We start from the raw sequence: 144,179 nt of genomic DNA on the forward strand, positions 1-144,179 counted from the left end.
GTCATTTAAAGTTCAACACTTAAAAATGAAGACTTTCTAAATCTGGAAAACACAGTATACATTATTAAAGATTAACAATTGTTGCTTTACTTATTGAATAATAATATTGATAAAACCACTACTATAATAATATGAATAATAATAAAAATAATAATTATCAATAAAATATATGCAAATCAATATAAATAATATGAAATACATTGGCTAATATGAGATTCTACAACAGTATGTACAAAGGTAATGTGGCTTTGCTAAGTGTCTTCCTAAGAAGAAGTTTCATTATTTATTTAAACTCCTTCCTCATTATTAACAGATAAAAGTCTGTTTATTGAGTCAAGATGGTTTATGGTGTTTGTTAGCATCCCCAAATATCATTAGCAGAGACAGTGAATTAGCTGAAATATATAAGAAAACATTTTATAAAATTCAGGTTTGCTAAGTAAAAGCAATGACATTGGCTATTGAGAGAAATTAGGGTATAATTTTTACCAGAGTTTTTATAATTAAACTGTTATGGGACCAGAAGCTTATATTTCAAATAAATATCCCTGCCTAGAGAGTCTTCCGTTGTTCCAGTTTATTGTTTTGCTCTTGCATACAGAAACATATTTGTTACAATACTTTTATAGTTTTAACTGCTAAAGAACAGTAAAGTAAAAAAGAAAAGATAGATAGATAGATTGATTCTAAGGGAATGTCTCAGCAGTTACACAAAGCCCTGGTTCACACTGGGTGTGACTTCAAAGTGGTGCGATTTGGTCCAATTTAAAGCGTGACTTCATGTACAATTTGGTACAACTTCAGTGTGACTTATGTGTGATTTGGTACAATTTCATTGCAATTTCTGAAGATTTTAATGTACTGAGACTTGGCCATGTTCAATCAAAAAAGGGCAGTGTGTGACATAATTCATTTTTCTTTTAGCACAATTTCCTTATTCCTGTTTACTTCCTTCTTTACCATCCTGTGCTAATCAGTCATGTTTGCAATACGTTGCAGCAGCAGTCATTATGGCTGTTGTCACCAATTTATGTAATGTGAACCTGACTGGTGTGTGCGTCCATCCACCCATCAACGCATGTTAGCTGTATGAAAACCTGAATCTGCTCAAAAACACACAGCAATTCTAAAGTAAAGAATGGTAAGAACATGTTGCTCTCCCTATGTAGTTTGACATCTCATTCTAAGTAGTCATTGTTGCTCATTATGTGATTGATTTATTAATCCATTGTGACATTATGTAAGGGCCAAATATCTGTCTTTAGAGTTTTGATGAATTGTTGGGTTTGTTCTCTAACCAGCTACAGCGAATGAACACAAACTATCAAATGAGTGTTCCTACCGTAAAAAGACTAATAATCACACTGAGGTAAGTTACTACACCTGCTTATTTTTGTTATTGTGTAAAAATTACTAAAGCGCTGATGTGAATGATTGCATCAAATTGTGAAACAAAAATTATATTAAGATGAACAAATGATAGTGACTGCTATTATTGTGTTATGTGCTGATATCACAAAAAAGTAAATATATAAAAAGTTAATAAAGCGCTACCTTCAACCTTAATATAGCACAGTGATCCAATAAATAATGTGATCCAATAAAGGATGTGATCCTATAAAGAATAAATAAACTAATCATATATATGTGTCCAGTAAATCACACTAGATATAAATTAATTACTGTTCTTCCAGAATGCTTGTAGATTTCTGGAGATGCTGGGAAAAAAGTCAAATACAGCTCATTTGTAAGATAAAACACAAAAGGACAACGATACCCAAATGATCAGGTGTGTAGTCTCTGATGTTGTTCACATGTGGTGGATTGCTTTCATACCTTCATTGCTTTCAATCCTTCATAGATCGATATCGCTCCAATAAAAGAAGAAGAACATACCTCATTGCGCAAATAAATAAACTAAAAATGACATGTGGGTAATAAAACACAATTGCACTCACACATGCCCCGCAATAAGATCGCATTTAAGAAGGTCAGTTGCATATATTCAGACAGTCTCCTCACTTAGCTTTTTTCTTGCTCACATAGCACTGAGGTTACTGGCTCCTCCTCCTATGGAAGGAAGAACAGTAGGCATTTTGGATGAACAGTAATTAATTTATATCTAGTGTTGCTTACTGGACACATATATATATGATTAGTTTATTTATTCTTTATAGGATCACATCCTTTATTGGATCACATTATTTATTGGATCACTGTGCTATATTAAGGTTGATGGTAGCGCTTTATTAACTTTTTATATACTTATTTTTGTTATGTGTCCATTTGGACACCCACATCGTTAACCCCTTCATACATTGCTTGCAAACAGTGATAAAGCAATAATATAAGGCATACAGAACTTGCATTACTGTACTTAAAAAAAGGCAAATAGCATCAAGTGAAACAGCACATTTTCATTGTACACACTTTTTTATCTTTTTTTAAGCAAAATCACATTATTTTAATGAAGAACAATAAACAATTACCACCCACTCACCCAACAAATTAAATTCAAAATACTAACAATAACTTACAAAGCCATTCACAACTTGGCCCCCAGCTACATTACTACACTTGTCACATAACACCAACCAAATCATTCTCTTCCTTCCTACCAAGCCTAACCTGCCTCCACCTAAAAACTGTACTTTTATTTTCTCTATCAGCTCATCCCCCACAGCTATTACCTTTTTGTGTCCCTTTTAGATTGTAAGCTCTAACAAGCAGGGACCTCGGATTCCTCCTGTATTGAATTGTATTGGAACTGTATTTTCTGCCCTCATGCTGCAAAGCACTCCACAAACTGTTGGCACTATGTTAATCCTATATGATAATAATATTCCAACAATTCTAACCTCAAAAAAAAAATTGGAAGACTCAATGGAAAAGTCCACCAAAAACAGATTTACAGTTGTTCATACGTTTTAGGCCCCGTGAAACAAGAGTTTGAAGTGGAGAACGGCCCAAAGAAATCAGATAAAAGACCTGGGTAACTGGCCTGTGGTGCATAATACTGACCATATGGAACACCTGCAGGCTGAGTAGTTGAAGCTGGTGGTTGAGTTCTGGGGGGGCTGGGGGGATTGGGGAAAAGATAGGGTACAGCATTCGTGGCCTGTCTTGGGGAGTAGGCATGTTGCCATACTCATCACAGTATGGCCATGGTCAGGGTGGTATGAAAGGATTAGTTGGAAGGGAATATTGGAAATATGCTTGGTATTGTGGGGCGGGCATTTGCATACCTTGCGATGAGGTATGTGGCTCTTCATCCACAAAGGACTGCGCAGTTTAAATGAGAGCCATGCACAGTGCTTATTTCATTTTAAGGTGAACTTTACTGCAAGTTCCAAGCAGAACGGTTGCAAAAGCAATATCTTCATCCATGTGTTCCTCCATTTTGTGTGACATATTTGTAACAGCTTTCAGTAGTTTATTTGCATGGGTTTTCCGCCCCTACCATGCCACCTTGCAGATCTTCTGATAGCCACGTGGCCATGGCTAGGCCCAGGTTCCATGTGTCCTTCTAGGATTGGGGTCATGGACACGTTGCTTCCCCTACTTTTCTCCAATGGATCCACATAAAAATCATGCTCCTCCTCATACTCAACCTCCACCTCCTCCTCCTATTCTGTCTCATATTGGCTGTCCTCCCAGCTAGCTTGTGTTCTGAAATAGAAAGAAAAGTAGCATTATAGCTTGTTCATAAAAAGAAACTTCAAATATGAATGATGATAGCTTAGTCTCTCATTTCCAAAATTGTCTTTAAAACATCAACCTCCCAGGCATGGGCATACGGGACAGTTCTTGTACCCTCGGCTCCACTCTCGGTCTCTGAGTTTATGGGGGTATCAGTTGAAACCATATTTCAAGCTCCTCCCTGTTCTCTGCAAATCTCTTACTTCAACGCATAAAGGCAATATTAACTTTATTTATTTTTTATTTTTATGTATTTGGCCACCAGTCATTTATTTGCAAGTCTGTATTGTGAATTCATGATTGGAAGATCAACTGCAAGTTATATTATCCATGACACCTGCAGAGTCCTATGGAATCTGCTGAAGGATTTGGTCATGAAAAAACCTAGAAAGGAAGGTTGGCCAAAAATAGCAAAAGTTTTTTAGCCACGTTTAGCGATCGAAATGCCTCTAAACTCAGCATCTGAACTCGTTTTTTTTGCTTTCCAAAAAAGGCCTCTAAACTCAACTGCATAGAAACCACTAGAAACGACTATAAACAAGCCTGTGTACATGCACTGATAAGATAACATAGAGGAAAGTTCAGGAGCAGTTGAAAAAAATGCCCAACTACTCCTAAACTTCCGTTTAGCAGCAGCAGTGTACATGAGGCCTTACAACATTCATATAACACAAGAGGGGTTCACAAAAGGGGATTAGTTGCTGATAACTTTATCTAGCTTTTGGACTGAAGACTACAGTCATGTCCGCAGAAAGGCTGGTCCGAGGCAGGAGACAGCATGATAAGGAATATATAGATGAACATGGCCAAGCAGGTATATTACACAAAAGTTAAATGTGAGGTACACTGTGACCCAGCACATACTGTATATACAGTACTATATGTACCATTGGAGGTGTCATATATAGCTGGCCTTTCACGCACAAGGCTGATAATTTCTTCCTTGAAAAGAACCACTCTTCTCATTCTCTTAGGTGCCGTGTTTTCCTATCTACACACCACTGACTGCAGGACATGTGGCTGTGAAATCGTTGTGGGTAGGTGCTGTCTTTGTCACAGGGAGGAGCAGTGATGGCCAGGCTGAGCAGGGATCATGTTTGCAGTCAATTTGTGCACAAAAGTGTTACTAGGAATGGGTTAAAACCAAACTGCAAAATGGCTCAAAGTAGCACTGATGTAGACACAGGCGCAATTTCAGTGCAATTTACATTATAGTATGGAGAGTTAAATCACACTGAAGTCGTCAAAAAGTAATGCAGGAACATTTTTTCAAATTGCACCAGTTCAAAATGCACCTATGAAGTGCCATAGAAATGCGACTTCAGGTGCAATTTGTATATCGCATGTCACATCTGAAGTGGCACCTGTGTGAACCAGGGCAAAGTCATAAATAATACCCATAATGTTTGTAATATGTATGAAATGTCAGTTTCTATTTGTTGCCTACAAATTTCCAGCAAACTATGCAATGAAAAACAGGGATTCTTAGTTCACACATATTGCAAAACATGCTTAACCACTTAACAACCGGCCCATAGCCAAATGACGGCTACAGGGCGGTTGTTTAACTCTGGGAGGACATCCAGGGACGTCCTCCCAGAATTCTGCTCTCGCGCGCCCCCTAGGGCGCGCACTCGAGAGCATCCGTGATCGCCGGGTCCACAGGACCCGGCTCATCACAGATCCCGGTAAATGGCCGCTGATCGCGGCCGTTTACCATGTGATCGCTCCGTCAAATGACGGAGCGATCACATGTAAACAAACCGGCGTCATCTGATGACGCCGGTTCCTCTCCTCCCCCTCTCCTCCCCTCCTGTGTACCGATTGGTACACAGTGACCGAAGAGGCGGATGGATGGATGGCTGCAGCGTTGTGGGCTGCATCTGTAGTGCCCACAGCGCTGCACAGAGACATCCAGCCATCCATCCATCCATGCTCAGCCATCCCTACTACTCTGCATGTCCTGCAATGCTGTGCAATACTCTGCAATTCCCTCTGCAATACCCCGCAATACTCTGCCATACCCTGGAATACCCCGCAATACTCTGCCATACCCTGCAATACCCCGCAATACTCTGCCATACCCTGCAATACCCCGCAATACTCTGCCATACCCTGCAATACCCCGCAATACTCTGCCATACACTGCAATACCCCGCAATACTCTGCCATACCCCGCAATACTCTGCCATACCCTGCAATACCTCGCAATACTCTGCCATACCCTGCAATACCCCAAAATACTCTGCCATACCCCGCAATACTCTGCCATACCCTGGAATACCCCGCAATACTCTGCCATACCCTGGAATACCCCGCAATACTCTGCCATACCCCGCAATACTCTGCCATACCCTGGAATACCCCACAATACTCTGCCATACCCTGGAATACCCCACAATACTCTGCCATACCCTGCAATACCCCGCAATACTCTGCCATACCCTGCAATACCCCGAAATACTCTGCCATACCCTGCAATACCCTGAAATACCCCGCAATACTCTGCCATACCCCGCAATACTCTGCCATACCCCGCAATACTCTGCCATACCCCGCAATACTCTGCCATACCCCGCAATACTTTGCCATACCCTGCGATACTCTGCCATACCCTGGAATACCCCGCAATACTCTGCCATACCCCGCAATACTCTGCCATACCCTGGAATACCCCACAATACTCTGCCATACCCTGGAATACCCCACAATACTCTGCCATACCCTGCAATACCCCGCAATACTCTGCCATACCCTGCAATACCCCGAAATACTCTGCCATACCCTGCAATACCCTGAAATACCCCGCAATACTCTGCCATACCCTGCAATACCCTGAAATACCCCGCAATACTCTGCCATACCCCGCAATACTCTGCCATACCCCGCAATACTCTGCCATACCCCGCAATACTCTGTCATACCCCGCAATACTTTGCCATACCCTGCGATACTCTGCCATACCCCGCAATACTCTGCCATACCCTGCAATACCCCACAATACTCTGCCATACCCTGGAATACCCCGCAATACTCTGCCATACCCTGCAATACCCCGCAATACTCTGCCATACCCTGGAATACCCTGCAATACTCTGCCATACCCTGCAATACCCTGAAATACCCTGAAATATCCCGCAATACCCAGCCATACTCTGCAATACTCAGTGATACCCAGTCATACTCTGCCATACCCAGCCATGCTCTGCAATACCCCACAAAAATCTGCAATACTCTGCCATAACCCGCAATACTCTGCCATACCCAGCCATACTCTGCCATACCCAGCCATACTCTGCAATACCCAGCCATACTCTGCAATACTCGGTGATACCCAGCCATACTCTGCAATACCCAGCCATACTCTGCAATACTCAGTGATACCCAGCCATACTCTGCAATACTCGGTGATACCCAGCCATACTCTGCCATACCCAGTCATACTCGGCGATACTCTGCAATACCCAGCCATGCTCAGCCGTACCCAGCCTCTGTATGTGACCAGGCTGTGGAAGTCTCACACATGTGGTATCGCCGTACTCAGGAATAGTAGGAGAATCTATTTTGGGGGGTCATTTTTGGTATATACATGCTATGTGTTAGAAATATTGTATAAATGGACAACTTTGTGTTAAAAAAAAAAAAAGCGTTTTAACCACTTCCCGCCTTCCGTCATACGACGTCCTTGACTTTGTGCGGGGATATCTGAATGATGGGTGCAGCTACAGGCATCATTCAGATATCATCTTTTTCAGCCGGCGATTCCCTACACCATAAGAATGATCGTAGCGGCTGTTACACTGCTTGATCGTTCTTACGGGAGGCGAGAGGGGACGCCCCCCCTCCCGCCGCCCTCCGGTGCTTCTACCGACTCACCGCTATGATCGAAGCCAGGATCTTTTTTTTTTTTTTTTTTTTTTTATTTCAGGAACAGCCTAGAGGTGAGATGTGGGGTCTTATTGACCCCATATCTCACTGTAAAGAGGACCTGTCATGCCATATTCCTATTACAAGGGATGTTTACATTCCTTGTAATAGGAATAAAAGTGATCAAAAATTTTTTTTTTTTTGGAAAAAAGTGTCAAACTAAAATAAATAAAGTAAAATAAACAATAAAAAAAAATAAAAATTTTTTAAAGCGCCCCTGTCCGTGTGCTGGCATGCAGAAGCGAACGCATACGTAAGTCCCGCCCACATATGAAAACGGTGTTCAAACCACACATGTGAGGTATCGCTGCGATCGGTAGAGCGAGAGCAATAATTTTGGCCCTAGACCTCCTCTGTAACTCAAAATTTGTAACCAGTAAAAAATTTTAAAGCGTCGCCTATGGGGATTTTTAAGTGGTGAAGTTTGGCGCCATTCCACAAGCGTGTGCAATTTTGAAAGGTGACATGTTAGGTATCTATTAACTCGGCGTAACTTCATCTTTCATATTATGCAAAAACATTGGGCTAACCTTACTGTTTTGTTTTTTTTTAAAGCAAAAAACAGTTTTTTTTCCAAAAAAAACGCGTTCCAAAAATTGCTGCGCAAATATCGTGCGAGATAAAAAGTTGCAATGACCGCTATTGTATTCTCTAGGGTCTTTGCTAAAAAAACATATATAATGTTTTGGGGTTCTATGTAATTTTCTAGCAAATAAATGATGATTTTTACATGTAGGAGAGAAATGTCAGAATTGGCCTGGGTGCTCCAGAATGCCTGAAGGTGCTCCCTTGCATGTTGGGCCTCTGTATGTGGCCACGCTGTGTAAAAGTCTCACACATGTGGTATCGCCATACTCGGGAGTAATAGCAGAATGTGTTTTGGGGTGTAATTTGTGGTATGCATATGCTGTGTGTGAGAAATAACCTGCTAATATGACAATTTTGTGAAAAAAAAAAAAAGAAAAAAAAAAAACTTGATTTTGCAAAGAATTGTGGGAAAAAATGACAACTTCAAAAAACTCATCATGCATCTTTCTAAATACCTTGAAATGTCTTCTTTCCAAAAAGGGGTAATTTGGGGGGTATTTGTACTTTTCTGGCATGTTAGGGTCTCAAGAAATGAGATAGGCCGTCAGTACTTCAGGTGTGATCAATTTTCAGATATTGGTACCATAGCTTGTGGACGCTATAACTTTCACAAAGACCAAATAATATACACTAATTTGGGTTATTTTTACCAAAGATATGTAGCGGTATAAATTTTGGCCAAAATATATGAAGAAAAATTACTAATTTTCAAAATTTTATAACAGAAATGAAGAAAAATTTATTTTTTTACAGATTTTTCGGTCTTTTTTCTTTTATAGCGCAAAAAATAAAGAACCCAGCGGTGATTAAATACCACCAAAAGAAAGCTCTATTTGTGTGAAAAAAAGGACAAAAAATTCATATAGATACAGTGTTGCATGACTGAGTAATTGTCATTCAAAATGTGAGAGCACAAAAAGCTGAAAATTGGTCTGGTTATTAAGGGGGTTTAAGTGCCCAGTGGTCAAGTGGTTAAGCTGGTCAACTGAGTCAAAGTAACTCCTTTTACAGACCGTCCTCACTGCAAATGCTACGGTGAACACCATGCCAACCTGGGGCATTAAGACACAAGGTGAGGGAGAGCTACTAGGTTCAGCTCTGGTCCCTGATCTGTGTTACAACAGAGAAAAGATATATCTGTGCTCAAATCCCAATAGCTTGTACATGTATTTAAACTATCAGGTGCTAAAGGGGTGTGACCACATGTTGACACTACAAATTCTGGATGGACCCTCTGCACACTGCTATACATCCTTTCCAGCAAACTATGCAATGAAAAACAGGGATTTTTAGTTCACACATATTGCAATATATGTTTAAGTAATCCCTCTTATGACCAGCCCTACACTGCTCTGCCACTGCAAATGCTAAGGTGGACACTATGCAAACATGGGGCATTAAGACACAAGGTGGGGGAGATCTACTTGGTTTAGCGCTGGTCACTGACCTGCGTTAGAACAGAGAAAAGATGTACTTGTGCTGAAATTCCAAGTGTTAACATGTTGTCGAACCCCTTTAGCACCTGATAGTTTAAATATATTAACAAGCTGTTGGGATTTGAGCACAGGTATATCTTTTCTCTGTTGTAACAAAGGTCAGTGACCAGACCCAAACCTAGTAGCTCTCCCCCACATTGTGTCTTACAGCCCCATGTTGGCATGGTGTCCACCATAGCATTTGCAGTAGCAGAGCAGTACAGGGCTGGCCATAAGAGGGATTACTTTGATGCAGTTGGCCAGCTTAAATTGTATTGCAATATGTGTGAACTGAAAATCCCTGTTTTTCATTGCATAGTTTGCTAGAAAGGGTGTATAGCAGTGTGCAGAGGGTCCATCCAGAATTTGTAGTGTCAACATGTGGTCACATTCCTTTTGCACCTGATAGTTTAAATACCTGTACAAGCTATTGGGATTTGAGCACAGGTATATCTCTTCTCTGTTGTAACTGTTGAAAGAACAGCAGCAAAGTTGCTTATATAAACTGACAATATATACTTTATGCAGTATACCTTTCTATCCAGCAGGTGGCACTGTAGTGTTATAATATTTGTATCTGGTATTGTAATCAGAGGAAGTGTTATTTCTCTCAGTGGATGTAGTTGTATCCTTCTTGTTCCTGTTTCATGTTTCTCATGCTGTAAGACATGTTCTGTAATCCTCCATAAAGCAAAGCTATTGCTGTATACAAGAAGCTTCCTGTGTATAATTACATTACTCTGACAACAGGTTATGGGCCCAGCACACCCAGCGTACCCAGCAGGCACCCAGCGCACTGGAAAGAGAACTCTGCAACTGAGTACAATGAGTACTGCATACAAGCTACTGAAAGATGGCAAGTGGTTCAGATTTGAAGTTTGCAATAGCAAAGCTGAACAATGCCAATTACCAGCTGTGGAAGTTTAAGCTACAAATGCTTCTCAGTAAGGATGACTTGTGGCAAGTGCTGAATACAGACAGACCCACAAATGGAGAGAGGAAGGAATGGGACAGAAAAGATAGACAGGCAAAAGCGACTATAAGCTTACTAGTGGAAGATGACCAGCTTATCCACATAAGAATAGAGAAAATGCCAAAGGTATGTGGAATCCATTACAAAAACTGAGTGAGCGTTCAAACCTAAACAATGAGCTGTTTCTACTAAGAAAATTGTATAAGATGAGACTAGAAGAAGGTCAGCAAATGTGTGACCACGCGAATGCTATGCTAGAAATCATAAAGCAGCTATGCACCATCGGAGAAGACATTAAAGATAACCATGCTGTTGCCCTGCTCCTCTGCAGCCTTCCAAAGACATATACCACTCTTATTAACGCTTTGGAAACCAGACCCGAACAGGAGCTAACACTAGAATATGTCAAAGGGAAATTAATTGATGACTATGATAGAAGGAAAGAAAATATGCACCATGATGACAAAGCTCTTAAGATGTACAAAGGCACAAAGCACAACAAAGAAAGCAGAGCCTGTTTTTGCTGTAAAAGGACCGGTCACTTAAAAAAGGACTGTTCTGTCTGGAAAGCCGAGCAGTGAAAGATAGAGCTATCCACAAAATAAAGAGTCAAAGCAATCACAAAGCAAACTGAAGACACTTCATGGAGTGGCATCTTTGATGTGACACAGAGCGGCAAGCCACTCGGCTGGTGCATAGACTCAGGTGCGTCAAGCCACACGACTAGTGATGAGATCTTCTTTATAAACAATGATTACATTGCAAAAAACAAAGTTTTCCTAGCAAACGGGAAAATCATCACTTCAGAATATAAAGGCCAGGGCTTCCTGAACTGCATCACACCACAAAGCAAGCAAAGTATCCTTATAAAGAAAGAGCTCTGTTCCAGAAGCAGTCTTCTATCAGTGAAAAGTCTTGCCAACAACGGTCTCAGTTAAATTCTAGGGTGATGAATGCACAATTCACAATAATAAGCAATTCCTTGCAAAAGAAAAACTAGATGATCACCTATACAGGCTCATCACCACAGACCACCAAGACAACAAAGTCTCTAATGACCTACACAACAAATGTATTCACTTATGGCACAGGCAGCTGGGGCACAGAAGTCCAGAAGCTATACAGGACATTATAAAGAGAGCCTTACCAGAAGATTTGACAATAGCACCTTGCAAAGTGCTCATGAAATGCAAGTGCTGTATTGAAGCAAAAGCCATACATACTCCCCTTCCACAGGCATCTCAAAGAAAAACTACCCACCCCCTGCAGCTCATACACAGCGTTGTATGTGGTCCAATAAAAACTCCCACAACAGGCAGGGATAGATATCTACTGACTTTCATTGATGATTATTCCAGGTACACAACTACTTATCTGATAAAAAAGCACGCTCTTATAGAAATGGCCAGGTGCATGTTGTCGGACGCCAACCTACCTCATAAGTACTGGGGAGAAGCAGTCCTGACTGCAACCTACCTACAGAACAGACTACCCTCAAGAGCCATTAAAGGACTCCACTCGGGCATGGATCAAAGCCTAGCTTAGGGCACATCAGAGTGTTTGGATGTAAAGCATATGCCTATATTCCAAGTGAAAAGTGATCCAAGCTGAAGAACAGAGCCATAGAGGGCATTCTAGTAGGCTAGAGCAAGCAAACTATGGATTACAGAATCCTACACCCAAAGACTGACAAAGTGACAGTAAGATGTAGAGTTTATTTTGATGAGAGCCCATCATCAGAAACAAAAATCCCTGAAAGCTGTGAAGTGAATATGCCAAGCAAACCAGAAGAAAATGTCGACCAAAGCAAACGTGTGCAGAAGTAAGAACGGGGGGTGGAACTCACAATACCTCAATCAAGTTCCCCACCAGATCCTGCTGAACTGCCTGAAATCAGAAGATCCACTCGGACTACAAAGAGGATACCACCCCGCAAGCTGTCATACACTGTCAAAACACACAGCATACTTGAACCAACATCCTGGGAAGACATATGCCCTGTACACACGGTCGGATTTTCCGATGGACATTGTCCGATCGGAGCATGTTGTCGGAAATTCCGACCGTGTGTGGGCTCCATCGGACATTTTCCATCGGATTTTCCGACATACAAAGTTGGACAGCAGGAGATAAAATTTTCCGACAACAAAATCCGATCGCATCAATTCCGACCGTGTGTGGCCTGTTCTGACGCACAAAGTGCCACGCATGCTCAGAAGAAATTCCGACACGGGACAGCTCGTTCTGGTAAACTTAGCGTTCGCAATGGATACAGCACTTTCGTCACGCTGCAATGTTAAAAATGGTTTAATACAGCGCACTCTCTTCTTCTTTATAATGTGACAAGAATTAAGTCGTTTTGCTGCTCATATTCACACACACTTCTCACAAACTTCTTTCGTTACTATTTATCGGGATTTCCTCAATATATTTTGATTTCTCACATCTGACAACATATTTTTTTTTTTTTTTGACTTTAATGTAGAATCTTTTTTTGTGTTTCTCTTTTTTAATTTTTTTTTTGGTGCTTTTGATTTGTACTCCCGAAAATGTTTGTGTGTTTTTTGTGACAAGTTCCCACAACACCATTGATATGTTGTTCTATTTAATCTGTAGGAGATTGTTTGGTGTTGTTGTCCCTTGTTAATTTCACATTTTATGTTAGAAATGTACCTGAATCCTCACCAACAAACTGTCCTTTTTGGATGAAAACACACACAGGAGAGTAGAATTTACCTAAAAATATTTTATTAAGGGGTCACAACTATAAACAAAGAGGGAGGCAACACTGGAGAAACTGCAGAAGTGGGCGAAGCCTTGGACCCCCAGGGCAGATATCAATTATTTAAAAGCAAAATTGGTGGCCTGAGGAGTCCTTATCTAAGGGAGGGCAGTCTGGTTCAGAAGTCCCAGAGATCCGGAAAGCAGCAGATGACATCTGTGTCCCCAGGCTGTGGTCATACGAGAGACTGCAGCTTCTGTCAGACCAGACTGAACCCAGGGTCATCACTCTTTGGTCTTCCTTCCACGCCTCCTTCCACGCTGTGGCTGTGGTGGTGGAGTTGTGGCAGCAGGAGGAGGAGGATCGTCGATCTCAATGACATCCGTCTTGTGTGTCAGTTCCCCACTCTCCCCCTTACGAAGGACTTTATAAATCAGGTCCTCAGAGATCTTGCGTTGGCCCTCCTGCATGCCCAGCAATTTGGTGGCAGCCATGCAGGCAAAGGCCTCTTCAGGACTGGGGAAGGCTCTGAGGGACGCCGAAGCCTCCTGGATCAGCCTGTATGCTGAATCCTGCACAGGACTGGGAGTGGCCTTCCTGGCTCGTTTATGTGGCAGGCGGAGGGGAGGAACCTGAGACTCAGTCAGGCTGCGACTTGTCCCAGGCTTCTCTTGGCTGACACTTAGCCCCGCCTCCTCCTGGCTGCCACTAATCCCCACCTCCTCCTGGCTGACACTAATAATCCCCGCCTCCTCCTGGCTGACACTAATAATCCCCGCCTCCTCCTGACTGCCACATTCCACAGCCTCCTCCTGGCTGAGGTCTTCCTGTGTATGAAAAAGGGACATAGTTTTAGTTTTTTTTACATCAATCACACACAATTTTCACCTCCTGACTGCTGCAAATTCAATGTTAACAAATATAACAGACTATCCTTCTGAGCCCAGCATTTTGCTTTCTTGTCCCAATTTTGGGTGACCACTACTGTCTATTGATATGTAAAACACTTTTTTTAATCAGCAATTAATGATCAATAATAACATCTAGTAAACATCATTTATTTATTGCCCAGAAATCTGTCGAAGAATGCTATACCTGACTCCAGCTGGGCTCCTCCACTTCTTCCTGGCTGGAAGGCCCAGGTTGGACATCGGAAGCCTCAGCTGAGGTTGAAGGAAGAGTGGAAGGAAGAGTGGAGAGGGATTCCCTGACTTCAGTGTGGTCTGACAGAAATCGCAGTCTCTCGTAGTACCACAACCTGGGGACATAAACGTCATCTGCTGCAGCTCCGGACCTCTGGGAATCTGTGACCTTCTTGCACTCCCTTAGATAAGTGCTCCTCAGGCCACCAATTTTAGCTTTTAAATAAGGGATGGTTGCTGTGGGGACCACCGGCTTCACCAACTCCAGCAGTTTCTCCAGCACTGCCTGCCTCTTCTGTTTGTGATTATAGTGGGGGCGTCTCACTTGCCACAGACAGGGCAGCTCCCTGTACTTGTCAATAAACAGGGGCAGGAAATTGTGGTTGTTGAACCCATCCATTTTCTCTGCAAGACACAACACAAGACAAACCCTAATGTCAGGCCAAACTCCCCTAATCTTGTTACAATATAGGCTTCCATTTCAAAGCAGTATAGGCCCAAGTTTAGATCCTACCTTCGTTAGCACGATCGGCGTCTCCGATGCTCCTTCCTCCGCTCACAGATCGTACGTAAGACGCGCGAGTTACGATTTATACACACTGCGCATGCGTATAACTCCGCCCGCCCCTGACGTTCTTTCTATTCTATTTCCCGCCCCTTTTCGTTCGGCACAGTGGAGGAAGAGCACATGGCGGATAGACAGCAGGATAGTGCTAATTACAGCAACGAGGAGGAGGAAAGGCCGGAGCCTGAAACGTCCCGATCCAGAAAGAGATTAAAGGACTCAAATATGTCCTTTGGGGAGATGTTGGAGATGGTGGACATCCTGAAGAAGGCCGACTATGATGGAAAGTATGGGCCTTACCCCAACCACAATGTCCAAAAGGCCAAGATCATGGCGAAAGTGGTCAGAAGTCTGCACCGGAAATTCAGGGTACGACGATCGAAAGATCAGCTCAGGAAGCGGTGGTCGGACCTGAAATTACGAGAACACGAGCAGTACAGAAAGATCCGGAGAGTGCTGCAAAAAAGTAAGTAGTTGTGCTGTGTTCCTATTGTTCTTGTGTTTATTACGTTCGTGCTGCTCCATGTGCTTTTAGGAACTGTTGTACAGTTTAAAATGGCAACTTTCATGTTCATGGGCACATTATTCGTTCGGATCACACATTTTTTTTTCGGACGATAAAATACCATTGTTTAGGCCATATGCATTTGGCCAGCATTTTGAGGCCCTAAACTTGTCTTCAAAGAATTTGGTTGTGTAGATGGGTTTGCTACTAGAATGAAATGCAAACTAGATTGTGTGTAAGGAGAGGACACTCAGCAGCTGTTTTCACATCTGGACACTGGAGCACTAGTGTGGGACACAAAAACGCCATTTTTATTAGGGGGCCACACAGGTGCTCCAGTGTATACTATAGGGGGGGGCTACATCTGTGAAGCTTGTACCAAACAGGTAAAGTATTGCAGCTTGACAAAGGACACTAAAAAAGCTACATCTTGGAACTCGGCTAAAATAGACAATTGTACCCCACTTCCAAGCAATGTTTCATCTTTATAGTTCTGCCATCAAATATCTGTGTGCTAATTATACCATTTTTGTTTTACATAGGGGAGAAAAGACTCGGAGGACACCCCTCATCCGAGGAGACCAGAGCCCCCCCCCCCTCTGGAAGAAGGGGAAATCCACCCAACACAAGATGAGCAGGAGGAAGAAGACGTGGTGGAAGTAGTCACCACAACAGGTGAGTGTCTGCGACCACAGGCTCAGAGAAGAGATGGATGGTGGCATATTTTTTAGACCTAATTTATTTTGGGTTTCCTCTCTTTTTAGGTGATCGTGAGGTTGTGGATGAAGATCCTTTCACATCCGAAAGTGCCCAGATCCTGATCGGGGAGATCATGGGGTGTAATTTACAATTGGAAAACATCAAGCAAAACATCAATGATGTTATTCCAAAATATAAAAACATCATTGATGTTTTGGGACGAGTTTAAAGCCCTTCCAAATCACTTTCTTCTTTTGTCTGCTACAATGTGCGAAATGTTTTTGTGATTTTTCCAAAAGCCAAATTTGGAGGATGCACACAGTGTGTCAACATGTGCTATTTGCCATCACGGGAGATCAATGGACGTGTTTTGGGGGTGCAACCCCTTCCTCAATAATAAAGTAGCGGTGAGGAAGGGCTTTCTCCCCCAAAACATGTCCCTTGATCCCCCGTGATGGCAGCTAGCACATGTTGACATTGTGAAATTTGTGTGCATCTTCCAAATTTGGCTTTTCCTGGGGTGATTTCCCCCCATCTGAACGCAATATCAAACACAGTTCCTAAATACTCATGTCTGATATTGCCTTCAAGTTCTACCAAATGTGAACTTTGTAAGACAAGATTTGTGTCTTTCTTGTGGGTTTTACACAGGCCTGTTTTCTATAAAATGCACATTTTGATTTTGGATAATGACACCACAAAAATTGTTATACAACAAACATGTTGGTTTGTCAGAAAAACCTTTGGTAAATGCACATGTGATTGTGCAGGTATTAAAAAGATTGCTCATCAAGAATGTGTGGATTATTGTCTCAACACTACAACACTTTTGGGGTGATGTAATTGTTGTTTTATGAGAAAATGGGGGTAATTTCCTAAGGGCAAATCCTCTTTGCACTACAAGTGCAGTTTCAGTGCAGTTGCAAGTGCACTTGTAGTGAAAAGTGTCTTTGCATTTAGTAAATAACAGCCAACAGTGCTTTGTATAAGGTTACACAATCACGACATTTTCTGCACTCCACACATTTCTGTCAGGGTCAGCTCAAACAAACACAAGCAGTAAATGTCCACAAAGAAGAGCCTGGGGGGAGATGCCTGTTGAGAACTTGAGGTCCTGCAGGCTTCTCCCTGTGGCCAAATACCGCAGGGTAGCGACCAACCTCTGCTCCGGAGTGATGGCTTGCCTCATGCAGGTATCCTGACTGCTGATATAAGGGGTCAGCGAAGCCAACAAACGGTGAAATACGGGGTCCGTCATCCTGAGAAAGTTCCTGAAATCATCAGGATTATTCTCACGGATCTCACGGAGCAAAGGCATATGACAGAACTGGTCATGCTGAAGCAACCAATTCTTGGTCCATGAACTCCTCCCCACCCTGTTCATGGACTGGACTTGTGTCAAGGTCAGGACCCCAACACCAAGCCCCCGCACAGCACGAACTGTACGAGGAGTACGCATACGAAACATGGCTAGAAAACGGTCGGCTGCTCAGAACGAAGTAACATAATGCACTGAAGAACAGCAAGGCCTGTGAAGAGCGACCTGAAAACCAGTAACGAACGAACAAGAATACAATGACTACTTAAAGTCACGCGGAACTTGCTTGCACGCACTGAAGAGCAGATACAAACCCACAAGCACAAACTGAACGGCAGAAAACGATCTGAAAGCCACGAGTCTGAAAAAGCGCGAATCGTCTCTCACCAAACTTTTACTAACACGAGATTAGCAAAAGGAGCCCAAAGGGTGCTGCGCTTGGTTCTGAACCGGCCTTTTCTAGTCTCGTCGTACGTGGTGTACGTGACCGCGTGGTTGGCGATCGGAAATTCCGACAACTTTGTGCGACCGTGTGTAGGCAAAACAAGTTTGAGCCAACATCCGTCGGAAAAAATCCTAGGATTTTGTTGTCGGAATGTCCGAACAAAGTCCGACCGTGTGAAGCCAATAAATGGAGAAAGGCAGCAGAAGAAGAATTAAAGTCACTTCAAGAAAATAAACCTGGACACTCAGAGCTTCCTCCTAACTGCAAAACTATAGGAAGTAAGTGGACTTTCAAAGTAAAGTCAGACGCAGAAGGTAATATCCACAAACACAAAGCCAGACTAGTTGCTAAGGGTTACTCCCAGAAATTCAGTGAAGATTACAATGAAAAATTTGCTCCCGTCATAAAACACTCCACCATCAGAATGCTTCTTAGCGTTGCAGCTGGGAAGGGCATGCAAGTAGAACAGCTAGACGTTAAAACTGCTTTCCTATATGGAGACATTAAGGAAAATCTCTACATGCAGCAACCACCAGGGTTTTAGCAAGGAGACAACCTTGTGTGTAAACTTCAGAAGAGCACCTACGGTCTTAAGCAATCTGCAAGGATATGGAATGAGAAAGTGAATGAAGTGCTTACTAGAGAGGGATTATCAAGAAGTAAAGCAGACCCCTGTCCCTATTCCAAGAATCTATGTTGATGACATTATAACCTGTTTTGAACAAGAAGGGGATTACAATCAGATCACAAGCTGAAAGATAATTTTGAAATCAAACAGCTAGGGAACATTAGCTACTATCTGGGAATCCAAATAGAGAGAGCAGAAAATTGAAATGATCTTTTCAACCAATCTCACAAAATCTCTGAAATCTTGGAACAATTCCATATGCAAGATGCAAAGGAAGTGAAAACTCCTATGGAACCAGGCTATCAAAAGGGCAATGAAGCAGAAGACTTGCTACCCAACAATGACACATTTCGCAGAGCAATTGGTAAGCTGATATATGTTGTCACTGTGACAAGACCAGACAAAGCCGCAGCAGTGGGCATACTATGCAGGAAAGTTGCAGCTCCTTGTCAGCATGACTGGAACGCAGTGAAGAGAGTGATGCAGTATCTCAAAAGAACAATTCAAATGAAGGTACAGCTACCAGCAGCATCAAATCCAAAACTGCTCAGATATGTGGATGCTGATTGGGCCGGTAACTGCACAGACCACAAATCCACAAGTGGATTCATCTGTATGGGGAAGGAACCATAAGTTAGTCTAGTTGAAAGCAAGCAACTGTCACTCTATCTTCAACTGAAGCAGAGTGCATTGCAGCAACACACGCATGTCAAGAAACGATATGGATTCGTCAACGTTTTGAGGACATTGGGATAGACATGTCAAAACCAATTCCCATTTTTTAAGACAACCAGGGTTGTCTAAAGCTTACCCAATCAGAAAGGGTCAATCCTAGGACCAAACACATTGACATCAAGTATCACCTACTGAGGAACAATCAAGAGCAAAGTGCTATTGACATTCAATATTGCCCGACAGAGGAGATGACTGCTGATGCACTCACCAAACCTTTGTTGAAGGAATGTCCTAATTATATCCAGAAGAAGCTGAATGTAATTTGACAAAGCACATGCTGTTGAAAAGGCATGTTGAAAGAACAACAGTAAGTTGCTTATATAAACTTAAAAAATATACTGTATGCACTATACCATTCTATTCAGCAGGTGGCACTGCAGTGTTATAATATGTGTATCTATGGTAATGTAATCAGAGGAAATGTTATCTCTCTCAGTGTATGTAGTTGTATCCTCCTTGTTCATGTTTCATGTTTCTCATGCTGTAAGTAGGGATGAGCTTTGAGTTCGAGTCGAACCCATGTTCGACTCGAACATCGCATGTTTGACCGTTCGTTGAATTTCGAACCTTATGGGCCATTCACGTCAAATTTGAGTGGCGCATCACGGCCCATAATTCACTGCGGCATCGCAGTGCATTGCTGGCTGATGACATGGCCAAGCATGCACTATGACCCGCACAGCGCCGTCTGTACAGAGAGCCTTAATTGACCAAAGCCAGGGTGGCTTTGGCCAATTATGGCTCAGGGGGTTTAGTACACGCCCTACAATATATAAGGCCGCCTGTGTGGTGGTCTTGTGTAGTGTGTTGAGGCGGCTGCGGAGAGATAGGCAGAGAGACCGTGTCATTTGATTTAAGTTAGATAGAGTAGGCAGGTGAGTCAGTTAGCTGCACTAGTGTATTGTGTATATATATATGCATCCTAGGTGTTGTGTATATATATATATATATATATATATATATATATATATATATATATATATATATATATATACATATACACTGTATTCAGTTTAGCTAGATCCGTTCCTGTTATTCTCTTCCTTCTGACAGGCAGGCAGGTGTTTTTACAGTATTTACAGCTACCTGAAGAAAATTGCTGGTGTTCTTCTGATCTTATTAGTCCTATTAGCTGCAGTATTTACAGTTAGTGTAGTGTGTCCTCTGCACAGTGTGCACCTAAAGCTACCTGAAGAAAATTGGTGGTATTCTTCTGATCCTATTAGTACCGCAGGCAGCTGCAGTACCTAAAGTTAGTGTAGTGCCTCCTCTGCACAGTGTGCACCTAAAGCTACCTGAAGAAAATTGGTGGTGTTCTTCTGATCCTATTAGTACCGCAGGCAGCTGCAGGATTTACTCTTAGTTTAGTGCATCCTCTGCACAGTGTGCACCTAAAGCTGCCTGAAGAGAATTGGTGGTGTTCTTATGATCCTATTAGTACCGCAGATAGCTGCAGTATTTACAGTTAGTGTAGTGCGTCCTCTGCACAGTGTGCACCTAAAGCTTCCTGAAGACAATTGCTGTTGTTCTGATCCTATTAATACCACAGGCAGGCAGCTGCAGTATTTACAGTTAGTGTATGCATCCTCTGCACAGTGTGCACCTAAAGCTACCTGAAGACAATTGCTGTTGTTCTGATCCTATTAATACCACAGGCAGGCAGCTGCAGTATTTACAGTTAGTATACTGTGTCCTCTGCACAGTGTGCACCTAAAGCTACCTGAAGAAAATTGGTGGTGTTCTTCTGATCCTATTAGTACCACAGGCAGACAGCTGCGGTATTTACAGTTAGTGTATTGCATCCTCTGTACAGTGTACACCTAAATCTACCTGAAGAAAATTGGTGGTGTTCTTATGATCCTATTAATACCACAGGCAGGCAGCTGCAGTATTTACAGTTAGTGTAGTGCGTCCTCTGCACAGTGTGCACCTAAAGCTACCTGAAGACAATTGCTGTTGTTTTGATCCTATTAATACCACAGGCAGGCAGCTGCAGTATTTACAGTTAGTGTAGTGTGTCCTCTGCACAGTGTGCACCTAAAGCTACCTGAAGATAATTGCTGTTGTTCTGATCCTATTAGTACCACAGGCAAGCAGCTGCAGTATTTACAGTTAGTGTAGTGCGTCCTCTGCACAGTGTGTACCTAAAGCTACCTGAAGAGAATTGGTGGTGTTCTTCTGATCCTATTAGTACCGCAGGCAGCTGCAAGATTTACTCTTAGTGTAGTGCATCCTCTGCACAGTGTGCACCTAAAGCTACCTGAAGAGAATTGGTGGTGTTCTTATGATCCTATTAGTACCGCAGATAACTGCAGTATTTACAGTTAGTGTAGTGCGTCCTCTGCACAGTGTGCACCTAAAGCTTCCTGAAGACAATTGCTGTTGTTCTGATCCTATTAATACCACAGGCAGGCAGCTGCAGTATTTACAGTTAGTGTATGCATCCTCTGCACAGTGTGCACCTAAAGCTACCTGAAGACAATTGCTGTTGTTCTGATCCTATTAATACCACAGGCAGGCAGCTGCAGTATTTACAGTTAGTATACTGTGTCCTCTGCACAGTGTGCACCTAAAGCTACCTGAAGAAAATTGGTGGTGTTCTTCTGATCCTATTAGTACCACAGGCAGACAGCTGCAGTATTTACAGTTAGTGTACTGCATCCTCTGTACAGTGTGCACCTAAAGCTACCTGAAGAGAATTGGTGGTGTTCTTATGATCCTATTAATACCACAGGCAGGCAGCTGCAGTATTTACAGTTAGTGTAGTGCGTCCTCTGCACAGTGTGCACCTAAAGCTACCTGAAGACAATTGCTGTTGTTTTGATCCTATTAATACCACAGGCAGGCAGCTGCAGTATTTACAGTTAGTGTAGTGTGTCCTCTGCACAGTGTGCACCTAAAGCTACCTGAAGATAATTGCTGTTGTTCTGATCCTATTAGTACCACAGGCAAGCAGCTGCAGTATTTACAGTTAGTGTAGTGCGTCCTCTGCACAGTGTGTACCTAAAGCTACCTGAAGAGAATTGCTGTTGTTCTGATCCTATTAATACCACAGGCAGGCAGCTGCAGTATTTACAGTTAGTGTGGTGCATCCTCTGCACAGTGTGCACCTAAAGCTACCTGAAGAAAATTGGTGGTGTTCTTCTGATCCTATTAGTACCACGGGCAGGCAGATGCAGTATTTACAGTTAGTGTACTGCGTCCTCTGCACAGTGTGCACCTAAAGCTACCTGAAGACAATTTATGTTGTTCTGATCCTATTAATACCACAGGCAGGCAGCTACAGTATTTACAGTTAGTGTAGTGTGTCCTCTGCACAGTGTGCACCTAAAGCTACCTAAAGACGATTGCTGTTCTGATCCTATTAATACCATAGGCAGGCAGCTGCAGTATTTACAGTTAGTGTACTGTGTCCTCTGCACAGTGTGCACCTAAAGCTACCTGAAGAAAATTGGTGGTGTTCTTCTGATCCTATTAGTACCACAGGCAGGCAGCTGCAGTATTTACAGTTATGCCCCGTACACACGGTCGGACTTTGTTCGGACATTCCGACAACAAAATCCTAGGATTTTTTCCGACGGATGTTGGCTCAAACTTGTCTTGCATACACATGGTCACACAAAATTGTCGGAAAATCCGATCGTTCTGAACGCGGTGACGTAAAACACGTACGTCGGGACTATAAACGGGGCAGTGGCCAATAGCTTTCATCTCTTTATTTATTCTGAGCATGCCTGGCACTTTGTCCGTCGGATTTGTGTACACACGATCGGAATTTCCGACAACGGATTTTGTTGTCGGAAAATTTTATCTCCTGCTGTCCAACTTTGTGTGTCGGAAAATCTGATGGAAAATCACACACGGTCGGAATTTCCGACAACACGCTCCGATCGGACATTGTCCATCAGAAAATCCGACCGTGTGTACGGGGCATTAGTGTACTGCGTCCTCTGCACAGTGTGCACCTAAAGCTACCTGAAGACAATTGCTGTTGTTCTGATTCTATTAATACCACAGGCAGGCAGCTGCAGTATTTACAGTTAGTGTAGTGTGTCCTCTGCACAGTGTGCACCTAAAGCTACCTGAAGAGAATTGCTGTTGTTCTGATTCTATTAATACCACAGGCAGGCAGCTGCAGTATTTACAGTTAGTGTACTGTGTCATCTGCACAGTGTGCACCTAAAGCTACCTGAAGACAATTGATGGTGTTCTTCTCATCCTATTAGTACCACAGGCAGGCAGCTACAGTATTTATAGTTAGTGTACTGTGTCCTTTGCACAGTGTGCACCTAAAGCTACCTGAAGAAAATTGGTGATGTTCTTCTGATTCTATTAGTACCACAGGCAGGCACCTACAGTATTTACAGCTAGTGTACTGCGTCCTCTGCACAGTGTGCACCTAAAGCTACATGAAGAAAATTGGTGGTGTTCTTCTGATCCTATTAGTACCACAGGCAGGCAGCTGCAGTATTTACAGTTAGTGTACTTCATCCTCTGCACAGTGTGCACCTAAAGCTACCTGAAGACAATTGCTGTTGTTCTGATTCTATTAATACCACAGGCAGGCAACTGCAGTATTTACAGTTATAGGGCGTACACACGGTCGGACTTTGTTCGGACATTCCGACAACAAAATCCTAGGATTTTTTCCGACGGATGTTGGCTCAAACTTGTTTTGCCTACACACGGTCGCACAAAGTTGTCGGAATTTCCGATCTCCAACCACGCGGTCACGTACACCACCTACGACGAGACTAGAAAAGGCCGGTTCAGAACCAAGCGCGGCACCCTTTGGGCTCCTTTTGCTAATCTCGTGTTAGTAAAAGTTTGGTGAGAGATGATTCGCGCTTTTTCAGACTCGTGGCTTTCAGATCGTTTTCTGCCGTTCAGTTTGTGCTTGTGGGTTTGTATCTGCTCTTCAGTGCGTGCAGTCAGTTCGTATCAGAGTTTTCTGTGTGATCTTTCCTGCTCGTTGCTGTTTTTCAGGTCGCTCTTCACAGGCCTTGCTGTTCTTCAGTGCGTTCTGTTACTTCGTTCTGAGCAGCCGACCGCTTTCTAGCCATGTTTCGTATGCGTACTCCTAGTAGGGTTCGTGCTGTGCGGGGGCTTGGTGTTGGGGTCCTGACCTTGACACAAGTCCAGTCCATGAACAGGGTGAGGAGGAGTTCATGGACCAAGAATTGGTTGCTTCAGCGTGACCAGTTCTCTCATATGCCTTTGCTCCGTGAGATCCGTGAGAATAATCCTGATGATTTCAGGAACTTTCTCAGGATGACGGACCCCGTATTTCACCATTTGTTGGCTTCGCTGACCCCCTATATCAGCAGGCAGGATACCTGCATGATGCAAGCCATCACTCCGGAGCAGAGGTTGGTCGCTACCTTGCGGTATTTGACCACAGGGAGAAGTCTGCAGGACTTGAAGTTCTCGACAGGCATCTCCCCCCAGGTTCTGGGTATCATCATCCCAGAGACCTGTTCTGCCATCATACAGGTCCTGCAGAAGGAGTATATGAAGGTAAGATTTTTATCCTTTTATATCACATTTTATTGTCTTTAATGTTTGATAATATAGTGTATTTCTTTCCTCGTTCCCTAATTACCATGCTTGTAATATGCTGTGAATGTCCCCTTTGTCCTCATGCATGCTGGATTTTTATGTAATTATTATTTTAGGTCCTTCATACATATTTGCCCTTCAATAACCTCCCCAGCATGGGGCCCTATATTCACCTCATGTAGTCACTTAACAATGTATTTTATCAGCTCCATAGTAGTGCTTTACCCCAAACACCCCCTAAAATGTTTGGTAATGTTATTTTTGATTTAAATTCAGGCAGAGTGCCAGAGGCTTTTTTTTGTGGTGTCCCCAAATAATTTTTAGTAACCCTCCCTCCCCCAACTGCTAAGTCAGCTGATCCCAATTCTCTATCTATCCTCAATCATCTATCTGCTGACTTTGCCAAACCCATACACACTATACCCACCTCTTTACTGGTCAGATTTATGGCTGAATTACCCAAAGCATGTAGTGCAAGGGCCTGCCTGTATACTTTACAATGGTACTGTTTAAAGTTTTTGTATCCTATTATTATCTTGATAGGTAATAGCAGAATGTCCAAATGTCCTCAAATGTGTACAATGTGTATTTATATCTTTGTATTATGACACTTCTTACCTGTCCAGTGGGCTGCCAATAGTGTAACTAAGGAGGGGCTGTTCCAAGTAATACCCATTATTTAGGCATTCATCTCTCAATGAAGTGAAGAGGGTTACCTGTCTAAGATTTCCACACACCCCATAATGTTAGAAATGGCCCATGAGAGGGGGGGGGGGAATATGATAGGTGTACCTTATACTTTAGCCTTGTTAAATTCCCCTTAATAAATGCTATCTGGAGGTTGCCCCATAATGTTTGTGTCTAATCTGCTTGCCATGTTTCAGAGTAAAAATAGTAATGTTTATTGTTTTTTCCTCAACAGTTTCCTTCCACGCCACAGGAATGGCAGACTGTGGCCTCCCACTTTGCCGAGCGGTGGGACTTTCCTAACTGCGGAGGGGCAATTGATGGGAAACACGTCCACATCATCCCACCACCCAACTCGGGGTCGTACTATTATAATTACAAGGGGTTTAATAGTATAGTGATGTTGGCGGTGGTGTCGGCTAATTACGACTTCTTGTATGTGGACGTGGGGAAGAATGGCCGGATGTCCGATGGTGGAGTCATCGCCCAGACGGAGTTCTACAGGCGTCTCCAGAATGGCAGCTTGGACTTGCCAGCTCCAGAGGACAATGTTGAAGGACTCCCATTTGTGTTAGTTGCTGATGAAGCATTTGCGCTGGGGGACCACCTGATGCGGCCATTCCCGATGAGAACCCTCACCCCGGAACAGAGGGTTTTTAATTACCGGCTGGCCAGAGCCGAAGAGTGGTGGAGAACACATTTGGAATCCTGGCCAGCTGGTTCCGCCTATTTCTGACACCTATCCATATGGCGGAGTATAAACTGAACCATATAATACTTGCGTGCTGTGTTCTCCATAACTTTTTACGGAAACATTCGGCCAACTATGCTGGCTCAGTTGGGCCTGAGGCCGGAATCCTACATCAAACCACACTGACGGCGCTTAAAAGTGGCCGTCCTGGCTTGCCCTCCCTGAGTGCCCGTGATGTCCGGTTACGCTACCTGGAGTTCTTTGCGGGTAGCGGGGCTATCAATATGCCAGACAATATGTGAAGCCTTTTTAAAATAAAAAAAAAAGAAAATCTTTGTGGACATTTACTGCTTGTGTTTGTTTTAGCTGACCCTGACAGAAATGTTTTGAGTGCAGAAAATGTCATGATTGGGTAACCTTATACAAAGCACTGTTGGCTGTTATTTCCTAAATGCAAAAACACATTTCACTACAAGTGCACTTGCAACTGCACTGAAACTGCACTTGTAGTGCAAAGAGGATTTGCCCTTAGGAAATAACCCCCACTTTTGCATAAAACAGCTATTACATCACCCCAAAAGTGTTGTAGTGTTGAGACAATAATCCACACATTCTTGAGTAAGCCACTTTTTTATACCTGCACAATCACATGTGCATTTACCAAAGGTTTTTAAAACAAACCAACATGTTTGTTGTATAACAATTTTTGCAGTAGCATTAGCAAAATTCGAAATGTCCATTTCAGATAAAACAGGCCTGTGTAAAACCAACAAGAAAGCCAAAAAACTTGAACTTACAAAGTTCACATTAGGTAAAACCTGAAGGCTATATCAGACATCAGTATTTAGGAACTGGGTTTGATATAGCGTTCAGATGGGGGGAAATCACCCCTGGAAAAGCCAAATTTGGAAGATGCACACAAATTTCCCAATGTCAACATGTGCTATCTGCCATCAGGAGGGATCAAGGGACGTGTTTTGGGGGAGCAAGCCCTTCCTCAACGCGACTTTATAATTGAGGAAGGGGTTGCACCCCCAAAACGCGTCCATTGATCTCCCGTGATGGCAGATAGCACATGTTGGCACACTGTGTGCATCCTCCAAATTTGGCTTTTCAAAACATTGCAAAAAAATTTAAAAGATTGAACCAAAATACAAAAAGTGATTTTGTGGGGTTTTAAATTCGCCCCAAAACATCAATGATGTTATTATTTTTTTTAATAACATCATGGATTTTTTGCTGCATGTTTTGCAGTTCGGCATTACACCCCATGATCTCCCCAATCAGGATCTGGGCACTTTCTGAAGTAAAGTGTTCTCTATCCCTCACATCACGATCACCTAAAAAGAGATAAAAAAAAAAAAACAGGTCTCAAAAATCTGCCACCATCCATCTCTTTTACCTGAGCCTGTGGTCGCAGACACTCACCTGTTGTGCTGCCAATCTCCACCACATCTTCTTCTTACTCCTGCTCAGCTTGGGTTTGGGGTATTTCACCTTCTTCCAGAGGTGGGGGGTCTCTGTTCTCCTCGGATGAGGGGTGTCCTCCGAGTCTTTTCTCCCCTATGTAAAACAAAAATGGTATAATTAGCACACAGATATTTGATGGCAGAACTAGAAATAGGAAAAATTGCTTGGAAGTGGGGTACAATTGTCTATTTTAGCCGAGTTCCAAGATGTATTTTTTTTATTGCCCTTTGTCAATCTGCAATACTTTACCGGTTTAGTACAAGCTTCACAGATGTAGCCCCCCCTATACCTGTGTGGCCCCCTAATAAAAATGGTGTTCTTGTGTCCCACACTAGTGCTCCAGTGTCCAGATGTGAAAACAGCTGCTCAGTGTCCTCTCCTTACACACAATCTAGTTTGCATTTCATTATAGTAACAAACCCATCTACACAAACAAATATTTGGCATCCAAGTAGGCCTAAAAAAAATGTGGGAAAATGCATATGGCCTAAACAATGGTGTTCTAGAGGCCGAAAGAAAAATGTTTGATACGAACGAATAATGGGCCCATGAACATTAGAGTTGCCCTTTTAAACGTTACAATTAATAAAAGCATTTGGAGCAGCACGAACGTAATAAAGACAGAAAGAATAGGAACACAGCACAACTACTTACTTTTTTGCAGCACTCTCCGGATCTTTCGGTACTGCTCTGGCTCTCTCAACTTCAGGTCCGACCACCGCTTCCTGAGCTGATCTTTCGATCTTCGTACCCTGAAATTCCTGTGAAGGCTTTTGATCACTTTCGCCATGATCTTGGCCTTTCTGATGTTGGGGTTGGGGTAAGGCCCATACTTTCCGACATAGTCGGACTTCTTCATGATGTCGACCATCTCCAACATCTCCCCAAAGGACATATTTGTGGCCTTAAAACGTCTCATTCTGGATCGGGATGTGTCCGGATCCGGGCTTTCCTCCCCCTCCTCCTCGTTGCTAGAATTAGCATGCACCTGCTGTAACTCCGCCATGTGCTCTTCACCCACTTCGCCGAACGAAAAGGGGCGGGGAATAGACTAGAAAGAACGTCAGGGGCGGGCGGAGTTACACGCATGCGCAGTGTGTATAAAGCGTAACACGCGTGCATATTACGTACGATCTGTGAGCGGAGGAAGGAGCATTGGACGCGCCGATCGTAAGAACGAAGGTAAGAGACAAACTTGTGCCTATACTGCTTCTAGATTGAGGCCTATATTGTAACAAGATTAGGAGAGTTTTGTCTGACATTAGGCTTTGTCTTGTGTTGTGTCTTGCAGTGAACATGGATATGCTACTCAAAGATAATGACTTCATGTCAGTATTCCTAGAGATGCTAAGGGAGCTGCCCTGTCTGTGGGAGATTAAACACCCCCATTTCAAGAACCAAGCAAAGAGGAAGGCAGCACTGGTGCAATTGTGTGAAATTGTGAAGCAGGTGATCCCCACGGCAGACATCACCTATTTAAAGATATTAATTGGTTGCCTGAGGAGCACATATCTGAGGGAGCGCAAGAAGGTCCTGGATTCACAGAGATCCGGAGCAGCAGATGACATCTATGTCCCCAGGATGTTGTACCACGACAGGCTGCATTTTCTGGCAGGCCAGACTGAACCCAGGCCATCCCTCTCCAGTCTTCCTTCCACGCTTCCTTCCCCCCCGGCTGAGGTTTCTGATGCCCAACCTGGGCCTTCCAGGCCACATGTGGAGGAGCCCAGATTGAGCCAGGTATAGCATTCCTCTAAATATTTCTGCTTGTCCAATCAATGATGTTAACTAGATGTTAGTTGGGAGTACTAATTTAGGATTGGGATTGATGATGCAAAACATTACAACCATGTCCCTTTTTCATACACAGGGAAGTCTCAGCCAGGAGGTGGCCGGGCCGAGCCGGCTGGCTGATCTGCAGGTCCCTCCACCCCCCCTGAAAAGAGAAAGTGGCAGTAGGAGGAGTGCCCTAGAGGAGGCTGCTATAGGATTCTTTTGGCGGGCTACAGAGGTCCTGGGAGCACCCCACACCATGGAGGAGGACATTGCTGCCGTCATTGCATATAAAATGCAGAGGATGGAGGAGGGCCAACAAGTCATGTGTGAGGCCCTGGGGACACACCTGGGGACACACATGTCATCTGCTGCTATCCGGATCTCTGCGAATTCTGGACCAGACTGCCCTCCCTTACATATGGACTCCTCAGGCCATCAATTTTGATGTTGAAGAATTGATGTCTGCCGTGGGGGTCCCAGGCTTCGCTAATTTCTCATGTTGATCCAGTGTTGCCTCCCTCTTTGTTTGGTTCTGATCCCTTAATAAAGGAATTTTTGTTTTGAATTATACTCTCCTATGTGTTTTACTTCAAAAAGGACAGTTTGTTTGTGAGGATTCAGGTACATTTCAAATATACAATGTGAAATGAACAAGGGACACCAACACCAAACAATCTCCTTGAGATTAAATAATAAAAGATATCAATGGTGTTGGGATAACTTGACAAACAAAACACACCCAAAAATATTCTGGAGTAAAAATAAAAATAACATTGAACAAAGATCAGCCTTGGAAAAAATCCAAACATTAAAGAAAAAAAAAGGCTGAAAATCCAAAAAAAAAAAAAAAATATAAAACTGTCAGATGTGACAACTAATAACAATATATTCAGGGAATCCCACTAAAAAAATACAAATGAAAGTTTGTGAGAAGTGTGTGTGAATATGAGCAGCAAAACTACTTAATTCTTGTCACATTATAAAGAAGAAGAGAGTGCGCTGTATTAAACCATTTTGAACATTGCAGAGTGACGAAAGTGCTGTATCCATTGCGAACGCTAAGTTTACCAGAACGAGCTGTCCCGTCTCGGAATTTCTTCTGAGCATGCGTGGCACTTTGTGCGTCGGAACAGGCCACACACGGTCGGAATTGACGCGATCGGATTTTGTTGTCGGCAAATTTTATCTCCTGCTGTCCAACTTTGTGTGTCGGAAAATCCGATGAAAAATGTCCGATGGAGCCCACACACGGTCGGAATTTCCGACAACACGCTCCGATCGGACATTTTCCATCGGAAAATCCGACCGTGTATACGGGGCATTAGTGTATTGTGTCCTCTGCACAGTGTGCACCTAAAGCTACCTGAAGACAATTGCTGTTGTTCTGATTCTATTAATACCACAGGCAGGCAGTTGATTCTGCTAGCTGCAGTATCAGTATATATATGCATCCTAGCTTTGTGCAGCTACATCTCACTGCAGGCCATTAGTATGTCTGGAAGGCCAACAAGGAGGGGTAGACAGTCACAAGCCAATAAAAGAGGGCAAGCAGGCTTTTTGTCTAGAGGCAACAGTGCTGGTCGTGGAGACTGTGCATCCTCATCAGCACGTGGCCGTGGGACATGCTTGTCCTTTTTTTTCGGCAGCTGGCCGTGTTGAGCCGCAACATGTGGAAGACTTGGTAGAGTGGATGACCAAGCCGTCCTCATCCTCCTCATCCTCTCTCACCCAGGCTCAGGGTACTTTGTCTGGCAAAGCAGCTGCCAACGTGGCCTCTTCCCTTGGCTCAATGACATTAGTCACTCTTTCCCTAGCCCCACCATGTCCTCCTGAGGAGTCCCCCGAACTGTTTGACTACAGTGTTTGGTACATGCTCCAGGAGGATGCCCAGCGTTTTGAAGGCTTCGATGATGGTACCCAGCTATAGGAAGGCAGTAATGTGAGCCCAGATAAAGGGGGTGCCCAAGAAGGACAGAAATCTGGCAGTCATGTTCCCCCAGCTGCAGCATACTGCCAGCTTTGCTCCAGTGATGAGGAGGGAGGGGATGATGAGGTCACTGACTCCACGTGGGTGCCTGATAGGAGAGAGGAGGAGGAGGAGGAGGAGGCGGCACATCTCCAATGAGGCAGGATGCCCTCCAGGGGCCAGCTTAAGGGCAGCACACCGACTGCATCACACCGCAGAGCTCCAAATATGCAGGGCGCTGCTGTCTCTGCACGTTATTCCAAAAGTCCTTTGGTGTGGGCCTTTTTTGAGATGAGTGCATCAGATCCCACCGCTGCTATTTGCAACATATGTCTCAAGCATATCTCATGTAGCCAATACATCACCCGCTTGGGTACCACATGCTTGACCAGACATATGTCGACCTGCCATGCATTTCGTTGGCAAGCGTACCTAAAAGACCCACACCAAAGAACAAAGTGGACCTCTCCTTGCTCCTCATCAGCTGGGATCTCCAACCCCACTATACCTTCAGTCCTCTCTGAAACCTACATCACACTGCAGAGCTCCACATATGCAGGGCGCTGCTGTCTCTGCACGTTATTCCAAAAGTTCTTTGGTGTGGGCCTTTTTTGAGACGAGTGCATCAGATCCCACCACTGCTATTTGCAACATATGTCTCAAGCGTATCTCATGTGGCCAAAACATCACCCGCTTGGGTACCACATGCTTGACCAGACATATGTCGACCTGCCATGCATTTAGTTGGCAAGCGTACCTAAAAGACCCACACCAAAGAACAAAGCGGACCTCTCCTTGCTCCTCATCAGCTGGGATCTCCAACCCCACTATACCTTCAGTCCTCTCTGAAACCTACACTGAGAGGCACATGCCCAGCGGTTGAATGATAGCTTGGCTAAATTGCTAGCACTTAACTGCTGCCTTTTCAGTTGGTAGACTCTGTCCCCTTCCGTGAGTTTGTGGAATGTGCAGTTACTCAGTGGCAGGTTCCCAAATGCCACTTTTTCTCACGGAAGGTGATTCCGGCTCTCTACTGGCATGTGGAAGGCAATGTCTTGGCCTCGCTGGACAGGGCGGTTAGCGGTAAGGTGCATATTACCGCTGACTCATGGTCCAGCAGGCATGGACAGGGATGTTACCTAGCTTTCACCATGCACTGGGTGACTCTTCTGGCAGCTGGGGAGGATGCAGGACAGGGTGCAGTAGTGTTGGAGCTTTTTCCGCCACCACGCCTCCAAAATTCTACTAGTGGTGATTCTGCCATGCCTCTCTCCTCCACCCCCTCCTCTTTTTCTTCCTCCATGGCCTCTTCCTGTGCTGATTTGTCCTCGGAACCAGCGGTGCTCCGTAGACATTCAAGGGGCTATGCAAGCACGCAGGCAAAAAGATGCCATGCAGTGCTTGAGCTGGTGTGCTTGGGAGACAGGAGCCACACTGGGGCAGAGATTCTGTCAGCTCTGCAGGGGCAGGTTCAGAGGTGGTTGATGCCACACCAGCTTAAGCCAGGTATGGTGGTTTGCGACAATGGCACCAACCTCCTCTCCGCCCTCCGACAGGGATAACTGACCCATGTGCCCTGTTTGGCTCACGTCCTTAACTTGGTGGACTTACCAAATAATAATTGCAATTTTTTAGAGGTTGAATTAAAAGTTTAGTGTTGTTTAACACTTTTGTTAGTTAAATTGTATATTTTGTAGAGTTTTATGCATCGGACAAAAATGGGAAAAACAAGAAGAAAAGAGAGACAGAGGGATTTGGATCTAAAAGAAGGATATTCCCTCCAAATACTATTCCGATTTCTTGCATTCAGGACACTAAACCACACTAAGCCTAGGGGCACACTCTACATATACATTCCTGTGGGTAGCAAAATGCAGCCTGCAGCTTTCATTAACTGGTTTTCAAAAAATCCATACTTTATTGTTTTGAAGGTTGCAGTATGCAAAATGCATACCAATCAAAAGTTAAATGCTTACAAACCAGAAACAAAAAAACTGTGTATTATAAACAATTGGCGCTCTTAGAGATTAAATCATTGGTTTTACCTTTTTATCTTTTGTTGCATTTCAAATGCTTATTGCAGCAACATTCCATTTGCATGTGTTTTGTAGAGGAGGAGCACATTCACTCTTTAACTTGTTCCTGCCTGGACCCAGGGGTAGTGACTTTAACTTCACATCACACAATGGGCACAGGCTCCCACCAGAGGAACTATTCTACTTTCCATGTGGGAAAGCAAACCATACTGGCCTAACCTATACCTGTTCATTAACCTTTGCAAACCTGCTTTAGATTTGCCCCTTTGACACATGTTTGCCCCCCAGAGAGAAGTTAAGAGAAGGAGGAATCCACACCAGATATGCCTTTTACCAGTCTTTTGAATCAATATTAATCAAACTTTAGCCAACCCTTGAAGGTGGTGGCTCCCAGCTTAGGTTGCAAACTGTCCAGCATTCTTCAGGGAGATTTGGCGCAAGAGAAAAGATGAGAGGACTGCTATTTACAGGAGGGGTGTCCCGGAGTCTGGTATCTCAAAGAAGGGAGATGTGGGTAGTTTCATAAATTAATACAGTCCTTCCATCACTACCAGCTTCCCCCCCTAAGCGAAGAGAAACAAAGAAGGCCCAAATGCCTACATGTTGCTCTGGTCCAGTCCACACACACAGACAACCAGAAATCACACTCCTCACCGCAACTAACCCAGGAAGCTCTCTGCCTTTCTAGTGTATCTTTATCCAGGGTGCCCCCCTCCTAGCAACAGCAGGTCTGACACCTAACCCTATGGACTCCTGAGTCTTCCTTGACTCTGAGCTGGGAACATATAATGGCCAAAAATAGAAATACAACAGCCACCTCTGAGCTCTACCCTACACATGCATGCACACCAGTGATGACTGTATGTCATTTCTCAGAGTTGATTTCCTGATGCTGACGACAATGGACCGTGCCTGTGTAATGTGTATTAAAACAAACACTAGTAGTTCCCAAAAGAAACCTGTGTGACAGGGTGATAGCACAAGAGCATAAATAGGAAACTGTGTGTTGTCACCCCATTAAAAGTAAATTCCTGAACAAGAAACTTCATGGCAGGATCCTAAGTTATTTCAACGAAAGCTACGGGGTAAAATATTTAAAAAAAATATATAGCAAATTGCATAAACATGTTAAAGTGCAATTCCAAGCTCTGTGTTCCTACCCTTAATCAACCTTGCCCCCTTCTAGCACTGCTGGCTGTATTTTATTTTTTCTTTATTTTACATACTTTTACCTAGGTCTTCAGGCCCGTCACATGATACCACAAAGTCCTGTACATCTTTGTCTCCTCTTCAGACAGTGACACTCATGTGAGGATGTCAATCGCACTCCCTGTACCAATTCATTGTGAGTGATGCCATGATTGCACCTTCTCAGAAGGCAGGACCCTGACACCCTGCATTCACAATATAGTCTTTATACTTCCGGGTTGAGAGATGCTGGCCATCATTCAACTAAAAATACTGAAAACATATTGTGGCCAAAAAGGTACTGAGGTGGACAGCTATGGGTTAAAGGTGAGTATTAAAGTGACAGCTGCTGACCCTAGGGACCTGTGGTTTGACAAAGACAATGGGCTCCATTCACACAAACAGATCGCATACGGTCAGAAAATATCACATGAAAAGGGTGTAAGGTCAATTCACAGAAGGAAATAAATAATTAAATGCATGCTGTAATTAAGTAGTGGTCCAGGCATTCAGTTTTTAAGGAACGTAAAAATATAATAGCCAATTTTGAGTAGCCTCTGCCTTTTTGGATCAGTTCTCTCAACAATAATGCATATAAACCTAAATATGGAAATATAGAAATCATTGGAGTTGATCTACTGAAAGTTTAACTAAAAATAAAGCTTTTTTAGTTTAGGATAGAGTCTGGAGGTGGATTAAACCATCTGTCTGGATTTTATTGTTGTCTAAGCCCCCATTAGGGAGGGTCACCCTCTCTATTTGTCCTGCTTACCATTATCATTGAAAGTAAAAGAAAATCACAAATGTTGGGTTGTCCCCAGAAAAGTAATAGAGGGAAAATCTTACAATGGGACACAGATGGCAACAAAAAAACTAACCGGGGTTATAACCCTCTCTTACTCTATCCAAAATTTAAAAAAACGCTGTGCCTATAGTTCTACTTTAAGGCAAACAGACTATGCAATTTGCAAGTTGCTCCACAGCTTAGTAAATGAAGTAAAGCTTTTCTTTACAAAGAATACCCAATCACATGTAAGGAAAGGAAAAATTTAAAAAAATGCATTTTTGCTTGCGCATGATTGGATGATGGAGTCAGCAGAGATACCCCTCGTTTACTAAGCTCTGGAGTAACTGCTCTTGCAAAGTCCCTCAGTCTATGGGGTTCCATGCTTTCTCACCTAGGGTTCCTCCAGAGGTTACCAGGGGAAAATAGTATAAAAAATTACACACATATGTTAATACTCCTCTTCCACCAATAAAAAAGACAACATATTTTTTTATTGGTGGAAGAAGGGTATTTCTATATGTGTGTCATTTTTGACACTATCTTCATTCAATATTTGACATGTTTAAATATATTTTGTATTTACTTAATTGAAATTAGTTATTTTTGATACACCATGTGTCCTGGGAAAGCAGCTTCCCCTTAACTGGTATTCTAGTCACCTTTTTTCATTTGTATTAATACATACTGTATGCTGCAGGGACCATACTGACTTAGTGAGTTGGCTTATTTCTACGGTTTAAACCATTTTACCACTTTATAAGCAAAAAGAAAACTGACAGGCGGTTCTAATTGTTCTTCACTGTATCCATCTCATTGGATATCGCATTAGATAAAATACTGCAAGGTTTCATTAAATAAATACTGAATATTTTGATGAAATACCGCATGCGGGATTCTAGTAGAGTTTTTTTTTTTTTTTGTAATTCCTTTATTTAACAAAAAGTGGCATCTATAAAAACGTGCAAAAGTAGTACATAGTACTACTGGTAATGAAATGAGGTCTGCACAGCTTCAACAGCACCAAGAAAATGACAATCTGCAAATTAAGCAACTACTGACATAATAAAAAAAAAAAACATGAAAGACTCAGAAAGAGGTGGCAGATGGCAATCTCCAATGCTTACAGATGAAGAGCAGCATAAAAATGCAACTACATACAATAGGAAAAAATTTAATAAAAGAAGCCAGGGTTGTCAGAGAATCCCTGGAAGCCATAGTGACCCAGACAGGTCCAGCAACCAAATTAACAAAATATAATAGCTGGGTAACTACCAGAATTGCAAGGGATAAATCACCAAACTTCATAGAGGGTATGGGATGGGAATAAGGGAGGAGGGGGAAAGGGGCGTGAAAGTAGAGAAAAAGAGGTAAAGAAAAAAGGAGCCAAGAAAGAAAGAAAAAAACAAGAAAACAAAGAAAAGCAGTCTCTCTTACCCAGGGCTAAGAAACAACCGCAGGCCCAGAGGGCTCAGCCGAGTTGTGAGACCTCCTGCAAATAGGCATCATTGTATACAAATTATTGCCACGGCCTCCATGTGTCACCAAAGATCTCCTCCCTATTATGTAGGGTAGCCGTGAGGCCCTCCATGTCCTTAAGTTCATTAATTTTGGAAAACCAAAGAGACTTTGAGGGTGGATTTACAGACCTCCAGCACAAAGAGATACATGGCTTTGCTGCATTCAACAAGTGTATCATAAGAGAAGCCTTATATTTTCAATGGGTCGTTCTGTGAGGTGCAGCAAGCATGCCAAGGGCTTCCCGCCAGGTCAACATTGGTCAGATGTTTACCAGTCTCGGCCACTGTCGCCAAAACTGTGTCATTTTTGGGCAGTCCCAAACAATATGTAGCATCGTACCCTGTCCAGCAGGTGTCTGAAACCTGAGGAAAGAAACGGTGCAGAGTTGTGGGCACCCTGTACCATCTAGATAAGATCTTGTAATTGGTCTCCTGAATCTTTGTGGCAATAGAAGACTTCTGGGCAAAATGTAGAATTTTCCCATTTTGTGAATCAGTGAATTGCATGGCCAAATCAGGTTCCCATTTAGAGAGAAAACCAGAGGTAAAGTATTCTGGGGTCCCAAAATGTTGATTTAGTACTGGAAATGATGCCTGTCTGAAGTTCAGCAGTTTATTAAGGAATAGTCAGGGATGAACTAAGGAGAGTTGAAAACATCAGACTTTGACCTTCAATCCGGGGAACAGAGTGCTAGTCCAATGTAAAGATGCACATTAGCAACAACAATTACAAAAACCATGGGAAGAAGTCCCAGGATTTGTCCTAAAATAACACATCCCAAATGTGCTAGTCTATGATATCCAGGGAACAGGTACCCCTAGAAAAACTAAGATACTTACACCAAAAACTTATCAAACTCATCAGGACCCACAAAGGCCATAAGGAGGTTTTATGAATAACGTGTCTAAGTTCATCAGCCACAAGGTCTCTGTCACCAGAAGTTCAATGATGGCTGCCTTCTTCTCTTCCATCATTACATCTAAGACTTCAAGGAGATACCATGAATCCTTATAGCATTACATAGCCCAATGGTCACTCAGCTCAGGTGTATACTCCCATTGGTGGAGCCCTCTAAACCACCATCCAGTGGGTATATCCTTACTTTTCTCTTGTCATTGATGGGGTCCATCAGTTATACACAAAGAGACACCAAGCATGCAGATAATATTGTTCTTCCTTAGGAGAAAGGCTAGCAAGACCGGCATTCAGAAATGTACCTTGTGTTACATTAACAAGGGTTAAAAGATGTACAGTCATAGCTGCACCTTGTGTTAAATGTGTATTTGTAAATTAAATATTTTAACTTAAAGTGATATTAAAGGCTTTTTTAGATTAAAAAAAAATCATATTTACCTGCTTTGTTTAGCAGTTTTGCACAGAGCAGCCCTGATCTTCCTCTTCCCGGGTCCTTTTCTGGAGCTCGTGGCCCCTCCCTTCTGCCCAGTGCCCCCATCCAATGAGGAGGGAGAGTCCCCGGAGAGCCAAGGCTCTTGTGCACATCGCTTGATTGCAATGGGGCTCAGGTAAGTTTTAAGGTGCTGGGGGGCTGCTGTGCAGAGAAGGTGTACAACCACTTTAAAGCATATCTAAACCCAAAAACAAAAATGTCATATTTTGCAGCTTACCAGTGCTTACAGTATACAGTATGTAGTGACTACATTAACTTTTCCAAGAAAAAAAGTTCAGCAAGTACAGAAAATATCTGCAGATCTTGTCAGAAATGCACTGTTCTTGGCTCTTTCTGTGAGCTAAATTGAAAGCACAACCAATCTTGTCTTCCTTACAACCTATCTTCTGAAAACCACTAATTCTCCCATTCCCATGTAATGAAGAGCAACAGACCTGTTTGTTGTCCAAATCAGGAGAGTAATCTGGGGGGCTCCCTCCAATAGATACACTGGAGGAATGGCGTAGCCACCTAGGGATAGAAACTGTATTATTTTCAGGATTAGGTGAAAATAAAGAAAAAAAAAACATAAAAAGAAACAAATGCAGCGACAACATCTAAGGGCTGGTAAGCCACAATATACAATACATTTTTGTTTTTGGGTTTAGATATACTTTAAGTGTTAAGAAGATTTAAAACACATATAAATCCATAACTGTTACAAATATTGAATATATAAAATTCTTTTAAAAAAAATATTTTAATAGATTTTTTTTTACAAAAAAAAATTTTTTTACAGGATGACCAGGTTTAACCACTTTAGGACCACCCCATGTACATTACTGCAGCAGGGCGAACCTTTAGCACAAAAGTAGAGCAGAAACATGGATCTCTGTTTTCCTTTAGTCAAAGCACTCCTTCTACAGTTAGAAAGCACACAAAGGGAACACATTTAACCCTTTGATTGCCCCTGATGTTAACTCCTTCCCTGCTGGTGTCATTTATACAGTATCAGTGCATTTTTCTAGCACTGACCACTGTATTAGTGTTACTGGTCCCCAAAAAGTCCCTATATGTATAACATAGTTTGTAGATGCTATAACTTTTGTGCAAACCAATCAATATGGGCTGATTGAGATTTTTCTTTACCAAAAATATGTAGCAGAATACATATTGGCCTAAACTGATGAAGAAGTTAGGTTTTTTTTTACATTTTGTTATTGGAAATGTTTTATAGCAGAAAGTAAAAAATATTGTTTTTTTTCAAAATTGTTGGTCTTTTTTTGTTTATAGAGCAAAAAGTAAAAACCGCAGAGGTGGTCAAATACCACCAAAATAAAGCTCTATTTGTGGGAACAGAAGGACATACATTTTATTTGGATACAGTGTCGCACAACCGCGCGATTGTCAGTTAAAATAATGCAGTGCCGTATCACAAACAATGGCCTGGTCAGGAAGGGGGTAGAACCTTCCACAGCTGAAGTGATTAATAATGTTAGCTGTTAATAATGTTAACTGTTGGCGCTATATAAATCCTGTATAATAATAATAATAATAATAATAATAATGCAAAAAGGATAGAATAGCAGCTTGCAGGCCAAGTTGCCCGATGCACACTGGGCCTTATACTCTCTCTCACTCTTCTCCTTTGTCCAGACTCTCTGGTGTACATGCTCGCTAATGCCCGGGACCAGGCGGGGCTGCATTGATGTGACATCAACAATATGGCGGTACCCCGACTTAGAATCAAGCTATACACTCCAATGTCTCTGTATCATAACCTGAACTTGCTCAGGATGTGACATTTTGAAGAAGACACCACAGAGCAGTGCCCTGTTCCACCAGTCCAGCTTGACTCTGCCACCTATCCCCCAGTGAAAAAAACAGTTGTGTGAGGCCTATTAGAGCCAGAGGCTCTAATAGGCTTCAAAATAGGCTTCAAAATAGGCCAGAGGCTCTAATAGGCTTCAAGATAGGGTGGCGCACTCTCTGTGCCCTGATCGCACCCAATTGTGTGACCATAGCGAATTCATTTTTGCTATTTTCACACAACAGTTACTCCCCACCAATCAGGAGGCAGGTCAGTGAGACCTGTTTCCAGATTGGAAAAAAGCGCTAGGTGATCCTTTTGGATCCTTAGCGTTGTTGAAGAGGAGACATGCTGGAGCCAGACCCACCACTGCCCGGAGGACACAGGAGGAGAGGAGGACACAGCAGGAGAGGAGGACACAGCAGGAGAGGAGGACCCTGCTGCATAGTAAGTTCTGGACCTCTGGGAGGGGTACTGGCTGAAAGCGCTGTGAGCCCTGCGGCCCTCCTGGTGCGCTGGTGCAGGGGGGGTGCATCAGTGCTGCGCCACCCGAAAGGGGGGGTAGTGCTGGTTGTTGGCTGCCCTCCCAAGAAGAAAAGCCCATCAGCCGCCACTGATCGCACTGAATGCAATGCTGTATGTTCTGTAGCCACTTCCTGCATGCCATATAGCAGAATGACGTAGGGTCTTTACCATGTGATGAGCTCTGTCCAATCACAGCTCATCACATGGTGACCAGGAAGTGCTGTTTATCGGCTTTTCCTCTACTTGCGCTGACAATGTGCGAGTAGAGGAGAGCCAATCAGCAGCTCTCCTGACGGGGGGGGGGTCTGTGCTGATAATCAGTGCATTGATTATTAGTGCAGAACCATCAAGGATGCTCACTAGAGCCCACCAGGGATGCCAACCCATGACCACCAGGGATGCCAATCAGTGCCCACTAGGAATGCAAATCAGTGCCCATTGGTAATGCCCATCAGTGCCTCCTCATAAGTGCTACCTATCAGTGCCCATCAGTGCCCCTCATTGCCCATCAGTACCACCCATCAGTGCCGCCTATAAGTGCCCAATAGTACGGCCTATCGGTGCCACCTATCAGTGCTCATCAGCGTCACCTATGAGTGCCCATCAGTGCCGCCTATCAGTGCTCATCAGTGCTACATATGAGTGCCGCCTATCAGTGCCCATCAGTGCTGCATATTAGTGCCTCATCATCAGTGCCCATCAGTGTCGCCTCATCAGTGCCCGTCAGTGCAGCCTCATCAGTGCTCATCAGTGCAGGAGAAAATGTACTTATTTACAAAATTTTATAACAGAAACAAAGAAAAACGTTTTTTATTTTTACATTTTTGGTCTTTCTTTATTTGTCTAGCAAAAAATAAAAAACCCAGTGGTGATTAAATACCACCGAAAGAAAGCTCTATTTGTAGGGGAAAAAATGTAAAAATTTTGTATGGGTACAGCATTGCATGACTGCGCAATTGTCTTTCAAAATGTGATAGCTCCGAAAGCTGAAAATTGGCCTGGGCGGGAAGGGGCTGAAAGTGCCCTACATTGAAGTGGGTAGTCAACACCACTACACACTGTACTCTTTACTGTATGTTCCATTTTACACACAGCCCCAAATGTATGCTTGGCTGTATGTTCTCTGCTCCACACAACTCCACTCTGTAGTCTGTGCTGTGCATTCTGTATTCCATATATCCCCAGCCTGTCTGTTATGCTATGCTATGCTTTCCATACATCACTAGGCTGTGTGCTGTGCTGTACATTATACTGTATATTCCACAGTCAGTATGCTGTGATGTACATTCTGTACTAAGCACTGTGTTACTCCATACAATCTGCCTGTTGTCCCCCACCCTTTCTCAGTAATGCCCCGTACACACGGTTGGATTTTCCGACGGAAAATGTGCGATCGGAGCTTGTTGTCGGAAATTCCGACCGTGTGTGGGCTCCATCGGACTTTTTCCGACACACAAAGTTTGAGAGCAGGCTATAAAATTTTCTGACAACAAAATCCAATCTAGTCAATTCCGACCATGTGTGGACAATTCCGACGCACAAAGTGCCACGCATGCTCAGAAGAAATTCCGAGACGGAACTGCTCGGTCTGGTAAAATTAGCGTTCGGAATGGATATAGCACTTTCGTCAGGCTGCAATGTTTTAAATTGTTTAATGCAGCGCACTCTCTTCTTCTTTATAATGCTAGAAGAATGAAGTAGTTTTGCTGCTCATATTCACACAGACTTCTCACAAACTTATTTCTTTATTATTTCTGTTGATTTCATCAATATAATATTTGTATTTGTCACATCTGACTCAAAAATTTAATTTTTCTTTTTTGGTTAGTATTTTTTTCAAGCCTGATATTTTTTTTTTTTTAAACTCCAGAATATTTTTGGGTGTGTTTTGTGTTTCAGGTTACCACAACACAATTATTATCTTGTATTATTTAATCTCAAGGAGGTTGTTTGGTGTTGGTGTCTCTTGTTAATTTCACATTGTATTTTTGAAATGTACCTGCCTCCTCACAAACAAACTGTCCTTTTTGAAGGAAAACACACATAGGCGAGTATAATTGAATAAAAAAATCCTTTATTAAGGGATCATAACCAAACAAAGAGGGAGGCAACGCTGGAGAAACAGCAGAAATTGGCGAAGCCTTTGGCCCCCAGGGCACACATCAATTATTTCCAGTTAAAATTGGTGGCCTGAGGAGTCCTTATCTAAGGGAGTTCAATCTGGTCCAGAAGTCCAAGAGATCATGAACAGCAGCAGATGACATCTGTGTCCCCAGGCTGTGGTCATACAAGAGCCTGCATCTTTGGTCAGACCAGACTGAACCCAGGGTCATCACTTTCTTGTCTTCCTTCCACGCTTCCTTCCATGCTGTGTCTGTGGTGGTGGAGTTGTGGCAGGAGGAGGAGGAGGATGGTCCAACTCACACAGGTGGGTATTGGGTGTGATTTTGCTCCTCACCCCCTTAGTTAAGGTTTTATAAAGAAGGTCCTCACACATGAGGCGTTGGCCCTCCTGCATGCCCTGCAGTTTTGTGGCAGGCATGCTGGCAAAGGTCTCTTCAGAAGTGGGGAAGGCTCTGAGGGATGCAGAAGCCTCCTGAATCAGCCTGAGTGCTGAATCCTGCATGTTACTCCCCTTCCTAGGCCTTTTGTTTGGAAGGCGGAGGGGAGGGACCTGCGATTCTGTCAGGCTCCTACTGGGCCCGGCCTTCTCCTGGCTGCCACTTAGCCCCGCCTCCTCCTGGCTGCCACTAACCCCCGCCTCCTCCTGTATGCCACATTCCACTGCCTCCTCCTGTGTGCCACATTCCACAGCCTCCTCCTGGCTGAGGTCTTCCTGTGTATGAAAAAGGGACATCGTTTTAGTTTTTTCTTCATCAATCACACACAATTTTCATCTCATGACTGTAGCAAATTGAATATTAACAAATATAACAGATTATCATTCTGAGCCCAGCATTTTTTATTCTTGTCCCAATTTTTGGTGCCCACTACTGTGTATTGATATGTAAAACACTTTATTAAATCAGCAATTAGTGATCAATAATAACATCTAGTAAACATCATTTATTTCTTGACCAGAAATCTGTAGAAGAATGCTATACCTGGCTCCAGGTGGGCTCCTCACTTCTTCCTGGCTGGAAGTCCCAGGTTGGACATTGGAAGACTCAGCTGGGGTGGAAGATAGGGTGGAAGGAAGAGTGGAGAGAGATTCCCTGACTTCAGTGTGGTCTGACAGAAAACGAAGTCTCTCATAGTAACACAGCCTGGGGACATAAATGTCATCTGCTGCAGCTCCTGATCTCTGGGAATACGTGACCTTCTTACGCTCCCTAAGATAAGTGCTCCTCAAGCCACCAATTTTGGCTTTTAAATAAGGGATGGTTGCCATGGGGACCACCGGCTTCACCAACTCCAGAAGTTTCTCCAGCGCTGCCTGCCTCTTCTGTTTATTATTATATTGGGGGTGTTTGGTCTGCCACAGACAGGGCAGCTCCCTGTACTTGTCTATGAACAGGGGGAGGAAGTTGTAGTCATTGAAGCCATCCATTTTATCTGCAATACACAAGACAAGCCCTAAAGTCAAGCTAAAGTCTCCTAATCTTGTCCCAATATAGGCCTCAATCTAGAATCAGCATAGGCCCAAGTTTAAATGTTACCTTCGTTATCACGATCAGCGCTTCCAAAACTCCTTCTTCCGCTCACAGATCGTACATACTACGCACGCGTGTTACGCTTTATATACACTGCGCATGCATGAAACTCCGCCCGCCCCTGACGTTCTTTCTGGTCTATTCCCCGCCCCTTCTCGTTTGGCGCAGTGGGGGAAGAGCACATGGCGGAGACACAGCAGGTGCATGCTAATTACAGCAATAAGGAGGAGGAGGAAAGGCCGGAGCCAGAAACGTCCCGATCCCGGAGGAGATGATTTAAGGCCTCAAATATGTCCTTTGGGGAGATGTTGGAGATGGTCGACATTCTGAAGAGGGCTGACTATGACGGGAAGTATGGACCTTACCCCAACCCCAATGTCAGAAAGGCCAAGATCATGGTGAAAGTTTTCAAGAGTCTGCACCAGAATTTTGGGGTACGACGATCGAAAGATCAACTCAGGAAGCGGTGGTCGGACCTCAAATTAAGGGAGTAAGTAGTTGTCCTGTGTTCCTATTCGTTATTTTTATTATGTTCGTGCTGCTCCATGTGCTTTTATTTACTGTTGTACAGTATAAAATGGCAACATTCATGTTCATGGGCACATTGTTCGTTCGTCAGAAACATTGTTCGTTCGGCCTAGAAAACACCATTGTTTTGACCATATGCATTTGAATACATTTTTGCTAGCCTACTTCTCTTAAAATAATTTTGGTGTCTAGATTTGTAACTAGAATGTAATGCAAACTAGATTCTGTTTAAGGAGAGAACACTCAGCAGCTGTTTACACATCTGGACGCTGGAGCACTAGTGTGGGACACCAGAACACCCTTTTTATTATGGGGCCCACACAAGTGCTCCAGTGTATACTATAGGGGTGACTCCATCTGTGAAGCTTGTACAAAACAGGTAAGTATTCTAGCTTGACAAAGTGAAAAAAATATTGCTTCATCTTGGAACTCCAAAACAGACAATTGTACCCCACTTCCAAGCAATGTTTCATGTTCCTATTTCTGCCATCAAATATCTGTGTGCTAAGTATACCTATTTTTTTTTTTAACATAGGGGAGAAAAGACTCGGAGGACACCACTCCTCCGAGGAGACCACAGACCCCCCCACCTCATGAGGAAGTGGAAATCCACCAAAGACAAGCAGAGGAGGAGGAGGGAGACGTGGTGGAAATTGTCACCACAACAGGTGAATGTCTGCGACCACAGGCTCAGGTAAGAGATGGATGACGGCAGATTTATAATACAACGTGTGTTTTTGTTTTTATATTTTTAGGTGATCGTGATGTTGTGGATCCAGGTCATTTCACCAGTGAGAGTGCCCAGATCCTGATCGGGGAGATCATGGGGTGTAATAATGACTTGGAAAACATCCAGAAAAACATCAATGATGTTAAAACCAAAATGAAGAACATCATTGATGTTTTAGGGAGAGTTTAAAACACCTCCAAATCCCTTACCTATTTTTGGTGTTTGGAATTGAAAAATGTTTCAGATTTTTTGACATATTCGAGAAAAGCCAAATTTTGAAGATGCACACAGTGTGTCAACATGTGCTGTCTGCCATCACGGGAGATCAATGTAGGCGTTTAGGGGGTGCAACCCCTTCCTCAATAATAAAGTAGCTGGGAGGAAGGGGTTGCACCCCCAAAACACGTCCCTTGATCCCCCATGATGGCAACTAGCACATGTTGACATTCGGCAATTTGTGTGCATCTTCAAAATTTGGCTTTTCCAGGGGTGACTTCACCCCATCTGAACGCAATATCAAACACAGTTTATAAATACTCATGTCTGATATTGCCTTCAATTTCTACAAAAGTTGAACTTTGTAAGTTCCAGATTTGTGTATTTCTTGTTGCTTTTAAACATACCTGTTTTACCTTAAAGGACATTTCTACTTTTATTAATGTGACCCAAAACATTGTTATACAACAAACATGTTGGTTTGTTTTAAAAACCTTTTATAAATGTACATGTGGTGTGATGTGCTGGTATTAAAAAGATTGATAATCAAGAATGTTTTGTTGTGGTAAAATTTGTGTTTTCTGTGACAATGGGGGTGATTTCCTAAGGGAAAATCCACTTTGCACTACAAGTGTAGTTTCATTGCAGTCTCAAGTGCACTTGTAGTGCAAAGTGGATTTTCCTTTAGTAAATAACACCCAACAGTGCTTTCTAATGTTACACAATCACGCCATTTTCAGGACTACCCACATTTCAGTCAAGGTCAGCTAAAATAAACACAAGCAGTAAATGTCAGCAAATATTTTAGTAGTTAAAATTAGATTTTTATATAGAAAAATGTCTCGGACATTGTCTGGCATATTGATGGCCCCCCTACCGCAAAGTATTCAAGGTATCTTAGACAGACCTCACGGGCACTCAGGGGGGGCAAGCCAGGACGGCCAGCTTGAAGCGCCGTCAGGGTTGGTTCATTTCCAGGAATTCCGGCCTCAGGCCCAACTGAGACAGCATAGTTGGCAGAATTTCTCCTTAAAAAGTTGTGGAGAACACAGCACGCCAGAATGATGTGATTCAGTTTATACTCTGACATGTGTATGGGTGTAAGAAATAGGCGGAACCAGCTGGCCATGATTCCAAACGTGTTCTCTACCACTCTTCTGGCTCTGGACAGCTGGTAATTAAAAACCCTCTGGTCCAGGGTGAGGGTCCTCATCGGGAATGGCCGCATAAGATGGTCCCCCAGCGCAAATGCTTCATCTGCAACGAATGGGAGTCCTTCCACATTGTGTTCTGGAGGTGGCATGCCCAAGCTGCCATTCTGGAGACGCCTGTAGAACTCCGTTTGGGCAATGACTCCACCATCCGACATCCGGCCATTCTTCCCCACGTCCACATACAGGAACTCATAAGTAGCCGAGACCACCGCCAACATCACAATACTATTGAACCCCTTATAATTATAATAGTATGACCCCGAGTTGGGTGGTGGGACGATGTGGACGTGTTTCACATCAATTGCCCCTCCGCAGTTAGGAAAGTCCCACCACTGGGCAAAGTGGGAGGCCACAGTCTGCCATTCCTGTGGGTTGGAAGGAAACTGTGGAGTCAAACAAGAAAAATAAATAAATAATTTTGCACATAAACATAGAAAGCAGATTAGACACAAACATTCTTGGCCAACATCAGTATTACATTTATTTTAGGGAGTATTTAAAGACAAAGGTATAAGGTCCACCTATTAGATCCCCCCCCCCCTCATGGGCCATTTGTAAAATTTTATGGGGGGAGATGTTTTGGACAGGTAACCCTCTCCACTTCATTGAGAGATGAATTCATAAATAATGTGTATTACTTTGGTCAGCCCCTCCTTACTTTACACTATTGGCAGCCCACTGGACAGGTAATAAGTGTCCTACTACAATGAGATATATACACACTGTACACATTTTAGCAAATGTTTACATTCTGCTATTACCTATCAAGATAATAATAGGATACCAAAAATTTAAACAGTACCATTTAAAAGTATTCAGGCAGGCCCTTGCACTACATGCTTTGGGAAATGCATCCATAAATCTGACCACAAAAGAGGTGGGTATAGTGTGTATGGGTTTGGCAAAGTCAGCAGATAAAGGATTGGTATCAGCTGAGTTTGCAGTTGGGGGGAGGGAGGGTTCCAAATGATTTTGGGACACCAAAAAAAGCCTCTGGCACTCTGTATGAATTTAAAGCACAAATCACAATTTTAAACATTTTAGGGGGTGTTTAGGGTAAAGCACTACTATGGAGCTGACAAAATACATTGTTAAGTGACTACACAAGGTGGATATAGGGCCACAAGAGCATGCTGGGGAGGTAAGTGAAGGCAAATATGTATGAAGGACAAAACTAAAAATTACATAAAAATTCAGCATGCATGAGGACAAAGGGGACATTCACAGCATATTACAATCATGGTAATTAGGGAATGAGGAAAGAAATACAATATATTATCAAACATTAAATACAATAAAATGTGATTTTAAAGGATAAAAATCTTACCTAATATACTCCTTCTGCAGGACCTGGATGATGGCAGAACAGGTCTCCGGGATAATGATCCCCAGAGCCTGGGGGGAGATGCCTGTCGAGAACTTGAGGTCCTGCAGGCTTCTCCCCGTTGCCAAGTACTGCAGGGTGGTGACTAGCTTCTGCTCCGCAGTGATGGCTTGCCTCATGCAAGTGTCCTGCCTGCTAATATAAGGGGTCAGCAAAGCCAACAAACTGTGAAATACGGGTCCGTCATCCTGAGAAAGTTCCTGAAATTATCAGGATTATTCTCACGGATCTCACGGAGCAAAGGCATGTGACAGAACTGGTCACGCTGAAGCAACCAATTCTTGGTCCATGAACTCCTCCCCACCCTGTTCATGGACTGGACTTGTGTCAAGGTAAGGACTCCAACACCAAGCCCCCACACAGCATGAACTCTACGAGGAGTACATAAACACAACATGGCTAGAAGATGGTCGGCTGCTCAGAATGAAGTAACAGAACGCACTGAAGAACAGCAAAGCCTGTGAATAGCGACCTGAAAATCAGTAACGAACGAGCAAGAACACAATGACACGTCAATTGTACTCGCTGCATGCACTAAAGAGCAGATACAAACCCACAAGAACAAACTGAACAGCAGAAAACGATCTGAAAGCCACGAGTCTGAAAAAGCGCGAATCGTCTCTCACCAAACTTTTACTAACACGAGATTAGCAAAAGGAGCCCAAAGGGTGCCGCGCTTGGTTCTGAACTGCCCTTTTATAGTCTCGTCGTACGTGGTGTACGTGACCACGTTCTTGGCGATCGGAAATTCCGACAACTTTGTGCGACCGTGTGTATGCAAAACAAGTTTGAGCCAACATCCGTCGGAAAAAATCCATGGATTTTGTTGTCGGAATGTCCGATCAATGTCCATTCGTGTGTACAGGGCATAAGAGTCAAAAGACTTCACATTGTCATTGCCGTAAGACCTAGAACAGACACACCTTGCCTGGTTACCATAAAAATAATCCTTCCATTCTGCATTTATAATGGATCAGGTTTGGAACAATGACACTGGTTAATGTTATTAATTTTTCTTCATTATTTCAAACTTTTTTTCCCTGTAACTTCCTCCATTTAAATGTGGAAAATACATTGTAGGATAAGAAATAAAAGGAGCGCTTATTTTTTTCTCTTTATTTTTTTCTCATACCACCATTAAAAGTGGAGCATTGAGAGACAACAAGAGCAAGTTATCACATTTTCTACTTTAGATAGTTCAGTCAAGCCCCTCTTGTTAGCTAAATGAAGGGTTTTGATTCACTCTTGTCTTGCTCATGCAACTCAACACAAATTACATTCAATATATTCAGACAATGCATAAGAACTTGCTTTATTAAGCATTTCTAATTAAAATAATTACGGGGCACCTGAATCTAAAATGCTTTTGTCATCCACAGTAATTACTCTGCTGCATATATTAAAAGTCTGGGTACTGCTAAGAAGATGAATGTCAGTTTTGTTGTAATTGCAGAGTTTATTTGTAACCTTTTAAAATAGTTTAATAACTGAGGAAATATGAATGTATTATAGCCCACAATATTAATTCTGTATATAAATGTTTTCAAACTGAAAAATAAGACTACACTAGAATGGCAGTAAATATTTGAGCAAAACAACACAATCCAAAATGACTAAATATAAAAGTTAAGTTAATTCTATTTTTGATCTTGTACTAATCAAAATTGCTGCTATCAGAATAAGTAGGTGCAGGATGTTTTGAGGGGAAGCAAACAAAATGCTGTTAAAGGTACATGGATGTTAGTCAGGAAAAGGGTGGGGGAACACAACAAAGACTGCAAAACAAGGAAATAACAGCACCTTATAATAAAATAATACCTTAATAATACAGCACTTTCAACAAGAACAAGAATAAAATGAACAGGCACATGTTTAACAATCTCTTTATTATGAGGCCTGGTATTCTTGAATGATTTTAGTTGATAGGGAGTAGAAGAGGTTATGTTACATAACACCTCTCAGGTAACATACCCTCTTTTGCAAAATAGCACATTTTGTAACATTGGGCTCCATTCACAAAGCGGTATTTTCTTTTTAAAATTTGCAGTAAAATACCTCATAGCATTTTTTAAGCATTTAAAAGAAAAAAACTCTACTATGCAATTATTGTTATTATTATTATTATTATTATACAGGATTTATATAGCACCAACAGTTTGCGCAGCGCTTTACAACATGGGGCAGACAGTACACTTACAATACAAATCAACACAGGAGGGATCAGAGGGCCCTGCTCGTTAGAGCTTACAATCTAGAAGGGAGGGTCAAGTGGAGACAAAAGGTAATAACTGTGGGGGATGAGCTGATGGGAAAAAAAAAAAAAAAAGAAAAAAAAAAAAAAGTACAGTTGTTAGGTGTGGGTAGGATAGGCTTCTCTGAAGAGAAGGGTTTTCAGGGATCTTCTGAAAGCTAATAAAGTAGAAGATAAGCGGACAGATTGGGGTAAGGAGTTCCATAGGATTGGAGAGGCTTTGGAAAAGGCCTGGAGGCGAGCGTGGGAGGAGGTGACAAGGGAGCTAGAGAGCAGGAGGTCTTGAGAGGAATGAAGAGAGCGAGTAGGTTGGTATTTAGAGACTAAGCAAGTGATGTAGCTGGGGGCAAAATTGTGGATGGCTTTGTACGTAGTTGTTAGAATTTTGAATTTAATTCTTTGGCCGAGCGGAAGCCATTGGAGGGATTGACAGAGAGGAGTGGCAGACACAGAGCGATTGGTAAGGTGGATGAGTCTGGCAGCGGCATTCATAATGGATTGAAGAGGTGATAGACTATGTAGAGGTAAGCCAATGAGAAGGGAGTTGCAGTAGTCAAGACGAGAGATGACCAGCGAGTGAATTAAGAGCTTTGTTGTGTCATTGGTTAGAAAGGGGCGTATTTTGGAGATGTTGCGGAGGTTGAGGCGGCAGGATTTGGACAGTGATTGGATGTCTTGCTTGAAGGAGAGTTCAGAGTCTAGGACTACACCTAGAACCTTGGCATGTGGGGATGGGCTTATAGTTGTGCCATCGATTTTGACAGAGAGATCAGGGGAAGAGGCATGGGGGGGGGGGGAAATTAGAAGTTCGGTTTTGGCTAGATTGAGTTTAAGGAAGTGGTGAGACATCCAGACTGATATATCTGAGAGTAAATTACTGATATGTGAGGAGACAGAGGGAGTGAGCTGAGGGGTAGAGAAATAGATTTGGGTGTCATCAGCGTAGAGGTGGTATTGGAAGCCATGGGAGGCTATCAGTTGACCCAGGGAGGCGGTGTAGATTGAAAATAGTAGAGGTCCAAGAACAGAGCCCTGAGGGACTCCAACAGAGAAAGGAAGAGGAGAGGAGGAAGTAGACTTATAAGAAACGCTAAAGGTGCGGTTAGATAAGTAGGAGGAGAACCAGCGAAGTGTACAGTCACGGAGACCAAAGGCGTGTAATTTTTTGAGGAGGAGGGGGTGGTCAACCGTATCAAAGGCAGCAGAGAGGTCCAGGAGTAGGAGTACAGAATAGTGTCGATTGGTTTTGGCCGTTAGTAGATCGTTTGTTAGTTTTAGGAGAGCAGTTTCTGTGGAGTGTTGAGGACGAAATCCAGACTGAAGGGGATCGAGAAGGCCATTATCAGCGAGGTGGACGCTCAGTCGGTTGTAGACCAGACGTTCGAGGAGTTTGGATAAGAAGGGGAGCAAGGAGATGGGGCGTAGGTTGTTAAGATTGGATGGGTCCAGTGAGGGCTTTTTAAGTATAGGTCTGACAAGTGCATGTTTTAGAGAGTTAGGAAAGATGCCAGAAGAGAGGGAGAGATTGAAGATGTGGGTTAGAGAGTGTAATATAGGGCCAGAGGGTGAACATAGCATTTGTGAGGGAACAGGATCCAGAGGGCAGGTGGTAAGGTGGACATTAGCAAGTAGTTTAGCAACTTCGTCTGTAGTGGTGGGGTTGAAAGAGGGAAATAATGATTGTGCCTGTGGGCATGAAGTGTAAAGCGTGGAGGGTGTCGGCACAGTAGAGATCTCAGCGCGAATAGTATCAATCTTCTGTTTGAAGTGATTGGCGATCTCCTGTGCAGTGAGTGAGTTGGCGGGTGGAGGCGGTGGAGGACGAAGTAGAGAGTTGAAGGTGGAGAAGAGTTGACGGGGACAGGATGATAAGTTGCTAATGAGAGTGGTAAAATAGGTCTGCTTGGCAGAGAGGAGGCTGGAGTTGTATTTTTGGAGGGCAGATTTATATTGGTAAAAATCTCTCTGGGACTTAGTCTTACGCCACAGGCGCTCCAGAGCACGACTACGTTTTTTCAGACTTCTAGTATCATCTGTTTGCCAAGGTTGAAGGGGTCTGGGCTTGATTCTGTGTGTAGTGAGGGGGGCAAGTGAGTTCAGTGAGGCTAGAAGTGAAGCGTTGTACACAGAAGTGGCTAGGTTGGTGCAGGATAGGGGAGAGATTTTGTCGTAGAGGTTGTTGATGGCAGAGTAAAGAAGAGAAGGGTTGAGATGATGTAGGTTTCTGCGGGTAACTTTAAGGTGGTTGGAGGGAGAGGAGGTGAAGGAAAGGGAGAGAGTGAAACTAATAAGGTGGTGATCAGGGAGAGGGGATGGATAGTTAGAGAGGTTGCATGGAGTGCAAAGGTGAGAGAACACGAGGTCAAGGATATTGCCTTCTGAGTGAGTTGGAGCATGTATCCACTGCTTCAGGTCAAAGGAGGATGTTAGGCTGAGAAGTTTGGAAGTGGAAGGAGTGTTAGTATTAATAGGGATGTTGAAGTCCCCGAGAATGATAGTGGGGATTTCAGAAGAAAGAAAGTAGGGTAGCCAGGCAGAGAAGTCTTCAAGAAAGGTTGATACTGGTCCAGGGGGCCTGTAGATCACAGCTATCCTTAGAGAAATTGGAGTGAAAAGGCGAATACAGTGTGCTTTGAAAGAGGAGAGTGACAGAGAGGGAGGTGGCTGAAGTACCTGAAAGGTGCTATGTGGGGCTAGCAGGATTCCGACACCTCCTCCCTTACGTCCGCGGGATCTGGGGGAGTGAGTCCAGAGAAGACCACCATGGGATAGGGCAGCAGAAGATGCAGTGTCGGATTCGTGGAGCCAGGTTTCGGTAATGGCGAGTAGGTTAAATGAGTTGGCAATAAAGAGGTCATGGAGAGAGGTGAGCTTGTTGCAGACAGAGCGCGAGTTCCAAAGGGCACAAGAGAAAGGGAGTCTGGATTTGGGAAGAATAGAAATGGGAATCAAATTGTTTTGATTGCGGCAGCTGCTGCCAGCGGGTGCAGGGTGATGGGCGCATGGGGTACAGTTAAATGATGGAGGCCCAGGGTTTGGGGATATATCTCCAGAGGTTAGGAGAAGCAAGAGGGTGAGGGAGGTAATATGGGAGTGGGATTTATATGAAGTGACATGCCCCAGGGTCTTAGAGATTTTTAGTGTATGTGGATTTAGAATTAGCAGGAGTTGGTGGGTGCAGTAATAAGGACAGGACAGGAGTGAGGGTGATATATATATATGCTGTGGGGGGGAGAAGAGGGGTGAAGGAGAGATAGTTTTAGGATGGAGGACAGAGTTGTCAAAAGTAGTGGTAGAGAAAGCATGTTCCAAGGAAAAAGAGCTAAAGGAGTAAACAAGTTCACCTGATGTCTGTGTGCTGGTTTTCAAAGTGTTTATCTTGTGTCCTTTCGCTTTGTGCCTTCGCTGAAGTGCAGAGTCAGAAGTGCATTTCACTTGTAGAAATCGCCACTTTGAGAAAGAGCCAAGGAGACAGATTTCACTAATGCGATTCTGGCTGGAGCTGTAGTAGTAGGAGCATACCAGAGTTAAGAGACATAGGAGACAGATTTCACTAATGCGATTCTGGCTGGAGCTGTAGTAGTAGGAGCATACCAGAGTTAAGAGACATAGGAGACAGATTTCACTAATGCGACTCTGGCTGGAGCTGTAGTAGTAGGAGCATACCTGTGGGAGGACAAAGACGACACTTTCAGATCAGACAGTCAGATGATGAGTGATAAGTGCAGAGTCAGAAGTGCATTTCACTTGTAGAAATCGCCACTTTGAGAAAGAGCCAAGTTGCAAATGTGTACCCCCTCTATGCAATCAACGGACATGCACACTAAATTGCACACGGCTTTGATGGAGTATTTCTCCGTTAACCGTGACTCAGTGGACAATCCTCTGATTGTGTGGGAGGCTCATAAACCAGTCATTCCAGGCATTCTAATTTGGGATTAGTGCCCGCCTTAAGAGGTAGAAATATCTAGACATACGGATGAACTCATAGCCAGGATATGCAGCTTGGAATCTACCTATAGGGCAAGTCTGGTGCGTTCCACTTATCAAGATTTCCTTAAAGTTTGGAAGGACCTCTGGTTCCTTTTATACCATAAAACAAAGCAGAAATTGGCCTGGCCCATCGTGCTATGTATATATTCTCTAATAAATCTGATACATTATTGGATCGGGCTCTGCGTGGACCTTGCATCAGAACTTATATCCCCCATCCCTTGGACTCTACTGGGCAGAAATTAACCACTTCTACAGCGATGGTGGCAGAATTCCACACTTTCTAACATTATCTTTACAACCTTGATAATTACTCTTTGTCATGCTCCCCTTTCCCCAGGTTTCCAATGATGCAATCGTACATGGCATCCTCAGGCATGTCATCTCTCCCTTCTGAAATTCATGAGGAATTGGAAGAACCTATTACAGTGCAGGAGCTGGGATGGCATTGGCCCATTCCAAACTTAAGAAGGCTCCAAGCCCAGATAATCTCACCCCAGCCTATTATAAGGCCTTTTTGAGGTATTGTCTCCTCACTTAGTCTCCACACTTAACTCCATTATGGAGGGAAAGCCCATGCTACCAAACATCTTATGGGCAATAATCTCACCGTTCCCCAAGGAGGGGAAGAATCTTACTCAGTGGGGGAATTAATATTAGTCCAGATCCTGATTCCCTCTATATGTCCAATTTTGACCCATTACTGACCCAGTTGCAAACTGATTTACTCCATTGGCACTTCCTCACTTTAACCTGGTTTGGCTGCTGCAGTGCTCCTAAGATGACGATTTTGCTCAGGGTTTTTTATCTTTTGCAGGCTCTTTCGGGAGTCTGTATGATCTCTCCGGAAACCTTGCATTCGGTTCCAACTTCTTCACCTTCCCAAACGCCAGGGTGGAATTGGCCTCCCAGATATACGGACATACTACAAAGCAGCCCATCTTACTAGGCTGATCGAATGGCACTGTCATGCCGAGGCCAAACACTGGGTGGCTATGGAGATGGAGTACTCATGTGGAACCACGAAGAGCTGGCCATGGATCACTCTTTCGCTGACGAAGACTCTCAGTGAACATCCTACTCTTGGTAGCACTTTGAAGGTCTCCAGAAACACCTTTCTTAGCTCTTCTGTCTCTCTGTTACCCTCTCCCATGATCCCTGTTCTGGGTGACCTGGAATTTGAATGGGGCCTTCATAGTGGGACTTCCTGGGGCCTGATGGTAAGCTCTCTTCTTCTTCCCTGGCCACCTCAGAATCCCCTTTAAATTTCAGGAGTGGTCTCCAGCTCCGACATTTTATTTGTAAATGTTCTCCTGATTTTTTTTGACAACACACGGAACTGGAGACTATCTGTCACAGACGGGAACAAATTCCCCAATAGTCTTTCCATCATATATGCAGCTCTGATTTAGCCTACATAACATGGAAAGGTTTTTCATACCACTTCAGCTAAGTAATGAGTCAATTTTCTTTGTTTCTCAAGAGTTAAGCCTCTCAACAGTTGTATCGAGATATCACAAGAAAAGACGGATTCACGGTTAAATGACCTAGTAAGACACAACATCAGAGGCTGGTCACTCTACAATTACAATTTGAAGAAACTGAGAACAGGAATGGAAGGAACAATTTAAGAATAAAAGGGATACCAGAAAATGTGGCTGTGACAGAGCTAAGGCAAACAGTAACGGACATTTTTAATAAATTACTGGATAATCCCCCGGAGACCCAGATTGAGCTTGACCGTGTTCACAGGATCCCCACATACCGCAACCCCGCCCAGAGAAATCCCAGAGATGTCCTTTGTCGGGTACATTTTTATAAAATAAAGGAAGAGATAATGAGAGCAACATGGCGTAAAAACCCAGTAGAAATTGATAAACAAGAAGTACCAGTGTTCTCAGACTTATGCAGGCAGACAAAAAAGAGGCGATGGATGCTAAAACCTCTGCTGGATCCTTTGAGATCTAGAGGGGCGACATATAGATGGGGTCACCCAATATCCCTGATAATTAAAAAAGGAGACCGCACTTTTAACCTAAAAATTCCAGAACAATTACCAGAATTATTTCAGTTTTTGGGGTCGGAGGCTTTTGAGGTGCCTAATTGGATAGACCCATCTTTAGCAGGGGAAAAAGGAATTTTTGAAAAAAAGAGATCAGCAGAGGAAGGACGCATCCTAGATGAAACATACTATTGAATTGAGAGTCCCGGCAAACAACTGGATTGAACCCCTTGAGCAGATGAAGATGGTTCCCCTTCTTTTTTTTTTTTTTTTCTTTAACTTGCAATTTAAGACACTAAAAAAATTGATTTTTTTTTTTGCACCAAGGGGGTTAATGAGTTATGTTGTGGAGTGGGGGGAGTGATTGTACACAAAAACACTATTCACAAAGCTTAGAAGGGAATGAATTATAGGTGTGAAGGGTGTGAGAGGGCAGGGGAGGGTGGGATGAGTGGAGGGGAAGGTAATTGATAATTGTCTTTTTTTTTGGTGTGCTTACAGATCTATTAGAAATAATATAATTGTTATGGGATATATGCTACAAGTAATTAGGTATTACATGTGATAATATATATATATATATATATATATATATATATATATATATATATATATATATATTTTTTTTTTTTTTTTTTTTTAGTTTTTTTAGTTTTTTTAGTTTTTTTTATTCTTGCAATTTAAGACATGAAATTATTATTTTTTTTTTTTTTTGCACTAAGGGGTTAAAGAGTTATGTCGTGGAGTGGGGGGAGTGATGGTTCACAAAACACTATTCACAAAGTTTAGAAGGAAAGGAGTTATAGGTGTGAAGGGTGTGAGAGGAATGAATGGGGGAGGGAGGGATGTGTGGAAGGGAAGGTAACTGATAACTGTCTCTTTTTTTTTTTCTTGTTGTGTGCTTATAGATTTATTAGAAATAATATAACTGTTACGGAATATATGCTATAAGTAATGCTATAAATAATTAAGTATTACATGGGATAATAATATATATATATATTTTTTTTTCTCACTATGTGAATACTAATTTGTAACCTAAGATAATTTTATATTGGATAAACACAAGTTTGGTTATGTACACACAATTGGAAGGGGTTCTTGGTGGCATGTATGGAGGTGACTGGGGAGTGTTTCAGTGCTTGGTGATACTGAGGGCGATTCGCTATAGGGACATGAGATGTTTGGATTTTTTGGGGGGTTTTTTTGGAATTATGTTCACAATATGATGAAATGTGGTGGGTAATATACACAATATGTTTTGTATGGGATATGAAAAGGGAAAGAGGTTTTATATGTGAGTTTTTTCTTTTTTTTTTCTTTAGCCTTTGAACACTATTTTGTAATTATAGATATTTTTCAAGGGACTAATAGCACATGTTTGGTAGTGTACACACAATTGAAGGGGATTTTGGAAGTCTGCATGGGGATAATTGGGGAGTGTTTTTTTTTTTTGTTTTTTTATTATTATATTCACAGTTTGATGAGAGGTAGTAGGCAACAAACACAATAAGTTTTGTATAGCATAAAAAGGAAAAGAAAGGAAAGGCGTTTTATAGGTGTGTTTTTTTTTTCTCTCTCATAGAAAGAAGGTGGGTAGGATGGGGAAAATGAAAGTAAGGGAAGCAGGATTATTGTGGAATCAGATATTAGAGGGGGGGATTTTGGGTAGGGATGAATTTAGTTGGGTTAGTATGGGAAATGTGATTGCGTATAATGAGCTTTTTTGGTCATAAAATCATAAAATGATAATGGCAGTGAGCACTGTACAGGAGCCCGTTGCACGGACTCTTACTTGCTTGGCAGCACCCCCCATAGTGAACGCCTCTCCTCTGGGTGGAGGGAAAGTCGGAGGCGTTGGGGTCTTTTTTTTTTTTTTTTTTTTTTTCAGAGGACTGGTTCAGAAAAGTACTCAGTCAGCTGTCCTCCCGGGGAGTTTTTTTTTTTTTTCTGGCTCCTAGGGAAGAGGAATATTGATTCAGGGGGTTTTTTGTTTTTTTTGTTTTTTTTTTGTTTTTCTCCTTGCGTCCTGCTCTCTTCTCTCACCTTCTCCATCTTTTCTCCTCTCTTTTAGATTGAGTAAACGATTAAAATGACTAAAATAACCTTTACATCATACAATGTTAAGGGACTAAATAGCCCTGAGAAACGGATAAGATTAATGGCAGAATTAAAGAGATTTAAATCCCAAATTATTTTTCTCCAGGAAACACATTTTAAAAGGGAAAAAATTCCATGGCGTAAAAACCATGATTTCCCGAAAATATATCACAGTACATCGCAGACTTCAAAATCCTGTGGGGTATCTATTTTAATAGCTAAAAAATTGCCATGGAAGGAATTAGGCGTGATCACGGATGAAGGGGGTCATCTCCTTATAGTATAGGGGACTTTGGGTCTTCAGAAAATCACACTGGTAAATTTATACTTACCAAATGAGGATCAAGTAAACTCCCTGGAGACATATTTACAGATAGTGCAACAACATAACGAAGGAATCTTAGTATTGGGGGGCGACCTTAATATGGCCTTAGACCCACTAAAAGATACATCCAAAGGATCTTCTCACCTTTCATATGTCAAATTAAGGAAAGTGAAAAAAATTTTACAAGAATTACAATTGATAGATAGTTGGAGAGTGGTTCATGCACAGGGCAGGGATTATAAATTTTTTTCGCCAAAGTATAAGACCTATTCCAGAATTGACCATATTTTTGTCTCTCAAAATATAATTACGTCCCTAGTAAAAGCTTTGATTGGATCATTTACCCTATCAGATCATGCTCTGATAGAGTGCACCCTAGAAATAGGGGAGGAAGAGCATAAAGAATGGTTTTGGAAGATTAACGAAACCCTCCTCAAGGACAGTGAATATGAGGGGAAATTAAAGCAAGAATTGGAATCTTTTTTTATAATAAATAAAATGGGAAACGTCACCATTCTGTATATGGGAGACAAACAAATGCTTCATGAGAGGTATGTTTATTTCCTTGGGGACACATAGGAAATGGAAACTAAATGAACAAATTGACTCGTTGCTTAAACGGATCGGGGAATTAGAAGTAATACACAAAAAATCCCAGGCTCAAACAATAGAACAGGAACTTGCTGTCCTACGCGAAAAACTCAATTTACAGTTAATAGAAAAAGCAAAATCCAAATTAATTAGGGGAAGAAGAACTTTTTATGAATTTGGGAATAAACCAGGAAGATTGTTGGCAAATGCTCTTAGAGAAACCTCCACACGAAACCATATTACACAGATTAAAACATTGAGGGATGAATTGGTTAACTTTCCACAGAAAATCGCACAGACGTTCAAGGACTACTATGAGAATTTATATCAGTTAGAAAAGAAATCTAACCCAATAAACGTTCAAAAAATGTGGGAAGTGGCGAGTGAATGTATTGAAGAGACAGAAATGCCAAAGCTAACAGAAGAAGCAGCCAGGGATCTCGATGCCCCAATTTCAACAGAGGAATTTATAGCGGCGTTAAAATCATTGAATGTGGGCAAAGCCCCTGGCCCAGATGGGTACACCCTGTTGTATTACAGAAAATATGCAGAGGAATTGGCCCCGAGATTCGTAGCAGCTTATAATTCACTACGAGATGGGATGCAAATCCCAATAGAAACATTACTAGCACATATAACAGTGATTTCAAAAGAGGGGAAAGATCCCTCCCAATGTTCTAGTTACCGACCTATTTCACTGCTGAATGTGGATTTAAAAGTATTTTCAAAGATTTTAGCCACAAGAGTGCTAGATTATATCCCAGGTCTAATCCATCCAGACCAGGTGGGATTTACCCCGGAGAGGGAAGGAAGAGAGAATACACAGAGGGTGGTGAACACGAACTACCTTGCACAAAGGCAGCAAAAACCAATGGTGATAATCTCTGCGGATGCGGAAAAAGCCTTTGACAGGGTAGACTGGATTTTTTTAAAGGTGGTACTACAACATATAGGCTTAAGGGAGGGGATGATGAGATGGATTTCTAATTTATATTCTACACCAAGTGCTAGAGTAAAGATAGATGATAGAACCTCGGAATCCTTCCTTATTCAAAATGGAACATGACAGGGGTGCCATCTTTCACCACTGATTTTTATTTTGACAATAGAACCTTTCCTAAGGAAAATACGGGCTAGTGTGAATATTAAGGGGATAAAAATAAAGGAAGAAAAACAGAAACTTGTGGCGCATGCGGACGATTTAATTTTCTTTGCAACTTCTCCAATCATATCTCTCCCATCCTTGTTGATGGAACTGCGTGAATATGGGAAAATATCTAATTTTAAAGTAAATTACGGGAAATCTGAAGCAATGGGGATAGAAATAAAGGCGCCCCTTTTACAGTTGGTAACCACACAATACGGATTTAGGTGGACCAACTCGTATATAAGCTATTTAGGGACGAAAATATCAAAAAATCTGAAGGAATTATTTGAGCTTAATTACATACCAATGGCTAAACAGATCAAACTGGATTTGTCGAGATGGGATAAAGAGATTTTTATATGGTTCGTGAGAACAAATATTAAGATGAATGTGATGCCAAGACTTCTGTATTTAATACAGACCTTACCAATTAAAATTCCTCCAAGCTTTTCAAGAGATCTTAGATCAAGATTTCTGAAATTTATCTGGGCTGGGAAACCAGCAAGAGTACGTAGAACTATACTATCACTACCTAAAGGAAAGGGAGGGATAGGGCTTCCAGATCCAATAAGATACCAAGAGGCTTCACATTTAACCAGAGTGATGGAATGGTGTGGACTTAGAAATAAGAAACCCTGGATACAGACAGAACAGGCAGCAACAGATATCCCATTGGAAGGATTAGTATGGATACCAGAAACTGAGTTTCCAGCTGAATTGAGGAAACACCCAACAATAGGCGTAACTCTGCGGATGATCAAAAAGATTTTCAAAAAAACGGCAATCTCGACAAATCCTAGCCCGATGCTCCCGGTTCTGGGGACACCAACATTTCAGCCAGGAATGACAGACCCCAAGTTCAGAGCAATACGACGTAGAGGTTTCAGCAGGATCATACATTTTTCAAGGGACAATCGTTTATTATTAAAAAGAGAGATTGAAAGAGAAATAGCACCTGAATTTGATTTTTTTAGAATGATGCAGCTAGAAGCGTTTATTAAATCAAAATCTAATATGTATACAGAAATAAGAGTATTGACCGGGTTTGATGATATGTGTTTGAAGGGAGAAACAATGAGACATTCGTTGTCCTATTTCTATACTGTATTGATGGGAATAGAATCGCCTCAGGAACTAACTTTCCTACAAGCGTGGGAGAGAGACTTAGGGACATCATTCTCCCAAGAACAGAAGAATAGGATCTTAGTATTTAATCAAAAGGCATCAGTAGCAAGCAGATATCAGGAGGGGGGATATAAAATCCTTACCAGATGGTATAGGACGCCGAATGTGCTACATCGGATTTACCCCCAGGAGATGTCATGAAGAAGAAGGGACAATTCTACATATGTTCTGGGAATGTACGACAATAAGAGAGTTCTGGGAAATGGTTGCAGAAACTACTAAAACAATAACAGAATTCTCCTTGGGAAATAATCCGGCAACTTTTTTATTGCTAGATTTCCCGTTATCAGTGGAAAAATTTAAAAACTCGCTGCTGAGTAGGGATGAGCCGAACACCCCCCGGTTCGGTTCGCACCAGAACCTGCGAACGGACCGAAAGTTCGCACGAACGTTAGAACCCCATTGACGTCTATGGGACTCGAACGTTCGAAATCAAAAGTGCTCATTTTAAAGGCTAATTTGCATGGTATTGTCCTAAAAAGGGTTTGGGGACCCGGGTCCTACCCCAGGGGACATGTATCAATGCAAAAAAAACTTTTAAAAACGTCCGTTTTTTCGGGAGCAGTGATTTTAATGATGCTTAAAGTAAAAAAAAAAAAAGTGAAATATTCCTTTAAATATCGTACCTGAGGGGTGTCTATAGTATGCCTGTAAAGTGACGCGTGTTTCCCGTGTTTAGAACAGTCCCTGCACCAAATGTCATTTTTAAAGGAAAAAATCTCATTTAAAACTGCTTGCGGGTTTAATGTAATGTCGGGTCCTGGCAATATGGATGAAAATCAGTGACACAAATGGCATGGGTACCCCCCAGTCCATTACCAGGCCCTTTGGGTCTTGTATGGATATTAAGGGGAACCCCGCACCCAAATTAAAATAAGGAAAGGTGTGGGCCATCAGGCCCTATATACTCTGAACAGCAGTATACAGGCTGTAGGTTTGTTGTTAAGTAGAATCTCTTTGTAATTTTGAACGGGTACATTTTTAACGTGTTTAGCTCCAGCCAAAAAATCTTTTTTAAGCTTTTTGGAAAACATAGGGAAGGGTTATCACCCCTGTGACATTTGTTTTGCTGTCTTTCCTCCTCTTCAGAAGATTTCACCTCACTTTTTGTCCCAATGGATTGGAAAGCATCAGTGGAAAGGAGAAATGTTTTTCCCATATTAACTCTTACAGGAGAGAATTTCCCTTCCTAGGGGTAGATTTATTCTCACTTCCTGTTGTCTCCTTCCGTTTGCAAGTAGAAGTCGTTTGTAAGTTAGTTGTTTGAAAGTAGGGTCCTGCCCTATATACTCAGCAGAAATTTGGGCCTTAGGTGTTGCTGTGGCCACAACACTGTAAGCCCTCACAGGGCTATGCTGTGAAAAATTAGAACAAGAATTGTAATTACATGCCCCTGTTGAACAGGAGCTGAAAAATTAGGCCTTAGGCACTGGTGCTGGTGCCACAACACTGCAACCCCTCACAGACACTCTAGTTGGAATGCAGGAACGAGCCCTGCTGCAAAGTATTGCATCAAAAATTGTAATTACACGCCCCTGTTAAACAAGGGCTGAAAAATTGGGCCTTAGGCACTGGTGCTGGTGCCACAACACTGCAACCCCTCACAGACACTCTAGTTGGAATGCAGGAACGAGCCCTGCTGCAAAGTATTACATCAAAAATCGTAATTACACGCCCCTGTTAAACAGGGGCTGAAAAATTGTGCCTTAGGTACTGGTGGTGGCACCCAGAACCAAAAATGTTCTTACAAGCTATCAGCGTGATGATTGAGGAGGAAGAGGATAATTACTCAGGGATAGTCACTCAGCATCAGCATAGGCAGTCTTTGAAGGGATCTGAGATTTCAAAAAAAATTATTCGGTTACATCAGCATCAGGTGCTTGGTAGCTGGTGGTGATCCAAGACTCATTCATTTTTATGAAGGTCAGTCGATCGACCGAGTCAGTGGACAGACGCACCCTGTGATCGGTTACCACGCCTCCAGCAGCACTGAATGTGCGTTCCGAAAGAACGCTGGATGCAGGACAGGCCAGTAGCTCAATTGCATACTGTGCAAGCTCTGGCCAGTGATCCATCCTCAAGACCCAGTAACCCAGAGGATTTTCGGTGGGAAAGGTGTCCAAGTCTGATCTTGCCCCTAGGTATTCCTGCACCATGTAAAACAGACGCTGGCGATGGTTGCTGGAACCGATCATATCTTGGGGCTGCGGACCAAAAAATTGTCTGAACGCATCGGTCAGACGGCCACCTTCTCCACCGCTCCTTCTTTGACTGACCGAAGCCTCAGCAACACGTTTTCCAGAAACAGGAGTTTGTAACCTCCCAGTCTCTGGGAACGCGTTGCACAGACCTTTCTGCAAGGCCTCCCGAAGATGTTTCATTCTCTGCTCCCTCTGCGATGGCAAGATAAGGTCCGCAACCTTACCCTTGTAACGTGGATCAAGGAGGGTTGCCAGCCAGTATTGGTCCTTCTCCTTGATACCACGAATACAAGGATCCTTACGCAGGCTTTGCAGGATCAGGGAGGCCATGCAGCGTAGGTTTGCTGAGGCATTCGGTCCGGAGTCCTCTGGGTCACTAAGGACGACATGGTCCGCAGCCACCTCCTCCCAGCCACGTACAAGTCCATGTGTTTCTTGGGACTGATCCCTTAAAGACTGCTGCTGATGCTGAGTGCCAGGCTCCACCTCCATACTGACACAATCTTCCTCCTCCTCCTCCTCCTCTTCCTCCTCGTCCTCTTCCTGTGTGATCGGCGGGCACGCAGGAACACTGTCTGGATAAAGGGGGCCTTGAGAGCTAAGGAAGTCCTCCTCTTCCTGCCTCTGTTCTGCCTCAAGTGCCCTGTCCATTATTCCACGCAGCGTGTGCTCCAACAGGTGGACAAGGGGGACAGTGTCACTGATGCATGCACTGTCACTGCTCACCATCCTCGTGGCCTCCTCAAATGGTGACAGGACAGTGCATGCATCCCTGATCATGGCCCACTGGCGTGGGGAAAAAAAACCAAGCTCCCCTGACCCTGTCCTGGTGCCATAGTCGCACAGGTACTCATTGATGGCCCTCTGCTGCGTGTGCAGCCGCTGCAGCATGGCCAACGTTGAGTTCCACCTGGTGGGCATGTCACAGATTAGGCGGTTCTTGGGCAGGTTAAACTCCTTTTGGAGGTCCGTCAGCCGAGCACTGGCATTATATGACCGGCGGAAATGCACACAGACTTTCCTGGCCTGCCTCAGGACATCCTGTAAGCCCGGGTACCTGCCCAAGAACCGCTGCACCACCAAGTTAAGGACGTGAGCCAAACAGGGCACATGGGTCATTTGTCCCTGTCGGAGGGCAGAGAGGAGGTTGGTGCCATTGTCGCAAACCACCATTCCTGCCTTAAGTTGGCGTGGCGTCAACCACCTCTGAACCTGCCCCTGCAGAGCTGACAGAACCTCTGCCCCAGTGTGGCTCCTGTCCCCCAAGCACACCAGCTCAAGCACCGCATGGCATCTTTTGGCCTGCGTACTTGCGTAGCCCCTTGAACGACTACGGAGCACCGCTGGTTCCGAGGAAGAGGCCATGGAGGAAGAAGAAGAGGAGGGGGTGGAGGAGAGAGGTGTGTCACAATCATTAGCATTTTGGAGGCGTGGTGGCGGAACAACCTCCAACACTACTGCACCTTGTCCTGCATCCTTCCCAGCTGCCAGCAGAGTCACCCAATGCGCCGTGAAACTTAGGTAACGTCCCTGTCCATGCCTGCTGGACCATGAGTCAGCGGTAATATGCACCTTACCGCTGACCGCCCTGTCCAGCGAGGCATGGACATTGCCTTCCACATGCTGGTAGAGAGCCGGAATCGCCTTCCGTGAGAAAAAGTGGCGTTTGGGTACCTGCCACTGAGGAACCGCACATTCCACAAACTCACGGAAGGGGGCAGAGTCTACCAACTGAAAAGGCAGCAGTTGAAGTGCTAGCAATTTTGCCAAGCTAGCATTCAACCGTTGGGCATGTGGATGGCTGGGAGCAAACTTCTTTCGGCGGTGCAGCAGCTGGGGCAGGGAAATTTGCCTGGTACAATCTGACGTCGGTGTACCAAAATCAGATTGCCCACAAGTATGTGGCCTAATTCTACACCTTCATTCCTCTCAGTGCAGGTCTCAGAGAGGACTGAAGGTCTAGTGGGGTTGGAAATCTCAGCTGATGAGGAGCAAGCAGAGGTCCTCTTTGTTCTTTGGTGTGTGTCTTTTAGATACGCTTGCCAACGAACTGCATGGCAGGTCAACATATGTCTGGTCAAGCATGTGGTACCCAAGCGGGAGATGTTTTGGCCACGCGAGATACGCTTGAGACATATGTTGCAAATAGCAGCGGTGCGATCTGATGCACTCATCTCAAAAAAGGCCCACACCAAAGAACTTTTTGAATAACGCGCAGAGACTGCAGCGCCCTGCACATGTGGAGCTTTGGGGTGTGATGCAGTCAATGTGCTGCCCTTAGGCTGGCCCCTGGAGGGCATCCTGCCTCGTTGGTGATGTGCCGCCTCCTCCTCCTCCTCCTCCTCCTCTCTCCTATCAGGCACCCACGTTGAGTCAGTGACCTCATCATCCCCTCCCTCCTCATCACTGGAGCAAACCTGGCAGTATGCTGCAGCAGGGGGAGCATGACTGCCAGATTGCTGTCCTTCTTGGGCACCCCCTCTGTCTGTGCTCGTGTTACTGCCTTCATCGAGCTCAGTATCATCATCAGAGCCTTCCAAACGCTGGGCATCCTCCTGGAGCATGTACCCAACACTGTGGTCAAACAGTTCGAGGGACTCCTCAGTAGGACATGGTGGGGCTAGGGAAGGAGTCACTGATGACATTGAGCCGAGGGAAGAGGCCGCTGCTTTGCCAGACAAAGTACCCTGGGCATGGGTGAGAGAGGATGAGGAGGATGAGGACGGCTTGGTCATCCACTCGACCAAGTCTTCCGCATGTTGCGGCTCAACATGGCCAGCTGCCGAAAAAAAGGCCAAGCGTGTCCCATGGCCACGTGCTGATGAGGATGCACCGTCTCCACGACCAGCACTAGACACAGAGCCTGCTTGCCCTCTCTTATTGGCTTGTGACAGTCTGCCTCTCCTTCTTGGCCTTCCCGACATACTAATGGCCTGTAGCTGCACTAAGCTGGGATATATATATATATATATATGTACTGATACTGCAGCTAGCAAAATCAACTGCCTGCCTGTAGTATGAGAACACCACCAACCTTCTACAGGTAGCTTTAGCTGAACACTGTGAGGTGGACGCACCCCACTAACTTGTAGGTTTAGCAGAACACTGTGAGCAGGACGCACTGCACTAACTGTAAATAGTCTAGCTGCCTGACTGTGGTACTAATAGGATCAAAAGAACACCAGCAATTTTCTTCAGGTAGCTGTATTTACTGTAACAAGACAAGCCTGCCTGTCAGTAAGAAGATAACAGAAACGGATCTAGCTGAACACTGTGAGCAGGATGCACCCCACTAGCTTGTAGGTTTAGCTGAACACTGTGAGGTGGACGCACCCCACTAACTTGTAGGTTTAGCTGAACACTGTGAGCAGGACGCACCCCACTAACTTGTAGGTTTAGCAGAACACTGTGAGCAGGACGCACTGCACTAACTGTAAATAGTCTAGCTGTCTGACTGTGGTACTAATAGGATCAAAAGAACATCAATAATTTTCTTTAAAATACTGTAACAAGACAAGCCTGCCTGTCAGTAAGAAGATAACAGGAACAGATCTAGCTGAACACTGTGAGCAGGACGCACCCCACTAGCTTGTAGGTTTAGCTGAACACTGTGAGGTGGACGCACCCCACTAACTTGTAGGTTTAGCTGAACACTGTGAGCAGGACGCACCCCACTTACTTGTAGGTTTAGCAGAACACTGTGAGCAGGACGCACTGCACTAACTGTAAATAGTCTAGCTGCCTGACTGTGGTACTAATAGGATCAAAAGAACACCAGCAATTTTCTTTAAAATACTGTAACAAGACAAGCCTGCCTGTCAGTAAGAAGATAACAGGAACGGATCTAGCTGAACACTGTGAGCAGGACGCACCCCACTAGCTTGTAGGTTTAGCTGAACACTGTGAGGTGGACGCACCCCACTAACTTGTAGGTTTAGCTGAACACTGTGAGCAGGACGCACCCCACTTACTTGTAGGTTTAGCAGAACACTGTGGGCAGGACGCACTGCACTAACTGTAAATAGTCTAGCTGCCTGACTGTGGTACTAATAGGATCAAAAGAACACCAGTAATTTTCTTAAAAATACTGTAACAAGACAAGCCTGCCTGTCAGTAGGAATATAACAGGAACGGATCTAGCTGAACACTGTGAGCAGGACGCACTGCACTAAATGTAAATAGTCTAGAAGATAACAGGAACGGATCTAGCTAAACTGAATACAGTGTATATATATATATATATATATATATATATATATATGCAACACCTGGGATGCATATATATACACAATACACTTTAAGTGCAGCTAACTGACTGACTGTCCTGCCTAATCTAGCTAACTCAAATGAAATGACACTGTCTCTCTCTCTCTCTAAGCACACTGGAACACACTGCACAGGGCCGCCGTGCAGGCGGCCTTATATAGTGTGGGGCGTGTACTAAATCCCCTGAGCCATAATTGGCCAAAGCCTCCTTGGCTTTGGCCAATTATGGCTCTCTGTTAAGGCGGCGCTGTGATTGGCCAAGCATGCGGGTCATAGTGCATGCTTGGCCAATCATCAGCAAGCAATGCACTGCGATGCCGCAGTGAATTATGGGCCGTGACGCGCCACACGAATTTGGCGCGAACGGCCCATATCGTTCGCAATTCGGCGAACGATCGAACAGCCGATGTTCGAGTCGAACATGGGTTCGACTCGAACACGAAGCTCATCCCTACTGCTGAGACACCTTTTAACAGCAGCTAGGGCATGTATCCCTGCTCTGTGGAAAAAAGACAGCTCTCCAACTAGGGCACAATGGTTAGCCAGAATTGCAGAAATACAACAAATGGAAAATCTTACTTTGACAATGAAAGACCAAGATGAGAAGTACCGGACAACATGAGCCCCATATTTGGACTATAGGGAGAGAATGGACTGAAGTGGGGAGAGATGGAGGGGAGGGGAGAGAGGAGTTTTTTTTTTTTTGAGCAATGGGTTAATAGCAGAAAAAGGGAATACACAAGGAATTAAAGTGTCAATTAAAGGTAACATATGATGTGCAGATGAATAGATTTACTTAAGACGTATTAAGCTGGCACTATATGAGTGCAATAAATTGTATTGTGAAACCCATGAAAAATAAAGAATAAAAAAAAAAACAGTTGTATCAAGGTGCAACTGAACCACCTATATGCCCCAATGCCTTGTGGATGGTACAGAATAGTGTGCTACTTCTTAATGTCTAGTGAGTGGCTTTGTTATCAGCAACTTGGCATTGCATGCCATTGCTGAGCCTGTCATCTACTAGGACCCCCAGGTCCTTTTCCATCCTAGATTCCCCCAGAGGTTCTCCTCCTAGTGAGTAAAATAATGCATCTGCCACCCAAATGCATTATTTTACATTTTTCCACATTAAACCTCATTTGCCATGAAGTTGTCCACCCCATTACTTATCACAGGAGATATCATTTGCTGCTCAGTGATTGCAGTATTCTAGTCTGCCTCTCCCCAAGGTAATACATAAAACCTGACCTGTTAGTGGGCCCTGAGGACAGGGTTGATGACCACTGCCCTAAGGCCTTTACATGCTTTTGACACTCTGAAGTAAGCTTATCTGACCAGACCAGCATTACTGTGGCAACTCTGTGTTGCAGAGTGTCCAAGGTGAAAAGCACCTTGAACGTTCCTTTTTAAAAAAATATCCCTGAAAGGAGTTATGGTGTTGAAGATCAGGAATTATTGACCTTGAAATTGGTCTTAGAAGACTGGTGGCAAATTCTTCTAGGTTCTCCATATCTTTTTACTTTCTTTGCTGATCACAAGAACTTACAATAACTACAGTTCACCCAGCATTCCAATCTAAGACAAGTCTCAATGAAACCCTTTTCTTTTCCTGTTTTAAATTTGTCGTCATGTAAACACCTGATTCCCACAGTACTAAATCCGATATTCTTATGCATTCCTTTGATCCCTCTTGACCACGATGCCACCCCTAAACTGGAGCCCATTATTGAACCTGATTTATTTCTCAACGCAACCTCCCTAACAAAGACCTCCATGCCTCTTGCAAAACCCTGGTACTGCCAAATCTTATAACCAACATTCTCCACTTGGCTCACAGGGTCAAAGTGGCTAGTCATTAGGGATGAGCTGAACACCCCCCGGTTCGGTTCGCACCAGAACCTGCGAACAGACCGAAAGTTCGCTTGAACTTTAGAACCCCATTAAACTCTATGTGATTCGAACATTCAAAATCAAAAGTGCTAATTTTAAAGGCTAATATGCAAGTTATTGTCCAAAAAAGGGTTTGGGGACCCGAGTTCTGCCCCAGGGGACATGTATCAATGCAAAAAAAACTTTTTAAAACGGCCGTTTTTTTGGGAGCAGTGATTTTAATGATGCTTAAAGTTAAAAAAAAGTGAAATATTCCTTTAAATATTGTACCTGGTGGGGGTGTCTATAGTATGCCTGTAAAGTGGCGCATGTTACCCATGCTTAGAACAGTCCCTGCACAAAATGACATTTTTAAAGGAATAAAAGTCATTTAAAACTGCTTGCGGCTTTAATGTAATGTCAGGTCCCGGCAATATGGATGAAAATCAGTGATACAAACGCCATGGGTACCCCCCACCCCCAGTCCATTACCAGGCCCTTTGGGTCCTGTATGGATATTAAGGGGAACCCCGCACCCAAATTAAAAAAAGGAAAGGCGTGGGGCCACCTGGCCCTATATACTCTGAACTGCAGTATACAGGCTGTGCAAACAAGAATGGGACTGTAGGTTTGTTGTTAAGTAGAATCTGTTTGTAATTTTGAACTAGTACATTTTTAAAGTGTAGCTCCAGCCAAAAAATCAATTTTTAAGCTTTTTGGAAAACATAGGGAAGGGTTATCACCCCTGTAACATTTGTTTTGCTGTCTGCGCACCTCTTCAGAAGATTTCACCTCACTTTCTGTCCCAATGACAAATGTTTTTTGAAAATTTGGGGTTTTTAGTGAAACAAGGATTGGTGATAAAGCATCAGTGAAGAGGGATGAGCTTCGAGTCAAACTCATGTTCGACTTGAATATCGGCTGTTCACAAGTGCGCCGAACAGTGAACAATTTGGGGTGTTCGCGGCAAATTTGAATGCCACGGAATACCCTTTAAAAGTCTATGGGAGAAATCAAAAGTGCTAATTTTAAAGGCTTATATTCATAATATTGTCATAAAAAGTGTTTGGGGACCTGGGTCCTGCCCCAGGGGACATGGATCAATGCAAAAAAAAGTTTTAAAACGGCCGTTTTTTCGGGAGCAGTGATTTTAATAATGCTTAAAGTGAAACAATAAAAGTGTAATATCCCTTTAAATTTTGTACCTGGGGGGTGTCTATAGTATGCCTGTAAAGGGGCGCATGTTTCTCGTGTTTAGAACAGTCTGACAGCAAAATTACATTTCAAAGGAAGAAAAGTCATTTAAAACTACTCGTGGCTATTAATGCATTGCTGGTCCGACAATACACATAGAAGTTCATTGATAAAAACGGCATGGGAATTCCCCACAGGGGAACCCCGAACCAAAATTTAAAAAAAAAATGACGTGGGGGTCCCCCTAAATTCCATACCAGGCCCTTCTGGTCTGGTATGGATATTAAGGGGAACCCCGGCCAAAATTTAAAAAAAAAATGACGTGGGGGGTCCCCCTAAATTCCATACCAGACTCTTCAGGTCTGGTATGGATTTTAAGGGGAACCCCGCGCCAAAATTTAAAAAAAAACGGCGTGGGGTCCCCCCAAAAATCCATACCAGACCCTTATCCGAGCACGCAACCTGGCAGGCCGCAGGAAAAAAAGGGGGGGACGAGAGAGCACCCCCCCTCCTGAACCGTACCAGACCACATGCCCTCAACATTGAGAGGGTGCTTTGGGGTAGCCCCCAAAAACACCTTGTCCCCCATGTTGATGAGGACAAGGGCCTCATCCCCACAACCCTGGCCGGTGGTTGTGGTGGTCTGCAGGTGGGGGGCTTATCGGAATCTGGAAGCCCCCTTTAACAAGGGGACCCCCAGATCCTGTCCCTCCCCCCTGTGTGAAATTGTAAGGGGGTACCTATCATTTCACTAAAAAAGTGTCAAAAATGTTAAAAATGACAAGAGACAGTTTTTGACAATTCCTTTATTTAAATGCTTCTTCTTTCTTCTTTCTTCTATCTTCTATCTTCCTTCGGTTACTTCCTCCATCTTCTTCTTCTTCTGGTTCTTCTGGCTCTTCTGGTTCTTCCTCCGGTGTTCTCGTCCAGCATCTCCTCCGCGGCGTCGGCGTCTTCTTCCCTTCTTCTCCTCAGGCCGCTCTGCATCCATGATGGCATGAAGGGAGGCTCCCACTCTTCTCTTCATCTTCTTCTCTTCTTCCTCTTCTTCTCTTCTTCATCTTCTTCTTTTCCGGGCCGCTCTGCATCCATGGTGGCATGGAGGGAGGCTTCCGCTGTGTGACGCTTCTCCTCTTCTGACGGTTCTTAAATAATGGGGGGCGGGCCACCCGGTGACCCTGCCCCCCTCTGACACACGGTGACTTGACGGGACTTCCCTGTGGCATTCCCCGTGACGCCACAGGGAAGTCCCGTCAAGTCACCGTGCGTCAGAGGGGGCGGGGTCACCGGGTGGCCCCCCCGTTATTTAAGAATTGTCAGAAGAGGAGAAGCATCACACAGCGGGAGCCTCCCTCCATGCCACCATGAATGCGGAGCAGCCCGGAGAAGAAGATGAAGAAGAGAAGAAGATGAAGAAGAGAAGAAGATGAAGAGAAGAGCGGGAGCCTCCCTCCATGCCATCATGGATGCGGAGCGGCCCGAGGAGAAGAAGAGAAGAAGACGCCGATGCCGCGGAGGAGATACTGGACGAGAACACTGGAGGAAGAACAAGAAGAGCCAGAAGAACCAGAAGAACCAGAAGAACCAGAAGAAGAAGAAGATGGAGGAAGAAACCGAAGGAAGATAGAAGATAGAAGAAAGAAGAAAGAAGAAGCATTTAAATAAAGGAATTGTCAAAAACTGTCTCTTTTTTAACATTTTTGACACTTTTTTTAGTGAAATGGTAGAGGTACTTTTGTACCCCCTTACCATTTCACACAGGGGGGAGGGCCAGGATCTGGGGCTCCCCTTGTTAAAGGGGGCTTCCAGATTCTGATAAGCCCCCCACCTGCAGACCCCCACAACTACCGGCCAGGGTTGTGGGGATGAGGCCCTTGTCCTCATCGACATGGGGACAAGGTGTTTTGGGGGGCTACCCCAAAGCACCCTCTCAATGTTGAGGGCATGTGGCCTGGTACGGTTCAGGAAGGGGGGGCGCTCTCTCATCCCCCTCTCTTTTCCTGCGGCCTGCCAGGTTGCGTGCTCGGATAAGGGTCTGGTATGGATTTTTGGGGGGACCCCACGCCATTTTTTTTTTTAATTTTGGCGTGGGGTTCCCCTTAATATCCATACCAGACCTGAAGGATCTGGTATGGAATTTAGGGGGACCCCCACGTCATTTTTTTTAAAATTTTGGTTCGGGGTTCCCCTGTGGGGAATTCCCATGCCGTTTTTATCAATGAACTTCTATGTGTATTGTCGGACCGCCAATGCATTAATAGCCGCGAGTAGTTTTAAATGACTTTTTTTCCTTTGAAATGTCATTTTGCTGTCAGACTGTTCTAAACACAGGAAACATGCTCCCTTTTACAGGCATACTATAGACACCCCCCAGGTAGGAAATTTAAAGGGATATTACACTTTTATTGTTCTATTTAAGCATTATTAAAATCACTGCTCCAAAAAAACGGCCGTTTTTTAATTTTCTTTTGCATTGATCCATGTCCCCTGGGGCAGGACCCAGGTCCCCAAACACTTTTTATGACAATAACTTGCATATAAGCCTTTAAAATTAGCACTTTTGATTATTCATGTTCGTGTCCCATAGACTTTAACGGTGTTCGCGTGTTCGAACAAATTTTTTGCATGTTCTGGTGCGAACCGAACCCCCTGTTCAGCTCATCCCTAAAGAGGAGACACGTTTTTCCCATATTAACTCTTACAGGAGAGAATTTCCCTTCCTAGGGGTAGATTTCATCTCACGTCCTGTTGTCTCCTTTCGTTTTCAAGTAGGAGTCGTTTGTAAGTTGGATGTTTGAAAGTAGGGGTCTGCCCTATATACTCTGCAGAAATTGGGGCCTTAGGTGTTGGTGTTGCCACAACACTGTAAGCCCTCACAGTTACTCTTGGTGGGCGCAGGAACGGGCCCTGCTGTGAAATATTAGATCAAGCATTGTAATTACATGCCATTGTTGAACAGTGGTAGAAAAATTGGGCCTTTGGTGGTGGTGGTGGTGCTGGTGCCACAACACTGTAAGTCCTCACAGTTACTCTTGGTGGGCACTGAAACAGGCCCTGCTGTGAAATATTATATCAAGAATTGTAATTACATGTACCTGTTGAACAGAGGCAGAAAAATTGGGCCTTTGGTGGTGGTGGTGGTGTTGCCACAACACTGTAAGCCCTCACAGTTACTCTTGGTGGGGGCAGGAATGGGCCCTGCTGTGAAATATTAGATCAAGAATTGTAATTACATGTCCCTGTTGAACAAGGGCAGAAAAACTGGGCCTTAGGCACTGGTGCCACAACATTGCTGTTGTGGCACCAACTCCTCACACCTAACTCCTCACAGATACTCTAGTTGGAGCGCAGGAATGAGCCCTGCTGCAAAGTATTGCATCAAAAATTGTAATTACACGCCCCTGTTAAACAGGGACTGAAAAATTGGGCCTTGGGCACTGGTGCTGGTGCCACAACACTGCAACCCCTCACAGATACTCTAGTTGGAGCGCAGGAATGAGCCCTGCTGCAAAGTATTGCATCAAAAATTGTAATTACACGCCCCTGTTAAACAGGGGCAGAAAAATTGCCACAACACTTCTAATTTTTTTTTTTTCTTTCAATAATTTTATTAGTTTTGTAGGTACATAAGCATTATACATTCCATACAAGAAAATTTGGGGGAAAACGTTTAGTATACAAGATGTAAAGTAACATCACAACGTGGCCAACAAGTGCCAAGTAACATTAAGATAATATGAAGCATGTCTCAAGAACCTGAATGGGTTATACAATCGAAAAAAAAATAAAGGAGATTTAGATCAGCAAACCAAGTCCATCCTTTCAAGAGTCTAGAACGGTATTATACATTTGTTGATGGGTAAAGGATTATCTGGTCATATTATCGATAGGCTAATGGAGAGACGAACAGGAGGAAGCAGCACCCCCACACACCCCTAAAGGGATCAAACTGTGGGCGAGGGGTCACCCTCCCCCTCGGCTCACCAGGTATCAGACCAAAGCCACCTCTAAGAAGCTGCTATGTTAACAATTATAAATGGATATAACAATTCAGGTTTGGCTAGATCATAGAACATTCACTATGAATCAGTGAGAAGAGAGGTTTGAAAACAGAGGATAGAAGAGTAGGAGAAAAGAAGAGAGAAGGGAAAAATTGTGATAAGGGAAGTTCCAGTAGGGTCACTCAAGGCTCCATCAAGCGGAGGAGATAGCGCCTGGGTAAAGGGGGACATTGCAGTAATTGGCCCAGGGTTCCCAGGTGAGTTCAAATGACCTGGTTTTGTCTTGTATGATGCTGACTATTTTCTCTTGTGCCATGATCCAGGATATTTTATGCTTCACCGCTGTGAGAGGAACCGTGTTTTTTTTCCAACGGGCAGCTATTGTAATTTTGCTGCCCAAAAGGATAAAAAAAATCAGATTTTGCGTAAATTTATCAACCTTGCTCACTTTAATGTTGGGGAGTGCTATGTCCGGTGTCTGGGGGACCTTAATGGACGTTACTTTGCGTATCAGAGAGAATACTTTGTTCCATAGACTCCTTATATGAGAACAAGACCACCAAATGTGGTACATTGTTCCAATATGATTACAGTTTCTGAAGCATAGTGGAAAGGCATCCGGGTAAATCTTTGCAAGAGAAGGGTCATTTTGATTGCATCAATACGACCTAGCCAGGATAAATTATGCTTAGCCCAGTTGGTAAGGTCTAAAGACATTTTATGAAAGATGGGTGGATAGTTGGAGGAGTATAAGGAATCAATACTGGAGGAGAGATTAACCCCTAAATAAGGAATGGACGTTGAGCTCCATGAGAAAGGGAAATGGTTTTGTAGGTTACCTAGTAGGTTAGGGGGAACTGTGATGTTTAGCGCTAATGATTTGGAGACATTTACGCAAAGGCCTGAGATTTCACCGAATTTGTCAAGCAGGGAGAGAATGTTGGGGGTTGAGATCAGGGGAGATGTTACAAATAAGAGCAGGTCATCAGCAAATAGAGCGCACTTGTGTTCTTGTTTACCGCACAACACCCCCCTAATGTCCGGATGGGATCTGATCGCAATGGCCAAGGTCTCGATTGCTATAGCGAAAAGGGGGGAAGTGGGCAACTTTGCCTAGTGCCTTTTTCTATAGTGAGGGGTTCAGAGTTGCAGCCCTGAAGTCTAACCTGTGCACATGGGGTAGAGTATAAGGCTTGTAGGATACCTAGAAAGTGTGGACCAAAGCTCCATCTCTCCAACACACTGAATAAGTATGGCCATGTTACTGTATCAAAAGCTTTTTGGAGGTCTATCGAAAGCAAGAATCCTTCCTGCCGGGAGCCTCCATCCCAATGGGAGTTAAGGATGGCTATGATGTCCACTACTCTCCTTATCTGGTCAGGTCCCTGTCTCCCCGGGATACAGCCCACCTGGTCCTTATGAATATACAGATCTATGCAGGAAGCTAGTCTATTAGACAAAATTTTGGTTAAGATTTTTAGATCGTTGTTGATTAAAGAGATAGTACGATAATTTGATACCAGGGAAGTGTCTTTGCCAGGTTTCGGTATAAACGAAATGAAAGCCAAGTTTAGGGCTTTATCCAGGGGAGAACCCGACCTGAGAGAGTTGAAGAATCTGACCATATAAGGGACTAAAGTGGTGGCAAATTTTTGGTAGTAACCAACTGAAAATCCATCTGGTCCCAGGGCTGAATTTTGTTTAAGCTGCTTTATCACCTTGAGGACTTCCGATTCAGTAATCGGGTCGTCTAGGAGGTCAGAATGTTCCGAAGATAGTTTTGGGAGAGGAATATTGTTCAGGAATTCCGCTATGGGAGGCTGGGTATCTGAATGCTCATTTTTATATAGTGAGATGTAAAATTCATGGAATGTTTCCATGATGCGGCGTGGGTTTTGTGTGAGCTCCCCCGCCTGAGATCATATTTTGGGGAAAGTATGGGAGCGAGGCCGAGGGGAAAGTTTGGCAGCTAATTTGGCTCCTATTTTGTCAGCCTGGTAGTAAAATCGAGCTCCTGACCATCTTAGGTGTTTCTCAGCCTCAATGGTGAGTGCTAGATTTAGCGATGTCCGAACTGACTCCAGGGATTCAAGAGACTCTTTAGTGGGGTGTCGTTTATGTGCCTTGCTCAATGATTGATATTCTCTTTTAAGGTTGCAGATGTCTATTTTGCGTTCCTTTTTAAGTCGTGAGGTAATTTGGATAATCTTTCCTCTCAAAACTGCTTTGTGGGCTGCCCACAATGTTTGTGGGGAGACTTCATCATTATTGTTTAAGCGGAAGTATTCTTGAATTTTCTGTGTAATAATCGAACATTGGACCTGGTCGCTTAATAGCCCTTCATTAAGGGCGCCAAATTAATTTTTTGCAAGGGTTGTGGGAGTGTTGCATGTATAATAGAACCATGGAGTGGTCCGAAATGGGGGTGTCTCTAATGACTGCTTTAACAGCTGAGGGGATATTGTGGGATTGGATAAAAATATGATTAATTCTAGTGTACAGGTGGTGGGGGGCAGAGTAGTGAGTATAATCTTTGGATCTAGGATTTAATTCTCTCCATATGTCCACCAGGCCCAGGGAATACAATGTGGAGGCTATCTTGGTGCTCTGTTTCGGGGGTTTCCTTGATCGAGAGGGGCCTGACCCCGATTTATCAAGGGAGAGATCAAAGGGGAGATTCGTGTCTCCATCCATGATTATTTTCCCCTCTAGCAGCGAGGCTAATGCAGACATCATTGAGGAAAAAAAAGGAGGCTTGGCCTTTGTTTGGGGCATAATACGATACAAATGAGTACTGAGTACCCTCAATAGAGCCTTTTACTAATAGACATCTGCCTGCCTGATCACGTATGATATCGGTTGGGGAGAATTTCAAGTGTTTTGCAAAACATATGGCTACACCTTTAGTTTTATTGTCAGCTTTGGATAGATAAAATTGGGGATAGTACCCGTGCAAAAAGGAAGGGTAATATGAAATGTGTTTCCTGTAATAATAGGACCACAACCTTTTGCGATTTATAGAGGTTAAACAGTTTTCGTCTCTTAACTGGGGAATTTATTCCTTGAACGTTGTGTGTAGCGATACATATGGGGGGAGATGTATGGGTGTCAGAATCCACGGATCAGAGGGGGGATATGCGCATCTTCCCAAAAACTCTTACCTTTATCTTCAGATGAGGGTTATGTGTCAAAACCAAAGATACCTGGGGATTTTGATGATGTATCTGCAGGCGTTGTGTTAAGCTTCTGAATGACCCTATGGAAAGGTGAGAAGGAAGAAGATAGGAAGTAGAAGAGGCCGAACCTGAGGAAGAGAGACATGACAAGTCAAGAACACTGAGTGTAACTATGAAACAAGCAATAAAATTACAACATATGTAGAACCTAAGTTTCCTTGCAGGAGGGTGAAGCAACATGCCACCCTCCCCACGTTTTTCCCAGGAAAAGAAACCCCAAACAGGGGGGGATATGAGGCCCAATTGAAGCAGCAGGCATTCTCCATCTGCAAAATTTGTGAAGCCATAAGATTTGTTCAAGTAGGTAAAGTTAAGGCGAAAGGGGAATGACCATCTGTAAATGATCGATTTTTCAGACAGGATTTGTAAGAGTGGTTTTAAGGATCTCCGTGTTTGTATTGTATAAGGAGAAAGGTCAGCAAATACTTGTACGGGTTGACCTTGTATGAAAAGGTTTTCTGCTTCCCTAGCTTTACGCATGACCTCCTCTTTAACACTGAAAAAGTGGGGCTTCACCACTATGTCTCTGGGCAGGCCATCTTGGCGAGGTGCTTGGAGAGCCCTATGCGCCCGGTCCAACTCCAGCCGGTAATCTGGAATGTCAGGAATGAGATTTTTAATGAATGAACGAACGATTTTGTCGGTTTCCTTGAACGACTCAGGAGGGCCTCTCAGTCTGAAATTATGTCTGTGCAATCTATTTTCGAGATCATCAATTTTGGAGAACGCTATGTTTAGCTGTTCATGTAGTTCTTGGATCCTGTCAGTATTCTGATTGGCAATGGCAATTGTTTGATAGGTCTTGACTTCGATCGCTTCAATTCTGGCTCCCAAGTGATACAGGTCTGTCTGTATCGTGGATGTAATTTGTGAAGCAGTATGGGCCAGACCTCTGGAGAGCATTTTAGAGAAAGTCTCCATTAAAGATGAAAAGTCTGTGGGGATACATATGGGAGAACCAGCATGAGCTCCTGGATGGTCTGGAGTATTAATGAAATCCTCCATTGGGGTAAGGGGGGACCATCTAGAGCCCTGCCAATCAGGGATTCCGTATTTGTGGGGGATAATAGCATGTCCTGAAGATTACTCACTGCTGGGAAAAGCGGTCCTTCTGTGTGTGAGTCTTGGGCTGGAGAATCTGCCATAGATTCCTCTGGATTCTGTGCTGGGCCTCGTGGAGGGATGGCGGCCACCATTTTGGCCGGGGCTGGAGGTCCGGAGTCGAGATGTCGGGATAAATCCCATCTTGCAGTGCCCCCGATCATGCAGGGTGGACCCTGGAGTCTTAGGGGAGAGATGTGGGGGTCTAAACGGCGAAATTCTCCGCTGATGATCACTGTGGCAGAGAACGCAGGCTGGAGCGGTGCTGAGCTCTCAGAACATGCGACTGTTCATAGAGCCGCCGCGCATGCGCCCCTTGCCACAACACTTCAACCCCTCACAGATGCTATAGTTGGAGTGCAGGAATGAGCCCTGCTGCAAAGTATTGCATCAAAAAATGTAATTATACGCCCCTGTTAAACAGGGGCTGAAAAATTGGGCCTTGGGCACTGGTGCTGGTGCCACAACACTACAACCCCTCACAGATACTATAGTTGGAGCGCAGGAATGAGCCCTGCTGCAAAGTATTGCATCAAAAATTGTAATTACACACCCCTGTTAAACAGGGGCAGAAAAATTGGGCCTTGGCCACTGGTGGCCAAGGCCCAAAAAAATGTTCTTACAAGCTATCAGCATACAAATTGAGGAGGAAGAGGATTGTGACTCAGCATAACAGGATAGTCACTCAGCATCAGCATAGGCAGTCTTGAAGGGATCTCACATTAAAAATAAATCAATCGGCTACATCAGCATCAGTTGTTTGGTAGCTGGTGATCCAAGACTGATGCGTTTTTATGAAGGTCAGCGGATCAACTGATTCGGTGGACAGGTGCACCCTGTGATCGGTTACAAAGCCTCCAGCAGCACTGAATGTGCGTTTCGAAAGAACGTTGGATGCAGGACAGGCCAGTAGCTCAATTTCATACTGTGCAAGCTCTGGCCAGTGATCCATCCTCAAGACCTAGTAACCCAGAGGATTATCGTGGGAAAGGTGTCCAAGTCTGATCTTGCCCCTAGGTAATCCTGCACCATGTGAATCAGACGCTGGCGATGGTTGCTGGAACCGATCAGACCCTGGGGCTGCAGACTAAAAAATTGTCAGAACGCATCAGTCAGACGGTCACCTTCTCCACCGCTCCTTCTGTGACAGCCTCAACAACACGTTGTCCAGGAGGAACAGGAAATTGTAACCTCCCAGGCTCTGGAAACGCGTTGCACAAACCTTTCTGCAAGGCCTCCTGAAGATGTTTCATCCTCTGCACACAGACTTTCCTGGCCTGCCTCAGGACATCCTGTAAGCCCGGGTACTGGCCCAAGAACCGCTGCACCACCAAGTTAAGGACATGAGCTAAACAGGGCACATGGGTCAGTTGTCCCTGTCGGAGGGCGGAGAGAAGGTTGGTGACATTGTCGCAAACCACCATACCTGGCTTAAACTGGCGTGGCGTCAACCACCTCTGAACCTGCCCCTTCAGAGCTGACAGAATCTCTGCCCCAGTGTGGCTCCTGTCCTCCAAGCACACCAGCTCAAGCACGACATGGCATCTTTTTGCTTGCGTGCTTGCCTAGCCCCTTGAACGCCTATGGAGCACCGTTGGTTCAGAGGACAAATCAGCACAGGAAGAGGCCATGGAGGAAGAAGAAGAGGAGGGGGTGGAGGAGAGAGGTGTGGTAGAATCACCACTAGTAGAATTTTGAAAGGCGTGGTGGCGGAACAAGCTCCAACACTACTGCACCCTGTCCTGCATCCTTCCCAGCTGCCAGAAGAGTCACCCAGTGCGCGGTGAAAGATAGGTAACGTCCCTTTCCATGCCTGCTGGACCATGAGTCAGCTGTAATATGCACCTTACCGCTGACCGCCCTGTCCAGCGAGGCCAAGACATTGCCTTCCACATTCCGGTAGAGAGCTATAATCGCTTTCCTGAGAAAAAGTGGCGTTTGGGAACCTGCCACTGAGGAACCGCACATTCCACAAACTCACGGAAGGGGGCAGAGTCTACCAACTGAAAAGGTAGCAGTTGAAGTGCTAGCAATTTAGCCAAGCTAGCATTCAACCGCTGGGCATGTGGATGGCTAGGAGCGAACTTCTTTCGGCGGTGCAGCAGCTGGGGCAGGGAAATTTGCCTGGTACAATCTGACGTTGGTGCACCGATAGCAGATTGCCCGCAAGTACTTGGCTGTGACACACTTAATTCTACATTTTCATTCCTCTCAGTGAAGGTTTCAGAGAGGACTGAAGGTATCATGGGGTTGGAGATCCCAGCTGATGAGGAGCAAGGAGAGGTCCCCTTTGTTCTTTGGTGTGGGTCTTTTAGGTACGCTTGCCAACGAACTGCATGGCAGGTTGACATATGTCTGGTCAAGCATGTGGTGCCCACGAGATACGCTTGAGACATATGTTGCAAATAGCAGTGATGAGATCTGCACTCATCTAAAAAAAGGCCCACACCAAAGAACTTTTGGAATAACGTGCAGAGACAGCAGCGCCCTGCACATGCGGAGCTCTGCGGTGTGATGCAGTCGGTGTCCTGCCCTTAAGCTGGCCCCTGAAGGGCATCCTGCCTTGTTGGAGATGTGCCGCCTCCTCCTCCTCCTCTCTCCTATCAGGCACCCACGTGGAGTCAGTGACCTCATCATCCCCTCCCTCCTCATCACTGCAGCAAAGCTGGCAGTATGCTGCAGCTGGGGGAACATGACTGCCAGATTGCTGTACTTCTTGGGCAGTTCCTCTCTCTGGGCTTATGTTACTGCCTTCCTCTAGCTGGGTACCATCATCGGAGCCTTCAAAACGCTGGGCATCCTCCTGGAGCATGTACCCAACACTGTGATCAAACAGTTCGGGGGACTCCTCAGGAGGACATGGTGGGTCTAGGGAAGGAGTGACTGATGCCATTGAGCCGAGGGAAGAGGCCGCATTGGCAGCTGCTTTGCCAGACAAAGTACCCTGAGCCTGGGTGAGACAGGATGAGGAGGATGAGGACGGCTTGGTCATCCACTCTACCAAGTCTTCCACATGTTGCGGCTCAGCACGGCCAGCTGCCAAAAAAAAGGACAAGCGTGTCCCACGGCCATGTGCTGATGAGGATGCACTGTCTCCACGACCAGCACTGTTGCCTCTAGACACAGAGCCTGCTTGCCCTCTTTTACTGGCTTGTGACTGTCTGCCTCTCCTTGTTGGCCTTCCAGACATACTAATGGTCTGCAGTGAGATGTAGCTGCACAAAGCTGGGATGTATATATATATATATATATATATATATATATATATATATATATATATATATACTGATACTGCAGCTAGCAGAATCAACTGCCTGCCTGTAGTATTATTAGTATGAGAACACCAGCAATTGTCTTCAGGTAGCTTTAGGTACACACTGTGCAGAGGACACAGTACACTAACTGTAAATACTGCAGCTGCCTGCCTGTGGTACTAATAGGATCAGAAGGACATCACCAATGTTCTTCAGGTAGCTTTAGGTGCACACTGTGCAGAGGACACAGTACACTAACTGTAAATACTGTAGCTGCCTGCCTGTGGTATTAATAGGATCATAACAACAGCAATTGTCTTCAGGTACCCTTAGGTGCACACTGTGCAGAGGACGCAGTACACTAACTGTGAATACTGCAGCTGCCTGCCTGTGGTACTAATAGGATCAGAAAAACACCACCAATTTTCTTCGGGTAGCTTTAGGTGCACACTGTGCAGAGGACACAGTACACTAACTGTATATACTGTAGCTGCCTGCCCATGGTATTAATAGGATCAGAACAAGAGCAATTGACTTCAGGTAGCTTTAGGTGCGCACTGTGCAGAGGACACAGTACACTAACTGTAAATACTGCAGCTGCCTGCCTGTGGTACTAATAGGATCAGAAGAACACCACCGATTTTCTTCAGGTAGCTTTAGGTGCACACTGTGCAGAGGACACAGTACACTAACTGTAAACACTGTAGCTGCCTGCCTGTGGTATTAATAGGATCAGAAAAACAGCAATTGTCTTCAGGTAGCTTTAGGTGCACACTATGCAGAGGACGCAGTACACTAACTGTAAATACTGTAGCTGCCTGCCTGTGGTATTAATAGGATCAGAAGAACACAACCAATTTTCTTCAGGTAGCTTTAGGTGCATACTGTGCAGAGGACACAGTACACTAACTGTAAATACCATAGCTGCCTGCCTGTGGTATTAATAGGATCAGAACAACAGCAATTATCTTCAGGTAGCTTTACGTGCACACTGTGCAGAGGACGCAGTACACTAATGTCGCGTACACACAAGCGGACTTTATGGCAGACTTTGTCCTGCGGACTTTTCAACGGACTTTACGAAGGACTTTCCGAATGAACGGACTTGCCTACACACGATCAACCAAAGTCTGACGGATTCGTACGTGATGACGTACGACCGGACTAAAACTACACTAACTGTAAATACTGTAGCTAATAGGACTAATAGGATCAGAAGAACACCAGCAGTTTTCTTCAGGTAGCTGTAAATACTGTAAAAACACCTGCCTGCCTTTCAGTAGGAAGAAAATAACAGGAACGGATCTAGCTAAACTGAATACAGTGTGTATGTATATATATATATATATATATATATATATATATATATATATTGTAAGTGCAGCTAACTGACTCACCTGCCTACTCCATCTACACTGGCTTTGGCCAATTATGGCTCTCTGTATAGACGGCGCTGTGATTGGCCAAGCCTGTGGGTCATAGTGCATGCTTGGCCAATCATCAGCCAGCAATGCACTGCGATGCCGCAGTAAATTATGGGCCGTGATGCGCCACTCGAATTTGGCGCCAACATCCCATAACATTCGAAATTCGACGAATGGTAGAACATGTGATGTTCGAGTCAAACATAGGTTTGACTCGAACTCGAAGCTCATCCCTACTGGTCATTCAAGAGTCCAGAAAACATCCTTCTTCCTTATTGGTGATCTGGCATAAGGAAGGACATCAGGAACTGTGTAGCAGCTTATACCATCTGTCCCAAGACCAAGATCCCATCCGATCCGGACTTCCTGTCTAAGTGGAAACACGGGCCATTGACAGAGGGATCACAGGAGACCATCCAGGAGGAATACCTATGATGTTCCATATTGCCTGTCACCCCTGTATTGGTATAAGGAGCTGGCGAGTGGGGAGCCATAGGGGGAGCACAGAAGTCAAATTTAGCACAAGAGTCACCAGACTGTTTGAACTTTAAAATATTTCCGTCTTGTCATTTTTTGGAGCTGCACCTATTTTTATTTTTATTTATTTTTTATTTTTTAATATTTTTATTACTATATTTTTTATTATCACTTTTCTGATACTTTGTCATCATTTATCATATTTTATATCTTTTGTTGGATAATTTGTTTTTCTGATACCCACATATTGGACTTGATATGATGCACATTTTTTTAATAAGATTGGCACAATACTGTATATATGCCTAGCACTGTTTATAACTATATATCACTGAGTTTTACACTTTGTTATGTATGGGTTTATGGTATAACTGATTAATTGCAGCAGTGATTGATTTGTTTGAATATAGTTACAAGATAAGGGGTTATCACTTAATGTGCATATCATTATAGTGGTTTGATAGCACTGTTGCTGCACAAACAGATTATTTCACACCCCAGTAGGGAGCGCCATTCACCCCACTTTTTACCTACTTTAAGATCCCATCTCAAGCTCCAGCAGGTCCCTTGATGCTTCTTCCCATTCCCAAGGAACCCTGGGGACACTCCATGGACTTCATCACAAATCTGTCTTCCCTCAAAGGCTGCACAGTCATTTGGGTTGTGATTGAGAGGTTCTCAAAAATGGCTTACTTTGTGCCCCTCTCCACTTTTCCCTCCACTGCAGCTCTTGCAACCATTTTTATCTGGAAATTTTTAGACTGCATAATTTGCCATCTTCTTTTATTTCTGACAGTCATTTACAACTCAGTTTTGGAGAGCATTTTGTAAATACTTAGATATCCCTCTTCAATTGCCGTCAGCTTACCATCCCCAAATGAATGGCCAGACAAAAACAATAAACCTTGAAGACGTTTCTTTGTTCCCTCATCTCTGTCCACCATGACAACTGGGTCTCTTTCCTATTGTGAAAGAGTTAGTTGTGATAGTATCAGGGAATCTTTGTTCTATGTAGTTTATGGTAAATATTATCGGTTACCAACTATGGGGGTTGATTTACTAAAGGCAAATAGACTGTGTACTTGCAAATGCAGTTGCTGCAGAGCTTAGTAAATGAGGGAAGGCTTCACGTTGCAAAGAGTGTCCAATCACTTGCAAGGAGAATTAAAAAAACTGCATTTTTGCTTGCACATGATTGGATGATGGAATTCGGCAGAGCTTCTGCTCATTTATTTAGCTCTGGAGCAACTGCACTTTGCAAAGTACACAGTCTTTTTGCCTTTAGTAAATCAACTCCTATGTTGTGTTCATTATTGCCTCGTAAAATTATTCCACAGAAAAAAAATGTCTTCTTGACTCAGCTTCCAGGTACAAAAGATTTGCGGATTGTCCCAGGACTACCAGCCAGGAGACTGGCTGGTCAGGCTTGCAACTAAGAATCTTCACCTCAAGATACCTTCCTCTAAGTTTGCTCAATGTTATATCGGTCCTTTTGGAATGTCTGCCTTGATCAATTCTGTGCCTTTCAAGCGTTACTTTTTACCTCATCTCTGCATACCCAACTCCTTCCATGTCTCAATTTTAAAGCAACTGTCTCACAATAAATTCTTACACCCAACTCCAGTTGTTTCCTCTCAAGCAGTTTTCTCCCTAGAATATTTTCTCCCTAGAATAAGTTCAAAAAATATCTGAATTCCAAAATCCCCAGGGGCAAATTATATTTTCTGTTAGATTGAAAAAAACTTTTACTTTGAAAGCAGGCTCTTGATGGGTGGGGATAACCCATAAAATGGGTAGTGTCACAGTCATTTACCTTCCATGCTCCATGCCCAGAATGTCACAGCTACTCACTTGACATCATAGCACATGATGCATGACATGACCAGGCTGTTAACTGAGAATCCAGTGGGACACTCTGTCACCAAGCTAGTACTATGTCAAAGTCCTGTGGCCTATGTACAATCCTAGCTCCTTCCACTTGCCTGTATAGCCTTGTTAACGGTCAGTCCTACAACCAGTGCAGTCCCTGCTGCCCTGCTACCAGTCTGTCTACTAGTGCAAGTGCAGATACTAGTCTGTCTTGTACCAGTCTGTCTACCAGTGTAAGACCTGATACCAGTGTGTCCTGTTGCAGACACCAAGTTTAATAGAATAAGCAATAGATCGAATTATGAGACAGAGTCATTTTAACTACTAAACAATACAGAGTTAGAAGCAATAATGCCATATGCCATTTAGAATGGCATACACTGCAGAATAATACTTAAAAAGAGTTTGAAAGCTGCACATATATGGATCGTTTAAAGCAAAGACTCTATAAGACTCTATAACAACAGAAAGCCTGGCTTAGAATCACTACTTCAGTAAATAAGTTCAGAACACAAACATCTATAAGCAATTATCCTCAAAAAAACGCCTCTCAGTGTAGTCTAGTGTAGCTCTGGTAACAAAGGTGAACAGCTGACGGTATCTAGAGGCCACCACACCGAAACTGGAGTGCTCTGATAGCAATTGGGGAAAGGCACCCCACAATAGCTGGGTTTTCTGGAGAAGCTGCATGCTATTAGGATTCTGCCCAGCTGCCCCTTGCAAGTTCTGACAATGGAGGGCTGCTTATCTAGGTGAAGATCATTTTCCCAGCTATTTCCGGCCACGTCAAAGATGGCCTATCTGAGCTGCTGAGGGAAGAAACTACCTCTAGGCCTACAGTACACAGAAACAGAATGAAGAAGTATATTCAGTGCATGCAGGAACAGAATAAGAAGTATATTCAGTGCATGCAGGACTTGAGGCAGGCATTTTGCAGTGGGGTCTAACAGGAAGGTGCAATAAAAATTGACACAGCTGCAGTATTTGATGTGAGCCAGGCATTCCAGGCAACATTCTGGGTAGCATAATACAGTGAAAATGGAAGCCAACAATTTACTGATGATTGCTGTGTACTGAGCTTTTTACCATCCTTGCCAGTGGCTGTAGGTTTCAAAAACACCCCCCCCCCCCCTTAAAAAAAAAAAAATGAACATAGCTTTAAAATACTGAAAGATTTATAATTTGCATTTGATTTTAAACCATTCTGTTGGTAAAGGTAAAATATATGTCATTCATCAGAATTATAGCACTGGTTGATTTTGAAACAATTATACATTTAGAAAGACAGTATAATTATAATAGATTAGGAGGTCAGATTTGTAGGTATAAATGCTTGCATACAGTGGGGCAAAAAAAGTATTTAGTCAGCCACCAATTGTGCAAGTTCTCCCACTTAAAAAGATGAGAGAGGCCTGTAATTGTCATCATAGGTATACCTCAACTATGAGAGACAAAATGTGGAAACAAATCCAGACAATCACTTTGTCTGATTTTTGAAAGAATTTATTTGCAAATTATGGTGGAAAATAAGTATTTGGTCACCTACAAACAAGCAAGATTTCTGGCTCTCACAGACCTGTATCTTCTTCTTTAAGAGGCTCCTCTGTCCACCACTCATTACCTGTATTAATGGCACCTGTTTGAACTTGTTATCAGTATAAAAGACACCTGTCCGCAACCTCAAACAGTCACACTCCAAACTCCACTATGGTGAAGACCAAAGAGCTGTCGAAGGACACCAGAAACAAAATTGTAGACCTGCACCAGGCTGGGAAGACTGAATCTGTAATAGCCAAGCAGCTTGGTGTGAAGAAATCAACTGTGGAAGCAATAATTAGAAAATGGAAGACATACAAGACCACTGATAATCTCCCTCGATCTGGGGCTCCATGCGAGATCTCACCCTGTGGGGTCAAAATGATCACAAGAATGGTGAGTAGGGATGAGCTTCGAGTTCGAGTCGAACTCATGTTCGACTTGAACATCGACTGTTCGCAAGTTGGCCGAACAGCGAACAATTTGGGGTGTTGGCGGCAAATTTGAATGCCGCGGAATACCCTTTAAAAGTCTATGGGAGAAATCAAAAGTGCTAATTTTAAAGGCTTATATTCATGGTATTGTCATAAAAAGTGTTTGGGGACCTGGGTCCTGCCCCAGGGGACATGGATCAATGCAAAAAAAAGTTTTAAAAACGGACGTTTTTTCGGGAGCAGTGATTTTAATAATGCTTAAAGTGAAACAATAAAAGTGTAATATCCCTTTAAATTTTGTACCTGGGGGGAGTCTATAGTATGCCTGTAAAGGGGCGCATGTTTCCTGTGTTTAGAACAGTCTGATAGCAAAATGACACTTCAAAGGAAAAAAAGTCATTTAAAACTACTCGCGGCTATTAATGCATTGCCGGTCCGACAATACACATAGAAGTTCATTGATAAAAACGGCATGGGAATTCCCCACAGGGGAACCCCGAACCAAAATTTAAAAAAAAAATGACGTGGGGGTCCCCTTAAATTCCATACCAGGCCCTTCAGGTCTGGTATGGATTTTAAGGGGAACCCCGTGCCAAAATTAAAAAAAAAATGGCATGGGGGCCCCCCAAAAATCCATACCAGACCCTTATCCGAGCACGCAACCTGGCAGGCCGCAGGAAAAGAGGGAGGACGAGAGTGGCCCCCCTCCTGAACCGTACCAGGCCACATGCCCTCAACATTGAGAGGGTGCTTTGGGGTAGCCCCCCAAAACACCTTGTCCCAATGTTGATGAGGACAAGAGCCTCATCCCCACAACCCTGGCCGGTGGTTGTGGGGGTCTGCGGGTGGGGGGCTTATTGGAATCTGGAAGCCCCCTTTAACAAGGGGACCCCCAGATCCTGGCCCTCCCCCCTGTGTGAAATGGTAAGGGTAACATTTCACTAAAAAAAACTGTCAAAAATGTTAAAAATGACAAGAGACAGTTTTTGACAATTCCTTTATTTAAATGCTTCTTCTTTCTTCTTTCTTCTATCTTCTACCTACCTTTGGTTTCTTCTGCCATCTTCTTCTTCTTCTCGTTCTTCTGATTCTTCTGGTTCTTCCTCCGATGTTCTCGTCCAGCATCTCCTCCGCGGCGTCGGCGTCTTCTTCCCTTCTTCTTCTCAGGCCGCTCCGCATCCATGATGGCATGAGGGAGGCTCCCTCTCTTCTCTTCATCTTCTTCTCTTCTTCATCTTCTTTTTGGGCTGCTCCACATCCATGATGGCATGGAGGGAGGCTCCCGCTGTGTGACGCTTCTCCTCTTCTGACGGTTCTTAAATAACGGGGGGCAGGGCCACCAGGTGACTCCGTCCCCTCTGACACACGGTGACTTGACGGTACTTCCCTGTGGCATTCCCCGTGACGCCCCCCCATTATTTAAGAATCGTCAGAAGAGGAGAAGCGTCACACAGCGGGAGCCTTCCTCCATGCCATCATGGATGTGTAGCGGCCCGAAAAGAAGATGAAGAAGAGAAGAAACTGAAGAAGAGAAGAAGATGAAGAGAAGAAGATGAAGAGAAGAGCGGGAGCCTCCCTCCATGCCATCATGGATGCGGAGCGGCCCGAGGAGAAGAAGGGAAGAAGACGCTGACGCCATGGAGGAGATGCTGGACGAGAACACTGGAGGAAGAACCAGAAGAAGAAGAAGATGGAGGAAGAAACCGAAGGAAGATATAAGATAGAAGAAACAAGAAAGAAGAAGCATTTAAATAAAGGAATTGTCAAAAACTGTCTCTTGTCATTTTTAACATTTTTGACAGTTTTTTAGTGAAATGGTAGGGGTACTTTTGTACCCCCTTACCAGTTCACACAGGGGGGGGCGGGATCTGGGGGTCCCCTTGTTAAAGGGGGCTTCCAGATTCCGATAAGCCACCCGCCCGCAGACCCCCACAACCACTGGCCAGGGTTGTGGGGATGAGGCCCTTCTCCTCATCAACATGGGGATGAGGTGTTTTGGGGGGCTACTCCAAAGCACCCTCCCAATGTTGAGGGCATGTGGCCTGGTACAGTTCAGGAGGGGGGGCGCTCTCTCATCCCCCCTCTTTTCCTGCGGCCTGCCAGGTTGCGTGCTCTGATAAGGGTCTGGTATGGATTTTTGGGGGGACCCCATGCTGTTTTTTTTTAAATTTTGGCATGGGGTTCCCCTTAAAATCCATACCAGACCTGAAGGGTCTGGTATAAATTTTGAGGGGGACCCCCACGTCATTTTTTTTTTTTTATTTTGGCCAGGGTTCCCCTTAATATCCATACCAGACCTGAAGGGCCTGGTATGGAATTTAGGGGGACCCCCCACGTCATTTTTTTTTAAATTTTAGTTTGGGGTTCCCCTGTGGGGAATTCCCATGCCGTTTTTATCAATGAACTTCTATGTGTATTGTCGGACCGGCAATGCATTAATAGTCGCGAGTAGTTTTAAATGACTTTTTTCCTTTGAAATGTCATTTTGCTGTCAGACTGTTCTATACATGGGAAACATGTGCCCCTTTACAGGCATAATATAGAAACCCCCCAGGTACAAAATTTAAAGGGATATTACACTTTGATTGTTTCACTTTACTCATTATTAAAATCACTGCTCCCGAAAAAACGCCCGTTTTTAAAACTTTTTTTGCATTGATCCATGTCCCCTGGGGCAGGACCCAGGTCCCCAAACACTTTTTATGACAATAACTTGCATAAAAGCCTTTAAAATTAGCACTTTTGATTATTCATGTTCATGTCCCATAGACTTTAACGGTTTTCGCGTGTTCGAACAAATTTTTTGCCTGTTCGCATGTTCTGGTGCAAACCGAACAGGGGGGTGTTCAGCTTTTCCCTAATGGTGAGCAAAAATCTCAGAACCACACGGGGGACCTAGTGAATGACCTGCATAGAGCTGGGACCAACATAACAAAGGCTACCATCAGTAACACACTATGCCGCCAGGGACTCAGATCCTGCAGTGCCAGGGGTGTCCCCCTGCTTAAGACAGTACATGTCAGGGCCCGTCTGAGGTTTGCTAGAGAGCATTTGGATGATCCAGAAGAGGATTGGGAGAATGTCATATGGTCAGATGAAACCAAAGTAGAACTGTTTGGTAGAAACACAACTGGTCATGTTTGAAGGAGAGAGAATGCGGAGTTGCAACCAAAGAACACCATACCTACTGTGAAGCATGGGGGTGGCAACATCGTGCTTTGGGGCTTTTTCTCTGCAAAGGGAACAGGACGACTGATCCATGTACATGAAAGAATGAATGGGGCCATGTATCGTGAGATTTTGAGTGCAAACCTCCTCCCAACAGCAAGGGCATTGAAGATGAAATGTGGCTGGGTCTTTCAGCATGACAATGATCCCAAACACACCACCCGGGCAACAAAGGAGTGGCTTCGTAAGTGGCTTCAAAGTCCTGGAGTGGCTTAGCCAGTCTCCAGATCTCAACCCCATAGAAAACCTTTGGAGGGAGTTGAAAGTCTGTGTTGCCCAGCAACAGCCCCAAAACATCACTGCTCTAGAGGAGATCTGCATGGAGGAATGGGCCAACATACCAGCAACAGTGTGTGACAACCTTGTGAAGACTTACAGAAAACGTTTGACCTCTGTCATTGCCAACAAAGGATATATAACAAAGTATTGAGATGAACTTTTGATATTGACAAAATACTTATTTTCCACCACAATTTGCAATGTGATTGTCTGGCTTTGTTTCCGCATTTTGTCTCTCATAATTGAGATATATCTATGATGACAATTACAGGCCTTTCTCATCTTTTTAAGTGGGAGAACTTGCACAATTGGTGGCTGACTAAATACTTTTTGCCCCACTGTAGATATGTCAGCAAGGGATTATTTGGGTAAACAATGGATATTGGGCTTGATACAATAGCTATTACATTTTTTAGTATGCATCTTACTTATGAGCTGCATGTTCACAAAGTTAATGCTTTGTTCGTTAGCCAGCTGTATTTAAACTCAGTAATATAGAGGCAGCAGGTATTGTTTGCTGATGCAGTGTTTACTGAGCATAACTGAAACATCCACATTTATAAGTAGGTTAAATGAAGAATGGTATTTTCATTGCTTTACATCACCTGATGATCAATGATGTTTTCTTTTCCATGATTCTAATTAAAAGGCAAAGCTGGGACAGCATCCAAATTTACATACTCAGTCCAGAAGAGCTGTAATTTAACTTGAGAGTTACCAGCTTTTTACTCAATTGGACACTCCATGCTAAAGAGGTGAGAGCCAGTCTCAACACCGTCTTTCAGATTAAGTGGCAGGCTAGCTTTGTAGTCATTTCTTCTTTTCTTGCTTATGTTTTTCCAGTTTTTCTTCTAGTTTATGATGGTTTTTATTTGCAACACTGGTATTTTAATACCTTGCTATTTGAAAATAAAAAATGTATACCAAACATACACAGACACACTTACTTTGAATGAGACCCCTTTCACACTGAGGCAGTTTTTAGGTGTTTTAGCACAAGAAATAGCCTCTAAAAAGCACCTGAAATTGCCTTCCATTCTTTATAGTGTGTGCTTTCACACTGGGACGGTGCGCTTGCGGGAAGTTATAAAAAGTTCTGCAAGCAGCATCTTTGGGGCGGCTTGGAAGCGCTATAAATAGCGCTCCCACAATGCCCCGGTCCATTGCAATGAATGGGCAGCGCTTCCAAAGCTCCTTAAGAGCGATTTGAAAGTGCCGCAAAACTGGACTTTTTACCTTTTTGTATTGTTTTACCGATAGCGGCCGAAAAAGCGCAGCTAAAACGCTGCTAAAGCACGGCAAGAACAACCGGCGCTTTAGCACTGTTTTAGCAGCGCTGTAGTGTGAAAGGGGTTTAAAGTATTTTTTTTTCCATGCTTGATACTGATGCATTCTGCTTCACCTATTTAACTAGATGTGTACTTACCTGCTATTACATTCCTCTTACCCCATTCTTATTTGATGTCTTAATACAAAGATAAACAGTAAAATACATTTCGGCGTTATAACATTTCAAAGTGTAATGCCCTGTACACACGGTCAGATTTTCTGATGGAAAATGTGCGATCGGAGCTTGTTGTCGGAAATTCCGACCGTGTGTGGGCTCCATCGGACTTTTTCCATCCAATTTTCCGACACAAAGTTTGAGAGCAGGCTATAAAATTTTCCGACAACAAAATCCGATCGCGTCAATTCCGACCGTGTGTGGACAATTCCGACGCACAAAGTGCCACGCATGCTCAGAAGAAATTCCGAGACGGAACAGCTCGGTCTGGTAAAATTAGCGTTCGGAATGGATATAGCACTTTCGTCGCACTGCAATGTTTTAAATTGTTTAATGCAGCGCATTCTCTTCTTCTTTATAATGCTAGAAGAATGAAGTTGTTTTGCTGCTCATATTCACACAGACTTCTCACAAACTTCTTTCTTTATTATTTCTCGTAATTTCATCAATATAATATTTTTATTTGTCACATCTCCCGAAAAAATAATCTTTTTGGGATGTTTTTAGATTAAATTATTTTTTGTTTGAGTTTTTTAAAGCTTGATCTTGTATTTTATTTATCTTTTTATTTTTTTTAATGCAGCATATTTTTGGGTGTGTTTTGTGTGTCAAGTTACCACAACGCCATTATTATCTTGTATTATTTAACCTCTTCAGATCCGGGCTATTGCCAAATAACGGCAACAGCGCGGATCTACCTTACAGGGACTACGTCTATTGACGTCGTCCCCTTTCCTAGTTCCCAGCGCGCTTTCATGAGCGCCTCGGGGAAAATCTGCGTTGGCCGTGTCCCTTGGACACAGCCAATCACAGATTGCTGTAAACGGCCAATCACAGCGGCCGTTTACAGAGCGATCGCCGCCTCCGATGAGAGATGATATGAAATGTAAACAATTGAGATCATCTCTCATTACCGTCTCTCTCTCCTCACACAGAGACAGCGTGTGAGGAGAGAGAGCTTCTGTGAGTAAATTTTTGACAGTGTAAAAGCAAAGTGTGCCCAAAAAGTGCCCAACAGTGCCCACAGTGACATCTATCTAGTGCCATCTGTGCCCACCTGTGTGCATCAGTGCCCACTTGTGCCATCAGTTCCCATCAGTGCCCGTCTGTGCCACCTCATCAGTGCCCATCTGTACCAATCAGTGCCCATCTGTGCTGCCTCAGTGCACATCTGTGCCGCCTCATCAGTGCCCATCTGTGCCGCCTCAACAGTGCCCATTTGTGCCACCTCAACAGTGCCCATCTGTGCCCATCTGTTCCCATCAGTGCCCCTCTGTGCCCATCAGTGCCCTTCTGCAATCAGTGCGCATCTGTGCAATCAGTGCGCATCTGTGCCAACTCATCAGTGCCCATCTGTGCCACCTCATCAGTGCCCATCTGTGCCATCTCATCAGTGCCCATCTGTGCCACCTCATCAGTGCCCATCTGTACCAATCAGTGCCCATCTGTGCTGCCTCAGTGCACATCTGTGCAATCAGTGCACATCTGTGCCACCTCATCAGTGCCCATCTGTGCTGCCTCAACAGTGCCCATTTGTGCCACCTCAACAGTGCCCATCTGTTCCAATCAGTGCCCATCTGTGCCGCCTCATCAGTGCACATCTGTGCAATCAGTGCACATCTGTGCCGCCTCATCAGTGCCCATCTGTGCCACCTTATCAGTGCCCATCTGTGCAGCCTTATCAGTGCCCATCTGTGCCGCCTCATCAGTGCCCATCTATGCCACCTCACCAGTGCCACATCAGTGCATATCTGTGCTCACCTGTGCCGCCTCATTAGTGTAAATCTGTGCAATCAATCAGTGCCCATCTGTGCTGCTTCCTCAGTGCCCATCTGTGCTGCCTCAGTGGCCATCTGTGCCGCCTCATCAGTGCACATCTGTGCCGCCTCATCAGTGCCCATCTGTGCCGCCTCATCAGTGCACATCTGTGCCATCAATCAGTGCACATCTGTGCTCATCAGTGCCACCTCATCAGTGCAGGCTTAGCACACATCTGTGCAATCTCATAACCACCACCAGCCATGTCCAAAAAAGCTTTTCCACCGAGGAGGCATACTAAATTCTTTCCACGGCCGACGAGAGCAATGGGGAGCTCTCTTTTTTGGATTCCCTTTCCAATTCGGATTCTGACATAAATTACGAGCCAGTCCTCAGTAGTGGAACACTAACAGACTCAGAGGAGGAAGAAACTCGACCCGCCAAACAAATGCTTTCTAGTGAGGAGGCAGTGGCATCCACCAGCACCGCAGTGGCATCCACTAGCACCGCAGTGCCATCCACCAGCACTGCAGTACCTCAGCAAGAAAGGCCAAGTACCAGTGGGGTGTCACCTCAGCCCCAAAGGGTTAGGTCCCATGCCAGCCTTCCCTATGCACTCCAGAACCCCTTGTGGCTTCCTCCTAATTCAGGAGAAGCTAGCGTTCCCCCTTTCACTGCCCAGCCAGGAGTCCAGGTGGATACAGAGAATTTTACCCCAATTAATTATTTTAATTTAATTTTTACGGAGGACATGTTGGCGTCAATTGTTACCCAGTGCAACCTGTATGGACAGCAATTTATTTTGCAAAATCCCATATCATATTATGCCCGTCCCTACGAGTGGAGAGACCTGACAGTGGAGGAGTTCAAGGTTTTTTTGGGCCTCACATTTAATATGGGGCTCACCAAAAAAAACGAATTCCGTTCCTGTTGGTCAACCCACCCCCTCCACCACATGTCGCTCTTCTCCGCGGTAATGCCCAGAACCAGGTATCTAATGATAATGAGGTTCCTACATTTCAGCGACAATACCCAGTGCCCTCCCCGAAATGATCCAAATTATGACAGGCTTTACAAAATTCGGCCAATATTAAATTATTTTTCGGAAGTATTCCCCCAGCTGTTCACCTCGGACCAACACATATGTGTGGATGAGTCACTTGTTAAATTTAGCGGCAGGCTTAAAATTAAGCAATTTATCCACAACAAAAGGGCCCGCTATGGGGTGAAGGTGTACAAACTATGTGACCGAGCCACAGGGTACACATATTCCTTCATAGTGTATGAAGGGAAGGACACCCAGCTGCAGCCCCCTAATTGCCCGGACTACTTGGGATCCAGCGGGAAAGTTGTTTGGGACCTCATATACCCCCTACTGGAGAAAGGCTACCACCTGTATGTAGACAACTTCTACACTTCTCTGCCCCTGTTCCACAACCTTCACCGGAAGAAGACGCCAGCATGTGGCACCGTAAAAAAGAATTGGAAGGGCTTTCCTCAAAGTCTTGTTAATAAGAAGTTGAGAAAAGGAGAAACGGCAAGTCTGCGTAACAAAGAGATTCTGGCAGTAAAGTGGAGGGACAGGGTATCTCATCCAAACACTATGCTGCCGGGGTGACAGCTGATGGTGTGAGTGTGTGTGAGTGAGTGCTCCGCCCCCCCCCCGTGTTCCCGGGCCGAAGCTGCAATCAGAGGAACACAGCAGAGCACAGATTATTGCTGGAATGCTGAATTGTTAGCTGCTGGAGAAGCTTTACTCCCTTTCCCCGTGTTCACAGCTGATACTGCAGCCGGATGAGAACAGCTGATCGCTGAACCGCTGAGCGCCGAGTAGCTGACACACTGCACTCTCTCTCCTCTCCCACACACCCGGCCGTGTACGAGAGAGTGCCCCGCCCCCCCCCCTCGAGCTCCTGGGCAGATACCACAAACAGCTGTACATAGCAAAGCACAGCTGAACGCCAAACCATCGAACCACTGACAGCTGGAGAGATTCCACTCTCTCTCTCCTGTTCCCTCGTGCTTTGGATGAGCGAGTGTTTCACCTCCCTCCCTCCTGTGTTCCTGGGTTGCATCCCACAGCAGAGCCAAGTTGAACACCGAACCTCCAAAGGCTGATCCACTGACAGTTGGATACACTCTATTCCCCTTCCTCTTCTGAGTGCCCGGCTGTGTAGGAGTAAGTACCCGCTCCCACCCCCCCCCCCCCCCCCGGTGACACTATAATAAGCTGTGTATAGTAAACTTGGCTGAACACTGAACTGTTGAACCATTGACAGCTGGAAACTCCCCACCCTTTTTTCTGTATCCCCGAATTGTGGATGAGTGAGTGCCTCACTTCCCCTCGTGTTCCCTGGCTGAATTGATAACTAACTAATGTACAGCAAAGCAGAGCTGAAAGCTGAATCGCTGAATCGTTAGTAACAGGAGATACTACACACCCTTTGCAGTGCTTATAGGTCAACTTTAAAATTTGATGAGAACAGCGGAGTCCGGAGTCGCATCGTAGACAGCTGAGGAGATGACCACACGCAGACAAATCGCTATGCTACCGGCTGGACGAGGTAGAAGTTCAGTAGATGGTATAAGAGCCTACATGTCCCCTCGTGCCGCTGATGGAGGGGGACGACAAGCAGGGGGACAGGACATAAGGAAACCCAGCGGTCCTACAGAGGGGTCAGCACGCGGGACTCCAGGGAAAAAGAAAACGGACACCCCAACAACAGGAGGCGGCACCACACTGCACGGTAAGGGATCTCCGTCTGCAGGAAGGGGGAGGAAAGTTGCGGAAGAAATTAGCCCGGGTGGTGGAGGGAGCCCCATGAGTATAAGAGAGGAAGTAGGGGCTGGGGGACAAGAGTGTATAAACCCCGGAACAAGAATCTCATCAGCCACTATAAAGAAAGGGGATTTAATTGTACAGGATGAGGAGGCATCTGAAGGTACAGAGGTAAATGAAGGGACAGTAGAGGCCCTACAGGCTAAGGAGATGATATTCAGGACAAGAGGAGGAGAACTGACCCCTAGCAATGGCATAGTTGAGATACAGAGCTCTCAAACAAGGCTAGATACAGACCCTGGACAATCTCTTCATGACTATGACGATTATGACCATATTTCACTCCCCAAACAGCAGAACCCCCAAGATGGAGGAAATGGGAGCCAGAGGGGGAACGAGCAGGGTGGAAACCGGAAAAAAGATATGTGGGACCTATTGAGAGCCCTACCTACAAAAAATGATATGCAACAATTAATTAGTGTGGTGGAACAGTCATGCTTACAAGCAGTTGAAAGTCTGAAGGAGGATCTCTGGGGTTTGGGGCATAGAGTGAAGAAAATAGAAAGCGATCAAGAGGCCATAATGCACAACGTAGCAGATATTCAGGAAGTACTCAAGAAGCATGAAGATGTATTAAATGGGTACAGGGACCAACTGGACGATTATGAGAACCATGACAGAAGACAGAATATCCGTATAAAAGGAATACCCGAATCAATCCCAAAGGCGGAATTAATCCCCACTACAATTAAGATATTCAGACAGATCTTAGGGGACCAGGCCCCAGAAAACATAGAAATAGATCGGGCGCATCGGGTGTCATACCCGAGTAATAAAGCTGAGACAACAAGGGACGTTATCTGTAAAGTGCATAAATATAGAATAAAAGAAAATATAATGAGAATGGCACGCACCAAACCCACAATTCTGCTTGAGGGACTGAACATAGCATTATACCCCGATATATCACGGCGGACCCTGTACCAGCGTCGAGCAGTGCGACCCCTGTTAGAAGCACTGCGTGCGGTAGATATTAAATATCGTTGGGGATACCCATTTAGCTTGACAGCTTCTAGAAATGGGAAGACAGCAACACTACGAACTAAAGATGATCTAGAATCTTTTGTGCAAAAGTTGGATCTCCCTATGGTGGACTTTGTAGATTGGAGAATAAATCTCATAGGACCCCCACTACAACGGCCAGAGCAGTGGGAAGAAGTTAGGGCAAAGACTAATAGGGACTTGGCCCGAAGAGGACCCAGATAGTGGAAGAAAGGACTGAGTAGCAAGGGATCTTGTCTCTGCCCCCCTTTTTTTTTTTTTTTTTTTTTTTTTTGGGAGATGAAGTTGTGCTGTTTATTCCCCCTTTTGGGGTTTTTTTTTTTTTTTTTTTTTGGGAGATGAAGTTGTGCTGTTTATTCCCCCTTTTGGGGTTTTTTTTTTTTTTTTTTTTGTGTTTTCTTCCAATGGGGAGAGAATTATAGATAAGGCCTGGGGGGAGGGGGGGAGGGTTGGAGGATGAAGGAGTGTGGTGGTGTATGGAGACTATTTTTTGGTCGGTAGGTCAACCCCGAGTAAGGGGCTTAAGGAACCTGCTAAGAGCAGGGAAGGGAGGGGACCTGTGCTTGTGGGACGCACATCTACACAGGCCTCCACCTGGGTTAGTAAAGGTACTCCAGGGGGGAGTATCATGGTGTAGGGACGGGGTATGTATGGTTTTCTACATGGAACAAGTAAAAAATGTAATTTTTAATTTTAATAGGGGTTGTTCTAGGGATATGTGGGAAGGTAGGGTCAGCGATGATGGAACAAACAAGAATAAGGTCAGGGAGAAAATAATGAGGGGCAGATACCGGGAGCCTATAAGGGAAACTTAAAGAATGGCAACAACTTTGAAAATCATCTCATATAACGTAAGGGGGCTAAGCTCACCGAACAAGAGAAAGCGCCTGTGGATCGAGCTGCAACATTATGGAGCGGACATTGTCTTTTTACAAGAGACTCACTTTAAGGGTGATTCTATCCCTAGCTTACCCCAGAGTATTATGAACCAATGGTACCATGCAGTGTCCCCAGTCGCAAGGGCCAGAGGAGTCACAATGTCTTTTAAGAAGTCATGTCCATGGAAAATGGAGACAGTTCAGAGTGACCCTGAGGGACGCTTCTTATTTGTGAAGGGTACACTGCATGGTACACGATATACATTTGCGACGATTTACGCACCAAATGAAGGGTCAGTTAACTTTTTTGTTAAAATATTTAAGAAATTGGAACAATTTAGAGAGGGCTGTCTGATGATGGGCGGAGACTTTAACCTGGTGCTAGATCCCAATATGGATACATCAACAGGAAGAACTGCCTTGTCATTTAGAGCCCTAAAACGAATTAAACAACTTATACGCTCTCAACATCTGGTGGACTGTTGGCGGGTATTACATGCAGGAATCAAAGACTTTAGCTATTATTCAAAAACACACGACATGTACTCACGTCTGGACCTTCTCCTGGTGGACCAGTTCCACCTGGAGAATGTCATTTCATGCACAATTGGCCCCATCACAACATCAGATCATGCCCCAATAGCATTAACGTTCCAACTAATTCAGATGGGGGGTCTGGAGCGAACGTGGCGTTTGAACGAGTCGCTACTGGATAGGGAAGAAATAGTTGAGAAATTAGGAGTTAAAATAAAAGAGTATTTTGAAATAAACAAGACAGGGGAAGTGTCTGACCAAATGGTGTGGGAGGCCCATAAAACTGTCATAAGAGGGGATTTAATAGCATATGGCTCGTATATAAAAAAAGAAGGGAAAAAAGAGATAAAAGATCTATTAGATAAAATCAGTGAACTGGAGGGGAAGCACAAGAGGAAGCTTGACCCTACAGATAATAGGCGCCTAGAGGCCTTAAGAACGGAGCTTTCACAGTGCCTAGAACAAAAAGTTAGAAATAAAATTAGGTTCTTAGCAAATAGGGCATATGAACAGGGTAATAAGTGTGGGCGGCTACTAGCTAAACAGCTTAAAAAGCAACAGGAATCCAGACACGTTCATAGCTTACTGGATAGAGGTAAGAAGGTAGTTGGAACGAAAGCCATAGCTGCAGAATTTAGTAAATTTTATGAGGCATTATACAATATTTCCGAAGTAGATAATGAAAGCCCTGAGAGAAAAGAGATACAGGATTATATCAATGAAGCATCATTGCCTAGGCTGCCTAAAACAACTATAGAAGAGTTAGAGCGCCCAATCACGGTAGAGGAGCTGGAAAGGGTAATAGCAACATTGCCATTAGGGAAAAGCCCAGGCCCAGACGGGTTGACTAATATATATTATAAAAAATTCCTTCCAGTACTAAGAGAACCACTGTGTAAATACTTCAATTCAATTAATGCATCTAACCCACTACCACCAGAAGCCCTTCTGGCGTATATAACAGTATTGCCAAAAGGAGGGAAAGATCCCCAGATTTGCGCAAACTACAGGCCTATTTCCCTTCTTAATTCGGATACTAAATTGTTAGCAAAGATCTTGGCTCTGAGGCTCCAGGGACACATAGGGGGGATGATACATCTGGACCAGACTGGGTTCGTGGAAGGGCGTGAGGCGAGAGATAACACTATTCGGGCGCTTAATGTCCTCCACTGGATGCAGTCTGGTCCAGATAGGGCCCCAAGGATCATTCTGTCAATGGATGCCGAAAAGGCCTTTGACAGGGTGAATTGGGGCTTTATGAGAGAAATATTGAAGGGGATAGGCCTGGGGGAGCGGATGATGGGATGGATAATGTCGATGTATGCGGGCCCTAAGGCAAGAATTAAAGTAAACGGAACGTTGTCAGAAAGCTTTAGTATCCGAAATGGTACGAGACAAGGTTGCCCATTATCACCCTTAATATTTGCAATAATATTAGAGCCATTCTTACGTAAAATCAGAAATAACAGAGAGATAAGTGGGACACAAATAGGACAGGTGGAACATAAGGTCCCAGCATATGCTGATGACCTACTCTTTTTTCTCTCGTCCCCCCAGACATCGTTAGCTGCACTTATGCTGGAGGTACAAAAGTTCGGCACCTTATCTAATTTTAAAATCAATCTGGGAAAGTCAATTATCCTTCCTATCCATGTCCCAATGGGACTGGAGATGACGCTGCGACATACGTATGCATTTGTCTGGGAGAGAGAGTCCCTGACGTATTTGGGGGTACGTATTAGTGTTGAAATGAAAAGACTATATGAAGTCAACTATGGCATATTATTGACGGAGATAGCGGAAGAGTTTAAAAAATGGAAAGGCCAATATCTAACTTGGTTTGGGAGGATTAATGCCATAAAAATGAGTATACTTCCTAGATTAATTTATATGTTGTACACAATACCAATTAAGGTACCGGGGTCCTTTTTCAGACAAGTGCGTAGGATGTTTGTGGCGTTTGTATGGAACGATAAAAGACCCAGATTAGCCCACGACCTTCTGAGAAGAAATAGGGCCGAGGGGGGATTGGGAATACCGGATATAGCCTTATATTATAAGGCTATGAGTCTAGTCCGGATTTTGAACTGGCACCATGATACTCATAAAAAACTTTGGGTTCAAGTAGAAAATGCAATGGCAGGGAGGAACTTAGCAGGAGCACCTTGGATTCAGAACCCGTCAAGAGGGTTGTCTCAATGGGTGTCACCATTAACCCAGAACACATTGGAAGTTTGGGACAAGTTGAATAAGAATGGGGATTATGCCCCCTGGATCTCACCTCTGGCTCCTCTGGAGGGATTCACCTGGTTCCCCCCAGGGGAGGAGACGGGGTATCTGGAGGCCTGGGGCGGAGGTGGAGATTCCACCTGTGGCAGGTTTGCTCCGGAGGGAGTTTTGTTATCTCTGACAGAGATGGTGTCTAGATATGGGACAGTGCATATGGCAGAGTGGAAATACAATCAATTAGTGAGTTTTTTTAATAAAAGCAAATCATCAATAAGACCTATGAACTCTCTCACCATATTTGAGAAACAATGTGTGCAGAGATCTAGTCCCAGGAACGTGCTGTCGCAAATGTATAAAGGGATACTTAAGGGACAGGAAGGTACAACTCCATACTATATAAGGGAATGGGAGAAGGAATTGGGACAGGTATTGACTAACAATCAAATTAAAAGGATGATTACACTAACGCATTCCTCATCCACCAGCTCAAAGGTACAAGAGATGGCGTACAAGTTCCTGTCAAGATGGTATAGGACCCCAGTCAAATTGGCACAAATGTTTCCAACCATAAGTGATAGATGCTGGAGGGGATGTGGTCAGAAAGGCACATTTCTCCATCTGTGGTGGACATGCCCAGTAATTAAAAGATTCTGGGAGTCGGTGTCTCCATGGATCAAGAAATTGACGGTGGGACACCTGGAATTTCAACCACTACATTATTTGTTCCATGGGATGCCGGGCTCTAATAGAAAGTATCGGGAGGGCATAACACCCCACCTATTAAACGCAGCGAAAAAAATCATACCGAAATTTTGGAAACAGACACAGGGTCCCTCAATATTAGATTGGAGAAAGGAAGTGAGCTTAATAATGGAAGCGGAAAGATGGGTTCATAAGGTAAAGGGCCAACACAGGAAATTTGAAAAGAAATGGGCAGGCTGGAAGGAATGTTTAGTTGAGATGGAAAAAGAAGACGGAGATGACTAAAATGAGAAGGAGGTGGAGGTACAGCCCTTGTAAATATGTAAAATAAAAGATACTGACCTATGGAAGGAAGAAAAGGGGAAAAGAAAAGAAAAAAAAAAAGGAAAGAAAGATGAAAGGAATATTGGAATTAGTTCGCTGGCCCAATATGTAGGGGAGGGTTTGGAGGGGGTGGGGTTGTGGTTTTCCTGTGTTTTTCCTTCCCCCCCCCCTTTCCCCCTTTTTTTTTTTTTTTTTTTACGATGGGTAAAGGGTAATAACACTTATAGTTTGGCCATGGAGGGCTTCCTCTCAAATTTAAAAATAATGATAAACACGGGGTTTGGGATGGGGGTTTGGGTTTTTTTGTCTCTCGAGATAACGTGGTGGGTAAGGGTAATAACACTTATAGTTCGGCCAATGAGGGCCTTTTACACAAATTATATAATTGATAAACTTGGGTTTCGTGTATTTTTTTTTTTTTTTTTAATACGATGGGTAAAGGGTAACAACACTTATAGTTTGGCCATGGAAGGCCTCCTCTCAAATTTTAAAATAATGATAAACACGGGGTTTGGGATGGGTTTTTTTTTTTTTTTTCTCGAGAGATAACGCGATGGGTAAGGGTAATAACACTTATAGTTCGGCCAATGAGGGCCTTTTACACAAATTATATAATTGATAAACTTGGGTTTCGTGTATTTTTTTTTTTTTTTTTGTTTGGTTTTCTGGTGTTTTGATGGGTAAAGGGTAATAACACTTACTAGAATAGTTTGGCCAATGAGGGCCTCGTACACAAATACAAATTGATAAACACGTACACTTTTTATTCAATTATGTACACTTATGCACTTTTATGTCCCCCCCTTTTTGAATTTTTTTTTTTTTTTTTCCTCTCTCCTTCTCACGAAGGGTAAGAGGTCTTCTTGCACAAAGAGAGGAGGGGGAAGGAGTAACTACAGGATTACTAAGTGGTTTGGAAAGGGGGGGAGGGATAAGATTTAAGCGAATGTGGTAGTAGAAGAGGTAATGTAATAAGGGTCTGGGGTGGGTGAGGAGGGGTTTTTCTTTTTTGTTTGTAACAATGTATGAAGATTGTTGTATTGTAAAATGGAAATAAAAAATTCTGATTATCAAAAAGTGGAGGGACAGAAGGGATGTGTACATGTTGTCTTCCATCCACAATAACACCTATGTGGAAATCCCCAGAAGGAATGGCCCCATCCAGAAACCAACATGCATCCATGAATACAATTTGTTTATGGGGGGAGTCGACTTCAACGATCAAATGTTGGAACCATACCTTGCCACAAGACGGACATACCATTGGTACAAAAAAGTAGCAATTTATTTTTTTCAATTGGCCATATTCAATTCCTATATCATTTACCGCAACTCCACCAAAAAAACCCCAACCCTTCCTTGGCTACCAGGAGGAAATTTACACTGCCCTTATATTCCCGAACGGCCCACCAGAAAACATCCGATCAGATGTTGTTAGTCGACTCTCCGAACGCCACTTTCCAGATCAACTCCCTCCCAAACCAACAGGCCAAAGACTTCAAAAAAGATATAAGGTGTGTACCAGAGCAGGAGTCAGAAGAGACACATCTTATTATTGTGCACAATGTCCTTCCTAACCAGGCCTCTGCATAGGTGATTGTTTCCGCCATTACCATACTTCACTAAATTATTAGTGAAGTATGGTAAACGTAATCCTCAGTTCCTGCCTTCACACCCCTTATGCCACTGCCTGCTCTGTAACTGACCCTGGCTTGTTATTCGACCACGCTTCTGCCTGCCGATTTTGTACATACCACTGCCTGATCTGGAACTGACCCTGGACTGTTATTCGACCATGCTTCTGCCTAACGATTCTGTGCATACCTCTGCCTGATCTGGAACTGACCCTGGACTGTTATTTGACCATGCTTCTGCCTAACGATTCTGTACATACCTCTGCCTGATTTGGAACTGACCTTGGACTGTTTGATCATGCCTCTTGCCTGCCTCTTGGACTGATCTTGTACCCTGCAACTGGACTAGTGGGATTCAACACAGGGGTCTCACATATGTGAGGGGCTCCAGAATAGTTTTTCTGAATGAAGAAAACAATATTCTTTGTTTTCTCATTCCTAGATTAGGGTCTGGAGACTCAGAGGCTTCAAAGAGATTTGGGTGGGAGAAGCCTCTACCCCTGTCCCCATTCTGTCCTGAAGGAGGCCCTACTTCTACCTGCTGCCTGTAGGACTTACTGCCATCATGCCTCTTTTTGTCGCACTGACCACAGCACATGGACCATGTTCCTGCCTACTACCAAGACCAATATTTTGGCACTGCTGACAGTCTCTGCCTGCACTGACCCTGCACTGCACTGACCTATGGACAGTATCCCTGCCTGCTGCCTGTACTGACTATGGACAGTATTTCTGCCTGCTGCCTTAAAAATTGTGTTCGCTGTTGCTGACCAAGTCCCTGCCTGCTGCCTGGACCAGTGCTATCCTCCTGTGGACAACTGTACTACTAAAACCACAGGTAATCTTTTGTTTCTCTTTGCTCAGCATAATGTATTTTGGGGTGTAATTCTTGGTATGTGCATGCTATGTGTCCCTGGAACACCTGATAGTGTTCCTTGCATGTTGGATCTCTGTATGTGGCCAGGCTGTGTAAAGGTCTCACACATGTGGTATTGCCATACTCAGAAGGAGTGGCAGAATGTATTTTGGGGTGTAATTTTTGCTATGTAAATGCTATGTGTTGGAAATATCTTAGAAACGGACAACTTTGTGTAAAAAAAATGCATTTTAATTTTTTTCCACATTTTCCAAAAACTTCTGGAAAAAAATGAACCATTCAAAAGATTCATTATGCCTCATAGATTATACGTTGGGGTGTTAGCTTTCCAAAATGGGGTCATTTTGTGGGCGTTTCCATTGTCCTGGTTCTCCAGGCCCTTCAAAATGTAATAGGTGGGTGAGAAATGAGATGTGTAATTTATGCTCGTAGAACGCCTGAAGGTGCTACTTCAATATTAGGCCTCTGTATGTGGTCAGGCTGTGTAAAAGACTCACACATGTGGTATCGTTATACTCAGGAGGAGTAGCAGAATGTATTTTGGGGTGTTATTTTTGCTATGTAAATGCTATGTGTTGGAAATATCCTATAAACGGACAACTTTGTGTAAAAAAAATGCGTTTTCATTTTTTTCCACATATTCCAAAAACTTCTGGAAAAAAATGAACCGTTCAAAAGACTCATCATGCCTCATAGATTATACATTGGGGTGTTAGCTTTCCAAAATGATGTCATTTTGTGGGAGTTTCCATTGTCCTGGTGCTCCAGGGCCTTCAAAATTGTAATAGGTGGGTGAGAAATGAGATGTGTAATTTATGCTCCTAGAACACCTGAAGGTGCTACTTCAATGTTAGGCCTCTGTATGTGGTCAGGCTGTGTAAAAGTCTCACACATGTGGTATCGTTTTACTCAGGAGGAGTAGCAGAATGTATTTTATTTTGGGGTGTAATTTTTGCTATGTAAATGCTATGTGTTGGAAATATCTTATAAACAGACAACTTTGTGTAAAAAAAAAATGTGTTTTCATTTTTTTCCACATTTTCCAAAAACTTCTGGAAAAAATGAAACGTTCAAAAGACTAATTATGCCTCATAGATTATACCTTGAGGTGTGTGCTTTCCAAAATGGGGTCATTTTGTGGGCGTTTCCATTGTCCTGGTGCTCTAGGGCCTTCAAAAGTGTAATAGATAGTCAGCAAGTTAGATGGGTAATTTATGCTCCTTGAACACCTGATGATGCTCCCTGCATGTTGGGCCTCTCTATGTGGCCAGTTAGTGAAAAAGTCCCACACATGTGGTATTGTTATACTCAGGAGTAGCCAAATGTATTTTGGGGTGTCATTTGTGGTATGAACATTCCATGTGAGAGAAATAAGCTATTACAATGAAAATTTTCTGAAAAAAATATAAAAAATAAAAAAAAACCTTAATTTGCAAAGAATTGTGGGAAAAAAATACAACTTAAAATAACTCACCATGCCTCTTACTAAATACCCTGGAATGTCTACTTTCCAAAAAGGGGTCATTTGTGGGGCATTTGTACTTTCCTGGCTTGTTAGGGTCTCAAGAAATGAGATGGGCCTCAGTACATCAGGTGTGATCAGATGTGATCATTTTTTTATGATTTGCACCATAGCTTGTAGACTCTATAAATTTCACACAGACCACATAATATCCACTAATTTGGGTTATTTTTACCAAAGATATGTTGCAGTATAAATTGTGGCCAACATTTATGAAGAAAAATTGCTAATTTGCAAAATTTTATCACAGAAACAAAGAAAAAAGCATTTTTTTCAAAATTATCGGTCTTTTTTCATTTATAGCGCAAAAATTTAAAAACCCAGAGGTGATCAAATACCACCAAATGAAAGCTCTATTTGTATGAAAAAAAGGACAAAAAAATCATTTGGGTACAGTGTTGCATGACTGAGTAATTGTCATTCAAATTGTGAGAGCACTGAAAGCTGAAAATTGGTCTGGGCAGGAGGGGGGTTTAAGTGCCCAGTAAGCAAGTGGTTAATCTCAAGGAGATTGTTTGGTGTTGGTGTCTCTTGTTAATTTCACATTGTATTTTTGAAATGTACCTGCCTCCTCACAAACAAACTGTCCTTTTTGAAGGAAAACACACATAGGTGAGTATAATTGAAAAAAAATTTCCTTTATTAAGGGCTCATAACCAAACAAAGAGGAAGGCAACGCTGGATAAACATCAGAAATTGGCGAAGCCTTTGGCCTCCAGGGCACACATCAATTATTTTACAGCAAAATTGGTGGCCTGAGGAGTCCATATATAAAGGGAGTACAATCTGGTCCAGAAGTCCAAGAGATCATGAACAGCAGCAGATGACATGTATGTCCCCAGGCTGTGGTCATACAACAGCCTACATCTTTTGCCAGACCAGACTGAACCCAGGCCATCACTCTCTGGTCTTCCTTACATGCTTCCTTCCCGGCTGTGGCTCTGGTGTTGGAAGTGTGGTAGGAGGAGGAGTAGGACCTGGAGGAGGAGGAGGAGGAGGAGGAGGACCATGGGTGAGCTCACAAATGTAACTTTGGCATGTGAGTTGGCCCCTCAACCCCTAATTTAGTGCTTCTAAAATGACTAACTCACATAAGAGGCTTTGGCCCTCCTCCATTTGATGCATTTTGCATGCTGTTAGGTCAGCAAAATCCTCTTCAACACTGTGGGGTATTCTGAGGGCCTCAGTAGCCTTCCAAAATAGGTCAATTGCTGCCTCCTCCAGGTTACTCCTCTTCCTGCCACTTTTTCTTTGAAGGCGGAGGGGAGGGACCTGGGTATCAGGCAGCCTACTTGGCCCGACCACCTCCTGGCTGAGACTTTCCTGTGTATGAAAAAGGGACATCGTTTTAGTTTTTGGTTCATCAATCACAATCAGAAATTAGTACTCCAAACTAACATAGTTTTAACATCATTACTTTTACCAACAGAAATATTTTGAAGAATGCTATACCTGACTCAAGCTGGGCTCCTCCACATGTTGCTGCCTGGAAGGCCCAGGTTGGACGTAAGAAGCCTCAGCTGAGGTGGAAGGAAGTGTGGAAGGAAGATTGGAGAGTGCTGGCCTGCCAGAAAATGCAGCCTGTCATAGTACCACAGCCTGGGAACATAAATGCCATCTGCAGCTCCTGATCTCTGGGAATCCTGGACCTTCTTGTGCTCCCTTAGTTAAGTACTCCTCATGCCACCAATTAGGATCTTCAAATAGGTGATGTCTGCCGTGGGGATCCCTGGCTTCACAATTTCCAGCAATTGATCCAGCGCTGCCTTCCTCTTTGTTTGGTTCGTACAATGTGGGTGGTTTGCCTGCCACAGACAGGGCAGCTCCCTAAACATATCAATGAATATGGTGATAAAGTCCTGATCCTTCAATATATCCATTTTCTCTGCAAGACACAACACAAGACAAACCCTAATGTCAGGCTAAACTCTCCTAATCTTGTCCTAATATAGGCCTCAATCTATAAGCAGTATAGGCCCAAGTTTAAATGTTACCTTCGTTATCACGATCGGCGCTTCCGATACTCCTTCCTCCATTCACAGATTGTACGTACTACGCACGCGTGTTATGCTTTATATACACTGCACATGCATGAAACTCTGCCCGCCCCTGACGTTCTTTCTAGTCTATTTCCCGCCCCTTCTCGTTCGGCGCAGTGGGGGAAGAGCACATAGCGGAGACACAACAGGTGCGTGCTAATTACACCAACGAGGAGGAGGAGGAAAGCCCGAAGCCAGAAACGTCACGATCCCAGGGGAGACGATTTAAGGCATCAAATATGTCCTTTGTAGAGATGTTGGAGATGGTCGACATATTGAAAAGGGCCGACTATGATGGGAAGTATGGACCTTACCCCAACCCCAAGGTGAGAAAAGCCAAGATCATGGCGAAAGTTGTGAAGAGTCTGCAGAGAAATTTTGGGGTACGATGATCCAAGGATCAACTGAGAAAATGGTGGTCGGACCTCAAATTAAGGGAGCACGATCAGTATAGAAGGATCAGGAGAGTGCTGCAAATAAGTAAGTAGTTGTCCTGTGTTCCTATTCTTTTTTTTATTACGTTCGTGCTGCTCCATGTGTTTTTCTTTATTCTGTTGTACAGTTTAAAATGGCAACTTTCACACTCATGGACACATTATTCGTTCGTAGGAAACATTGTTCGTTCGGCCTATAAAACACCATGTTTTGTCCAGATGCAGTTCTATACATTTTTTCTGGCCTACTTCTCTTCAAATAATTTTGGTGTCTAGATGGTTTAGTAACTAGAATGAAATGCAAACTAGATCCTGTGTAAGGAGAGGACACTCAGCAGCTGTTTACGCATCTGGACGCTGGAGCACTAGTGTGGGACACCAGAACACCCTTTTTATTAGGGGGCCCCACACAGGTGCTCCAGTGTATACTATAGGGGTGTCTCCATCTGTGAAGCTTGTACAAAACAGGTAAGTATTCAAGCTTGATAAAGGAAAACAATATTTCTTCATCTTGGAACTCTGCCAGAATAGAAAATTGTACAACACTTCCAAGCAATGTTTCATATTCCTATTTCTGTCATCAAATATCTGTGTGCTAAGTATACCTATTTTTTTTTACATAGGGGAGAAAAGACTCGGAGGACACCACTCACCAAAGGAGACAACAGACCCCCCACCTCAGGAAGAAGTGGAAATGCCAGAAAGCCAACAGGAGGAGGGAGACGTTATTGAAATTGTCACCACAACAGGTGAGTGTCTGTGACCACAACCTCGGGTAAGAGATGGATGAAGGCATATTTATAATACATGGTGTGTTTTTGTTTCTATATTTTTAGGTGATCGTGATGTTGTGGAAGAAGGTAATTTCACCAGTGAAAGGGCCCAGATCCTGATCGGGGAGCTCATGGGGTGTAATAGGGACTTGGAAAACATCAAGCAAAATATCAGTGATGTTCAAAACAAAATGAGGAACATCATTGATGTTTTAAGGAGCGTTTAAACCCCTCGAAATCCAGAATCATTTCAGTTTTGTGCTCCGGATAATTTTTTCTACTTTTTTTGACATATTCTCGAAAAGCCAAATTTTGAAGATGCACACAGTGTGTCTTCCATCACGGGAGATCAATGTATGCGTTTTGGGGGTGCAACCCCTACTTCAATAATAAAGTAGCTGAGAGGAAGGTGTTGCACCCACAAAACACGTCCCTTGATCCCCCATGATGGCAGCTAGCACATGTTGACATTCGGCAATTTGTGTGCATCTTCAAAATTTGGCTTTTCCAGGGGTGACTTCACCCAATCTGCTGAACGCAATATCAAACACAGTTTATAAATACTCATGTCTGATATTGCCTTCAACTTCTACAAAAGTTGAACTTGTTGTTGGTTTTAAACATGCCTGTTTTACCTTAAATGGACATTTCTACTTTTATTAACCACTTCAGCCCCGGAAGGTTTTACCCCCTTCCTGACCAGAGCACTTTTTACAATTCGGCACTGCGTCGCTTTAACTGCTAATTGCGCGGTCATGCAATGCTGTACCCAAACGAAATTTGCGTCCTTTTCTTCCCACAAATAGAGCTTTCTTTTGATGGTATTTGATCACCTCTGCCGTTTTTATTTTTTGCGCTATAAACAGAAAAAGACCGAAAATTTTTTAAAAAAATGATATTTTCTACTTTTTGTTATAAAAAAAATCCAATAAACTCAATTTTAGTCATACATTTAGGCCAAAATGTATTCAGCCACATGTCTTTGATAAAAAAAATGTCAATAAGCGTATATTTATTGGTTTGCGCAAAAGTTATAGCGTCTACAAACTAGGGTACATTTTCTGGAATTTGCACAGCTTTTAGTTTATGACTGCCTATGTCATTTCTTGAGGTGCTAAAATGGCAGGGCAGTACAAAACCCCCCCAAATGACCCCATTTTGGAAAGTAGACACCCCAAGGAAATTGCTGAGAGGCATGTTGAGCCCATTGAATATTTATTTTTTTTGTCCCAAGTGATTGAATAATGACAAAAAAAAAAAAAATTTACAAAAAGTTGTCACTAAATGATATATTGCTCACACAGGCCATGGGCATATGTGGAATTGCACCCCAAAATACATTCAGCTGCTTCTCCTGAGTACGGAGATACCACATGTGTGGGACTTTTTGGGAGCCTAGCCGCGTACGGGGCCCCAAAAACCAAGCACCGCCTTCAGGATTTCTAAGGGCATAAATTTTTGATTTCACTCCTCGCTGCCTATCACAGTTTTGAAGGCCATAAAATGCCATGATGGCACAAACCCCCCCCAAATGACCCCATTTTGGAAAGTAGACACCCCAAGCTATTTGCTAAGAGGCATGGTGAGTATTTTGCAGCTCTCATTTGTTTTTGAAAATGAAGAAAGACCAGAACATTTTTTTTTTTTTTCTTTTTTCAATTTTCAAAACTTTGTGACAAAAAGTGAGGTCTGAAAAATACTCACTATACCTCTCAGCAAATAGCTTGGGGTGTCTACTTTCCAAAATGGGGTCATTTGGGGGGGTTTTGTGCCACCTGGGCATTCCATGGCCTCCGAAACTGTGATAGGCAGTGAAGAGTGAATTCAAAAATTTACGCCCTTAGAAAGCCTGAAGGCGGTGCTTGGTTTTCGGGGTCCCGTGCGCGGCTAGGCTCCCAAAAAGTCCCACACATGTGGTATCCCCATACTCAGGAGAAGCAACAGAATTTATTTTGGGGTGTAATTTCACATATCCCCATGGCATGTTTGAGCAATATATCATTTAGTGATAACTTTGTGCAAAAAAAAAAAAAAAAAAATTTGTCTCTTTCCTGCAACTTGTGTCACAATATAAAATATTCCATGGACTCGACATGCCTCTCAGCAAATAGCTTGGGGTGTCTACTTTCCAAAATGGGGTCATTTGGGGGGGTTTGAACTGTCTTGGCATTTTATGCACAACATTTAGAAGCTTATGTCACACATCACCCACTCTTCTAACCACTTGAAGACAAAGCCCTTTCTGACACTTTTTGATTACATGAAAAAATTAATTTTTTTTGCAAGAAAATTACTTTGAACCCCCAAACATTATATATTTTTTTAAAGCTAATGCCCTACAGATTAAAATGGTGGTTGTTTCATTTTATTTTTTCACACAGTATTTGCGCAGCGATTTTTCAAACGCATTTTTTGTGGAAAAAACACACTTTTTTAAATTTTAATGCACTAAAACACACTATATTGCCCAAATGTTTGATGAAATAAAAAAGATGATCTTAGGCTGAGTACATGGATACCAAACATGACATGCTTTAAAATTGCGCACAAACGTGCAGTGGCAACAAAATTAATACATTTTTAAAAGCCTTTAAAAGCCTTTACAGGTTACCACTTTAGATTTACAGAGGAGGTCTACTGCTAAAATTACTGCCCTCGATCTGACGTTCGTGGTGACACCTCACATGCATGGTGCAATTGCTGTTTACATTTGATGCCAGACCGACGCTTGCGTTCGCCTTAGCGTGAGAGCAGGGGGGACAGGGGTGCTTTTTTTTTTTTTTTTCTTTATTATTTTTTTGCTTTTTTATCTTATTTTTAAACTGTTCCTTTCATTTTTTTTTTTTTAATCATTTTTATTGTTATCTCAGGGAATGTAAATATCCGCTATGATAGCAATAGGTAGTGACAGGTACTCTTTTTTGAAAAAATTGGGGTCTATTAGACCCTAGATCTCTCCTCTGCCCTCAAAGCATCTGACCACACCAAGATCGGTGTGATAAAATGCTTCCCCAATTTCCCAATGGCGCTGTTTACATCCGGCGAAATCTAAGTCATAAAATGCTCGTAGCTTCCGGTTTCTTAGGCCATAGAGATGTTTGGAGCCACTCTAGTCTCTGATCAGCTCTATGGTCAGCTGGCTGAATCACCGGCTGCATTCTCAGGTTCCCTGTTGAGACAGGAGAGCCAGAGAAAAACACGGAAGACGGTGTGGGGGGGTATTCCCTCCCACTGCTTGTAAAAGCAGTCTAGAGGCTAATTAGCCGCTAGGATTGCTTTTACATGAAAGCCGACCGCTGGCTGAAAAGAATGATACCAAGATGATACCTAAACCTGCAGGCATCATTCTGGTATAACCACTCAAAGTCTTGAATGGCGTACCTGAAGACAAAAAAATTGTTAACAATAAAGCACAGTAAACGGTAAAGTATAAAAAATTGCATACCTGAAAAGCAAACATGATAAAACATAATAACAATAAAACATTGCAGAATAGAATACAGTAAAAAAGAGCAGAACAATAGAGAGAGAGAATAGAGAGAGAGAGAACAATAAAACGACAACTATTTATTTTTTTTTTATTTTTGTTTGTGTTTTTTTTTTTTTTTTTACACTTTTTTTTGTAACTGTAACTTTTATAACTGTAACCGGTTCCAGGTTCGGGTCTCTCAAAATGCGATGGCATCTTGGGAGACCCTGTGAAAGTGTGCCTAGTCTGTGCAATGCTGTACCCTACGCTAATATTCAACTAGTGAATGGTAGCATTCAAAACATTCACCAATGCAAAGACCAGGATTGTCAGGACAAGAGGGACAATAATAGCGGGTGTCACGCCTATATCCGCACTTGCTGCAGACACGACATCTTTTTTGGGGGGGTTCGTTGGGTAGGGGTACTCGGGAGGACATAAAGAAAATGCCTCTCATGCAGCCGACTGCATTTGGTTGGGGATGTGAATGGGGGAAGTACGGGCGCTGCAGAAGTGGTGGGTTCCCAATTAGGATTGGCAAATGCAGCAGGAAGGGCATTATGGGCACGACGGGCCTGTGTTTGTCTTCTTGGTGGCAGGGCGACACTACTTGAGCTTGCCACCTCACCAGCTTGAACTGCACTTATGGGACTCGCCACGTCACCAAGTGTTACTGCAGTGCTGGTTTGACTACGACCGGGGTGTACTAGGCCGCTGGCGCTTGCCAGTTCACCAAAACGCTACAAAAAAACCTGTTAGTGATCGCAGGGATCAGGCCTGACTCTGCGAACGCTGCAGTTATGCGTTTAGTGTTTTGTAAGTGACAGTGATCGATCGATACTGCACTTGGGTGGGCTGGGCTGGGCCGGGCGGAGGGGCAAAACGCAGGTGCTAGCAGGTATCTGGGCTGATCCCGCTAACACTGCGTTTTTGGGAATCCTAAACTGCTGGGGACCCTAGTATAGATCTGATCGGATCAGATATTAATGCGTTCAGATAGTATACCACTAAGGGAGGTGTACGGTGCGTGGGTGTTAGCGGTACTGGCACTAACCTGACGCTGCCTGGGGCTGGTGCTTGCCATTTCACCAAAACGCTACCAAAAAAACTGTTATCGATCGCAGGGATCAGGCCTGACTCTGCGAACGCTGCAGTTATGCGTTTTGTGTTTTGTAAGTGACAGTGATCGATCGATACTGCACTTGGGTGGGCTGGGCCGAGCTGGGCGGAGGGGCAAAATGCAGGTGCTAGCAGGTATCTGGGCTGATCCCGCTAACACTGCGTTTTTGGGAATCCTAAACTGCTGGGGACGCTAGTATAGATCTGATCGGATCAGATATTGATGCGTTCAGATACTATACCACTAACGGAGGCGTATGCTGCGTGCGTGGGTGTTAGCAGTACTGGCGCTAATCTGACGCTGCCTGGGGCGACGCAGATCATCGCCGGGCGATCGGGGGGGCTAAACCTTTATTCGGTAATAAAGGGCGGGTGCCCTGACACTATAAAAAATAAACAAACTAACCAGCGTCACCCGTAACGGTTATACAGTGATCAGTGGTGAAAGGGTTAACTAGGGGCAATCAAGGGGTTAAAACATTTATTAGATAGTATATGGGGGTCCCTGTCGCTATAAAACGCTGACGGCGAACCTAAATATTTACCTCACTAACTAGCGTCACCAGCGACACTAATACAGCGATCAGAAAAATGATCGCTTAGCGACACTGGTGACAGGGGGTGATCAAGGGGTTAAAACTTTATTAGGGGGGGTTAGGGGGGTATCCTAGACCTACAGGGGGCTAATACTCACTGCCCTACCACTTCTAACTGTCACAAACTGACACCAATCAGTAATCAGGAAAAAAAAAAAAAAAACAGCTTGGTGTCAGTTTGTGACAAGGGGGGGTGATTGGGGGGGGATCGGGGGGCGATCGGGGGGGATCGGGGGTGTTTAGTGTGCCTGGCATGTTCTACTGTGTTGTGTAGTGTTTTACACTTACTCGGATGTCTTCTCTCCTCGGCGTCGGAACGGAAACTGCCAAGCCGAGGAGAGATGACATCACATCCTCTGCCTGTGTGTACTATACACAGGCAGGGGATGTTTCTCATTGGCTGGGAGCGATCGCGAGGGGAGGGCCACGATCGGATGGCCTCCCCCTCATCTCTGATCGCTCCTAGACAAATGCCGACCGCCGCTGGCACCGGGGGGGGGGTCCGATGGGACCCACCGCCCGCGGGAAGGCAATCACGTACCAGGTACGTGATTTTGCCTGCCTGTGCCGCTCTGTTCACGTATATATGCGTGAGGCGGTCGGCAAGTGGTTAATATGACCTAAACTTTTTTAGACAAACATGTTGGTTTGTTTTAAAACCTTTTATAAATGCACAGGTGATTGTGCTTGTATTAAAAAGATTGTTAATCAACAATGTGTGGCTTCTTCTTTCAATGCTCAAAAACTTTTTTTGTTGTAAAATTGGTGCTTTCTGTGACAATCCTAAGGGCAAAGCCACTTTGCACTACAAGTGCAGTCTCGAGTGCACTTGTAGTGCAAAGTGTCTTTGCCTTTAGTAAATAACACCCAACAGTGCTTTAGAATTTTACACAATCACGCCATTTTCAGGACTCCCCAAATTTCAGTCATGGTCAGCTAAAAGAAACACAAGCAGTAAATGTCAGCAAATATTTGTTCAGTTTAAAATATTTTTTTATTTAAAAAATGTCTCAGACATTGTCTGGCATATTGATGGCCCCCCTACCCGCAAAGTATTCCATGTGACTTAGACGGACCTCGCGGGCACTCTGGGAGGGCAAGCCAGGACGGCCAGCTTCAAACGCCGGGGTTGGTTCATTGAGATTAATAACTCCGGCTTCAGGCCCAACTGAGCCAGCATAGTTCACAGAATTTCTCCTTAAAAATTTGTGGCGAACACAGCAAGCCAGGATGATGTGATTGAGTTTATACTCCATCATGTGTATCGGTGTAAGAAATAGGCGGAACCGGCTAGCCATTATTCCAAACATGTTCTCCACCACTCTTCTGGCTCTGGCTTAAAAACCCTCTGGTCCGGGGTGAGGGTCCTCATAGGGAATGGCTGCATAAGATGGTCCCCCAGCACAAATGCTTCATCCGCAACGAAGATGAATGGGAGTCCTTCCGCATTGTCTTCTGGACGTGGCAAGTCCAAGCTGCCATTCTGGAGACGCCTGTAGAACTCCGTGTGGGCGATGACTCCGCCATCTGACTTCCGGCCATTCTTCCCCACGTCCACATACAGGAACTCATAAGTAGCCAACACCACCACCAACATCAAAATACTATTGAACCCCTTGTAGTTGTAATAGTATGACTCCGAGTTGGGTGGTGGGATGATGTGGACGTTTTTCCCATCAATTGCCCCTCTGCAGTTAGGAAAGTCCCAATGCTGGGCAACGTGGGATGCCACAGTCTGCCATTCCTATGGGTTGGAAGGAAACTGTGGAGTCAAACAAATCGTAGTAAAAAACGCAATGGGCAGGGTCCTGATGACCAGTATCGTTGGTCAATTCAGGTAACAGGTTACCGGCTCACCTAGGGTGGTGTTCACCTAGGGTGGTGTTCCTTGTCAGAACAGGAGAACAGGAGAAGTAGTCAAAATAAAAGGGGAGTGGGAATAGGACCCAAGGTGTCCTTACCTTCAGTGAAGGAAAAGGAACAAACTGCGGTTTAACCTGATATAACTTTATTAGAACAATTAGTAGAAAAACATTTTAATCATTGAAAGGAAAGCATAAACAATAGGAGATTGCATAAGGTAAAAACTGACAACGTTGTCACTTAAAAACGCATGCCCATGAGCTCAGCCATATCCCAGTCATCCACACGTGTCAATCATCTCAAGTCATTAAGTGTGACTTAATATATAATGCTTACATGTGTTTAGGCAAGGTGAGTTCCGGGAAACCTTGGTAGCACAAGTCGGTATCCGTTAAGCACAATAACGAACGAAATAACAGAACGCACTGAAGAACAGCAAGGCCTGTGAAGAGCGACCTGAAAATCAGTAAAGAACGAACAAGAACACAATGACAAGTCAATGGGAACTTGCTGCACGCACTAAAGACCAGATACAAACCCACAAGCACAAACTTAACAGCAGAAATACGATCTGAAAACCACGAGTCTGAAAAAACGCAAATCGTCTCTCACCAAACTTTTACTAACACGAGATTAGCAAAAGGAGCCCAAAGGGTGCCGCACTTAGTACTGAACTGCCCTTTTATAGTCTCGTCGTACATGGTATATGTGACCGCGTTCTTGGCGTTCGGAAATTCCGACAACTTTGTGCGATGCAAAACAAGTTTGAGCCAACATCCGTTTTCGAATACTCAAAAGAAAAGAGACTTATGCCCCGTAAACACATTCAGACATGGATCGGACATTCCGACAACAAAATCCATGGATTTTTTCCGACGGATGTTGGCTCAAACTTGTCTTGCATACACACGGTCGCACAAAGTTGTCGGAAAATCCGATCGTTCTGAACGTGGTGACGTAAAACACGTACGTCGGGACTATAAACGGGGCAGTAGCCAATAGCTTTCGGCTCTTAATTTATTCTGAGCATGTGTGGCACTTTGTGCGTCTGATTTGTGTACACACGATCGGAATTTAACCGATCGGATTTTGTTGTCGGAAAATTTTATAGCCTGCTCTCAAACTTTGTGTGTCGGAAATTCCAATGGAAAAAGTCCGATGGAGCCCACACACGATCAGAATTTCCGACAACACAATCCGATCACACTTTTTCTGTCGGAAAATCTGACCGTTTGTACAGGGCATAAGAAAGCCATTGTTAAAATAGAAAAATGAGAAAAGATTGCATGCACGGCTAGTAACTGTTGCAAATGGGCTACAGAAGAATGAAAGAAGGTTTTATGGACTGATGGATCAAATGTTTGAACCCCATCAAGCTATTTTGAACAATGATAGAAAAAAACTGAACGATATTTGATTTCCACAAGTGTGAAAGGCTGGCTACTTTGATGAGCCAAAATTTTGGATTACATTTTGTTAAACAAAGCAATACTATGGTCTCTTTTTTATCTGCAATTGTTTATTTGTTCTCTGATTTAATTTCATTGAGACATTAAAATGCTTAAATTGCAATAAAAACTGGAAAATGGCAGTGCTCCTAAACTTTTGACTAGTAGCATATATATATATTATCCTTCCTCCATCCATCCAAACATGACTATGTATTACTCTGTTTGCCATTACACAGAATAATATCATAAACATACCTGTAAACGTTTATTATATTTCCTGATCTGCTGACAAAAAAAAATGGGTTAATTCAGTCTTGGGAGATTGCTTGTGCAATTCTTTTAGTAATCTAGTCAGATATTTCCTGGTGGCTACAACATATTGTATGGTAACTGAAGTCTGATTTGAAAATATGGGACTATTCCCTGTAAATTTCTCTGGCAGTACCTCCACTCAGTCAGTCATTGAGAACTAAAGTGGGACTACTGTCCAAGAAACACACCTCCTAAGTAGTCTCACTTACTTACGGACTATGTTGCAGAATTTGTACAAGGAAAAAAAAGTAGGTAGAATAACCAAAGAAGTATTAAGACCTCTATGATGAATGTTCACATTACACCATACAGAGCCTTACTTACAGCAGGTTTATGTAGCTTCCAAAAAGCAGAGATTTCTGATCTTCCTCTGCGCCAAGTCTGTGACTGTAGCAATATACCAGTGTAGGTTTCATTATTACTCCAGCATCCCCAGATCATACCCCATATCCTATGTGTCATAGGTAAGGCATCAATAACTGTAAAATCCCCAGAAGCTTCTCTTTCCTCAGCTTTGAGGGCGGATACCTCAAGCCCATAAAACATAACCCAATGTCATATAGGTAGCTTCAGATATTTAACAAACACCTAACCAAACCCTTTTGTCATAAATGCCTCAGTGATTGGTAAGGCCTTCCTCATATCTGAATAGTGTCTGGGAGTTCAAATAAAAAAAATAAAAAAACTGAGATCCTGAGCACAGCAACCTGGAAGGAACCTGCCATTTCACATGCTTGCATTTCTGAGGGATTCCAGTGGTAAGATATTTGCACCACAACCTCTAAACAACCCCTAGAATAATCCAATGTCATAGCCATTGTAAAAGTACATGTTGATCACACAAACTACTACTGTTGTACAAGGAAATATTGTTGCTGCTGTGCTGGATAGAAGTAAATAAATTGGAAGTTGATTAAGCCCATCAGAAAGAGGAATTGTATTTTCTATGGAGTGGGCCTTTAAGATAAATATAGATTTGTGTTTCTGTCTGTTATTTTACAAGACTAGTTTTATTTGTATGTATCATCTCCACATCATCTCCTCTTTTTCTTAATTTATTCTTGTCAAACATGGCAACTACTCTGTTTCAAAGTCATGTCACCTAGTGATACCTGTCACTTGCAGACAATTTATTTTTGCCCATACAGTGTGGCTGGCGCACAAGAATTATGCTAAGTAAAAAATGTTTAAAAGTAGCAGCAGATAGTTGGCTGTCAAGCAATACACATAATAGAGAGACTGCTTAACTTAGCACCAAGTTGGGATTTCTGGCTAGGAATATGGTTTTAAAGTTTTACTCTAAAACAAATTACAGGGGAACAAGCAATATGAAAAAAATATATACTCGTTTTGTATTCTAATATACTATTATTGAGTAATAAAAAGACATTGAAAAATAAGACCACAGCATCAACACGTGCAAAATACCACTTAAAGTGTTGCTAAACCCAGGACCCTGCAGTCACTATATCTGGTCTCCCACAGTACACAGAACATGGAAATGCAATCATTTTAATAATATAAACTGCTAAATACCTTTTCTCATCAGCAGTATATAGTCTTGTGACTATCAGAATGTAGGACCCCTGACCCTCTGTCTGTATAGTGATATTGGCTCTGTGCTAATCACATGTACCCTCAAAATAATAAAAAAAACTCTCTGGCAATACACACCAAACTAAGCAGTGGCAACTGGTGCTCCATTGGTCAAGGGGGCAGCAGATGGACCTGATAACAGATAACAGATAACCCCCCACCTTGTTGCTCCATCCAGCCACTGCACACCATACACACCCCACCACCTTATGCTGGCCCGCTGGTGGCGGCTTACCCCTCCATGTCCCGGCCTCCTTGTCTCTGTCTTGAAGCCTACCCTGGCAGGGGATGAGTACAGCGGGCACAACACACAGGCATTCCCGGTTCTGTACTGAGCTCTGGCTGGAGGGAGATGACAGCCTATAGAATGCTCCTCCAGCGTATAGAACGCTCCTCGGGCTTCCCCTGCATGGTGTCTCCTCCCTCCTCCTCAGTAGCCAATCAGAACGCTTCTCCTTTGCGCCAATCGGGTGACGGGTTTCAAGACGCACTTCCTGATTGGCTGGGAGGAGGAACAGTGTGGCAATAGTGAATATTCATTTGTTATTGCCACAAAACTGGTTGGGACAGTGCTCTGTGCCCTGAGCACACCCTTTATTGAAGCCTATTAGAGCCTCTGGCTCTAATCACATGCATAACCCCCCCCCATTGGAATCCATGGTCCAGCACCCTGCATGTAGATTAGGGGGACAGATGCATGTTTGGGGGGTGGCATCAATGCGCCCCTAATGGATGGGCCGTCACTACAACTGAGCATGTGCAGCTTGACTCCAGTTACCCTGTCTTATACAGACAAGTTTTGGGGGCAATGCAAGAAGAGTATCTGTCCATGCAGGATAAAACAACCTTTTTACACAATGCAGAGGATTAACCCCTTATGATCCACAGTAAGTATAATATGCATGCTTTACTACATATACAGACTGATTTTACTGTTGTGGGTTTAGTAACACTTAAAATCCACAATAAAAAAAAAATCTGAAAAATATCAAAATACACTAGGGCTCCAGCAAATATTAGTGTAAGTCAGTAAAATAGTTCAAAACGTTCAGAAATACTGTATAACAGTAAAGAATATCCATGCCACAATAACCTAGCCTGGAACCTGCATTAATTGACCACAGTACAGAAAATTGCTGTAAGCATGATTACAAGCAAGTTAGCCCTGATGAAGAAGGCTTGCCCCTTAAAGTGTTTCAGCTAATGTGTATGTGCTGCAATTTTCTGAATAGTACTTACACTGAATATGTTGAGTATAGAGATGTAAAGAAGTCCTGTCCAAGCAATGTGATCAATATCCCATAATTTAGGACATGACACGGTGAGTCACTTCCTCTATCGGGACTCCAGTATCTCCACCACGCAATGTAATTTTGTGATGGAGCTACTGGACTTCTCGATGGAACACAACCATTTTTGGTATGGTGGTATACACTATCTACAAATAAAGGGAGTGGCCATGGGAGCTAAATTTGCTCCCAGTATGGCCAATCTCTTCATGGCCAAGTGGGAGGAGGATGTAGTCCTAAGGAATAAGCCATCCCAGTTGGTCATGTGGAGAAGATTTATTGATGATGTCCTGTTCATTTGGGACGGTGACATCAACTCTGTAACCACTTTTCTATCCACTCTTAATAACAATGACAGGGGCATAGTGCTCACTCATGAAGCCAGCTCTACCCATATCCATTCTCTGGATTTGGAGATAACAATTGTTGACAATGTGATTACCACCTCGACTTATTTTAAAACAACCGACAGGAATAGTTTTATTCCACTTGACTCTTGCCATCATCGCTCTTGGTTGTCGGCTGTTCCTAAGGGTCAGTTTTTGCGTTTAAGACAAAACTGCTCGGACCTTGGTGAATTCCACAACGAGGCTTCAGTTTTGAAATCTAGATTTGTGGATAAAGGTTATGATGTAGCCACATTAGATTCCCTCATCATAGAGGTAGCAAATAGGGACCGGGAGGACCTATTAAATGACAGACCCCCCCAGGCAGAAGTTAGGGAGGATTTTGATTGGCCTTCCTCACGACTTATTCGAGCCAACATTGGGCCATTAAGAGGATTATCAAAAAACATTGGCCAGTTATTAAAAATGATCGGGTTTTGGGACCCATTTTGTCTGACAAACCATGTGTTCTATTTAGGGGAGCCACCAATTTCAGACATCTATTGGTGCCGAACATCCCGATTCCACCTATACGCCCCACCTTTTATGGGGACCTAAAAGGTTTCTCCCCTTGTAGGAGATGTAATGTTTGTAGTGTTAACGCATTACTGGATAGAAGACTTACTGAGTTCACATCTAGTGGTACTGGTAACACATACCCCATTAAGTCACTTATCACATGCACCACGAAATGTGTTGTATACCTTCTCAGGTGTCCATGTGGGTTGGAGTATGTGGGACGTACCATTAGGAAACTAAATGTTAGGTTGAGGGAGCATATCACTAACATAAAGCAAGGCTTTGACAAGCATAGTGTCTCCAGACACTATGATCTTGTGCATAACAGGGATTTTAAGGGAACTGTTTTTATTGGCATTGAAAAATATGTCCCACATTGGCGAGGCAGTAACGGTAGGAGGACCATCTCTAGATCCGAAACCATTTGGATCTATAGACTTGGTTGCCATGCCCCCAATGGATTGAATAAAGAGTGGGACATCAACTGTTTTATTAATAACAGTTGATGTCCCCTCTGGGTATTTGTCCTATTTTTCTTTTATATATACTTTTCCCTTATATATATTTTCTTGGTGTTCATTTTCACCCCCCCTTTCTTTCATATATATATATATATATATATGTTTCTTTATATATATTTCTTTTTTTATATTAATTTTAAAATTCTTTTGATCGTAATGTATCGCGACAGTTGGAGCACTCATGATACATTCACTTTATATCTTCACACAATTTTTTGTGTGAAGGTTATTTAATATAATTATCTCATATCAAGGACTTTTTGTGAAGAGTTCTTGGCATGAAGGCTACTGAGTTGTAACTGTTAAGTTTTTTTTGGGTTATTCCAATTTGGTCTTGGGTAATTTTCATTTTTTGCCACTAGATGGCATTGTCTGCACCATGCACTTTTTCCCTTGTACAAATACTTAGATTGTTCTCTTTATATTACATGACTATTCAGCCTTTGGGCGTTTCTTCTTATTTGGGCTGTGTATAACAATCCTGTGTATCCAATCAATAACAGCTTTGTTTTTAGAGTAGCCAACGATCGCGCTGCTCGGCGCATCGCTTGGGCTTATAAGGCGCATGCGCTTGGGTGATTGCGTACCCCTGATGACGTAAGTTGTGATGAAACGGCCGTAGGGTCACAACACAAGCACGTATCGCGCATGTGCGATCTTATTTTAAACGGCGAAGGAGTTTTTATTCTTGTTGCTTTGCTGTAATTGTTTTAAACCCCCTTTTTACTTAATAAACCAACTGGTTAAAGTTTGTCTACACTACTGGAGTCCCCCTCTCTCTTTTTTTGGGATCTGTGGCTCACCTGACTTGGGAGGAAGAACCGGAAGCGTCCCTGGGAACATTTTCCCTGCATTGGTGCCCTGATTACTGGTGATTAGCTGCCTGAGAAGGAGATCGGCAGGACTATCCATGGGATCTATTGTGGGACATCTCTAGGAGTCTACCCTCCACTACTAAGCCTGTTTTGACCCCCCCTGAATAAGGGCGGTTGCAGGCTTTCTGGTAAGCCTCCAACTTTTATCATCTGGTGGCGGGCTGCATTAGCGGTGGATTATACAACCTCAAGTTCTACATTGACCTATCTGTGGATTCATTTCTTCAAAAACATCTTATTTATGAACTTTATTTTACACATGTGTATTTGTGTTTTTTATCACCTACACGCTTTGTATGACATAGTTTTCTCACTAGCTATTATCACTTGTGGGCCTTTTTTAGGTTAATCTAATGCTAAAAATAATACTTTTTAGGCCAAATTAATTTTATATGTGCATAACCACACATTTATTCACTTTGTCAATATTTCAGCGCTGCACCACTCTTCTTAATAATTTCTCTATGTGCCCTCGTATTGGGGTTATAGTGTCTAGCTGCAGGCTTTTTGTCACGTTCTTTTTCATTCACTATTATTATTATTTTCTAATTTAGTACCTAGCGCAAAACTTTTTCTTCTTTTTACTTATGGATTATTTCAAGCCTGGTATTTTATTGGATTTTTAAAATAAAGTGATACCAAAGGTGATGCATGAGGCTGTTGCTCTCTCTATATGTGATTTTAATATACTGTACTTGTGGTTTATACAATTGCTCCTTAAAAAGATATTTGAGTGTAGAGATCTGTCCACATAGGCAGTAGGCAGCACTGCAAATCAAAGAACTCATGCATTGTTTGATAAAGTAGATGTAATTCCAACCACTAAAATATCATCTAAAATTAAACAGCTTGTGATCTTGATACCATGGTCCTTGTTTAGGTACTTTGTTTTATGTAGTGACAATGCCCTGTCTTCCAGATCTCCTGTCTTTAAATCACTGTGTCTCATGCCTTTCCAAAGGAAAAAATAAACTTCTGTGCTGATGCACATTGTCCAGGAATATTACATTCTTATTTATGGAAAAGGACTTTAAAAAAAAAATAGATTTACAGCGACAATAATGAAATTTACCCTGTAAAAAAATGTGTAGCTTGCTATGACAGCAGTGCATGTGGCAGGGACAGGATGTGAAAAAAAAATCAATTGCAGGCAGGAAAAACTAGTGAATTTGCCTTGTGAAAAAACACATGTAGCCTGCTATGACTGCAGTACATTTAGACAGTGACAGGATGTGGAAAAATCAATTGTAACTAACCAATAAAGAAAAGGGAATATGTCCTGTAAAAAAAACACCTTCAGCCTGTTATAAATGTAGACAGTACAGCGTTTAGGTGTAAAAATTACCCCCACCCCCAAAATTTACCAATGTACACAGCAATTTGTTACCTAATGGATATTCAGTAAGGGTTTACATTTTCTTTAAGAGACTAGTGCCTTCAAGCCCTACATCAATCTGTTCCTATGCATTTTATCAACAGCACCGCCTATGCCCTATCACAGTCAACTATATTGAAAATATGGCTGCTGAAAATTCAATCTTTTATAGTGAAGAGCTGGTAAATAATAAAGCCCCCATTATTGGCCATTTTAAGCAACCTAAGCCAGGTTCAAAAGCCAGGGAGTGCATTATTGGTTGCTATGGCAGCAAACAGCCACATTAGTTTGTCATTTTCTTCAACTGTAAACAAGTTGGGTTCATGGACGCTAGACCCAAACCTCATCTTTATTCAGGACAGGTTGCACAGATTCACAGCTAATTTGGAATCTAGTGTAAGGGCAGGAAGAACAGTTTCAAAGCTTGTTAGACATTCAGGGTCAGGACAAGCAGAATAGATTCACAGTTGGTTAAAAATCCAGGGTCAGGACAGGTGGAACAGATACACAGGTGGTTTACAAGCATGGGTCAGGAGGTGATTCAGCTGGTTCACAAGCCAGAGTCAGAAAAAGTCAAGGTATAGGCATAAAATCCAGCACCAGAAAAGCAATAGCAGATTTTAGGGTTTAAAATAGAAAATTGATCACATGGTACAATAAAAAGATATTCCTAAATTTTAGGGTTCTACTGTACTTATAAAAAAAAATCACTGTACACAGCTGTTTTCAAAAAAATTGTCTAAATCACTCACTACCATGCCCCGACAGGAATGTAATATAGTTTACAATACAGTGGCTCTCTTCACAGAGGCAAAATGCTCTTTAATTTCTGGCTAGCACATTCAGTGATTCAGCTTACTAATGTTTAACCACCAGCCCCAGAAGATTTGGCTGCTAAATGACCAGGCCATCTTTTGCAATTCGGCACTGCGTCGATTTAACTGACAATTGCGCAGCTGTGCGACGCTGCACCCAAACAAAATTGACGTCCTTTTTTTCCCATAAATAGAGCTTCCTTTTGGTGGTATTTGATCATCTCTGCGGTTTTTATTTTTTGTGCTATAAACAAAAAAAGAGCAACAATTTTGAAAAAAAACACAATATTTTGTACTTTTTGCTATAATAAATATCCCCATTTTTTTTTTAAACAAAAGCTAATTTTTTCTTAGTTTAGGCCGATATGTATTCTTCTACATATTTTTGGTGAAAAAAATTGCAATAAGTGTATATTGATTGGTTTGCGCAAAAGTTATAGCGTCTACAAAATAGGGGATAGATTTATAGCATTGTTATTATTATTTTTTTTTTTACTGGTAATGGCGGCGATCTGTGATTTTTATCCAGACTGCGACATTATGGCGGACACATCGGACAATTTTGAAACATTTTTGGGACCATTGGCATTTATACAGCGATCAGTGCTATAAAAATGCACTGATTACTGTAAAAATGTCACTGGCAGGGAAGGGGTTAACACTAGGGGGCGATCAAGGGGTTAACTGTGTTCCCTGGGAGGTGATTCTAACTGAAGAGGGAGGGGACTGACTAGAGGAAGTGACGGATCGTGATTCCTAGCTAATAGGAACACACCACCTGTAACTCCTCTCAGAACAGAACAGGGAAGTGTGTGTTTACACACCCCTCATCTCAACCTTCTGCCAAGAGCATCGACTACCCTGCTGTGCAGCGGGCGCGCCTGCTATCCCGATCCGGCGAGTCGACGTATAGCTATGACGGTTCGCGGGATCGTGCCGACCTGCTGCAGTATAATGACAGCGGCCGGTTGGCAAGCGGTTAAATATTGTTTTAATGAAAGAAAAGAAAAACATTGCAAGAAAATAGATAAAGAAAATAAATACTAAAGAACAGAAAAACAAACTTAGCAAAGTTCACCAGGTCTTTGGTTCTGGCTCTCAAAGAGACTCAGTAAATAGTTTTGATATCAAACAAGAGCTCAGAGATGGAAATTAAGCCATCTGGAGGTGTGCTAAAGGAGTGTGTTTATAATGTTCTTGCAGTGATGCCCTTAAAGACAATCATCCTAAATGCATATATTTTCCATATGACAAGGTCTCACAATCCAACAATACATTACTGAACAGAATGAGATTACAATTCATTAGAGACCAAATCTGATACTTACTTTTCCTTCCAGCTTAGCTTAGTAGCTGCCAATCCAGGCATGCATGTGTAGTAAACGGTCTCCTTCTCTAGTTAAGCTCAGCTAGAGATGGAGGCTGCTCATGTGTATGTGCAGTTTGAACGACCCAGAGCTGCCACTATTAAGCATAACTAGAGCTGGGAAAGGACACGCATGCAGTTTGAGCAGCCCAGAGCATCCCCTAAGGGAGTGCATTATTGTGATATTTAGCCTGTCCGACAAATGGAATGAAGTGCCAGTGTTTTTTTTGCAGACGACTCCAAACAGCTGCCCCTGCAACAAGAGGACCTTGACCATTTGCAACAGAAGGAGCTCTGGTATGTACTATTCATTGGATATAGAACTGCTTAGGGAGATTTTATGAAAGACTTCCTGAGGGTGAACTCACACTTTAAATGTTGCCTTCATGCTGTTATTGTTTGCTTTGTCGAGTATATTCATTTCACAATAGGACAGTTTGTTATATAAAGTTTACTTTAACTTAAATGACTGACCTGCTTATTATTATGAACCATGATTTGTAAATAAAAACTGTATCCGAGCCATCTGAGCAATTTCAGCATTGCAGGAGATGAAATAATATTCAGTATGATGAGCTGCAATATACAAACCCATAATGATCAGATCTTGTTACTTGTATTAGAACATTTACATGATGGCTTGCTCCTTGAAGTAGAAAATGTGATTGTCTCAGCACTTTCTCCAAGAACGGATAGGGATGCACTCTCTGTACAATACTAATTGTTGGTCTTGAGAATTTGTGTTTATTTTCAGTGATAATATATTGAAAAACAATACAGCTTACACCTGAACCAGAAGTACACATGAAAAGACTTGTGCTTTATTTTTGCTGAGCTTAGTTTTTATACTTAGAACTGTATTTAACCCTGTGTAAGTAAGCGATTTGGACTAGAGATAACACATTTTCAGTCTTCTCCAGCCAAGATTCTCAAGTGTGGAAGTTTCATTAATTTAAGTCATATCCTAGTCAGTTCCCAGGTTGATTTATATTTTTCCTGATGTAGTTGTTTATATCTCCCCACTGTAATCTATAACATAAGATTAACAAACAGAGAAACTGTAATGGGGGAACTGTAAAGTTGGGGGGGGGGGTAACTGATTTTTGTGTTATGTTTTCATAATTGTACAACATTTTTATTGTACTAACAAGTATTTATCACATTTAGCAGAACATGTTTCTATTAGGCTTTTAACACACAGTATTTGTCCTTAAAACCACAGGGCATACAAGGCTGCAGATGAAATTTGAATGGAGAAATAAGATATAATAGGAAGACAGTTATGACAGCACTCTACGTAAAATGCATCCAAACTGCTGTATTTTGCTAAGGCCTGAAGTTGTACTTTCATAGTCACCTTGCAATTTTATATGAGCCTGTACAGCCATGACAAAAGAAGAATAAGGAGGAAGCAGCAGTAGCAATTTGATCCAGCCAAGATGGTGCCAGTGTGCTTCCACAACTGGGGATAAAAGAGAATCTGAGAGACAATGCTGCCCGGCTTGGGAGATTTGCTCAGACCCAAGTCAAGGATCCAGCATCAGGACATGCCTCACAAGACCTGGCACTTTCTGGTACACAATATAGCTCTATAGCTGACGACTCCCTGGCTGCAGCTGAGGACACAGACATATGGGGACACACTGCAGATGCAGTGAGTAATCGCAGCAGCCATGATACTGACCCTGTACATGATACACACATACTAATGGCAGTGACCTCTTGCAATACATTACTTGCTACTCTGACAAAGGGACTGAACAGTATTAAGGAAGATGTGCTACTCATCAAATGAGATATGAATAATTTCAGAAGAAAGGGCCACAGCAATGGAAAGCAGGATACGTTCACTTGAAGACAGTATTAACCCACTAATACAGTGCTGAACTCTAAAACCACAGCTCAGAAGCATCTCTCTCATGATTGCAGTCTATAGGACTTAGAGAACAGACTCCTCTGCAGGAATAAAGTCCACATTGTAGTGCTTCCAGAGCATTCAGAGGGAAGGTTCTCTGTTTTTTGAAGGATGGTAAGAGACATTTTTGGAGCTGACAGTTTCACCCTTCTTTTCTCTGTGGAACGTGCACACAGGGTCCCCTCTAGACCACCACCTGCTGGTTCACCTCCCAGATCCTTCCTTGTTAAATTACTCAATTACAAACATCTTGACATCATTCTCCAGAAGGCTAGGCAATGTGCTGATCTTGTAGTGTGATTGAAGCTATTGTTTATCCCAGATTTCAACAGCAGAGGTTCAACGTCAGCAAGTGAAATAGTCTGAAAAAACACCTACAGCAGTTGTACATATACTATTCCACATAATATCCTTTTTCCATGTTGTACCCAGCAAAGCTGCGCATAGTGGCACAAGACAATACACAGTTCTTTAACTCATCTGCACTGGCATGTAAATTGCTGGACACTTGTGAGCAACACCTTCATTCCTCTGGGCAACCTTCATTTATTTATGGCATCTGCTCAAGCAGAGCCTTACCTACCATATTTTTATCTAGTTACCACTGGAGATCTTCTGTGCTCAAAGTTGGCTTTACCATTTGATCTAAATGCCACAACTTGTGATGTTCTATACAAATTCCAGTTATGTTCACTTGCAAAAAAGCCCCCCTGTAGTAGCTCCCATGAGGGACAAGTTTATTTGGTTTCTACCTAGGTACCATGCATTGTTTGTTTATGGTTTTTGTTGTTTTATATTGCCTTTCTACAAAAATTGTTTCCACTGCCTCTTACACCAGACCTGTGGTGACCTCCTTGTCTTCTCACTTGGGACTTTGGGGCTGAGTAAATGTGCTCTATACCTCAATCTCTGTGGTGCTCTCTGGTGTCTTAGTGCCTTAAAAAAACGTTCATTGATGATTTCCCTCTGAAAATCTCATACCTAGGTTAAGAGGAATATTGTGATTTCTTGGAACATAACATGTTTAAATGATGCCAGTAAGAGACAAGCTATATTTACTACTCTTGAATGATTTTCTCACTGTTGGCAGCAGGGAACACATCTCCATCCCGATACAGTTCACTACTTGAAATGCAATTATCATCAAACTCAATTTCACTCTACATACTGTATAACTCCTATTCCAGAGGAGTGTTCATACTCATTGCTAATGGTGTATAGTTCACCTGCGGATAGGCTAAAATGGACCAGATGTGCTGTTATGTTTTTTTTATATTGTGTTTTATACACATAACCGTATAATCTGGATAATATTTATGAACCTCCTCCATACTCACTCATGGTATCCCGGGACATATTTCATTTTATATTCAACAAACCTGAACTCCCCTCATTGCTTCTGAATTATTTCAACTACTATTTGAATCCTGCACTGGATAAATATAATGCTACTGACCATCCAGATATGAATACAGCTACGCCGTTTACTTTATTGAAATAAAGATATGTGGCGCTACTCTATCAATCAGTAACAATCAGATAATCAGAAACCACAACCGTAGTCATCTAAGATAAAGGATGAAATAGGCAAAGTGGGCTCCACTACATATAATCAATGCCAGAAAAAATATTAATATTATTAAAATATTATGACCTTAGGAAAGATAACACCATACAGGAGTTCATCAAAGAAAAGATCAGTTCTAAAATGTGGAAATAAATAAGTGAATACCAACAATTAGAATGCTCAATAGAATAAATATTGTGTCAATGCTCAGTGAAATAATTATAAACTATATCAACCACCCCTCCTCAAGTGACAATATAAAGTGAACCTGTGAATATAATAAAATGACTTCCCAAACTGGATGGACAACAAAAAATCTCTCCGGGTTCGGCCGTCCCCCGGAAGCTCTACACTTCCATTGATCGCTGTGATTTTAGATGTAAGTTACTATGTTTGTCAATAAAATTTGTACCTAATTACTGCACCATGAGACCTCTCCTTTGTTCCTAAATAATTGCTGGGATTGCTGGGATTGCTGGGATTGCTGGGAGCTGCTGGAGGAGCTGCAGAGAGACAGATTCATTGATGTTAAGGAAACGCTCCAGGAAACACATCCTCTCCTAGAATATCTACCCACTCTACTTGGCCCATTGGGGGCCGCTGCTGGAGGTGAGAGGCTGGGAGAAACACTTGGGATATGCACCAGAACGTGCTTAGAAGAAAAGCACCAGTCACTGCACATTTTGCACTTTATCCAAAGACTGTTCCTTGTGGACACCACCTATCACAATTGCACGCTTGTATGGACTAAATTGCACTATTGTCACCGTCTGGGACAGCATCTCTGTTGTGGGATTATCTGTCCTATTGTATTCAAATATTTTTTATTTATTTATTAATTATTCACTAATAATGCACTAGAACGTTTAATATGTTATGATTGTATCACTATTTTGGATTTTATTTTTATTTTGTGGATTATTTATACGGAATTTTTGCTGACTTCAGAAATTTTTTTGCACTTTATGTCAGTTTGCTATATCTAGTTTTATTTTGGTTCACTTTTAAGATTTATTTCGATATCAGCACCAGGAATTTTTTGATTTTCAGCTGCTGCCTGTGATACACTGTTAGCTGTATTTGGTGTTTATTGTCCACGATCAGAGATTTTTTGTTGTCCATCCAGTTTGGGAAGTCATTTTATTATATTCACAGGTTCACTTTATATTGTCACTTGAGGAGGGGTGGTTGATATAGTTTATAATTATTTCACCGAGCATTGACACAATATTTATTCTATTGAGCATTCTAATTGTTGGTATTCACTTATTTATTTCCACATTTTAGAACTGATCTTTTCTTTGATGAACTCCTGTATGGTGTTATCTTTCCTAAGGTCATAATATTTTAATAATATTAATATTTTTTCTGGCATTGATTATATGTAGTGGAGCCCACTTTGCCTATTTCATCCTTTATCTTAGATGACTACGGTTGTGGTTTCTGATTATCTGATTGTTACTGATTGATAGAGTAGCGCCACATATCTTTATTTCAATATTCTTTCCTGGGGGAACTGAGTGGACCCATCTATGTTGGCAGCTCTTTATCGGGTATTTTACCGTCAGTTTCAGAATATTTCTTGTTTATATTGTGGTTTTTTGCGCACTAGCTCCTATATATTTATTTCTGTTTACTTTATGCATTCAAGAAATAGGCTGCAAATCAATAAATATTCTGCACATACATTCATATTTTGGGCCTCTTTCAGAGGTAACCTCATTACTCTAATTTCTAAAATCAAGAAGAAATCTAAGCAGTGGGAAAATGTAATTGCAGCAGTTACTCAAGCTGAATATAGATACCTCTTTCAAGAACACCAAGCTGTCTGTTTGGAACAGCAACTACTCTATGTGGTTGATTTACTAAAACTGGAGAGTGCAGAATCTGGTGCAGCTGTGCATAGAAACCAATCAGGTTTTTTTTTGACCAAGCAGAAGTTAGAAGTTGATGCATGCACAGCTGCACCAGATTTTGCACTCTCCAGTTCTAGTACATCAAATTGTATGCCTCCCTATCTATCAAAAAAGCTGAGTAGAAAAGATTTTTCATTCTTTCAGGAAGGGGAACATGGACCATCTTCTAGCTATGATTGCTAGATCTCAAAGACCTTTGAATTATGTTGGGGAATTATTTGATATTAATGGTAGTAGGGCTTTTATATCTCCTGGTATAGCCACTTTTTTTTGTTCTTTTTACAAAGTTTTATATAGTAATAAGGCCTTGTATCAGGATACTGCCTTACAGCATTTCACGAGCTCCATAATGTTACCGGCTCTTTCAGAAGATGACCAAGATCTTTTAGATTCTCCCATTACCTTAGAGGAGCTGATGGCTTGTTGGGGGGGATTCTTCTCCCGGAACTCTTGGCCTTTATGATCAGCAAGCTTCCACAGTCTATGAATGGGGGGTACTTTTGAAACCAGATAAGAACCCCTTGGCCCCAGAATCGTAATGTCCGATTTCATTACTCACATCAAATGTTAAGCTCCTTGCCACAATATTAGCTAATTGTTTATCTAAACGTATCGGTAAATGAATGTACCCAGACCAGTCTGTTTTTACACTGACTAGGTCTACATCTTTAAACATTAGATGTTTGTTTCTTAATCTACAACTACTGCCTATTCCAATAACAGAGCTATTCTCTCATTACATGAAGCTAAGGCCTTTATTATAGAATATAGAATAAAACTTCCTATGGTGTACCCTTCAAAAGTTAGGATTTGGAGACTGTTTGATACAATAGATTATAATTTGGATTAGAATTTTATACTCAGCCCCTATGGCTCGCTTCCGTATTAACAGAGTTGTTTCAAACCCATTTCCCCTCCATCGTGGTACACAGCAAGGCTGCCCCCTCTCCCCACTCTTATTAGCCCTGGCTCTCAAGCCACTTGCTGCATCCATCAGACAATCCCCTGATGTCATGGGATTCCATAGATCCCCGACAGGGACAAAATCACATTATACACTTGTGATACTCTGCTATTTTTGGCCACTACCTATACATCCCCCATATCCACCGTAGGGGACTATTGGTGGTGCGTGGATCTGGGCTGTGTTTGGGTCCATTGGTAAGTGGTGGTGTTCTCTTCCCCCTTTTTACCCTCCACTAAAAAGGGTTTGATTGGAGATGTATATTCTGTTGTGTAGCTGCTAGCTCCAATTGCACTGTAGACAGAAATGGAGATAAGATCTTGATACCTTAAAAGAAGATCAATGGACAGTGGCGCTAGAAATAATTCCCAAGGTTTCTCTCCCCCAGTCAAAAACAAACTCAGCTATTAATTTTACACAGCGTGTATTACATACTCCAAAACTGTTTTCTTGGGGTTGGGGTACTCTCCCAACTGTCCTAGCTGCTCCTCGGACATTGGTACCTTGATACACATGTTGTGGAGGTGGCTTAAATTATTTCGGTATAGGTCTTCCATGTTTTACACACTTACAGATCTGTGTTCTGTTAATAAAAACCAGTATCCTAAAATGGCTTCTTTGGGTATTATCCCTGATGACTGATTGCATCCTGCACACAGAATTTTACTGACTCATTTGTTGTTTCTTGCCCACAAACTAATGACGCAATGCTAGCCTTCTTTAGTTCACCTGCACTCACACAATGGCATGCTGCAGTAAACAATATATTGGACAGAGAAAAGCTAGCCTACCAACATAGAAGCTGCCCAAAAAAAGTTCTAAATTTTTGGTCCAACTGCTTATCCTCCCCAGGTTTTGCCTCCTCTCTATAATTGATCTCCTTGATAATGCTATTGTTCTATAATGAAAGAAAACCAAGGGATAGCCAGTAGCTCACTGGGGTGTATGGGCTGGGAATGCTCTGTATGAGAGCAAACACAGTGTCCCCCAAATAGCTGACTCACCTCAATAAGGTGTGATCCTGGTAATCAGCCAAGCATACAAAAGGAAAAGGTGAAAAGAGAGCCTCACCTGCAGTAATTACTAGGGACCATGCAGCTTATAGATAAGCAAACTTTATTACACAAAAATATCAAATGGTAATACAAAAAACACCAGATAAAAATTCCTCACCAACACCTCAGTAAAAAATTAATTCAAATAGACCACGTTGTCTGATCAAGATGCAGGTGCGTCATAAAAATCCACACACATACATATGTCAACATAACATCCCTGGGGTAATAAAGCACCCGACACTATGGTGAAGTGAAATCACTGTTGAAACACCATAGATAAGGAATATTCCTACAGTGTATGGGATGGTTGCGAGTGCAGCGGGGGGGGGCAAGTTTTTCCTATGACCACGTGGATGGCAACTCCAAGCACTAACGTGCTGTATGTAGTGCAAGTATGTATCCCAAGTCCAAAGTTTTCCACAAAAAGCTGGGAAGTAGTGATGCAGTAAGTTCATATATAATTAACACTGTAACAGTGATTAGGATATCAGTCCAGCATAGCGTAGATATCATTCTCAGTGTGACCAGTGTTCACTGCAGTACAAAAAGACACAGCATAGGAGTATAGTGCATGGACCAACAGGTCCTCTCACCCAGCCTGGAAGCAGTGTGGACTTGTGTGGATAGGATACTGGCTGTAGCTTTCCTGCCTGCACATCCGTTAGATTTGGATCAGAGATGTGGCCGTGTTGCCGGTCAGGCACTAGGTCAGCGGCAGGTGCAGTTAGAGGTCTCAGTGTCCCTTAGTTAAAATGAAATATGCTTTTGTTCTATAATGACTGACACTGTCCAATGTTCTGTAAGGTTGTGGTTTTCCATGCCATTGTATCCACCAGTCCAACTTCTTCAGTAGTTGGCCTAGGAGTCTCTTGTGATTTTATCTGTTCATACATTCAGTAAAATGCAGTCACTATAGAATACCTATATTTGTAATTTTCTTTGTATTTCTTTGTTATATAACAAAAAATGTTAATAAAAACTACTTGATTAAAAAAAAAAAAATGATAAAGTCACCCAATGCATTTTTCCCATATATAAATAAGATAAAAAAAACCCTAATAATGTTGGTGGAAATTGACAGTCTGAGACCGTATCATTTCAAAATTCAACATGGCAATGTAGTAACTCCAGAGATAAAACGACAATCCTGCTACTTTATAAAACTCTGGCTCGGTCACATTTGGAGTACTCCATCCAATTTAGGTCACTAATCCTCAGGAGGGAGGTGTGGGAACTGGAGAGAGTCCAGAGAATTGCAACGAAGTTAATAAGGGGACTAGAGGACCTCAGTTACAAGGAATGACTACAAGCACTAAACGTATTCTCTCTGGAGAAGACACGCTTGAGAGGAGATATGATAGCACTATACAAATATCCCAAAGGTGAGTCTGGCCTGGAGAATAAACTGTGTAGTTTCAGGTAGTGTAAGAAGACAGAGGGCCACTCAATGAAACTGGAGGAGAAGCAGTTTAACCTTAAACTGGTTAGGGGGGGGTTTCTGTCACGGCAGTAAGGATGTGGAATTTACTTCCACAATTGGTGGTGTCAGCAGGAAGTATTGATAGTTTTAAAAAACACTTGGACATGTATCTCAGCAAGCACAGTATACAGGGATAGGGGAAATGATTATGAACACACACACCTACACAGCTTGAACTGGATAGACAAGTGTCTTTATTCAACCTTACCAACTATGTAACTATGTAAAATGTTTTGCATTATTAAGTTTGCTGCGATACTTAAAATGAAAAATAATAAACCTCACTAAGCTTTGCTTATAAACTTCAACTAATGCCCTGTACACACAGTCAGATTTTCCGACGGAAAATGTGTGATAGGACAGACAAAGTTTGAGAGCTTGTTATAAAATTTTCCAACAACAAAATCCGTTGTCGGAAATTCCGGTCGTGCGTACACAAATCGGACGCACAAAGTGCCACGCATGCTCAGAATGAATTAAGAGAAGAAAGCTAATGGCTACTGCCCTGTTTATAGTCCTGATGTACGTGTTTTAAGTCACCGTGTTCAGAACGATCGGATTTTCCAACGACTTTGTGTGACCGTGTGTATGCAAGACAAGTTTGAGCCAACATCCATCTGAAAAAATCCATGGATTTTGTTGTCGGAATGTCCGATCAATGTCTGACCGTGTGTACAGGGCATTACTGTTTTGACTCTTGTTTTAACTTCAATATTTCTTTAGTGATATTTTCAGTAAAATGAACAAGGATTACGTTTGTTACAACATGTTGGATGTAACTGGAGCAAGTTGAACCAGAAATAAGGAAAGTTAGTTTCATTAATGCATAAGCAGACTGACAAAATGTAGACTACACAGAGGTAAAATATGCAAAGTATGCAAACATTGTTGACTCCAGACGGGGGGTGGGGGGTGGGGGGGTGGTGTGGACACCAGTTAGGTAGGCAGTTATGCTATATCATAGTAGGGGGAAGGATAAGAAGAAAATAGAGGAGATATGGAAATAAGAAGAAGTCATGGTGTAAGGAGAACATCAGGTAGTTACATTACATTTTGGATGTGAGAGCCAGGATGACCACTTATCCAGAAACTTTTCCATACTTAGATTTTTTCAACAACTATTTTCTCCATCTCACATTGAAGGTTAAAATCTGTAATTATATTGGAGATGGATGGGGGATCTGTGGTTTTCCAGAGTTTGGTGATGTTCAGTTTTACCGTAAGTAGTAGGTGCAATATTACCACTTGTGACCTGGGGGGGAATTTCTCTATCCCAAAGTGTAGTAATGCTAGCGAAGGGTTAGGAGACATTGCAGTCTGTATTATTGTTGAGATTAGAGCAAATACTTGTTTCCAGTATGAGCTTATGGATCTGCAAAACCACAGGATATGTGCTATGGTACCAGTGCTTCCAAAGGACCTCCAACAGGTGGAAGGATGTCCTGGGAAGAATTTGATGGTAGGGTGTAAGATATCACCTGTGCATTGTTTTCTGGTATGATTCCCAGTGATTGGAGCAGTGAGAAGCTGTAAAGGTGTGTTTAAACGCTCACGACCACATGTTAGGGGTGATAATAATATTTAGTTCCTCTGCCCATTTTCAGAGGGGGGTGATTTGAGAGTAGGGACGGTTGTCAGTGAGGGCTGAGTACATTGTGGAAATACCATGTTTTGGGTACCCTGTACAGGTGTAGAAGTTGTGGAGTGGTTCAGGTATTTTGACCTCAGTGTGAATTTTAGACATTTGAACAAAGCGGGAAATCCTTATATATGTAAAGGCGTCAGTTTGAGGGAGGTTGTATTCATTTTGGAGTTCTGTGAAGGTGTTTAGTGTCTTTATTGTAGAGGTCTGATATACTACTAATCTTGTGTTTCTGCTAGTGTTATATTTTAAGATTAGAGAAGTGCGCTTTTTAGAGGGATCAGTAGAGTGTGAGATGGGTGAGCTATGGATGTCGCCTGGGTGAATTTCTTCCAGATTGTCAGTGAGACTGTAATTGATGGGGAGGTAGTCTTTGTGATAGGAAGAAACCCCGCAGAAGTGAGCAGGAGGATGTCACATAGATTATTAGGTATGTAGGATGATGATTCTATGATAGACCAGGTTTTATTAGGAGTTGGGTGCACCAGTAGTAAAGCTGGTCCAGGATAGAAGCATAGTAGTAGGTTTGGATGTGAGGAAGACTCACAACTCCCTTTTTGTGATGCCTAGTTATGTGATGATGTAGTGGGAACATCTGGGTTGTTTATTATCCCAGAAATGTCTTGAAATTTTTTTTTTGTATTGAGGTAAAGAAATAATGAGGTATAGGGATAATTATTGTGCGGAATAAGTAGAGTAGTTTGGGAAGGATTAACATCTTAAGGGAGGCAATCCTTCCTAGTTTAGATGGGCCTGTTGTGCGCATTTGGCTCAGTATGTGGGGAAACAGTCTATGGAAGGCACGGTAGTTAAGATCATAGAGGTGTGACAGTGAGGGGGCTAACTTAATCCCTAGATATGGGATGGATTGACTTGTCCAAGTATAAGGAAGAGATCCTTCCAGGAGGGACTTCTGCCTGTTTGTGAGATTCAGCGGGAGGACCAGAGGAATTTTGTTTATAGAAGGAGGCTAAGCTAAATTGGGTAAGGCTGTAGTGGATCGCTGGCATGGAATGGACTGGGTTTGTGATTAGAAGTATGACATCATCAGCAAAGAGGCTTATTTTACGTTCCATGTTGTTGTGCATAATGCCTGATATGCACTTATCCCCACTATTTCTCTATGCTAGGGGTTCCATTATTAGAGCAAAAATGAGAGGGGAGAGTGGGCATCCTTGGTTGGTGTCGTTGCAGATTCCCGAACGGTTTAGACAGGGTTCTGTCAGTCAACACTCTAGCTGAGGGGTTTAAATAAAGTGAGAGTATTGCAGATTGAAACCAGCCTGTGATTCCAAATTTAGAGAGTACTGCTTTCAGGAATCCCCAGTGCACCCTGTTGAACGCCTTCTCTGCATCCAAGGATAGAAGCAGAGAAGGCGTCCGTGACCAGGTGTCTTGACAAATTAAATTGATGACTCTTCTAGTTGCATCTTGGGCTTGTCTATCTGGCATAAAGCCGACTTGGTCCGGGTGCACTAAAGAAGGAAGACATTTCAGCAATCTAGATGCAATGACTTTGGCAAATATTTTTACATCCGTGTTAAGGAGCGATATGGGCCTGCAATTAGTCGTAGCAGTAGGATCTTTATCTGATTTAGGGATGGTAGTGATAATTGAACGTAGTATGTCAATTGGTAGAGAACCAGAGGTGGCAGCAAAGTTGAAGAGTGCAGTGAGGTGGGGGGGAGACAAGTTTGGTGAATTTCTTGTTGAATTCGTTGGTGTAAATCTTCTCCAGGTGATTTTTGGAGAGGGAGAGTATTGATGGCTTTTAGAACTTCTTCATCTGAGAATGGTTAGGAGAGTTCAGCTGATTGGACAGGGGTAATAGTTGGGAGGTCAGTCAGGGATAGGAAGCTTTGTACATTTTGGTCTGTTGCTTGTAAGGTTGTAGAGAGAAGAGTAGTAATCACTAAAGGCATTAGCTATGTCCTGTGGGTTTGTGAGAAGTTGTTTGATGGTAGGGTGGTGGAGGGAGGCTATTTTTACACCTAACGCATTGGGCTTTGACCTGTCAGGCTAACAGAGCTCCAGCTTTATTACCTAAGGCATAGTATTTGGCTTTAGTTAATTTAAGGTTGTTTTCAAATTTATAGAGTAATGCCCCGTACACACGATCGGACATTGATCGAACATTCCGACAACAAAATCCTAGGATTTTTTCCGACGGATGTTGGCTCAAACTTGTTTTGCATACACACGGTCGCACAAAGTTGTCAGAATTTCCAATCGCCAACAACGCGGTGACGTCAAGCACATACGACGAGACTAGAAAAGGCCAGTTCAGAACCAAGCGCGGCACCATTTGGGCTCCTTTTGCTAATCTCGTGTTAGTAAAAGTTTGGTGAGAGACGATTCGCGCTTTTTCAGACTCGTGGCTTTCAGATCTTTTTCTGCGGTTCAGTTTGTGCTTGTGGGTTTGTATCTGCTCTTCAGTGCGTGCAAGCAAGTTCCACGTGACTTAGTCATTGTGTTCTTGTGCGTTCGTTACTGTTTTTCAGGTTGCTCTTCACAGGCCTTGCTGTTCTTCAGTGCATTCTGTTACTTTGTTCTTAGCAGCCAACTGTTTTCTAGCCATGTTGCGTATACGTACTCCTCGTAGAGTTCGTGCTGTGCGGGGGCTTGGTGTTGGGGTCCTGACCTTGACACAAGTCCAGTCCATGAACAGGGTGGGGAGGAGTTCATGGAGCAAGAATTGGTTGCTTCAGCGTGACCAGTTCTCTCATATGCCTTTGCTCCGTGAGATCCGTGAGAATAACCCTGATGATTTCAGGAACTTTCTCAGGATGACGGACCCCGTATTTCACCATCTGCTGGCTTTGCTGACCCCCTATATCAGCAGGCAGGATACCTTCATGAGGCAAGCCATCACTCCGGAGCAGAGGCTCAGCGCTACCCTGCGGTACTTGGCGACAGGGAGAAGCCTGCAGGACCTCAAGTTCTCGACAGGCATCTCCCCCCAGGCTCTGGGGATCATTATCCCAGAGACCTGTTCTGCCATCATCCAGGTCCTGCAGAAGGAGTATATTAAGGTAAGATTTTTATCCTTTAATAGCACATTTTATTGTATTGAATGTTTGCTAATATATTGTATTTCTTTCCTCATTCCCTAATTACCATGATTGTAATATGCTGTGAATGTCCCCTTTGTTCTCATTCATGCTGGATTTTTATGTAATTATTTTTTTGATCCTTCATACATATTTGCCTTCACTAACCTCCCCAGCATGTTCTCCTGCCCCTATATTCACCTCATGTAGTCACTTAACAATGTATTTTATCAGCTCCATAGTAGTGCTTTTCCCCAAACACACCCTAAAATGTTTTGAAATGTGATTTGTGCTTTAAATTCAGGCAGAGTGCCAGAGGCTTTTTTTTGTGGTGTCCCTAAATCTTTTTTATTAACCCTCCCTCCCCCCAACTGCTAAGTCGGCTGATCCCAATTCTCTTTATCCTCAATCATCTATCTGCTGACTTTGCCAAACCCATACACACTATACCCATCTCTTCTGTGCTCAGATGTATGGATGAATTACCCAAAGCATGTAGTGCAAGGGCCTGCCTGTATACTTTCAAATGGTACTGTTTCAAGTTTTTGTATCCTATTATTATCTGGATAGGTAATAGCAGAATGTCCAAATGTGCTCAAATGTGTACAGTGAGTATTTATATCTTTGTATTAGGACACTTCTTACCTGTCCAGTGGGCTGCCAATAATGTAACTAAGGAGGGGCTGTTCCAAGTAATACCCTGTATTTAGGCATTCATCTCTCAATGAAGTGGAGAGGGTTACCTGTCCAAGATTCCCCCCCCCTCTATAATGTTAGAAATGGCCCATGAGGGGGGGAGGGGGAATATGATAGGTGTACCTTATACTTTGGTGTTGTAAAATTTCCCTTAATAAATGTTATCTGGAGGTTGGCCAAGAATGTTTGTGTCTAATCTGCTTGCCATGTTTATGTTCAAAAATACTATTTTTTTTTTTCCTCAACAGTTTCCTTCCACACCACAGGAATGGCAGACTGTGGCCTCCCACTTTGCCCAGCGGTGGGACTTTCCTAACTGCAGAGGGGCAATTGATGGGAAACACGTCCACATCGTCCCACCACCCAACTCGGGGTCATACTATTATAATTACAAGGGGTTCAATAGTATTGTGATGTTGGCGGTGGTGTCGGCTAATTACGACTTCTTGTATGTGGACGCGGGGAAGAATGGCCGGATGTCCGATGGTGGAGTCATCGCCCAGACGGAGTTTTGCAGACGTCTCCAGAATGGCAGCTTGGACTTGCCACCTCCAGAAGACAATGTGGAAGGACTCCCATTCGTCTTCGTTGCGGATGAAGCATTTGCACTGGGGGACCATCTTATGTGGCCATTCCTGATGAGGACCCTCACCCTGGAACAGAGGGTTTTTAATTACCGGCTGGCCAGAGCCAGAAGAGTGGTGGAGAACACATTTGGAATCATGGCCAGCCGGTTCCACCTATTTCTGACACCCATCCATATGGCGGAGTATAAACT

Source organism: Aquarana catesbeiana, linkage group LG04 (genome assembly GCF_042186555.1).
Source record: "Aquarana catesbeiana isolate 2022-GZ linkage group LG04, ASM4218655v1, whole genome shotgun sequence".
Taxonomy (NCBI): Eukaryota; Metazoa; Chordata; class Amphibia; order Anura; family Ranidae; genus Aquarana; species Aquarana catesbeiana.